Genomic DNA, 120,000 nt, shown 5'->3' with positions numbered 1-120,000 from the left:
TCTTCACGACCACTTCGTCTTCACGACCACTTCGTCTTCACGAGTACTTCGTCTTCACGAGTACTTCGTCTTCACGAGTTCTTCGTCTTCACGAGTACTTCGTCTTCACGACCACTTCGTCTTCACGACCACTTCGTCTTCACGACCACTTCGTCTTCACGACCACTTCGTCTTCACGAGTACTTCGTCTTCACGAGTACTTCGTCTTCACGACCACTTCGTCTTCACGACCACTTCGTCTTCACGACCACTTCGTCTTCACGACCACTTCGTCTTCACGAGTACTTCGTCTTCACGAGTTCTTCGTCTTCACGACCACTTCGTCTTCACGACCACTTCGTCTTCACGACCACTTCGTCTTCACGACCACTTCGTCTTCACGACCACTTCGTCTTCACGACCACTTCGTCTTCACGACCACTTCGTCTTTACGACCACTTCGTCTTCACGACCACTTCGTCTCCACGAGTACTTTGTCTTCACGAATACTTCGTCTTCACGAATACTTCGTCTTCACGACCACTTCGTCTTCACGAGTACTTCGTCTTCACGACCACTTCGTCTTCACGAGTACTTCGTCTTCACGAGTACTTCGTCTTCACGAGTACTTCGTCTTCACGAGTACTTCGTCTTCACGACCACTTCGTCTTCACGACCACTTCGTCTTCACGACCACTTCGTCTTCACGACCACTTCGTCTTCACGACCACTTCGTCTTCACGACCACTTCGTCTTCACGACCACTTCGTCTTCACGAGTACTTCGTCTTCACGAGTACTTCGTCTTCACGACCACTTCGTCTTCACGACCACTTCGTCTTCACGACCACTTCGTCTTCACGACCTCTTCGTCTTCACGACCACTTCGTCTTCACGACCACTTCGTCTTCATGACCACTTCGTCTTCACGACCACTTCGTCTTCACGAGTACTTCGTCTTCACGACCACTTCGTCTTCACGACCACTTCGTCTTCACGAGTACTTCGTCTTCACGAGTACTTCGTCTTCACGACCACTTCGTCTTCACGACCACTTCGTCTTCACGAGTACTTCGTCTTCACGACCACTTCGTCTTCACGACCACTTCGTCTTCACGACCACTTCGTCTTTACGACCACTTCGTCTTTACGACCACTTCGTCTTCACGACCACTTCGTCTCCACGAGTACTTTGTCTTCACGAATACTTCGTCTTCACAAATACTTCGTCTTCACGACCACTTCGTCTTCACGAGTACTTCGTCTTCACGACCACTTCGTCTTCACGACCACTTCTTTCATCACTTCATCTTCATCACTTCATCTTCACCACAACATGTTGGACATAAAGACAGATCACGAGACCAACAAGAGTCAAGAGGACTGACTAGCTTTGGAAGCTAAATGCTAACAAACAACAACATGATTCAATACTGACTTCAGTTTACGTGTATGTTCATGTGAATGTAGCCATTAGTTCAGTGATGGAGACAAACTCTTCTGATGCCTTTCTAAGCGTCAGTTCTAGACGTTTCCAGCTTCAGAAAAAGAAGAGAAATCAAAAGGTCTTGGAAGCTGAAGATGACGAGAGTCTGAACCCACCAGTACCAGGTCACTCTGACCCAGCAGGTCATGGGAACCAGCAGGAGGACCTGGTCTGTGTCAACAGTCAGACCTGGACCAGAAGCAAAGATAATGTTTCGTTAACAGATGTTTCTGTCGTCAGTGTTTTCAAATGATTCCTCACGAGATGATCGACTGAACCTTCATGGACTGAACCTTCATGGACTGAACCTTCATGGACTGAACCTTCATGGACTGAACCTTCATGGACTGAACCTTCATGGACTGAACCTTCATGGACTGAACCTTCATGGACTGAACCTTCATGGACTGAACCTTCATGGACTGAACCTTCATGGACTGAACCTTCATGGACTGAACCTTCATGGACTGAACCTTCATGGACTGAACCTTCATGGACTGAACCTTCATCGACTGAACCTTCATCGACTGAACCTTCATCAACGATCACGTTAAACTAACAATGTTCGTCTGTAGCCACTAACACTGTGATGCTCTCTACTGACACCTGCAGGAGGAGATAATGACTTCTTTATTTCAACCCTTTTTCTTATCTTCTTCAAAATAAAAGCACAAACTATGACGTGATTAGAAAAACAACATGAAACATGTCAATGAAAAGAAGAAAAGACACAAATCTTGCATTAAAACATGAAAAAACGTTGATTCTTCGTCTGCATCTGTGAACGATAGCGTCGGGAGAAAGAAAGAGAGAAAGACGAGCAGAGATTGTCAGTCTGACCACGTTTCATTTATTCTTCATTTCCAGGAAGTTCAAGAGACTCGTTTAATTGCCAAAAGCGTTTCATTCGAGAGAAGCTTCTGCAGAGAATCCAAGTCGTTCAGAAACATTTGCAAACGGCAGCAGTTTCTGGAGAAAAAGTCTCACTTGGTTTGAAACGTTGAACCTGATTTATGTTGAAAAACATGTAAACGTCGATAAAAGTCAACATTATCTGGAGATAATTTCACCAACGAAGACGAGAACATACGGAACATGAACGTGATGATGTCATCACTGGAGTTCACGAGGTCATCTTATTCATTCTAGTGATTCTGTGACGACCTTGAACCGAAGCTAACCACCATTTAAAGCTCCCCCTCTCATCACTGCTGAGACCACATGGAACAAACGTCGAACCAAACGATGATCAATGATCCACATCAGGACCAACACGTGTAGACAACAGGTCTTCATAGACGTGTGTGTTAGAACACGGATGATACACAATCACACACCACTGTGTATACATGTGAATACAAAAGTATTTTTCCTAGAAACATGAAGTTAAACATCAACATGAATTATATTCATGCTCTTGAAACATCAACTAGATCTGTTGATATCTAGATATGACGTCCAAACAAACACATGTTCATGAGAACATGAGTGGGAGCAGTCGGGGGAGGAGAGTGGGCAGGGGACCCCCAACACATATGACCCCCAACACATATGACCCACCAACACATATGACCCCCCCAACACATATGACACCCCCAACACATATGACCCCCAACACATAGGACCCACCAACACATATGACCCCCAACACATATGACCCCCAACACATAGGACCCACCAACACATATGACCCCCAACACATATGACCCACCAACACATATGACCCCCCCAACACATATGACCCACCAACACATATGACCCCCCCAACACATATGACACCCCCAACACATATGACCCCCAACACATAGGACCCACCAACACATATGACCCCCAACACATATGACCCCCAACACATATGACCCACCAACACATATGACCCCCCCAACACATATGACCCACCAACACATATGACCCCCAACACATATGACCCCCCCAACACATATGACCCCCCCAACACATATGACCCACCAACACATATGACCCCCACATACGTATATGACCCCCCACACACATATGACCCCCACATACGTATATGACCCCCCACACACATATGACCCCACATATATGACCCCCCACTCATATGACCACCCCACACATACGACCCCCACACATATGACCCCCCCCCCCACATATATGACCCCTACATATATGACCCCCCCACACATATGACCCCCCCCCCACATATATGACCCCCCCACACATACGACCCCCACATATATGACCCCCCCACACATATGACCCCTACATATATGACCCCCCCACACATACGACCCCCACATAAATGACCCCCCCACACATATGACCCCTAAACATACGACCCCCACACATACATAGCTGTGCAGCTGCAGATGTTTAGTGTGTAACAGCTGCTGCCTAATTCAATTGATACGTTGTCATGGTTACACATTAATATATTTCCATGTTACCATTACTACTGTTGTCATGGAGATGATTGAACCTATTTGAACTGAAGCAGAGATGGTTTATGGGCGCTCTCTCTCTCTCTCTCTCTCTCTCTCTCTCTCTCTCTCTCTCTCTCTCTCTCTCTCTCTCTCTCTCTCTCTCTCTCTCTCTCTCTCTCTCTCTCTCTCTCTCTCTCTCTCTCTCTCTCTCTCTCTCTCTCTCTCTCTCTCTCTCTCTCTCTCTCTCTCTCTCTCTCTCTCTCTCTCTCTCTCTCTCTCTCTCTCTCTCTCTCTCTCTCTCTCTCTCTCTCTCTCTCTCTCTCTCTCTCTCTCTCTCTCTCTCTCTCATGATGACATGATCATATGATGACATGATCATATGATGACATGATCATATGATGACATGATCATATGATGACATGATCATATGATGACATGATCATATGATCATATGATGACATGATCATATGATCATATGATGACATGATCATATGATGACATGACCATATGATGACATGATGACATGATCATATGATGACATGATGACATGATCATATGATGACATGATGACATGATCATATGATGACATGATCATATGATGACATGATCATATGATGACATGATGACATGATCATATGATGACATGATGACATGATCATATGATGACATGATCATATGATGACATGATCATATGATGACATGATCATATGATGACATGATGACATGATCATATGATGACATGATGACATGATCATATGATGACATGATCATATGATGACATGATGACATGATCATATGATGACATGATCATATGATGACATGATGACATGATCATATGATGACATGATCATATGATGACATGATGACATGATCATATGATGACATGATCATATGATGACATGATCATATGATGACATGATGACATGATCATATGATCATATGATGACATGTTGACATGATGACATGATGACATGATCATATGATGACATGATGACATGATCATATGATGACATGATGACATGATCATATGATGACATGATGACATGATCATATGATGACATGATGACATGATCATATGATGACATTATGGCAAGATGACATGATGACATTATGAGAATTGAAATGAAAACAAGGTTTTATTTTAAGATGTTTTTCTGAAGATCCTTCAACATCACCTTGTTATCGTGTCGTTATCTTGTTTTTATCGTGTCGTTATCGTGTCGTTATCATGTCATTATCTTGTTGTTATCGTGTCGTTCACAAGAGTTCAGTTACGTTATTAATGAACTTGGTTCGACACACACACGCTGACAGACACACACACACACTCGTACACACACAAGCTGACAGACACACAGTTGAAGGTCCAAAGAAATAGAAGCTAATGTGCGTCTATGACAACTTTCATCACATCCAACACAACGAGTGTGTCCTAGTTTTATCCTGACACACAATTACTGCTGCACACGTGCATACGTTTAGAACCACACACACACACACACACACACACACACACACACACACACACACACACACACACACACACACACACACACACACACACACACACACACACACACACACACACACACACACACACACACACACACACACACACACACACACACACTATTCCTTCACTCACTGACACTTTATTCCCAACTAGAAAAATGTCAGAAATGTTTAGTCACGGTCGAACGGACTTAATTACAGACTCACAACTACAGCCACTGATGGGCGTGAACTACACACACCATTGTGTTGACGATCTTGCAGCAGCATCTGATTTGAACAAATAAATATTTACTCTGATGTCATCAACGTCATCAACAAATCAACACCAGGAGAAAATGTTATTGTTTAGACCAGAAACTCATATTGTCCAGGATTCATGTTGATGTTGTTCACAGACACAAGATCACTGACACACAATCACAGACACAAGATCAAAGTCACACAATCACAGACAAACAATCACAGACACAAGATCAAAGTCACACAATCACAGACACACAATCACAGACACAAGATCAAAGACACACAATCACAGACACAAGATCAGAGACACACAATCACATACACACGATCACAGACACACGTTCACTGACACACAATTACAGACACAAGATAACAGACACAATATCACAGACATAAGATCGCAGGCACAATATCATAGACACATGATCCAAGACACACAGATACAAGATCACAGATACAGGATCACAGACACACAATCACAGACACATGATCACAGACACACAGACACAAGATCACAGACACACAGACACATGATCACAGACACACAGACACCGGATCACAGACACACAGACATAGGATCACAGACACACAGACACAAGATCACAGACACACAATCACAGACACACAGACACGAGATCACAGACACACAGACATAGGATCACAGACACACAGACACATGATCACAGACACACAATCGCAGACACACAGACACGAGATCACAGACACACAGACATAGGATCACAGACAATTGAGCACAGACACACAGACACAAGATCACAGACACACAGACACAAGATCACAGACACACAGACACAGACACAGGATCACAGACACACAGACACAGGATCACAGACACACAGACACATGATCACAGACACAGGATCACAGACACACAATCACAGACACATGATCACAGACACACAGACACATGATCACAGACACAGGATCACAGACACACAATCACAGACACATGATCACAGACACACAGACACAGGATCACAGACACACAATCACAGACACATGATCACAGACACAGGATCACAGACACACAGACACACAGACACAGGATCACAGACACACAGACACAAGATCACAGATTTAATGAAATATAAATGTTTTACATCAAGAATGTTGTTATTATAAATATTATTTTATCATCTGCTCACGTTTTTTCATCTGATGGAATAATGTGAGCGAACAGTGGAAAATCAATGTTACTGTCATTGAAGAGTCAGAGCTGGAGCGATACACACACACACACACACACACACTCACACACACACACACACACACACTCACACACACGTGCACACACTGTGTGTTGTGCAGGCGAACTACACTCACTTTCACCAGCAGGTCAACTGCTCTAGTCCCTAAATCCTCTGGCTTTATTGTGTGTGTGTGTAGCTATGTGTGTGTGTGTGTGTGTGTGTGTGTGTGTGTGTGTGTGTGTGTGTGTAGCTCTGTGTGTGTGTGTGTGTGTGTGTGTGTGTGTGTGTAACAGGAAGTGACTGAGACTAGTTTGTTCTTCATCTGATTCAACTCTTAATGAAATGATTCTTGAGTCACTTTAAAATGAGCTCCTTGGCAGAGGTGTGTACTCTCTCAGTGCTTTTGTTTGGTACGAGTGCTGTGTGTGCACCTGTTGTTGTGTGTATGTTGGATGTGTGTACCTGTCAGTGAAGCTGCTGTTGTTGTGTAGTTAAGGTGTGCAGAAGAACCACATCTAACACAACGACTCACAAAACACTTTCATTCAGGCTCAGGTTTGTTGACGGTTGTGCGTTCAGTGTAGTTCGACAACACAACAAGTGACATTCAACTCAGGAATGTTGTGACAAACAACACAACGGAACCTTCGGGAGAATCATGAATTCTTTTCATTCTTCAGATGAAACATCAGTCAATGTCCACCTGGAGAAAGTACACAAAACACTACACAACAAAAGATGTGTTTGAACTCTATGGGTTCAAGACCCCGGGTTTAGATTCTGAACCAGAACCAAACCAGTATCTGTGCTGAGACAAAACCAGAACCAGTGAGAAACCGTTGACCTTAAGAGACTGAGACCAGAACCAGACCAGAGGCACCAGAGTCTGGCGCTGGGTTCAGACCCGATCACCGCGACCCACGAGAGACGGACTGAAGGTCACGACCATCATCATTCCCTGTGAACATCTACGTCCAGATCGAGGCCCGTCGGACTCGTGGGTCAGGATCGGGTCCATCGACGGTGGAACCACCAGGAAGTGAACCCACGAGTCACGGACGAGTCTGAGTCGAGTCACGACTCGAGTCACAAACCGAGACGAAGGTTTTTTTTTAAAAGAAACGTTCGACGCGATCTTTCACGTCAACATTAGCATAAGCTGCGCATAATAGATTGTTGTTCCGTCGGCGCTGGATCGGCTTCAAAGTGCACGGAATTTGCATGATTGAAAGTGAGGGATTCTGGGATTAGACCCCCTTACCCCCCTCACCCCCCCGTAGAGAACGCATCACATTCCAACAGACGTTGATGAGAAAGTTCGTTGAATCTTTTGAAAACTGTCAATCAAGCTACGATGATGAACTCAAGGTCAACATGATGGATTGAGTTTGACCTGAGGATCCATTTGTGATCCGAGACCAGGAGCTTAAAGATTGAAAGAAGATAAAAGACAACGTATTCAGTGAGTTTTCAAAAGAGCAAAAAGCTGCAGTTCCTCCAGCGTCCACTAGAGCAAACTGAGCATTATAGTCACGACTGAATCTAATAAATACAAACAAAGCTGTTTCACATCTTCATGCAAGTCATGCTTGAACACAAAGGCACGAGACACACACACAACACCGTCGACAACAACACATACACATGTGAACCTCTGTTTGGATTTGCATAAAAGGGGGCGTGGTCGACGTGACTGACAAGTGGTACCGCCAGAAGACTTGATCCAAGATGGCTGACGTAGACCTCGAGGTCGTGGTTCAACAAACACGTGACACGACGGCCAATATGTGTGAGTGTGCGAGTGTGAGTGTGAGTGCGAGTGTGCGAGAGTGTGAGTGTGAGTGTGTGAGTGAGTGTGTGTGTGAGAGTGTGAGTGAGTGTGTGTGTGAGTGAGTGTGTGAGAGTGTGAGTGTGTGTGTGAGAGTGTGAGTGTGTGTGTGAGAGTGTGAGTGTGTGAGTGAGTGTGTGTGTGAGTGTGAGTGTGTGTGAGTGTGTGAGTGAGAGTGTGAGTGTGAGTGTGAGTGTGAGTGTGTGTGTGTGTAAGTGTGAGTGAGTGTGTGTGTGAGTGTGTGTGAGAGTGTGAGTGTGTGTGTGTGTGTGAGTGTGAGTGTGAGTGTGTGAGAGTGTGTGTGTGAGTGTGTGTGTGTGAGAGTGTGTGTGTGAGAGTGTGAGTGAGTATGTGTGCGAGTGTGAGTGAGTGTGTGTGTGAGTGTGAGAGTGTGTGTGTGTGTGTGAGTGTGAGTGAGTGTGTGTGTGAGTGTGTGTGAGAGTGTGAGTGTGTGTGTATGAGAGTGTGAGAGTGTGTGTATGAGAGTGTGAGTGTGTGTGTGAGAGTGTGTGTGAGAGTGTGAGTGTGTGTGTGAGTGTGTGTGAGTGTGAGAGTGTGTGTATGACAGTGTGAGTGTGTGTGTGAGAGTGTGTGTGAGAGTGTGAGTGAGTGTGTGAGTGTGAGTGTGAGTGAGTGAGTGTCATTAAAGTAAAAGCCTGATCGAATGAAGCGACTGTCAGTCAAATCTGCTGACATGTCAATCAAACGCTGCCCCCCCACGATCACGGCGTATGAATCCATCTCCACGAGATCTTCTTTCAGTCGCGACAGACGAGAAGATACTTAATCAAGTAAGTGACTCAACAAAGACCTTCTTGTGTTCGACAACATCTGCGCGATCGTGTTGATCCTGAATTATTCAACACAACTGATAACGTTTGTGATGCAAGAGCTTCGTTAACAAAGACTAAACTTTACCTTTGTTTTTAAACAACTACAACGAATCTAATGTGTTTAGTTTATAAACCTTAGAATCATTATTGAAGTGTTTGATCAACATAGTCTTGAAATGGAAATGCTAACTATGCTAACCATGCTAACCGCTAAAATAACAAGACAAATCTATCTAAACGATAATGAATGTTTCTGATAATATCATGATTATAGACGAACTGGTTTCATTAATTACGTGTATTTACTCACAATCTCAGACATTTACCCAGAATGCACCAAACTCCTGTGGTGTCTTTCTGAGCCGCACAATTTCATGGATTAACATTTTCCTTTTGTTGACACGATTACCTTGAAGCTGATTTCAACGATCATATTTAAGTTTGACAGTCTCACCAGCTGGAGGCGCCGCTGAGCCCTCGACGGTCCTGACGCGTCACGTCCAGATGAACTCAGTGACAATAATTGAGTTAAAAGGGGAAACAAATGATGTCACGATGCATGAAGTGGAAACAGTCGAGGATTTATTTTCTAAAACAATAAATGTCACAACAGATCAGTGATGAAGAGAAAGAGGAGAAGGAGTAAGAAGAGGAGTGATGAGAAAGAAGAGTGATAACACAATGTTACGATGCCATGAAGTTATGATGTCACAATGTCACAATGTCATGATGTCATGATCTAAGTAAGTCATTTGTATTTGATGTTATGATGTTTTGAATTTATGATGTTATGATGTCATGAAGTTATGATGTCATGATGTTATGATGTCACAACGTTATGATTTCATGATGTTATGATGTCATGATGTTATGATGTCATGATGTTATGATGTCATGAAGTTATGATGTCATGATGTTATGATGTCATGAAGTTATGATGTCATGATGTTATGATGTCATGATGTCATGATGTCATGATGTTATGATGTCATGAAGTTATGATGTCATGATGTTATGATGTCATGATGCCATGATGTTATGATGTCATGAAGTTATGATGTCATGATGTTATGATGTCATGATGTCATGATGTTATGATGTCATGAAGTTATGATGTCATGATGTTATGATGTTATGATGTCATGATGTTATGATGTCATGATGTTATGATGTCATGATGTTATGATGTCACAACGTTATGATGTCACAACGTTATGATGTCATGATGTTATGATGTCACAACGGTATGATGTCATGATGTTATGATGTCACAACGGTATCATGTCATGATGTTATGATGTCACAACGGTATGATGTCATGATGTTATGATGTTATGATGTCACAACGGTATGATGTCATGATGTCATGATGTTATGATGTCACAACGGTATCATGTCATGATGTTATGATGTCACAACGGTATGATGTCATGATGTTATGATGTCACAACGGTATCATGTCATGATGTCACAACGTTATGATGTCATGATGTTATGAAGTTATGATGTTATGATGTCACAACGTTATGATGTCATGATGTTATGATGTCATGATGTCATGATGTTATGAAGTTATGATGTTATGATGTCACAACGTTATGATGTCATGATGTTATGATGTCATGATGTTATGATGTCACAACGTTATGATGTCATGATGTTATGATGTCATGATGTTATGAAGTTATGATGTTATGATGTCACAACGTTATGATGTCATGATGTTATGAAGTTATGATGTTATGATGTCACAACGTTATGATGTCATGATGTTATGATGTCATGATGTCATGATGTTATGAAGTTATGATGTTATGATGTCACAACGTTATGATGTCATGATGTTATGATGTCATGATGTTATGATGTCATGAATTCATGATGTTATGATGTCATGATGTTATGATGTCATGATGTTATGATGTCACAACGTTATGATGTCATGATGTTATGATGTCATGATGTTATGATGTCGCAACGGTATGATGTCATGATGTCACAACGTTATGATGTCGTGATGTTATGATGTCACAACGTTATGATGACATGATGTTATGAAGTTATGATGTTATGATGTCACAACGGTATGATGTCATGATGTTATGATGTCATGATGTCACAACGGTATGATGTCATGATGTTATGATGTCACAACGGTATGATGTCATGATGTCATGATGTTATGATGTCATGATGTCACGATGTTATGATGTCACAACGTTTTGATGTCATGATGTTATGATGTCATGATGTTATGATGTCACAACGTTATGATGTCATGATGTTATGATGTCATGAAGTTATGATGTCATGATGTTATGATGTCATGAAGTTATGATGTCATGATGTTATGATGTCATGATGTCATGATGTCATGATGTTATGATGTCATGAAGTTATGATGTCATGATGTTATGATGTCATGATGTCATGATGTTATGATGTCATGAAGTTATGATGTCATGATGTTATGATGTCATGATGTCATGATGTTATGATGTCATGAAGTTATGATGTCATGATGTTATGATGTTATGATGTCATGATGTTATGATGTCATGATGTTATGATGTCATGATGTTATGATGTCACAACGTTATGATGTCACAACGTTATGATGTCATGATGTTATGATGTCACAACGGTATGATGTCATGATGTTATGATGTCACAACGGTATCATGTCATGATGTTATGATGTCACAACGGTATGATGTCATGATGTTATGATGTTATGATGTCACAACGGTATGATGTCATGATGTCATGATGTTATGATGTCACAACGGTATCATGTCATGATGTTATGATGTCACAACGGTATGATGTCATGATGTTATGATGTCACAACGGTATCATGTCATGATGTCATGATGTTATGATGTCACAACGGTATGATGTCATGATGTCACAACGTTATGATGTCATGATGTTATGATGTCACAACGGTATGATGTCATGATGTCACAACGTTATGAAGTTATGATGTTATGATGTCACAACGGTATGATGTCATGATGTCACAACGTTATGATGTCATGATGTTATGATGTCACAACGGTATCATGTCATGATGTCATGATGTTATGATGTCACAACGGTATGATGTCATGATGTTATGATGTTATGATGTCACAACGGTATCATGTCATGATGTCATGATGTTATGATGTCACAACGGTATGATGTCATGATGTCACAACGTTATGATGTCATGATGTCATGATGTTATGAAGTTATGATGTTATGATGTCACAACGTTATGATGTCATGATGTTATGATGTCATGATGTCATGATGTTATGAAGTTATGATGTTATGATGTCACAACGTTATGATGTCATGATGTTATGATGTCATGATGTTATGATGTCACAACGTTATGATGTCATGATGTTATGATGTCATGATGTTATGAAGTTATGATGTTATGATGTCACAACGTTATGATGTCATGATGTTATGAAGTTATGATGTTATGATGTCACAACGTTATGATGTCATGATGTTATGATGTCATGATGTCATGATGTTATGAAGTTATGATGTTATGATGTCACAACGTTATGATGTCATGATGTTATGATGTCATGATGTTATGATGTCATGAATTCATGATGTTATGATGTCATGATGTTATGATGTCATGATGTTATGATGTCATGATGTTATGATGTCACAACGTTATGATGTCATGATGTTATGATGTCATGATGTTATGATGTCGCAACGGTATGATGTCATGATGTCACAACGTTATGATGTCGTGATGTTATGATGTCACAACGTTATGATGACATGATGTTATGAAGTTATGATGTTATGATGTCACAACGGTATGATGTCATGATGTTATGATGTCATGATGTCACAACGGTATGATGTCATGATGTTATGATGTCACAACGGTATGATGTCATGATGTCATGATGTTATGATGTCATGATGTCACGATGTTATGATGTCATGATGTCACAACGTTTTGATGTCATGATGTTATGATGTCATGATGTTATGATGTCACAACGTTATGATGTCATGATGTTATGATGTCATGATGTCATGATGTTATGATGTCATGATGTTATGATGTTATGATGTCACAACGGTATGATGTCATGATGTCACAACGTTATGATGTCATGATGTTATGATGTCATGATGTCATGATGTTATGATGTCATGATGTTATGATGTCACAACGGTATCATGTCATGATGTCATGATGTTATGATGTCACAACGGTATGATGTCATGATGTCACAACGTTATGATGTCATGATGTTATGAAGTTATGATGTTATGATGTCACAACATTATGATGTCATGATGTTATGATGTCATGATGTTATGATGTCACAACGGTATGATGTCATGATGTTATGATGTCACAACGGTATGATGTCACAACGTTTTGATGTCATGATGTTATGATGTCACAACGGTATCATGTCATGATGTCATGATGTTATGATGTCACAACGTTATGATGTCATGATGTTATGATGTCACAACGTTATGATGTCATGATGTTATGATGTCACAACGGTATGATGTCATGAAGTTATGATGTCATGATGTCATGATGTTATGAAGTTATGATGTTATGATGTTATGAAGTTATGATGTTATGATGTCACAACGTTATGATGTCATGAATTTATGTTTTCATGATGTTATGATGTTATGATGTCACAACGTTATGATTTCATGATGTTATGATGTCATGATGTTATGATGTCATGATGTTATGATGTCACAACGTTATGATGTCATGATGTTATGATGTCACGATGTTATGATGTCATGATGTTATGATGTCACAACATTATGATGTCATGATGTTATGATGTCATGATGTTATGATGTCACAACGTTATGAGGTCATGATGTTATGATGTCATGATGTTATGATGTCACAACGGTATGTCATGATGTCACAACGTTATGATGTCATGATGTTATGATGTCATGATGTTATGATGTCACAACGGTATGTCATGATGTCACAACGTTATGATGTCATGAAGTTATGATGTCATGATGTCACAAGGTTATGTCATGAAGTTATGATGTCATGATGTCACAACGTTATGATGTCATGAAGTTATGATGTCATGATGTTATGATGTTATGATGTCATGATGTTATGATGTCACAACGTTATGATGTCATGATGTTATGATGTCACAACGTTATGATGTCATGATGTTATGATGTCACAACGTTATGATGTCATGATGTTATGATGTCACAACGTTATGATGTCATGATGTTATGATGTCATGATGTCATGATGTTATGATGTCATGATGTCATGATGTTATGATGTCACAACGTTAAGATGTCATGATGTTATGATGTCATGATGTTATGATGTCACGATGTTATGATGTCATGATGTTATGATGTCACAACGTTTTGATGTCATGATGTTATGATGTCATGATGTTATGATGTCACAACGGTATGTCATGATGTCACAACGTTATGATGTCATGAAGTTATGATGTCATGATGTTATGATGTCACAACGGTATGTCATGATGTCACAACGTTATGATGTCATGAAGTTATGATGTCATGATGTTATGATGTCACAACGGTATGTCATGATGTCACAACGTTATGATGTCATGAAGTTATGATGTCATGATGTTATGATGTCACAACGGTATGATGTCATGATGTTATGTCACAACGTTATGATGTCATGATGTTATGATGTCACAACGTTATGATGTCATGATGTTATGATGTCACAACGTTATGATGTCATGATGTTATGATGTCACAACGTTATGATGTCATGATGTTATGATGTCATGATGTCATGATGTCATGATGTTATGATGTCACAACGTTATGATGTCATGATGTTATGATGTCATGATGTTATGATGTTATGATGTCATGATGTGATGATGTTATGATGTCACAACGTTATGATGTCACAACGGTATGATGTCATGATGTTATGATGTCACAACGGTATCATGTCATGATGTCATGATGTTATGATGTCACAACGTTATGATGTCATGATGTTATGATGTCATGATGTTATGATGTTATGATGTCATGAATTTATGATGTCACAACGTTATGATGTCATGATGTTATGATGTTATGATGTCACAACGTTATGATGTCATGATGTTATGATGTCACAACGTTATGATGTCATGATGTTATGATGTCATGATGTCATGATGTTATGATGTCATGATGTCATGATGTTATGATGTCACAACGTTATGATGTCATGATGTTATGATGTCATGATGTCACGATGTTATGATGTCATGATGTTATGATGTCACAACGTTATGATGTCATGATGTTATGATGTCATGATGTTATGATGTCACAACGGTATGTCATGATGTCACAACGTTATGATGTCATGAAGTTATGATGTCATGATGTTATGATGTCACAACGGTATGTCATGATGTCACAACGTTATGATGTCATGAAGTTATGATGTCATGATGTTATGATGTCACAACGGTATGATGTCATGATGTTATGTCACAACGTTATGATGTCATGATGTTATGATGTCACAACGTTATGATGTCATGATGTTATGATGTCACAACGTTATGATGTCATGATGTTATGTCACAACGTTATGATGTCATGATGTTATGATGTCATGATGTCATGATGTCATGATGTTATGATGTCACAACGTTATGATGTCATGATGTTATGATGTCATGATGTTATGATGTTATGATGTCATGATGTCATGATGTTATGATGTCACAACGTTATGATGTCACAACGGTATGATGTCATGATGTTATGATGTCACAACGGTATCATGTCATGATGTCATGATGTTATGATGTCACAACGTTATGATGTCATGATGTTATGATGTCATGATGTTATGATGTTATGATGTCATGATGTCATGATGTTATGATGTCACAACGTTATGATGTCACAACGGTATGATGTCATGATGTTATGATGTCACAACGGTATCATGTCATGATGTCATGATGTTATGATGTCACAATGTTATGATGTCATGATGTTATGATGTCATGATGTTATGATGTTATGATGTCATGAATTTATGATGTCACAACGTTATGATGTCATGATGTTATGATGTTATGATGTCACAACGTTATGATGTCATGATGTTATGATGTCACAACGTTATGATGTCATGATGTTATGATGTCATGATGTTATGATGTCATGATGTTATGATGTCACAACGGTATGATGTCATGATGTCATGATGTGGTTCATCTTAATTTTGTTTTTGTTATGATGCAGTTTTGTGATAAAACAAGAGGCAGAAATACTTTTGTCAAAAAAGACTCATAAATGTGAGTCTAAGACTCGAGTCACTTTCCACTGACAGTCGTGGAGTTTTGGACGCGGATGTCGTCGACGCTGCACTTAAAGGATGTATCTTCAGGTCAGTGGCTCCATCAGAGGTAATGGCTGAGAAGTGAATTATGAATGAAGAACTACTCTGTGGATTATTCCTTCTTTCATGAAGAGAAGTTACAAGAGAACAAACACTTTCAAGAACCATATGTTGACAAAAATAGAATCATCCACGTTTCATAACAATCCTTGATAGTTCCACAGCAACATCTCATGTCAAGAATCTTCTCAAACCATGTTCCAGCCGCGGAACCAAACCTAACGTTAAATAAACGTTCAAAGATATGAAAAGATATTAAACTTTACTTTACGACTTCATTTCTCCATGAACACCTGATTGGTCGACTGGTTCTATTACTGTGCAGTCGTGACTGAATCAAGAACGCAGGTAAGTCGCACCTGGAGAACCAACCTTTAAAAATGTTTATACTCTGGCCCGGGAACATCCCACCATCCTTCACACTGATTGATCGTTTATCAATTATAAAGCTGTACTGAGCTGAGTGTGAACTACATGAAAGTTTGAAAGATAATTGTACCTGAGATCGGATCGAGGATCATTGAAATGACGGATGAGGATGATGGACAGATGAGGATGATGGACAGAGGAGGATGATGGACGGATGAGAATGATGGACGGATGAGGATGAATGGACGGATGAGGATGGATGGAAGGATGAGGTTTTTTTTTTTTTTCATCCTCTTCCTCTGCAGAGAAACACAAATATCTTTGAAACACAACATTATCGTCAACACACTCTGTTGTTCTCCTGAGCTGAGGATGAAGAGTGAAGAGGGAGAAGATGAAGGGGGGAGGGAAACAAAAGAGGAGGGTCTGACTGTGACATAAAAGTAAATTCAAATGAATTATTCATGTCTCTCTGAGTCCAAATATCATTTGTGTGTGTGTGTGTGTGTGTGTTGACTCATGGATCGTGAAGAGACGGGCAGTAAGAAGGAAGAGAGAAAGAAAGAATGAAAGGAGGAGGAAAGAAGGAGGGGAGAGAAGGAAGGAATAAATAAGAAAGATAGAATAGAATAGATAAAGAAGATAGAATAGAATAGATAAAGAAGAAAGAAAAGAGGGATAAAGAAGAAAGAAAAGATAAAGAAGAAAGAAAGGAGGGATAAAGAAGAAAGAAAGAAGAGATAAAGAAAGAAAGAAGAGATAAAGAAGAAAGAAAGAAGAGATAAAGAAGAAAGAAAGAAATGAGATAAAGAAGTAAGAAAGAAAGAAGAAAGAAAGAAGAGATAATGATGAAAGAAAGAAGAGATAAAGAAGAAAGAAAGTAGAAATAATGAAGAAAGAAAGGAGGGATAATGAAGAAAGAAAGAAGAGAGATAATGATGAAAGAAAGAAGAGATAAAGAAGAAAGAAGAGATAAAGAAGAAAGAAAGGAAAGATAATGGTGAAAGAAAGAAGAGATAAAGAAAGAGATAAAGAAGATATAATGGTGAAAGAAAGAAGAGATAAAGAAGAAAGAAAGAAGAGATAAAGAAGAAAGGAGGGATAATGATGAAAGAAAGAAGAGATAAAGAAAGAAAGAATAGATAAAGAAGATATAATGATGAAAGAAAGAAGAGATAAAGAAGAAAGAAAGAAGAGGTAAAGAAGAAAGAAAGGAGGGATAATGATGAAAGAAAGAAGAGATAAAGAAGAAAGAAGAGGTAAAGAAGAAAGAAAGGAGAGATAATGATGAAAGAAAGAAGAGGTAAAGAAGAAAGAAAAAACAGGTAAAGAAGAGAGAAAGAAGAGGTAAAGAAGAAAGGAAGGAGAGATAATGATGAAAGAAAGAAGAGGTAAAGAAGAAAGAAAGGAGATAATGATGAAAGAAAGGAAGGATAAAGAAGAAAGAAAGAAGAAAGAAAGGATAATTAAAAAGAGAGATAACAAAAAGAAAAGTTGTAATATTTTTCTTCTATTTCTTTCATGTCCACGTTGATGAAAACAAGTTCTTTCTTCTTCGTGTTTCTCTACAACCTTTACGTCACGATGATGCAGTTCAGCTACACAGCGCCCCCAGCATGTCATCTTGATAACTGCAGAAGAGTTAAACACTTTAAATAATAATAACTTCACTTTAAATTAAATGCGACAATAACATTCATATTTGGAGAGAAAAACGTTGATCATAAATATAAATATATATTTTTCATATTTTTAATTCAACATTCCCAGCTACTCGGGGCGAGAGCCAGAGGACGCAGACGATCAATGTCAACTCACTGGTTTGACTTGAATCAAGTCATTTTTATTTTATAACGCTTTTCCAGACCAGGGTCACAAAGCGCTCGTTTGTGGGAGGAAATCGGAGGAAATGTCCCAAAAAATGTGCGTGTGTTAATTTGTGTGTTCATAATTATTATGATACTAATAAACTATTAAATAATGAACATAGTTTTACCGTCAAAACATGAATACATAAATAAACATAAATGTTTTTCTTCTTCCTGGAAACACTTGAGTAACAACTTTGCATTTGTGTGGAAGTGTCTCCACCTAGCGGACGATCCTGGAGGCGCACTCGAGCCACCTTCTGACAGGAGGGACTCGAGTGAGGACCAGGACCAGGACCAGGATCTGGATCTGGTTCTCCGTGAAGAACCAGATCCACGGCTCACGGCTCACGGCTCACGGGTCACGGGTCACGGCTCACGGGTCACGACTCACGGGTCACGGGTCACGGGTCACGGGTCACGGGTCACGGGTCACGGGTCGTTTCACTCTCACGTTAAACTCGTTCAACACTTGACTTTGAAAACACTTTAATTCCAGTTCGAGCCAAAACATCAAAAACAAACTTGATTTTCCCAAAATAAATAAAACAATATGAAATATTCACATCGTTTGTTTGTCGCAGATAAATATTGTTGTCGTTTGATCAACTTCAGACAAACAAGTTTGAAACAGGTTAAGAATCATTAACTTAACTAACCCACAATTAACTTTTTCAAGGTTTCATTGAAATCAAAATTGAAAAAGTCAAAATAAATGAAAAAGTTTTTAATCAAAGATAAAGGAACTAAAGAAATAAGGAAATAAAAATAATATGTAATAATAATAACATGAAGTAATTACATGTAATAATAATAATAACATGAATTAACTACATGTTATAATAATAATAATAATAATATGAAGTAACTACATGTTATAATAATAATAATAACAACATGAAGTAACTACATGTTATAATAATAATAATAATATGAAGTAACTACATGTTATAATAATAATAATAATAACATGAAGTAACTACATGTTATAATAATAATAATAACATGAAGTAACTACATGTTATAATAATAATAATAATAACATGAAGTAACTACATGTTATAATAATAATAATAACATGAAGTAACTACATGTTATAATAATAATAATAATAATAATATGAAGTAACTACATGTTATAATAATAATAATAATATGAAGTAACTAAATGTTATAATAATAATAATAACATGAAGTAATTACATGTAATAATAATAATAACATGAATTAACTACATGTTATTATAATAATAATAATATGAAGTAACTAAATGTTATAATAATAATAATAATATGAAGTAACTACATGTTATAATAATAATAATAACATGAAGTAACTACATGTTATAATGATAATAATAATAATATGAAGTAACTACATGTTATTATAATAATAATAACATGAAGTAACTACATGTTATAATAATAATAATAGTAATATGAAGTAACTACATGTTATAATAATAATAATAACATGAAGTAACTACATGTTATAATAATAATAATAATAATAATAATAATAATAATATGAAGTAACTACATGTAATAAGCGTTTGTGGATCTACCGTAATGCTCGTAGTAAGAGAGCAGTTCAATGTGATCAGACCTTGTTCCGGTTCATCGCTGGATCATGAATTAGTTACCAAACACTCTTCATGGTCCAGAACCGTGCACGTGTGTCACATGGGTTCAGAGAACTTTCACGTGCACTCTCACAGCGGCGCCACGCCCCTCATCCTGCGGATGACGTTGGCGATCCTCTTGGCCAGACCCGGGCCCGGTTCCTCCACCGTGAAGCTGCGAGTCAGCAGGTTGTAGAGCGAGCCGTAACCCACGGCAACCACCGTGCACGTCAGGCAGATGACGTTGTAGGGCATGCTGAAGTCCGGCGTGGGCAGGTTGACCAGCAGCGGCTCCGTGTAGACGCGCACGAAGAAGCTGGACTCGTCCTGCAGCGGGAAACTGAAGCACAAGTGTTGACGACAAACCCGTGACACAAACATGTAAACAAGTAAACAAGTAAACATGTGATCGACACTCACAAGCTGCTGAAAAGTGGGCGGTCCTCAGAGTGGCTGGTATCCATGGCGACGACGCTGGGAACGAGCGCGCTGATGACGGACGACCTGCAGACACGAGGACACGTCAGATGCGTGGCGGCGGCGGCGGCGGCGGCGAGCGGGTCGTACCCCACGTAGAAGCCGTGGTTGGGGTCGGGCGTGTACTCCGTCCACTTGAGCAGCGCTCGCTCGAACTGCACCGTCACCTCCGTCACAGAGTTGGGAGGAAGCTGGACCAGCATCTCCAGCAGGTGTGGACGCACGCGGTCCTTGGACGGCTCGTAGTGGATGAAACCTGTCGTCACGGCAACGTTAACACACGTGTGAGGCACTGAACATGAAACACACAATACTGTCAACATCTAACACATGTTGTGTTGAACGTCACACATGAACATGTGATGATGTCATCGACGTCAAGTCTCTCCAAACCTTCTCAACACGTTTGACCTGCAGGTTCTGATCCGTGTTTGACTGAAGCATCAAACTATTGACCAAACTAACTACCTTTAGAGATCAATAGTTTGATTGAATCAAACTATTGATCTCTAAAGGTTTATATGAAAATAACTGTTAAAATGTTCAATTATGCAAATGTTAATGACTTATTACATTAATGAATTACTAAATATTAAAACTCTTGATGATCGTGTGATGATATTGGTGAGAGTGAAGATGATGAAGATGATGATAAAGATAAAGATGATGATGATTAAGATGAAGATAAAGATAGAGATGATGAAGATGATGAAGATAATGATGATGATGATGAAGATGATGACGATGAAGATGATGATGACGATAAAGATAAAGATGATGAAGATGATGACGATGAAGATGATGATGAAGATAAAGATGAAGATGATAAAGATAATGATGATGATGAAGATAATGAAGATGATGATAAAGATAAAGATGATGATGATGAAGCTGATGATGATGATGATGATAAAGATGATGATGATAAAGATGATGATGAAGATGATGAAGATAATGAAGATAATGAAGATGATAATGATGATGATGAAGATAATGAAGATGATGATGAAGATGATGAAGATAGTAAAGATGATGACGATGATGAAGATAATGAAGATGATGAAGATAAAGATAGAGATGATGAAGATAATGATGATGATGATGAAGATAATGATGAAGATGAAGATAATGATGAAGATAATGATGAAGATAGAGATGATGAAGATTATGATGAAGAGGATGAAGATAATGATGATGATGATGATGAAGATGAAGTTAATGATGAAGATGAAGATAGAGATGATGAAGATTATGATGATGAAGATAATGAAGATGAAGTTAATGATGAAGATGATGAAGATGATGATGAAGATGATGAAGATGATGATGAAGATGATGAAGATGATGAAGATGATGATGATGAAGATGATGAAGATGATGATGATGATGAGTCACTCACTCGGGCTGTTGTTCTTGTTCTTGCTGGTGACCGTGAGTGTGTGGATGTACAGTCGAAGGTACCAGGGCACAGACTCCAGCAGCAGTACCGAGAATGACCTGTAGGGGTGGTTGTTGTACATGAGCGTGTGGATCTCTCCGGTCTGTAGACCGTAACCAGCCACGTATCTCTCGGCGTGAAGCAGTGGACGCAGCATGTTGCCTGAGGAGCATCAAACCATCAAGTCTCTTCATCACTTCATACACGTTACTAACGACACAACCAACCTTCGGTGGATTTCCAGCGAAGCGCCAGGTTGAGGGAGCGCATGGAGCCGAAGGTGGAGTCTTGGGTCAGATCGTAGACGGAGAAGGTCCGTCGATCACCGAGCACCACGGTCTGACTCAACAGAGGGGTGGGCGGAGTCAGCTCGAACAGCTCGCCCTGCACCACGTGACAGCGTTAGAACTCATGCTGGAGACCAGACTCCATCCGCTCACCTCCGGGTTCTCCGTGACGTCCACGTAGATCTTACTGGACGAGGCCAGAGGACACGCTTCGGAGAGCGTTCGGGAGAACATCTTGAATAGAGACCACTCTGAGGAGAACATCAGGTTCAACCGTTGAGCAGAAGCTTCACGTCAACAAACAACACGTTTACTACGACAACTATTACACGGAGGAGGAGGAAGAGGAGGAGGAGGAAGAAGAAGAGGAGGAAGAAGAAGAGGACATCCTTCAAGTGGATCAAAGTTTAGAACCACATACTTCCTGTATATATATATTTATTTATTTAAGTTCTGGTATTTTTGACTACTTAAAGGGTTAGTTTAACCAAACAAACTGAGCTTCAGTTCTACATTAAAATGAACAAACATGTGTGTCTCTAACTCTAACTAAAGTAATCAACATTCATGGACATGAGTTAAGATTGATTTTATAGAATAAACAAGGTTTGACATTTTAATGTATTTATTCTCAAATGCTGGTTCAAACTGTTTATTTGAACAGATACAAATGTTTAACTCTATATGTAGATTTATTTACATCATGAGTTCACTTCTCACAGTACAACAAGAAGGTTTAACACTTTTGGTGTTTATCTATTGTTTGTTTCCTTCTTTTATTGTGTCCTGAGACACAACTTCCTTTGAACTGTTAACTCTGTGGATACAAGGTTCAGGAGCTTCTAGTCAATATGAGATGAAGTGAAACAACTGTTTGAATCTTCAGCTCAATGTTCTGTGACTAACAGTGTTAGTGTTAGCTAATGGTGCTACGTTCAGCGGCCAGCAGATGGCGCCCTCTGTCCAGTAATCTCTGAGCGGCTTTTAAGAGGTGAAGGTTCAAAGGTCGGAGGTCGTACCTCGTTTGCCCTGACCAGAGGTGTGCAGGTCGAACACCACGTTCAGAGACTGTCTGAGCTCCCAGGACCTGGTCCGACACTCGGGGTCTCCGCACACGGGCCGGACGTGGACCGACTGAGAGTGGAAGCTGCTGTGGAAGACCTTCTCGGACTTGAGCAGGACCGCGAGGCCAGCCTGGAGATGAAACATAACACAAACCTGATAAACCACGAGATCCTTCATTATTATTATTATTATACAGGACAAAACTCAAATAAAATCATATGTTTTCAAGTGTATTTATTGATAAACATGTTCTCTTTCAAATCCTGGTTCATATTAAAACACAGCCTCAGTGACCTTTGACCTCTACACCCGTCCTAACATGAAGAGACTCCTGACCTTGGACCCGCACGGCAACAGCTTCTTCCAGGGCGTCAGATTCTCCGTGCAGACGATCTCACGGGGAAGTGTAGCGTAGCGCAGGAAGCGGTGATCTGTGACTGAAACAAACCATGACATCATGAAACCATGACATCATGACATCATGAAACCATGACATCATGACATCATGAAACCATGACATCATGACATCATGAAACCATGACATCATGAAACCATGACATCATCAAACCATGACATCATGAAACCATGACATCATCAAACCATGGAACCATGACATCATCACATCATGACATCATGAAACCATGACATCATGAAACCATGACATCATGACATCATGAAACCATGACATCATGAAACCATGACATCATCAAACCATGACATCATCAAACCATGGAACCATGACATCATCACATCATGACATCATGAAACCATGACATCATGAAACCATGACATCATGACATCATGAAACCATGACATCATGAAACCATGACATCATGAAACCATGACATCATGACATCATGAAACCATGACATCATGAAACCATGACATCATGACATCATGAAACCATGACATCATGAAACCATGACATCATGAAACCATGACATCATGACATCATCAAACCATGACATCATGAAACCATGACATCATGAAACCATGACATCATGAAACCATGACATCATGAAACCATGACATCATGAAACCATGACATCATGAGACCATGACATCATGAGACCATGACATCATGAGACCATGACATCATGAGACCATGACATCATGAAACCATGAAACCATGACATCATCAAACCATGACATCATCACATCATGACATCATGAAACCATGACATCATCAAACCATGGAACCATGACATCATCACATCATGACATCATGAAACCATGACATCATGAAACCATGACATCATCAAACCCGTCTGCCGAGGCTTCAGAACACATGAAGAAACAAAGGTACCATTTCCGAGCCCGAGCGGCTTGAACGAGGCGCTGGGCTGGACTGTGTTTGTGGAGTCGATGAAGTTCAAGGAGGCGCAGAAGATCCCCGACAGGACGTTGGTCAGCTCCTTCCAGGTCCCGTCCACGCTGAAGGACGACAGTCAGTCTCCAGATGAGGAACCAACGGGATCAGAACTCACTCTGTGACAGAATCCTGGAACCAGACCCAGAGCTCGGCCCCGGGCGGGGCCGGCAGGACGGGCTGACCCCACTGCATGGTCCTCCAGTAGCCCTGCGTGAAGGAGAGGTGCAGCTCCCGGATGGAGAACTTGGAGATGACTTGACCCAGAGACTTGGGGAAGAGTCTGTAGTGAGACACTGAGGAACATGAGGGTCAGTCATGGGTCAGAGACTCGTGAGGAAGTTCATTAAACATCAAATGAAGGTCTGACCAGGCCGTGACTCACCCTTGTGTCCCGCAGAGAGCTCGGTCCTCCACAGGGTTCTGAAGTGGAAGCTGCTGTAGATGTCTCCAGACTGCAGCGGTCTGAGCACCAGCTCCTCCCGGAAGTCATCGCTCTCCTCCCGCGACCTCTCGCCCGGGACGTCGCTCCCCGCGGTCGCTTCTTCGCAACACACCGCCAGGAACACAGACAGACAACAGACGCTCAGCAGCACCGAGCCGCCGCTGCTACACAGAGCCGCCATCTTTCTTCCTGCTGCGAGGCTACACTTCCGGGTCACGTGATCTACAGTCAGCGCGCCTCTTCCACTAAATATTAATGTTTTATTTTGAATGTGTTTTTATAAACAATGCCGCGTGAGTCCGTGTGTATCTTAATATAAAAACTAAATGGTAGATATTTATTATTAAAAAAATAAATACATGAATAAATGTATAGATTCGTAGGTTGATGACGTATTTACGCGAAAGATCAACATAAACGTTTTCTTAGATGTATTTGTGCCTCAGAGACGAACATCAGCGCGAGCTCATCACCCCTCCCACACACGCGCGCGCACGCACACACGCTCACACACACACACACACACTCCGCCATGGATGCTGGATGCTGAGAGCTGTTGTCAGAGCTTCAGACTCAGACTCGCTTCTTCTTCCTCTGCTCGCTCCAGGACTCCTTGCTCATGGCCGCGTCAGACGGACTGGAAGGATGTCTGCACCGAGGCAGGTCTCAGAGTGACCCGAACATCGTCACCGAACCGGGCATCGATCTGGCTCGTGGCACAGGTAAGAACCGCGAGGAGAGGATGTGATCAGATGTGTTGCTCAAGGGCGACGAGATCGAGGCGTCTGTGGATGAAGCGTCTGTGGATGTAGCGTCTGTGGATGAAGCGTCTGTGGATGTAGCGTCTGTGGATGTAGCGTCTGTGGATGAAGCGTCTGTGGATGAAGCGTCTGTGGATGTGGCGTCTGTGGATGTAGCGTCTGTGGATGAAGCGTCTGTGGATGTAGCGTCTGTGGATGAGGCGTCTGTGGATGAAGCGTCTGTGGATGTAGCGTCTGTGGACCACAGACTCAAACAAGAATGTTTTATTATTCTGTCATCGATGACTCTGGACTGATCATGGAGGCTCCACCACGTGACCTCAGATAAAATGTCCCAGACTAGAAGAGTTCAAGCATCCTGCAGCAGGTGTGTGTGTGTGTGTGTGTGTGTGCGTGTGCGCGTGCGTCCACCTGCATGTGTCATAATGAATTGATTGTTCATTAATAAAAGAACACCAGAGAGAATCTTCTGCTCCATCACTCAAACCACTGAACGATCCTGCAAAGAATCAATAGATGCTCTTAACTTGAATCTATCCTTTAACAAACACTAAGAAGGTTTGGTTTCTCCCCTTATGCACCTCTAACACCTTCAGTTTTAGTGTTTAATATGAAGGATACGAGTGTAAAACATTCAGTTTTAGTGTTTAATATGAAGGATACGAGTGTAACACCTTCAGTTTTAGTTTTTAATATGAAGGATACAAGTGTAACACCTTCAGTTTTAGTGTTTAATATGAAGGATACGAGTGTAACACCTTCAGTTTTAGTGTTTAATATGAAGGATACGAGTGTAAAACATTCAGTTTTAGTGTTTAATATGAAGGATACAAGTGTAACACCTTCAGTTTTAGTGTTTAATATGAAGGATACGAGTGTAAAACATTCAGTTTTAGTGTTTAATATGAAGGATACAAGTGTAACACCTTCAGTTTTAGTGTTTAATATGAAGGATACGAGTGTAAAACATTCAGTTTTAGTGTTTAATATGAAGGATACGAGTGTAACACCTTCAGTTTTAGTGTTTAATATGAAGGATACGAGTGTAACACCTTCAGTTTTAGTGTTTAATATGAAGGATACGAGTGTAACATTTTCAGTTTTAGTGTTTAATATGAAGGATACGAGTGTAACACCTTCAGTTTTAGTGTTTAATATGAAGGATACGAGTGTAACACCTTCAGTTTTAGTGTTTAATATGAAGGATACGAGTGTAACACCTTCAGTTTTAGTGTTTAATATGAAGGATACGAGTGTAACACCTTCAGTTTTAGTGTTTAATATGAAGGATACGAGTGTAACATTTTCAGTTTTAGTGTTTAATATGAAGGATACGAGTGTAAAACATTCAGTTTTAGTGTTTAATATGAAGGATACGAGTGTAACATTTTCAGTTTTAGTGTTTAATATGAAGGATACGAGTGTAACATTTTCAGTTTTAGTGTTTAATATGAAGGATACAAGTGTAACACCTTCAGTTTTAGTGTTTAATATGAAGGATACGAGTGTAAAACATTTTGTTTTAGTGTTTAATATGAAGGATACGAGTGTAACACCTTCAGTTTTAGTGTTTAATATGAAGGATACGAGTGTAACACCTTCAGTTTTAGTGTTTAATATGAAGGATACGAGTGTAACACCTTCAGTTTTAGTGTTTAATATGAAGGATACGAGTGTAACACCTTCAGTTTTAGTGTTTAATATGAAGGATACGAGTGTAACACCTTCAGTTTTAGTGTTTAATATGAAGGATACGAGTGTAACACCTTCAGTTTTAGTGTTTAATATGAAGGATACGAGTGTAACACCTTCAGTTTTAGTGTTTAATATGAAGGATACGAGTGTAACACCTTCAGTTTTAGTGTTTAATATGAAGGATCAATCATACATATGCATCATCAATAGTATTTTATTCATCAGCCCAATATATTATTATTATTATATATTTTAAGCTGTTCTTTGGTCACAATCCCACTCCTAACACCAGTTGTTACACAGTGCAGTGATACCAGTCGTCCAGCAGGGTTACGGTCCAGTAACATGTTCTGCTGACCCGCACAGAAGGTTGATGCTCTGAACGCTGAATGTATCTGTTGACACACTTGTCAATCAGCAGCTATTCATGTCTTCAAAAAGTGAAGCAAAAGTGCATTGTGGGTCCACCTGAGGTCATGTTCATACCCAGGTCAAAGGGGGCGTGGTTTACTTGATTGACAGGTGTATTAGCAGTCAATCATAATTCACCTGAACTACACCACATGACTATGATTCCAAGATGGCCGCCACCACAGACACGTGGGTCAGTTACAGTTACTGCGTCCACGTCTATGATTAGTCATAAATATACATACACAATACATTATATATAAACACTAAATTGTTCAGGTGTTCTCAGTCCAGGTGTGTTGTTCAGGTGTGAAACTAGTACATTTATGGTTTACATAAGTGCGTCTATTATGGGATGTTTGGTGTGGGAGGAGAAGGAATCGTTGCCTCACACACCTATATTCATTTACTGTATATATGCACACACACACACACACGCACACACAAACACACACACACAACTTTAGAAGAAGCTACGGCGATACAAACAGATATAATTATCAATATAATGAATGAGTTTATTCATATTTCTGTTAACTTGGAATCTTTGATTTACTTTCATGACAGTTTAAGTTTCTCAAAACGACAACATGTCTTGAAAATGAGCAGAAAGACTCATTGAGTGTTTGAGGTCAAAGGTCGAATACGTACAATTTCATTAAATAAAGACGTATTTCAAACAAATGAAATGAGGATGAATTTGAAAGTGTCACTGGAAAGAGAGAAGATGTGTTTGAGCTGAGAGTCACATTCATGTGTGTCGTGAGCAGCAGATGAAAGAGCAGCAGCTTCTGATGGTCATGTTGTCAAAGTGTTGATTCAGTTGCTTCAACTGTCGTCACCTGATCATAAAGCGCTGACAGCACACACACCAGCTCACACTCACACATGGAAGTGTCTCTTGACACTCACACTGAAGGTCGCCCCACCCTGGAGGTCGAGAGGTCAGAGGGTAACTGCAAGTAGGTAACTTCTTCGGGTGAAAAGAGAGAAAAGCTCGACGTGTGAAGACGATTCAAAACTTTGATTTTCACACAATCATGATCAATAATGTGTAGTTGAGTCAAAAGATTAGCTTTAGTTAATGTCATCACGAGAACAATAAACAATTAAACACAAAAGTGATATAAAAGTTGACGAGAAGGTATAAAGAGACACGATTTAGATAAATTCTCAATATTCATCCTGCATAGAATAAAGAATCCTGCAATAAACAAGAGGCTGTGTGTGTGTAGGTGTGTGTGTGTGTATGTGTGTTACTAAGCTCTCGTCCATGTCGACGTCTGTGTTACTACACCTGTGTGTGTGTGTGTGTGTGTGTGTGTGTGTGTGTGTGTGTGTGTAGGTGTGTGTGTGTGTATGTGTGTTACTAAGCTCTCGTCCATGTCGACGTCTGTGTTACTACACCTGTGTGTGTGAGTGTGTGTGTGTGTGTGTGTGTGTCTCCATATTTTAAAGGGATGTAAGAAAATGTTGATACACTTAAATATTGTCTTACATCATATTTGCCTTCAGAATATAGTTTTATATTAAACATCACTGTTTGTTTATTTTAATGAACAATTTAATATTGACTTAATTTCTATAGAAAAATACAAGAATTTATAATAATATATATAATAATATATAAGAAGATAAAAAAATATAAATAAGAAGATATATAAGAATGTATAAAATAATATATAAGAAGATATTTAAGAAGATATAGGAAGATATATAAGAATATATAAAAGAACATATGAGAATATATATAAGAATATATAAAAGAGTATATATAAGAATATGTAAGAATGTATAAAAGAATATATAAGAATATATAGGAAGATATATAAGAAGATATAAGAAGATATATAAGAATATATATAAAAAAAATGAGATATATAAGAATGTATAAAAGAATATATATAAGAAGATATATAAGAATGTATAAAAGAATATATAAGAATATATAAGAATATATATAAGAAGATATAAGAAGATATATAAGAATATATAAAAGAATATATGAGAATATATATAAGAATATATAAAACAGTATATATAAGAATATATATAAGAATATATAAAAGAAAATAAGATATATAAGAATGTATAAAATAATATATATAAGAAGATATATAAGAATGTATAAAAGAATATAAGATATATAAGAATGTATAAATGAATATATATAAGAAGATATATAAGAATGTATAAAAGAAAATAAGATATATAAGAATGTATAAAAGAAAATAAGATATATAAGAATGTATAAAAGAATATATATAAGAAGATATATAAGAATGTATAAAAGAAAATAAGATATATAAGAATGTATAAAAGAATATATAAGAAGATATAAGAAGATATATAACAATATATAAAAGAAAATAAGATATATAAGAATGTATAAAAGAATATATATAAGAAGATATATAAGAATGTATAAAAGAAAATAAGATATATAAGAATGTATAAAAAAAATATATAAGAAGATATATAAGAATGTATAAAAGAAAATAAGATATATAAGAATGTATAAAAGAATATATACAAGAAGATATATAAGAATGTATAAAAGAAAATAAGATATATAAGAATGTATAAAAGAATATATAAGAATATATAAAAGAAAATAAGATATATAAGAATGTATAAAAGAAAATAAGATATATAAGAATGTATAAAAGAATATATAAGAAGATATATAAGAATATATAAAAGAAAATAAGATATATAAGAATGTATAAAAGAATATATATAAGAAGATATATAAGAATGTATAAAATAATATATAAGAAGATATATAAGAAGACATAAGAATATAAATACAAAGCGATTCTCTGATAAGAAGGTTTTTACAAGCGAGTGTAAAACTTCAAACGACGAGGTGACTGAGGTTTAAACTAGTTCAGGTAAAACAACAGATAACGACCTTTGACCCTTCAGGAGACTCAGGTGTTGAGGGTAAGAAACTGACTTGATGGAGCGTGATTTCAAACTCCAGGTTTCCCAGAATGCTTTGATCCTCTGATGTTCCTCTAAGTGGCTCCGGATTGTGCCGACCGGGCACATAAACCTGAGATCAGGTGATTGTCGCCTCTGAAGGTTAAATCATTCTCAGGTGATTGACGTGATTGTTGTTGACAGATGGAATACGTTTGTTTAGTCAAGGAGTTGAAAACATGATCTTCACACATGAATCCAACACGAGGCCAGCGGGAGATGTTAGATGTTCGATGGAGGATGAGAGTAGATGAGCGGATCTGACACAGATATGAGACCAATGAAGATCAGCAACAACATGAGCCCAGAAGAAGTGATGATGGAAATGAAGTTTATGTCACTGAAGTTACATTTGTTTATTCAACCCATGAACTGAACACTTTACACAAACTATGATGACTTATATTAGCTATTATATTATTGTTAACATTACTATCATTGCTATTATTATTATTATTGTTATCATCACTATCATCATTACTATTATTATTATTGTTATTATTATTATCATCACTATCATCATTACTATTATTATTACTATTACTATTATTATTGTTATCATCACTATCATCATTACTATTATTATTATTATCATCATTACTATTATTATTATTATTGTTATCATCACTATCATCATTACTATTATTATTATTGTTATTATTATTATCATCACTATCATCATTACTATTATTATTACTATTATTATTACTATTACTATTATTATTGTTATCATCACTATCATCATTACTATTATTATTATTATTGTTATCATCACTATCATCATTACTATTATTATTACTATTATTATTATTATTGTTATCATCACTATCATCATCACTATTATTATTATTATTGTTATCATCACTATCATCATTACTATTATTATTACTATTATTATTATCATCACTATCATCATCACTATTATTATTATTATCATCACTATCATCATTACCATTATTATTACTATTATTATTATTATTGTTATCATCACTATCATCATTACTATTATTATTACTATTATTATTATTATTGTTATCATCACCATCATCATTACTATTATTATTACTATTATTATTATTATTGTTATCATCACTATCATCATTACTATTATTATTACTATTATAATTGTGATCAACACTATCATCCTTTCTATTATTATTATTATTATTATTGTTATCATCACTATCATCATTATTCTTATTCTTATTATTGTTATTATCACTATCATTATTACTATCATTACTTTTACTATTATTATTGTTATCATCACTATCATCATTACTATTATTATTGTTATTATCACTATCATCATCAGTATCATAACCATTGTTAATGTTATTATTATTATCATTATTTACAGCGAGAAGATATTGTTGTCTAAACAAGTGTTTCTGCCTCAATAAATCCACGTGTGAATCCATGAAACAAGGATAAGATGATCTATTAGATGATAGAACTGAAGCTGCTTCATAGATACATTGATTTAATGACAAGATCAAACATTCAGTTGATCTTCTAATCTGTGACAAGCGTGTTCGTGGTCAGTGGACGCATCAGTGAAGCCAGTCGTGGATCTAGTTTCAGCACCATGGACAGATCCAGAGTCAGCCAGAGACGCTGTGAGTGTGTGTGTGTGTGTGTGTGTGTGTGTGTGTGTGTGTGTGTGTGTGTCTCCTCCACACTCTTCTTCACCAGGATGTCGTTTCCATCAGTAACATTATTTCTCTAACATTATAAACGGCTGCAGCGCGAGTGAAACTCTCGCTTCATTATCCTTCACGTTTGAGGCTAAAACCTCAGATCCGTTCAAGGATCCATTAGAAGAACGAGTCAGTATTGATGAGTCATTGACTCACAACTCGGATCATGTTTTTAAACATCTCTGCAGCTGCTGAGAAACATTGGTTCAGTTTCATAGTTAGTTTTCTCAACAATTGAAAGGTTAAATATTCTGATGATACAAACATACTCTGAGACCATCACTGACCAGAGGAACAACATCATGTATGACACGATATAATTACACGGTTAATAAAACACACACGTGTAACTAATGGCGTCCAGAATAACTGATGGAGTGAAAGCATCTATTTTCAGTGTCGTCTCCCGTGACGATCACTGGTTAAATCAGCCTGAACGTCCTGCAGAAGCATCTGTGAGCAGATGATCTTCGTCTCTCCTCGCTGCTGAGGTCACAAATGTTCCAGTCGTACAAACACACTCGTCATGCTCTGACCCACAACTGTGGAAACAACACACTGATGCTCGCACACCTGACCCTGCGACCCTTCGTTCACACACAGAGATCCAAGTCATGTGACGTCCGTCATGTGATTGAAGAAGCTTTTAGTTGAAATACTGTGATGTGAAGTCCAGAGTGAGACACGACCTCTGACCTCAGTGAGTCACAGGTGTCTCCAGGTGAGACAACAAACATGTTCACATGACAAACTCACTCGTCGCTTTAAAAACATCTTCATCCAACTTCATCTCAGTCTCTCGATGCCAGAAACTCTTCACACCATGAAGTTCATTTTTCCACCAATACTTCATCATCCAGTCGCCGCTGGTCACTGGTGGTACTACATGTTGAATATAAAGTATGATGTTTATCGTACGAACATCAACGTGTCAAACATGTGATTTAATACACAGAGCTTCGTTGGTCACAGTAATGTCGTCACCTTACTAATTAACACACCGAACTCCCATGATGCATTTCTACACACTGATCAATTTAGTGTCAGCTGATTGGTCGTCGCTACAACACTGTAGTTCAATTTTATGTCTTTGTTGTCGAAAGTGCCAGAGCTGTGATTGGTTGGCTGGGCGGCAAAGCGTTACTGAGAGGGTTGTTGAGAGAGATGACGCCTCATATAGATACATGTTTAAACTGAAGCGATGAATGAATGTTTGTTAACGTGATGCGAGCAACAGAGCTGATGAAAGACGAGCTACTGTCATGGAGATGTTTCTTCAACATTTGAATGTTATGTTTTCAAACAGTTTGTCTGCTGGACTGATACTGATAGATAAGGCGAAGCAGCATCAGCAGAGAAGGTCGCGACCTCAGAAGCTGGTGGTCATTGTGGGCAGACGCCAGACTCAGCTGCTGAGCCGTCACTTGGTAAAGACAAGAGTTTTGCTGCAGGAACAGGAACGACGGTGAGAAGAACCACAAAGACGTTGATGAACCAGAGGAACATTATGGTCGGAGCTTCATCAATAAATGGTCTAGTGTTCTAGTCCACATTCTGCAGACCCCGGGGCCGCACAGATGGCAGTGCCCTTGTCAAGCTCGGGGGGAGTGAGGAGGTGGGCCGGCCCGGGGCGGGGATGGAGGTGGTCCATGGAAGGACGCTTGAGTCGGGGGTCGAAGGAAGAAGAAATGAGGAGGAAATCTCCTGTGGCAGTGTTTGGATCTAAACTTCACACATTCATCAGACCTGAGCTTCAGCTGGTCTGGATCAGGTTCAGGGTCACGGAGGAGCCATCAAACCATGTTGACCTTCAGGATATTAAGAGCTACAACCTCCTGGTCCCGAGTCCTTGGTGTCGGCTACTTTACCATCTAGATGGTTTATGACCAACAACATCAAGGAGGTTCTTAAAGTGAAGGTTCACCTCAAATTCAAACTTCATTTTCTCAAGTAGATAATTTTGATTATTTTCAGAGTCATCTGTTGTTTTGACTATCACTCACTTTTCAGTTCATGGTTTGAACTCATGAGACAAGAATATATCGTCACTCAGAGCAACTTTATAAAGTAATACATTTAAAACATGGTCATGATGAGAAGTTACTGCGTCTTGAAGAACATTCACTACATGATACAGAGTTGATACTAGTTGATGTTTAATGACACCAGAGTCGATACTAGTTGATGTTTAATGACACCAGAGTTGATACTAGTTGATGTTTAATGACACCAGAGTTGATACTAGTTGATGTTTAATGACACCAGAGTTGATACTAGTTGATGTTTAATGACACCAGAGTTGATACTAGTTGATGTTTAATGACACCAGAGTTGATACTAGTTGATGTTTAATGACACCAGAGTTGATACTAGTTGATGTTTAATGACACCAGAGTTGATACTAGTTGATGTTTAATGACACCAGAGTTGATACTAGTTGATGTTTAATGACACCAGAGTTGATACTAGTTGATGTTTAATGACACCAGAGTCGATACTAGTTGATGTTTAATGACACCAGAGTTGATACTAGTTGATGTTTAATGACACCAGAGTTGATACTAGTTGATGTTTAATGACACCAGAGTTGATACTAGTTGATGTTTAATGACACCAGAGTTGATACTAGTTGATGTTTAATGACACCAGAGTTGATACTAGTTGATGTTTAATGACACCAGAGTTGATACTAGTTGATGTTTAATGACACCAGAGTTGATACTAGTTGATGTTTAATGACACCAGAGTTGATACTAGTTGATGTTTAATGACACCAGAGTTGATACTAGTTGATGTTTAAAGACACCAGAGATGATACTAGTTGATGTTTAATGACACCAGAGTTGATACTAGTTGATGTTTAATGACTCCAGAGTTGATACTAGTTGATGTTTAATGACACCAGAGTTGATACTAGTTGATGTTTAATGACACCAGAGTTGATACTAGTTGATGTTTAATGACACCAGAGTTGATACTAGTTGATGTTTAATGACACCAGAGTTGATACTAGATGATGTTTAATGACACCAGAGTTGATACTAGTTGATGTTTAATGACACCAGAGTTGATACTAGTTGATGTTTAATGACACCAGAGTTGATACTAGTTGATGTTTAATGACACCAGAGTTGATACAAGTTGATGTTTAATGACACCAGAGTTGATACTAGTTGATGTTTAATGACACCGGAGTCGATACTAGTTGATGTTTAATGACACCAGAGTTGATACTAGATGATGTTTAATGACACCAGAGTTGATACTAGTTGAAGTTTAATGACACCAGAGTTGATACTAGTTGATGTTTAATGACACCAGAGTTGATACTAGTTGATGTTTAATGACACCAGAGTTGATACTAGTTGATGTTTAATGACACCGGAGTCGATACTAGTTGATGTTTAATGACACCAGAGTTGATACTAGATGATGTTTAATGACACCAGAGTTGATACTAGTTGATGTTTAATGACACCAGAGTTGATACTAGATGATGTTTAATGACACCAGAGTTGATACTAGTTGAAGTTTAATGACACCAGAGTTGATACTAGTTGATGTTTAATGACACCAGAGTTGATACTAGTTGATGTTTAATGACACCAGAGTTGATACTAGTTGATGTTTAATGACACCAGAGTCGATACTAGTTGATGTTTAATGACACCAGAGTTGATACTAGTTGATGTTTAATGACACCAGAGTTGATACTAGTTGATGTTTAATGACACCAGAGTTGATACTAGTTGATGTTTAATGACATCAGAGTTGATACTAGTTGATGTTTAATGACACCAGAGTTGATACTAGTTGATGTTTAATGACACCAGAGTTGATACTAGTTGATGTTTAATGACACCAGAGTTGATACTAGTTGATGTTTAATGACACCAGAGTTGATACTAGTTGATGTTTAATGACACCAGAGTTGATACTAGTTGATGTTTAATGACACCAGAGTTGATACTAGTTGATGTTTAATGACACCAGAGTTCATTTGTTGATCTTTGAAATATAGACTTTAAAAAAAGATTCAAACTATTTTTCTTCATCACAGACGAGCAGTATTTGGATGTTTTTAAAAAGCTCTGCTCATGACAATCATATGAACTTTGCTGCCTATAAAAACCCAGATGACTCTGAAAATAATCAACGTCGGTCGGCATGAGAGGAGAACATGAAACTTTCACTTTAAAAGGTCAACTTTACATACGAGAGTTTCAGTAAAGTTGAAAAATAAAGACAAATCATCTTCTTAACTGAACCACTCAGAGGATAAAAATACATGATTGCATGTTACTTTTCAGTTCCCCCCACTTGTTAACTCACACACACACACGCACACACGCACACACACACGCACACACACACGCACACACACACACACACGCGCAGTGACTAACACACACACCAGTCTAACCTTGGGCTTTATTTCTGAATGTTTGCAAATGTTTTAAGGTCAGAAAAAGATAAACAGGCGTCACTGCTGACTCATGTATTTTCCTCCTGACTCAACAAACTAAAGACATTTTTGTCAGCACTTGATCAGAGTCGCACACGTGATGGAAGACCAAGTGTTGGAGGACGACAGGTTCAGTGGTCCTGCTGTCACTCACAGTCTTCTTACATATATTATAGGAACCACTTCTGCTCACGGTTCAGCTTCACAGTCCTTCAGATCCTCAACTATAGATTCTAGGGTAGAACATGGATCCACGAACATGGATCCACGAACATGGATCCAAGAACATGGATCCACGAACATGGATTTATTGATCACTGAGGGGCTAATAGAACATGTAATAAGATAATAAATAAAAACAATAAATCAAATGATCTTCTTCTTCTTTTTGATCTTAATCATATGTAGAATCAACTTGGAACCGGCGTCACTCGACCAATAGAGATGCTAACGAAGGACCCTGAAGATGATTGACGGACGCTTCAGTCCTGCAGGACGTAAACTCTTCTGCTGCACTTTCACTCTTGATAGTTTCAGTCTCTTATAATGTTGGATATTATCTTGTGTATTAATGTTTTAAACTAATGACATGTTTTCAACTCGTCGTAGTGAAGGTGGAAGATGTTTGATGTACTTTGTGAGCGCAGCAGCGGTCCTTCTCCAGGACTGTGTTTGTGAATGGAGGTTATTTTGGGATGCGTTCTCGCTGAAGCGCCGGTGAGACGCTGAGCATGAGCCGACATGTGGACGAAATAAATCCTATTTGCTGGATCATATTAATCAGAGTCACATGTGCTGCGTTCATGACACACATTCCAGGAGCTCGGCAACACAACCTGCACGAACCCAGAATCCATCATTTGTGAGAACCAACACCCTTCTTTGAGAAATAAAGAGATACTTGATATGCATTATAAATAGCTGCTCTCTGATTGGCTGAGCCCAGATTCTTCTGCGAGCTCTTCCGTATAGCAACAGTCCCTCCCATCTCTTCTGCAGGAATCCCCCGTTTCCCTCCCCCGATCTCTTCCTCTCTTCCACATGCCAACAGATTTTTCCCCACCATGTGGCGTGGTCGCCCCCCCCCCCCCCCTCTACCCACAATGCATTTGGCACGGTGATGACTTTGGGTGCGAGTAGAAAAAGGGGCTCCGGCGCTCTGATCCTCAGACTCTCCCATCCTACTGCTGCAGCAGCTGGATGTGGTTTCCATGGTAACAGCAGCAGGCCTGACCCCTCCTCCCCTTCTTTTTTCACTCTCTCTTTCCCCTCACTCACACACACACACACACACACACACACACACACACACACACACACACACACACACACACACACACACACACACACACACACACACACACACACACACACACACACACACACACACAACGCCCCTCCCCTGCTCTTAAGCTCGTTCTCTGGGTGCTTCCTTCAGCCTGACCTGATTCTTCATCAGTAGTGACGATGACGCAGGTTTACTCTGAAACTGTGCCATTGAACTTGAAAAATCCTCCGTGGATCTCGAGTGTGAATGACATTTCATCTTCTTTTTGTTGGTTTGTTGCTCTCCCGCTCTTCCCGAAGACAGGAATGAGGGCACAGAGTCGGCGGTGTCCTCCTCCTCCTCACAACCCCCATCACAAATCCTTCCTCAGCTAAATACTGAGCCAAGACCGACCTGCAGGCAGATCTTTCTCTTGTCACTGACGCATGTTTCTTTTCTTAGCTTTGCATTTATCCTACATTTCCTGCTGCTGGTGTGACATGATGTGGGAACTTAGATCTCAGAGCCATGAGTCATCAAACGGTGTCTTTTACTTTTCTATGTTAGTGTGGTTGAAATGATGAGTCTCTTCAAATAAAAGAAAAATGCTTGTGTCAAAATAACAAATGTTCTTGATTTCTTCCTCCTTCATCATGACTGTGGCGTCACTCACTTGTATGGCTCCTCACTGCTGCTGCCACCAATCAGAAACTTACCACAGAACCAATGAAACAAATCAAGCTTTAAAATACTGACGTTTCATTAGAACAAGTGGAACTTCTTGGCAGAGGTATGAGTAGATGTTGTCAATCATCAATGGTTTTAATGGCCCAGTTTGACCAGAGTGAGTTCGGCTGTTTAACTCTTGACTCTACGACGGGATCTTGACTTGATGCTGAGCTGCTGTTGAACATATAGATTGAATCTTCCTATATGTAACGCAGGTCGACTCATTCTTGCTCCTCTACTCGCACAAGCATGTGTGTCAGATATTCATAGCACCGACGTATCTCTTCATAAATGAGACTTTTGTAATGAAGAGGTTCTTCCTTCACTTGAGAATTCTATTCCCTCCAAACGCCACTCCCTCCTTCATCGCTCGTACTCACCCTCTCCTTCTTTTTGTTCTCCGGGGCTGCAGTAGACGTGTTGGAACAGCAGAGGGCGCTGAGGACGGGGTGTCTGGTGTCGGGGGTCCACACTCCTCCTATACGACGAAACAGCAAACTGGCCTCACTGGGACGAATCTTCAAGCCCTGGAAGTGGAGGAAAAAGAAAAATGAGAAGCTGAAGCAGAGCTCGACAGGTGAGAGTCCAGGAGATCCAGTTCCTCTGATGATTGAAAACAACAGTGAATATATAACTATAGATTTTATAGACTTTACTATAGATAATATAGACTTTACTATAGATAATAAAGACTTTGCTATAGATAATACAGACTTTACTATAGATAATACAGACTTTACTATAGATAATAAAGACTTTGCTATAGATAATACAGACTTTACTATAGATAATATTGACTTTACTATAGATAATAAAGACTTTGCTATAGATAATACAGACTTTACTATAGATAATACAGACTTTACTATAGATAATATTGACTTTACTATAGATAATAAAGACTTTACTATAGATAATACAGACTTTACTATAGATAATATAGACTTTGTAATATATAATATAGTCTTTACTATAGATAATAAAATGTCCATCATTGCGAGACGCGTAATAACTGCTGACACATCAAGTTGTTGGACTGCAGAACAAATGTTGAAACCTGATTTGAATCTGTTCCAGATGTAGCATTATCAAGCGCTCTTCTCTGCCACGACCCAAACTCCCCGACTCAGGGCTGTTGCTCGGATGGTAACCTATTGCTGGGGGGCTTTGGGGGTCCCTTCAACTCCAACCTGACGGTCAGCAGCGTGGAGTACCTGGGCCCGGACGAAGAGCTCCCTCCTCCAGGTGAAGAATTTAACATCACTTTCATAATGTGAGAAACAATGAAGACGATAAACACCAAGATATCATATAATAAACAAACAAACAAATTAAATATTTTCATGAAAAGAAAGAAAAACATTTTCATCAGCAAAGCTTCCTCGACTGTTTCGTTGCCAAGTTTATTCACATTATTTTAATTCATTTAAACGAATACCTGCAATAACTTCTCAGTTCAGTGTTTGCTACTTAAAACGCAACAGTTGTTCATAATGTTTCTGCTTTACAAGATGATTCTATTATATTCCAGGTTAAATACAAAATATGTAAATATTTGAAACATTCTCTCAGTCTTCTATGTCTGATGGGAACCAAAACAGATTCCAAATGTGTTGACCGTCCACTAATAATGGCACAAATAAATAATTCCGAGTCTTGCTATGATTTTATTGCCACTAGAGGGCAGTGAAGCCTTTTGATACACAACACATAAAATGTTTTTTTTTGACATTAGGTATAAAATGGCAACATATATATATATATATATATATTTTTTTTTATTGAATAAAAGATTTGTTTACAAAAAATATTCAGCAACTAAGCAAAATATAACACCATGTGTTTGTTCATTTGTATTAAAATATCTTGAATATATACACGTATTCTATTCAATGTCTGTAAAAAGTGTTTTGGTCAAACAATTATAACACTTTCAGTTGAGAGTCGGGGGTTAAAGGTCATTGTGTGTTGTGTGTGTTGCAGTAGCAGCTCCTCAGAACTGTGAGTGTGTGGAGGAGACACCGCTGACGGACGAGGAGCAGGATGAGGAGGCGCCACCTGTGGGCGACTCACCTGAGGGGCTGCAGGACGCAGGAGAGCAGGCGGAGGAGAGAAAGGAAGAGGAGGTTCCCACGGCAGCATCTCCACCACAGGTTCCTCCCAAACCTGTGTCGGCGCAGCTGAGTGCAGGAGAAGGTGAGTTTCGTTCTGTGGAGACAAACAAGAATAATATTTTAGATTATTTATCTTCAGTGTTTACTTTCTTTGCATTAAAATGAAGATTGTGTTTGTCTGTCAGATTCTGGCCCGGTGTCCCTCCCTGCTCACCTCACCAACTCCTACCTCCCTAAAGAGCCTCCCAGGTCCACAGAGAGTGTGTCTTGCATGACGCTCCCTCTTCGAGGACCCCTGGGGAACCCATCAGCCTCCCCGCATTTAGGCAATATGATCCATCCTCCAATGCCCCCTAGCTGCATCATGGAGGAACTGCAGCGGGCGTTTGCTTCCAAGAACCGACAGGAAAGGTCATTGAAGTTCCAATAATGGTTGCATCCACAAGTGTGAGTCTCACCCTGGCGTGTCTCTCCTCAGTGTGCATGAAGGCTGTGAGCAGAGCTCGCTGCCTCGTCTCTGGTGCTCGGACGGACGCCTCTCTCGCTCCTGTAGCTCCGACAACCAGCACTCGTCCACCGTGCTGGGCATCTGTGTGGGCGGAGGCTCCGACTGGCCCAGGAAGGAGGCCGAGGAGAACAAGGAGAACATGCGGCTGGACCAGTGCTTCTCCAACACCTCAGGCCTCCCCAACGACTTGGACGGCTGGAACGACTCCGTCATCTCAGGTGATGAGTTTCTTACAAACACACGAGCTTCAGAACCTCCATCATGAAACACAGTTGTTTAAGCAAATTCATCCTCTGTTACTTTTCAATGATCGGTGACCTTGAGTCTTGATCAATGTCCTCTCAATGGTCGACTCCCTGTGACTTGAGCTCAAACAGGAGGAGCTCGTCTCCACACTTGATACCCAGAGACATGGACTGTCCAACTGTCTTTATCACACACGGTTGTTAATCCAGGACGTTGTCACACAAGCAGCCACTGTCTCTAAAAACATAAAAAATAGTTTTATTTTAAATTATAATATTAAAGTCACGTCGCCAAGAGGGTCAGTAAAGTATCTGTATGAACTTAGAGCAACAGAACCAAACATTGCTGTCGATGAAAAGGCCTCGACCAGATCTTTCAAATGGAAGCAGAGACTCAGAGCTTCTGGTGGAACAAACACAGCATGGATCCAATGAGTGTCTAGTTTAGCTGCAGTGGAAACAACAACTCAGTTCTTCCTGAAGTCAACTGATGCTCTGTACAACACTGTGAACGAGAAGAAGTCGTGTCAGCTGGGATAAGTCCAGGATTGTTAACAAAACATGAACATGTTCCATATTTAGTCAATGAACTGATCCACATATTTGACATGAACCTGAGCTTCTCCTCCAACACCACTGAAGTCATTCTCTTCTACATCCTTGACAATCAGAAGAAGTTCATAACTTTTGAGAGGTACTGACCATTGCTGCCTTAAATGAGTGGAGGTTTTAAAGATCTTCCATCCATGTTTGGATGTTCGCAGGCACACTTCCTCGGAGGCTCAGGAAAGAATTACTGGCCGTGAAGCTACGAAACAGACCCAGCAAGCAGGAGCTGGAGGACCGCAATATCTTCCCAGTGCGCAGCGACCAGGAGCGCCAGGAAATCCGCCAGCAGATCGAGATGAAACTTGCCAAGTGAGTAGAAATGTTTCCATGTGCTGGTGATGATCAAGACGCTGATTCAGATGAGAAGGAGAAGCACAGAGTGACCATGAACTCATCATCACCCACACAATCATGTAGACGTCGGACCTCTCGTGAAGGTTTAGTGGACAGTAACTTGATCATGGCGAGGGAAAGAGAGCAAGAACCCTTGGAAAATTCAAATACCTCAGATTATATATATATATATATTTTTTTTGTAACAAATATTTTCATAATAATCCATGTTTAATTATTTTCTCATCCTCTCTCTCTTTTTTGTTTATCTTGTTTTACAAATACATTTCTTATATCATCTTTTAAAACTAATAATGAAGATAACGCTAGTATTTAAAGGGTGATGAGGCGACTTCCTGACTTCCGTTATACAAGGAGTTCAATTAAAAAAAGACAAGAAATTAATATTCAATAATTTATTGATTCATTTTAGATTTTAGTAATAACAGTTTATGTTTTAATATTGTATAAATAATATTTATATATATATATTGATATCATGATAAATAACTTAATAACAAACCATGAAAGTTACAATAAATACTTTGAGATATTGATAAAACTGCGAGTGAAAACAACGTTTTAATAATAAATGTTCTATGAAGAAGAATGATGGTGTAACTCACACACGGTAAAGATGGTGCATCGAAGAACACGTTCCTGTCGATGGAACACGTGGCATTTGTCCATGAAAATGAAAATGTGAGAAACACTGAGACAGAAATAGCAGCAGTGGAATGTGTCACCAGGACGAGGTTCTTTAGCACCTTCATATCAGTTACATAATCTCGCTCTCTGGTCTGAGGAGACACGAGACTGCAGCAGTATTTAAAGCCAAGTGGGAGAAACAACAACAATTGTTGATGGAAGTCAAACGTGTGAAGAGGTTCACGGAGGTGAGAATTTCTTACATAAGACCAGACATGAGAGTCTGAGGCTCGCTGGAGGAAAACATTCCTGCTCGTTACACGAAGAGCTTCATTGATTTATCAGGACTTCCATCTCCTCCAAGTACAGAATAAATTAATGATCTCAGGAGGATCAACTTTTTATTATGGTTTAAGCTGCTGACGATTCAAAAACATCTACAGCGCTGACGTTCTTCAAGAAAATGAATCAAAGTTCACCCCCCTCAGCAGTATCGGATTTTCTGGAGAAGTGGCCACCAAAACTTGAAGGAAAACGTTTAACACACAGACGCTGCACTGAGACTGAAATAAATCATCGCACAGAAGAAGTGAACGAGCTTTTTTCCTGGAGCTTTGAGAGTCAATGAAACAAGGAAAAGATCCATCACGTCTGCAGCGATTATTCCCACAGTGACGATATATGTTGCCCTGTTGTAAATATCCCTCCTTTAAATAAACCCTCAACAAGTGCTGGAGACTGTCAAATAAATAACGTTTATCATAACAGATGTTCTTCGGTTTGTTGAAACACTGAAGAATAATTAGTTCAATATTACATGACATATTTACTATATTAATGTATTATTTTAATTCTATATGAATAATACAAAAACTATAGTTTCATGTTGTAAGTTTGATTCGAATGAATACAAAAATAAATTGAAAATAAAACTAAACTTTTATTAATTTTTATTAAAATGAAAACCATTTGAAAACTATTTCAACAGATAATCAAAGTAGATCTGAATGTTTTGGTTGTTAAGATGCACAAGAAACACATTGAACCATAAAAACAATAAAACTGTTAAAATGTGTAAATATAAGCAGTTTTTTCACACACGTTAACAGTATTAGACGCTCATTAACCAGTACTACTAAATAAATAACTAGGGATTTCTTTACTCACAGTTTTCTATTTATAGTTTGTGATTCTTGTTCTCAGAATGAAATTCAGGCTAAAAATAGACGACCATTAAGAGCTAAAAATAACTGATCATTCACAGTAGACGACAAAACAATCCATCACACGCAGCGTTCTGTGGGCGACTCCCAGTATAACCCTCTGCTGCTACAAAGGTCTTCACTGATGATTTCATCAGGGTTGACGGTGGTTAATGACAACTTGTCTCTCAGTCCAGTCACTGATGAAAGACCTTTGTATCCACGGAGACTCCCCGCCGGGCTCTTGTACAGTGACTGCCCTCCTCCGTTTTCTAATCTTAGCCTCTGTTCAATAATGCATGTCTCCATGAGCATGTCGGGAGTCGTAAGAGCCAGATAGTAGAGTGAGAGTGGGTGGATTCTGGATCCAAGCACTGGAACACCGACTGTCAGGATTTGTCTTCTATTACACGATTAGTAACGAGAGACGAATTCACTCATTAGTTCCTCAAATACATCACTTTGCTTTTTGAGCCAATGTTTGGTCCTTCGTGGTGTGATTTTCTATTTTCTGCGAGTGTGTCAGTGGAACCATTAGGTGCTGGTTGTTCACACGGACACACACTGTTGGGATTGACGCCGTTCATACGCTTTGAAACGTCACACTTCATCACATTATCTGCAGTTTGACACAAATCAAGAGAGAAACTTGAACATCATGTTATTTCAGGCCAAAGAATTCAAGAGCTTGTATGTTGTCATTGAGTGACATGTTCCCTTGTGAGTCTTAATATGTGCAGCGTGTCTCACTCGTGAATCACTGTAGATTCCAGGAGACTCTTCACACTGTTGGGAAATGATGAGCGTGAGGAACGTAAGTCACAAGCTCTCGACAGAAGCTTCTCACCAGATCATCAATATTTGACTGACCAAAAAAAAATAATTTTTGATTGATTCTGGATAAATCAATAGCCAGAGACAGAAATGGAAAGTGGTGTGATTCTAAAAATAGCCTCAGATGCTGAAGTGTACACGCCTCGTCGTTGTAGTAGAATCAGTGGGTTGCTAGGGAGAAGTGAGAGAATTGTGCAGGAGAGACGACTTCAGTGGGAGCGGTTGCTAAGCAACTCTAGTCGGGTCAATAACACAGAAGATGCTCATCTTCAAGAGTGTGTTTTGAAGGGATTTTCTCTTTCAACTGTTCAGAAAACTTCGGTCAAGAAAAGATCAGGTTATTCTGGGATGTATTCTGGCAAAAAACATGTTTATATCTGATGATACAAGTTTAACGTGGTTGTTAACAACTAACAAAATAATATGACATTATGAATCAGAAACACATGTTAAACATCTTTAACAAAAAGTTGCTTTTTCCATCCCGTTTCAAAAGTTATTATTTTGTTTCCATCGTTTACAGTTTCATTTGCATTCTCTAAAATTTCCAACTAGAAGTTACGTAAAAGTTACATTTGTCGACACATTTGATGTTTACACTTCAGAACAGAGAACAAACGTTAAAGGAACAATCTGACCTGTTTTCCAACGGCTGGTAGTTGAACTGTTGAGGTTTACGTCCATGAATGCAGTTGAACCTGGAAGAGAAACACATGTATTTACCTTATAATAATTACAGAATAATGTAATGTTTGTAATGTAATGAACATCAAAGTCAAGCTTAATGATAAAGTAATAAGGTAAGGTAAGGTACAACTTTATTGATCCCCCAGGAGGTCTCCTTTGGGAAATTGTTTTTACCAATAGCCAGCAATTTTTCATAAACAATAAAAAATAATACATAAAAAAAATAAAAAAATAATAATAATAATAATGCTGTAACTATAAACAATACTATGTTGACATCAATAAATGTTTACTCTCATTCCACCTTTTAACCTATGAACAGCAAAACATCAGCAACTAGATAAAAACAATGTGAATTTTGTGACATAAATGTAAAAATAGCTTTTATGAATAAGCTAAATGAAGAACTATTAAGCAAATATCTCACTTCTTAGATGGAATATCTTAAATTATTGGTGTTGTTCTTGGATGACGCGTTAATTAACCTTGACTGACAACTCATTAAAATGTAGAAACAAAGTTCGGAGGAAAGAATAATTCTCTAGACAGATTACATATGAAAATACAAACATAAATAGTATGTGATGGTTTGTTTAGATTATGTTTCAAATACATAAGACCACGTGAGGAACTTTATCTTCAAGCACACGTGTGATCACATGAACCTGGTGTCCACACGCTTGTGACCTCACTTTGATGCTGCAAGTGGACGCTACTTGAAAAGTGTCCACAGTTGACCTGCACCACAGATAAAGAGAGTCGTGCTGAGGCTCAAGGCTTTCTCTCTGCAGGGCGTGTCACATGCTGTTGTGCAGCTCACATGTATTATTCACAGCAGCCTCAATACTTCACACACATGTGAGTCAAGAGAGCTCTGTTTAAACAGCTTTGATGAAGAGAAGTGACGTTAAATGTTTCGTGGTATAACTGGTCATTCTCCTGTCACTTCATATTTAAACTATTTCAACTGTGTATGAAACTCTCAACCAAAGTGTTTTGTCACTCTTTGTGTTGACGTGAACGTGGATCTCACTGAAAGTTAAATTCTAAACAACCTTGTGCTCTTTCATGCCGTTAATGGATAAAATACTAGTTAGTTGTTGTTAAGCTATAAGAAGGACAATAATGACACCATTAGATCAAATATGAAACATATTGTGGTGCATTGTGCTTTTATAGAAGTGACATCCGTCTGGTGGACATATTGAAATGTGACTTTACAGTAATGTTTATAAAGTCTGCTCCAGACATGGAAGATAATCCGGCAGCAGATGGATGATGTAATGAAACCAGACGTTGTGTTTAAATTCACTTGAAAAAGGGTAGAATGTTGTGTTTCTCATCTTTACTGGAAACGTACGGCGATCTAAAAATAGAGATCTTGGTGCAACAGCGTGGGGACTGTGCCAGTGGACCAGAGCATCTACTGAAGGAGGGGGAGCGGGGAGACCGTGAGTGGAAGCCTGCTAGTCCGCGCCCACTTCCTATTATGCATGCAGTAACCAGGGAGACTGTGGGAGTCGCTCCGCTCATCACGACCCACTTGAAAACCTCCTTTACTCCAGCAGATCGTAGTAGTCGAGCTGACATGCAGCAGCAGGACAACTGATCATTTGAAACTCAGACAGTTCTTGATCTAGGATTCTCACTCGAGCAGAATCGCAGCTGCCACGGTTCCAGATGTGGGGAGCTCCTCTGCCCAAGTATCACAGCCGAGGATCGGATGCGAGATGGAGACATAGGGGGTTCCTCTCCAGATCCCGCACAGTCAAAAAGCTGCAGCCGGTTTAACGAAGGAAGCGCTTCACGGGAAAATGGTTCAAAACGTGGTTCTGGTGTTTCTCCGCAGGAGGTTGAGCCAGAGACCCAACGTGGAGGAGCTGGAGAGTCGGAACATCCTGAAACGTGAGTAAACAAGCGTTTGATACAGCAATATGGGGCAAGAGGAGAATCTTTAATTATTGAAAGACGCAGCAGGCGGGATTCCCCACAACATGCTTTGCTTTTAACTCAAGTTTTAAATCACAAAACATGTTTTCTTGCAGAGAGAAACGACCAGACGGAGCAGGAGGAGAGGAGGGAGATCAAGCAGCGACTGAACAGAAAGGTACACACATGTTTTTAACTGGACAAGTATATGTTAATTGAAGATAAATGATTAATGGATAACAAAATTAAAGTGTAAGAAGGTTCTTGAGGTGCAATAATAATATCATTATAATTATACATTGTGAATTAAGTCACATTATCAAGTATCTTCTTAAATCATGCATCTGCCTTCTGAACTCTGGGAAAACCCTTAAGAATGCAATTTAAATTATAACTGTAATTCAATTGTTATTTTTTCATAATATCATTTTAATAATTAACTGTTTACACATAGTTTAAAGTAATTATTATTCTTTTGTCTGCATCTGCATCTGCAGTGACTGTAGCTGTTTTTCACAGCAAGTTAGGTCCAGTTCAGTGTCACATGATTTTCAAAGAACTGAGCCGGAAAATCTAAAGACAAGAAAAATGTTTGTCCTCTTGGTGATCAGAATCATCACCATTTGTGGTTTGTTGCAGCTCAACCAGCGACCCACGGTAGATGAACTACGAGACAGAAAGATTCTGATCCGTTTCAGCGACTACGTAGAAGTGGCCAAAGCTCAGGACTATGACAGGAGAGCAGACAAGCCGTGGACTCGTCTCTCTGCTGCAGACAAGGTGTGCAGACACTCTTTGATTTGGGTTTGAAGGGGAGAAGAAAAGAAAGATAGAGGAACATACTCACCGTTTGGTGCAAAGAAGATGAGTTTATTCTTAAGGCCTTTGTGTAAGCAAAGAAATATTACTTGTATATAAAGACACACACATGATATTACACAAAGTCTCATCAATACTTAATCGTACTTGATTGAGTCGTCAAAACACAACAACATGTTCCTCATCAGACGAAACAGCAAAGCAAGTTTCTATGTAGGATGATTTGATCATTCATTTGTGTGACCAAGAGTTTTTCACAGAGTGTACCTCATGGTCTTTCTCAAAAGAATTCAAACTCCTTATTCAAGATTGACTTCGGAGGAATAAGAAAGAAAGAGTAGTAACTGACGAGGCTGCGTTGCATGTGCCAAACTCTAAATTCAAGGTTCAACTCCAGGATGAAGAAGGTTAAAATGGCAAGTTAAAACTATGGCTGTTCTAATGTTTATTTTCTCAACAGGCGGCAATTCGAAAAGAGCTCAACGAATTCAAAAGCACTGAGATGGAAGTACATGCCTCCAGCAAACACCTAACAAGGTCAGTCAGGTGTGCGTGTGTTTGGGGGACACATTGATGCATGTGTGCTCTATTCCGGGAGCAAGGTTCTAAATTTAGCTCCTCTTGCTCATGTAAAAAGCTATTTATAGCTCCGGGAGTGGGGGCAGGGCTGGTTGTCCTCTGATGCTGTGCTTAACTACAATAATGTTACGGTGACCCACTGGGACGACAGGAAGGAAGACACCTAGGAAAGGGCTAAAAATAGACACTACACTAAAGTGATTGAAGGAGCTTCACACGCTCGCATTTGTCTTTGCAGGTTTCATCGACCGTGAAAGTGACGAGCGGTTTCTTCTGTGAAGAAAATGCTGGGCTGTGAAATGTTCCCGGGAATCCTCAGAGCTACTCAGTGGCGACGGATCAAAGAGCCTGGAGCCTTTTCGGTATTCTTCAAGCGCCCTTTTGCTTGACGGTCATGTCAGGGTGTGTGAATGTTAGCAGCAGCGTGCCCTGGTTGCTGCTGGAGTTTTGCTCACATGGATGCCGTTGTGCCATGACATTGGTGGAGACTTGGGGCGAGGACAAAAACATGTCATTAAGTCAGTGTTTTTGTTTCTTTTATACTATTTCATGAACTACTTTGACCAGATGGTTGTGAATCGGTTCAATGGGATGTAAGTTCTGCATGTGAGCAGCTTCACCTTTTCTTATCTGACGAGTTGACGTTTGACTTGGATTGTGCAGTCTGAGGAGACTGCTCTTTGATATGAACTGTACATACAGTATGTCAATCTGAATGGGACTGTCATTGTCTTCACCTTTGTAAGCACTACTCTTTAAAATACAAGGTCTTTTTTAAAAACATGCGTCTCTTGTATTTCTACCATAACAAACCACAACAGACAAAGTCAAATAAACTTTGCCTCAATCTTTACAACTGATCATGTTAACAGTAGAGTGGTAAAGAGTGGAAATAACTCTTGCTGTCCAGGAACAGATAACAGGGTTGTTGCATGTTGCTTAAAACGTCCTTGTTTTCCTGATTATACGTGTCAACATCTTGTCAAATCTGAACAAATAATAAGGGATAATACGTTTCATTAAAAAAGAGTTAAGCAGATTAACATTTTATAATTTATTTAGGGTTAAACAAACTTAAAAATGTATATAACAGCAGAAAAATTATGGTGTGTAAACAGTAGATTACATACCTTTTTTTTTTTAAAGAACATTTAAATGAATGTAGACACAGTCAAGATTCAAGTTAAGGTCAAAGCACCTAAAAACACAATTCAGGTCAGAACAAACATCTACCTTCTCTAAAAGCTTGAACAAATAACCGCCACATGAAAACACTTATGAATTAATAACTGTGGTTTGTAAAGGCGAGCGGGCTGCAGAGCACAGCACGACCTCCAAGTACCTTGTTTACAGGGCGAAAAACCTTCAACAGAACTCAGCTCCTCCTATATTCCGCCTCCGCCTGGGTAAAACAACGCATGCAGGCTGTGCTTGATATTCTGAATTTCCTTCTCTTGCTGTAGCGTGAACAGAAAAGCAGAACATGAGTCTTTATTGTCGTTACAGAAAGGCTTAAACAGTTGTCAGAGCCTCTTTTAAAAAATATGAGGTGACGAAACATTCGAGAACAAGTTATCTCTGCTCACCATGTCAGTCATAAGTCTGTCCTGAACCGACTTCATGTCTTTCCTCATCAAGGCCATCTGAAAACAGCAGGCAGAGCAGCAGGATGTTAGCAACGCTGACAAAGAATCAGACAATATTAAAATGAGGGCAATTTAACTAATGAAAGGCGTTTCAGCAGAAAATGGACGATTGGAATGAGAAGATTTTAAATCCTCTGGAACGTGTCAAGAGCTTTGATTTATAGCGGATAAAGATAATCATCGATCATCTAGTGAGATACTTGTGTCAAACCTGGGATGTGAATTTTCTCTCCTCATACTGCAAACTCTGACACATGGTGCCCTGGAGGACGGTTTTCAGGGTTTCGTTTCTACAGCAAAGAAGAAAGTGTTAAGTATGCGTTTGTTTAAAACACTTAAAGTTATTATTGACCATTTTCGCCCTTTACCTCTGATGAGTAAAAATGTTGACACACCTCGTTTCTGCCATGATTTGAATTGCTAAGCTGTGATAACTTTGCCCAACCCGAGCTTGATCAGCATTTCAAATTCTAATATTGTTGTGTCAAATATTAAGCCAAAGTAGTTTCTGAGATAATACTACATTACTGATAAACTAATTAGGGTTTGTCTTCGGTGCTTCCTTATATTACCCTCTTTCTCTATGGTAGAGGATAGTAAGGAATTCTGTAAAAAGATACATTCATAAATTGTAAAGCTCACCACAAACTTCTCAGTCTGATTATTTGAATTAGACATAAACTATTTGAGAACTACTGTACTTTGGAAACATAGTACTTTAATTGTGGCACACTTAAAAAAAGAATACAGTATAGAATGACAAAGGCTTTGCCTAAACTTTAGCATATACTAGATATAGAGACCTCCTTCATATGTTTGCACGACAGAACTGGGATTAGTCATAAGTTAAAACATCTCATCACATGCTTCTAAAAACACAACTGTAAGGACATTGTCAGAACTTAAAAATATAATTTAGACATTTTTCTTCCAGGGGTCACAGATACAAACTCATAAAATACAAGTATTTTTACCTCTTGGTTTCTTGCTCACGATAAGAGTGTAAAGACTTTGACTGTTTCTTCCAGTACAACTGTGGGAGGACAGAGCAGAAGCCGGTCACACAGATTCACTTGTGGTCAGACAGACACAGGAGTGTTTTAGTCATGAGTACAAAACCAGAAGCCAAATCATCTTGTGACTTACAATCAGGTCTTTCTCCATAGTTTTTAGGGTCAAGTCTTCCTGTTCCAGTTTCTTTATCTCCCCAAGAAGGATCTTTTCAACCTCTTCAAGCCTTTGAGTTCTTACCATCACACATAAGTAAATGTAAGTAAATATTTCTATATCGCAGATGTAACATAAAGGGTAGATAAGTATAAAATGTATGCAGCAAATAACATTACCTGTCTTTGTGAACATCTATATTGAAGGAGGACACGTGTTGTTGCACAGTCTTCAGAGACTGCTGGTTGTAGAGCTCCATCATTTTAGAACGCATCTAAATACATGATAAGGTTATGGTTCAAGAACCTCAATAAATAAATCCCATGTATATAAAAGTATCATATTATAGTAATAGAACTGCTTTTATGCAATACATTGATGTAATAAATGTATTATTTATGTTAACTTTTGTTTGAATGCACAAAAGCACACCTGGCATTTCTTCTTCAGTTCAATGTTGAGTTGTTTACAAATGTTCGGTTTAACGTTAATTTCTTCCACCTCCTCTTCACCGTCAAATTCAAAGTCTTCATCAGCACCACCTGCCGCTTTAGGGCTCACGGTGATTGACATGGCCTGGCTCATCTCAGCTGCTGCAGATAACTCAGTGACTAGACGATAACAGGAGGAATGAATCAAATAGAATAAATCAAATCAATGTGTGTACAACTACAACAAGCACAACTGCAAATGAATGATCTTACAGGACTTGAAGAGCTTTCTTGGTTTCATGCGAAGTTCGCTACGTGATTTCGACTTGTTTTTCTTTCTCTTTTCTGCTTCAGATTCACTGGAAGAAGCCGGTCCTGCACACGGTCCTGGACAAAACAATAACGATGAATTGTTTCATTTTTTCATACTGCTGCCCTGGCATCAAGTGATTTCATGTTTTATTAATATTGTTTTATCGACATTATTTATTTTAACTGAATTTGATGTATTCACACAGACCTGAAACAAAAGGTTCTGGTGTCCTGTCATCGTTGGAGCATGTTTTCTGTCAAAAAATTAAAAAATACATGAATATAATGAAAAGAAATTTATAACCACCACCACCATTTCAAGTGAACTTCACTTGCAAGAACAGCCTACCTCTTGAAGATGAGAACCAGCGTTGCCACCAGTAAAAGTCTCCATCACTCTTCTTGCCACCACGGATGACCTGCAGGACGACTGGCTCTGTGACACCACTGATGACACGCTGAAGCTACAACGACAGTCACGGTTGATGGCAGCTTCACGCAGAGGTGACAGAGGTGGTGAAGGCATGAGTGGCTTTTCTTGCTCAAGCAGTGTTGACGTCAAAGGAGGATGGGGGGTCAGCGATTTAGGGGGAGGTGGGAACTTCCGGGAACCTTTCTGGAAAAAGACGAGAAAACGTTTGACAGTTTCAAACTGCAATGGAGTAAAATAATACATTAGTAAAAGTTAAAAATTTGGCAAAAAAAATTAGCAAGGGCTTCTCGGATAAAACATCTTCCTAGAACTCTACAGTCCATGAGACTTGTAGTTTAAGATTCCCCTTAAGCTGTGACTTTCCATCCAGAATGAGGAATTGTGACCTAATTCCTACATAAAACGCAGCTGTGTTTGAAACCACCTGTTGTCGCTGAACACATCATTCAAAACAATCATTGGTGAAAAATAACTTTTCTGTAAAATATCTTGTTTGAATTTCTGCGCATTTTACAACATGATGCTGTTTTACTCCAAGACAATGTGTCCTGATGTATATAATCAAACAATTACCTTGAGGTTAACGCAGGTGAGTGATGCGGTACTGTGACAGGTAAGTGGTGATAGAGAATGAATGGAGTGGATTGATGAGGACTTTTTACGGCCGCAGGGCGACTTTACTTTCTTTCTACTGCTGACTGAAGAGTGAGGTTTAGGGACCTGCGCAGTGACTGAGAGGGAGTTATTGTATGGGTGATCCGAGTAGAGAGGAGGAGGTGATGTTGGTGATGTCGGCAGAGAGATGGACAGAGCCAAGTTCCGGGATGATCTATCAGCATCTGAGGAGAAGAATGACATACACAGATGTTCAAGCAGCAAGAGGGAGGTTAACGTTTATATGTTTAATTCACTATTTAATGAACTAGCACAATTTCCCTGGTTTAAATTCTACATTTACATTTATAGTCCACATTGAACCAACAAGCAGACCAACTTGTCTTAATACAAACTTTTTACATTCACTTTTTACATTTGTATGCAATGTGGGTTTTAAATGTAATGGACCGAAAGTCCACTTAAATAGTCAAATGACTGTTTTATCTCTTACGTAGAACCTTCTCAATTGATGATGAGGCAGAACCAGAGGCACAACGGGAAGCCTTGGGCCCCTTCAGATCGTGTGTCTGTTCCTGGAAAGAAAGAGATGTATTGTCCATTCTTTCTGTTCCATCAGGAGAATAATCGGGCCTCAGCTGAAAACAAAGCCAAGAAATAAAATAAAAAATGTATCTCTTCTTTTTTCCAAGTACACTCTATGTCCAGTCATTATCAGCATTCAATAGTGGAAGTAGTAATAGTTGGCTCTGACCACAGAAGAAAACCATTGATATCAACATACCTTGTGAATAGAAAGAATTTTAGATTCATTCTGGTTCTTTCTGTCCAGAGTCCAATCAGTGGTTTTGCTTTTCCTTCCCCCTGCATCTTCGGACCTTTTCTTCTCAGTCTTCAGCTGATTGACATTGTTTTTCGCAGTAAGAAATCCACATTAACGTTTATTTTTCAATATAATAATAAATACACCAGTATCATATGTTCAAACTGACAACCGTGATGATTTTTGCAGCATTCATCAAAAAAAAGCATTTTCATTTTTGATTTAAATTATTATTATTTTTAAATTATTTTCTACCTCTGAAAGAGGAAAGTCCATCGATGTCTTGGGTGAGCTGCTGGGAAAGTTGGGCTTTGATTTTGTTTTCTTTCTCCAGCAGGCTGATCCATCGGTTTCGTGATGCATCGAGTACTGATAGAACATAAACGATAAATATGTTATACTCAAAACGTTGAAAAGGATTATTTAAAATCCAAACAGACATGCTGTTTAACTGAAAAACTTTTTTTTTTTTAACCAGGATAGTAAGTAAATAAGAACGCTTGAAGCTAGTATTTGTTGCTAGAAGTACTTTGGTCGCTGACTGGCTGTCATCCGTGTCCAGCTCTCTGTAGCTCTTGTCATTCTTGGCTGCTGCTCTGCTGGGTCTGCGTCTGGTGACATGAGGTTGTTCCACACCTGCTGCAGACTTTGCAGGATTGTTTTGCTGCTGCCGAGGTTTCCTCTTGGAGGCTTGCGGCTTAACAATTAGTGACACACTGTGGTTAACAGGTGTAATGCATACGTTTTAGACTTAAAAACCAGGTACCAGACTTTTCCTTGGTTTTCCTCTTATCGGCATTGGGGAGGCTTGTGTAGAATCCTGGTGGTTTGCTGGCAATGAAGAAAGTACATTATTCACAGTGAACTTAAAATGGTGATTTTGTTGTATGTTCACACCAGTCTTCCTAGAAGTCAGCACAGTTTTAGTCTTGCTTGGTGCCTGCCTGCAGTATTTGGCAATTTCCGGCCTCTTAACAGACCCTTCCAACCAGCTAACATCCGTATTGATGTTTTCTGTATCTGCGTCACTAAATAAATTCCTTTTCAAGTTCTTCTGCTGCAACATAAAGTCAAACATTCATTTAAAAAGTAGAAATCTAGTCCAGTGTATCTTGGGACACAACAGATGGATGGACATTATAGCTTTTGCTCCTAACCTTTGACAAAGAGTGCGCTTCAACGTTGAAAGCAAAAGCATCGTCTCTGTAGAATAGAATTGATGAGTATAATCAATTTAAAATGAAAATTGAAGCTTTTTTGAATCATAAATCACACTGACCTTTCCTTCTGAAGATTTCCTTTAGATTTATTTATACTTAGTCCTCCAAATTGTTCAGTCTTGAAAAGATGGCATTTGTTAAAATCACAATAATAATAATAATAATAATTCTTTAAAACTTACTTTGAGATTCGATGACCAACTTGTATTAAAAACTGGTCTGTTACAGATAAACTATTTTAGTTGCGGTCAGCAGGCATACACGTAGTTTTCTTAAGAACGATAATCTTTACCTGATATTGAGAGGAGGCATTAAAAGTTGAGAGATCTTTTGTGTTTTTTCCAATCGGCCGTTGTACTCGTAATGGCTGGAGATGTTTTTCACCATGTTCCCAGCAACTTCTGCATTTCTCTGTATCCAGAAGAATGACATGGAATTGTGTTTAAAAACGTTTTTTGTTAAGTTAATGCCATATTAAGCAGTGAAAAAATGAATACAGAAAACAAAAACAGATGTGACCCTTATATTATTATGTTATAAAAACATTTGGCGATAGAAAATATAAAAATATACAATAACACATGATTGATAATGTGTATTTTATCTCTAGAAACTTTAATTGGTTTTTCTAAGTAAAATTATAAAAAGTTTTATGCAAATGTAAGAATAAAAAGTAAATAATATCCTTTTAATTGAATACAAGATGAAATTAATGGAATGATGAGATATTGTTAAAGATTGTTAGAAAATAGAACATTTTTTTATTAAAACATAAGATGTGCGCAATGATCTAAATAACAATTTATAGTGTTTAGAAAACAAAAATCAGAATAAACGTAAAGATCTGTGCAGATGGCTAATATCATTTTAGGTTTCTTTTAAAGCTTTGATTCATCATCATTATTTTTTATCTTGCTGCATGCGTGTGTGTGTCTATCCGTAACTTTCGACCTAAATATTAAGCGTACAATAGACTTTAATAATGTACCTTCTCTTTATTATTTCCTGCTGTGTCGGCCTTCTTCTGCAGACTTTTCCTGGATCTGGTCTGTTTTTTTGCCTCAAAAGGAACATTTTGTTTGACTTGTTGGCCTTTGGTTTTCGTGTAAAGTGAGTTTTTCTCCTTTTGAGGTGCCATTGATGTAAAACATTCCTCTACGTAGTTTTCTACCACATTTAAGACCATGTTCTGATGTTTCGGAGGATCCTGAGGCAAGATATTTCCGTTCCTTTCATTGAGCACATCTTGAAGTTTCTGTGTGAGTTTGCTATGAAGCATCTTCTGGTTGATGGGGCTTGAATTTGGAATTGACATCTTGACAGAATTAGGAGAGTCCGCTCTTATTTTTGCGGAGTTTTCAGAAACTGAACAAGACTCTTTAAAACAAGAATTTAACATCAATTTTCCATCAAAAATATACTTGATGATAGATGTGGAGACGCGTCTTACCCAGTGATGGCACAGAAGTCATTTTCTGTGTTGGCATCATTATCACTTCAGAGACTGACTGTTTCCTCCACCTAGTAGATCTTCAACATGATGTGGACAAAGTGAAAACATCATGTAAACAGAGTAGGATCTTATCGTCTTTTCCATAACCTCTTTTTCACTTTCACTCAGGATTAAGCTGAATACGTGGCCTGGTGTACATTAGGAAAGGTTAGCAGGACATTGTGGATCTTGTCTCGTTCAAATCACGTTAAGCACCTTATTTCTAAAATATTTGTCATTTTCATTAACAGCACAGTAACTATTTTTCAGTACAAAACTTCCAGTAGCCATCTCGAAATGACATTATCTGTTTCCGGTCCAAAGGGGAATTCAAATCGAATGTGCTTACGTGTGTTGTCCAGGCATTGGCTGTGTGTCGGGCACAACACAATCCTCTGAAGAGAAAATAAACCTGGGTTAGGTAAGTAAGACAATCGAATTAAATGTATTCTCATTATATATTAACACTTTCTACACAACTTGCTTCTCGTTTTTTTATAATGAAATACTCAATAACATACTAAACTACTGTAATTACCTTGAGAATGTTTGTTTGGCTGTTTTTCTTGAACCGTTTCTACAGCTTTTTCATCAGGTACACCCTGTTGAACAATCACACATGAACAGAAACAAAAATACACTCATTTAAAGGACAGAAGTACATTTTAAAGAATCATACATTTAAAGACAAGTTGTGCACACTAGAGCTGGGGTCAAAACACACTGTGACAGCGTGACCATTCAATAACACCTTCAATTCTGCTTTTGTGTTGCTCCAAATTTCCCGTGGGAAAATCTTTATTATTACAGGTTTAAGCCACTCTTCAAGCAGGTGAATCACATGAGACATGTCACATGATGTCATTTCTATTCAAAAGATAACAGAGATGAGAGCACATCTCAACATAGCCAAGGGCTGCCATCAGCTCAGTACACTTCTGAAATAACTTCATTTACACAATAAAGGAAGAAAAAAACAATACAGTATTCCTCTAGAAGACGCATCTCATTAATGATTCTTTATAATAACCAAAGGATCAACAAGAAAGTAAACACAAAATGAAAGATAGTAAGAAGGTTATTGTGCGTAAAAACGTCTAGACTAGTGGTTCTTAACCTGGGTTCGATTGAACCCTAGGGGTTCGGTGAGTCGGTCTCAGGGGTTCGGCAGAGCCTCCACCACGGAGGTTCGGAAACACCCGAATTATTGTGTAAATTCTTGATGACAGACCCCGCTTGGCCATCGCTGGCTACAGATGATCACGCTACACTGCTTGGCCAATCAGTGCTGAGGGGAATTTAGTGCGACTGTCGTGGTAGTACGACGTGTTATTCCTTTGTTCATATTTTAATCCATACTAACTATGTTGGGCAAAAGAAGAAAGTGGTCGGACAAATATGTACAACATGGATTCACAGGAGTGATCTGCATGATTTTCAAAGTTGAGCAACTCTAGTCTCGCACCGGCAAAACTAAAGGAACAATTTATTTTTCATTAAAGAGGGGTTCAGTGAATGCGCGTATGAAACTGGTGGGGTTCGGTACCTCCAACAAGGTTAAGAACCACTGGTCTAGACTTTGTTGCCGGGGGTTACCGTTGTGACCCCGTACTAGAGAGAAGCCTAATAAATGTTTTCTTCACCTGGCATTTGTCATTTGTTTTCTTAAAACTATACATGAATTTAAAGAACAAGATCATAAAGTGCATTTGTTTTTTTTCATACCTGAGAATCTCTTTTCTGGCCCACTTTGGAAAGAATTCTAGATTTATGACAACTTCCATCTCCAGTGCTCTTGATGAAGGTGGTTGACTTTGAATTCCTCCTCTTTGCTGTTGCCTGAGCAGATTTGTTCAATATTGATAATAAAAAACAAACATAATAAAACTGTTTAAAACATTTAAAGTTGAGTTAAATGATGGGAACACATTCATTTAGGTTAATTATTTTAAACTTTAACTTAACAGTCAACAAATGTACATCGTGGATTCATCATTTTAGTATCTGCAACGTTCACCACAAAGATTTTCTCAAATATTATCCTTGTACACTAGAAAAAACAATTGTTGTCTTGTGACATATAATTGCCATTTGCTGTTACAATTTTTTCATTGTTTATTACATGCAGCTGTATATTTAGAGTCTTTATGTGTAAGTCTGTTCACAGTATCCAAGTGAGTAGTAGAGAATATAATAAAGAATGTTACCTGTTCGCTGTCAAGGCTGGAAGGTAGACAATATGGTGCTGAATTATTCTGACTTTCCACGAGAGATGTTTGGCTCTCAGGGATAACAGCCTTTGTCAGAAAACAGGACATCATGTGTAATGTTGGTTATAAATACATCTTAACTTTTGTAAAAAGAATAGTTGACCATTTCTCAACAATTAACTCTTTGGAACAGCTATAGTCCGAGAACTCAGGAGGAATCGTGCTGCCACTTGTTCTGCTGCTTACCTGAGAGCTGTTGTCCACCATTTGAAAGTGGATTTCAGTTTTTGCTACAGATGTTCCCTTCTTTGCCATAAAACCCTGGAAAAAGGGTTCATATTTAAAATATTGCTTTCTAATGTTGAAAAAAATAAATAATTCTATCTGTTTACCTTTTGTTTATTTTTCCCAAAGATCCTACAGACCGCCTGCAGAATGTCAAGTGACCGGCTAAAGTGAATGGAAAGACTGGATCCTGCTACCGAGCCCAAATTCAAGACGTCCAATAGATGGATTTTTAGGACTTTACTTTTACCATTCTCTGAATGAAATGAACAGATGGACTCTGTAAGGTATTTACATTTTGACTAGTCATATTTCATTCATACAATACCTGTGACACTGTAGCTTTCCACTTCATTCTCAATAACGGACAGTGTTTCCCATTGTCCCCCCTGTGATAAAATATGTTTAACTTGTTAACTTCTGCTTGAGTATGACATCACGTGTCATGAGATACCTGAGCTTCATCTTCAGCCAAACAGAAGTAGAAGGAAATACTGTGGCTGCCAACGTTGAAATCGACCCAGAAATCCTCAAGTTTGTTATCCAATGGCATCAGCAGCTGCGAGGAAACCAACAAGTAAACCAACGAGTAAAGCAACGAGTAAACCAACGAGTAAACCAACGAGTAAACCAACGAGTAAAGCAACGAGTAAACCAACGAGTAAACCAACGAGTAAACCAACGAGTAAACCAACGAGTAAACCAACGAGTAAACCAACGAGTAAACCAACGAGTAAACCAACGAGTAAACCACAAAAGCAAAAATGACTGAAGCACAGATCGATAGTAGATCGAAGCTTTTACATCTTGTACAATACAACGAGTATTTTCTAGGTTTCTACTGACCTCACATTTGTCCAGAAAAGTCTCCAAACAGGGATAAGAGTAAACTCTAATTAGAAAAGAATAAAACACAATAATTTAAAATAAAGATTACACAGTTTCAATAAACAAAAATGCGTTTACCTCCTCATGTCTCCCTGCATACCATTTATCAAATTCAGAAACTTTCTGCAATCCTAAAATAACACATTGATTGGAATTAAATTGAGTTGAATTGCAAATATCCAAAGATAACATATATTGTAATGAAAACATTACTGTTTCAAAATCTGAGTCGCAGATCTTCGCAAAAGCATTGGCCACGTGACTGCTGCAGAACCACTGATCTGCCAGCTGCCTCCTCTGGTTGGAAGTCACCATCCTGCACAAGGACTCCACCAGTGCCGTCTGAAAGTCGTAATCTTATACAAAACAACTGGTCAACTTGTCATTAGTGAGCTGAGAAAAGATCAACAATAACATACCACCATTGTCCAATATCTGAGCAGCAAGTTTGATCCTATTAAAGTCGTGTAGAACAATGCAGAGAAATTAACATTGTGTTGATAAACACAATATCTCACTTTATAACAGTTTAACATACATCATGTCTGAGGTTTCCTTTGATGACAACATAGTCTTTTTAAGTGCTGCTGGTATTTTGTCCAGAAGAATATTGAACTTGCGAATTGCCTACAAGAAAGGAAAAATAGTGACTGGCATGTGATTTTAGAAAGAGAAGTTAATACTACCTCTTTTCGGATCAGGATATAAATTCTAGCATCTACCACCAAATCACCAAGCAAATACAAGAAGGACTCAGAAACGTCACATGTTCCTGTAAAACAGAGATAATGATTGTATTGACATTTGAAATTAAAAGGTTCGACAACCATTTCCCTAGACTTGGAAAAACATTAGCTTTTCTAAAAATTATACATACAAATGCAACCAAATATGGAAAAGACTATTACCTTTCCTGCATGATCCGTGGACTTCCTACAAAAAGATACATTACTTAGTTTGTTAGCAAAGACAAGTCAACAAAGACAAAAACTGGAGAATGTTAAAACCAGCCCTGATCACATGAAAGGTGTGTCTTCTGACTTCACAAGAACTTAAGTAGTAATACGAAGAGGAAAGGTTTTAGTAAGGCCACACTACTTACTATTAAGGTGTCCAAGAAATCCTCACAAAGGTTCAATAAGGTTAGATTCCAGTTTGGGCCACACTGTATCCATATGAGTCTGCATTTCCCAAACCACTGCACCATGTGCACACAAACATAAAGGATCAAATACAGTCAATGCACGGGAAACCTTTTTCAAAAGAGTTGTACTTATCTTCTCAACTAAGCCCTGGTTTATTATTCCAACCAGCCCTGGAGCAGAACCTGCGACTTGTAGATTCTTGCCGTGTTTACCAATGACATCCAGACACAGAGTGGCTGCAGTAACGGCTTGTTGGTCTAAAGTCTATAAATGCAGTTTGGATCAAGAACAAGAGAGTCGTCTCACACGCGACAGTCTTACCATGCACATTAGTTTATCCAGCTTGGACAGGAAGTGTTTGGAACATTTTAAAGTTTTCCCTTCATCCGCCATTCTGTGGAAGAGCCGTTCTTCGAGGTTCCTGCTCTTCGATAAATCTTCGATCAACTTCTCTAACTGCAGGAAAATATTGACTCAGAAAAACATTCAATCAAAACATTCTTAGAGATTCAAACCTGTATGTCTTGCCTGGCTGCCATGTTGAAATGACTTCTGTAAAATATGGATAATATTGATCACTGATTATCTCTGTTTCAAACCATAATACATTTTAAATAATCTCAATACACATTTCTTAGACGTTCGTGTTTTATGTAACATTACAACAATATCAATAAAGTTGACTTGGTTGAGGATTCAGGATAAATGGTTTGTTTATAAAAGTAACCATTTAAAAGTTGATACATGTTTATTAACTATTCTGTGTGCATTTTATTTTCTGAGATTAGCCACTTAAGCTAACAATGCAACAAATATGCATATGGCGCTAACACGTCGTAATTATGATTATCTTTTCAATAAATACACAAATAACGTAATACAATAATCAATACAGATAGTAAAAGTAGTGTACTTACCTGGAATATTACCTCGTTTCGTCTAAAACCACCAACTTTCATCAAATATTTTCATCCATTAATCCGCGCCAATTATTATTCCGCGCATGCGCACTTCATCGATGTGGTTGCTGATGTCGTCATCCGCTAAATGACGCGAGGATGTTAAAATATATACGTTTGGATATGACGTGTGTCTCTGAATAACGACGTCACGATCAGTTTTGGATATGACGTGTGTCTCTGAATGACGACGTCACGATCAGTTTTGGATATGACGTGTGTCTCTGAATAACGACGTCACGATCAGTTTTGGATATGACGTCAACAATCGAGCACCGAGTTTCCTAAACAATCACAGTGTCTGTAAAGATTGAAACAAGTTTAAAGTGAAATTATTTATTTAGTTTTAGAACGATTTACAAATCTTTTCAATAAACATGATTATTAAAATGTTAACTGTGGCGAATCACAGAAATGTATTTTTACCTCTAGAATCAAAACATTTCCATTTGGCTTTGAACAAAGTTATTTGAAATCCAAACAAGAAAAGACCAGACCTGACAATAACTCTAATGTCAACATTTCACTAGAGATCTATTATGGACACGATCACATTAATTTACAATTTGTCATAAAGTGCTGTGAGATACAAATTAAATACAAATGTGCAATTTACAGGAGAATCCTAACAAGCTTAAGATTTAAGTGCACTTAGTATTTGTATATAACCAACTTTTTGTGTCTAATTTGAGACAAACTTATTATCTTTTACAAAATAATGTAGATATTTCCTCAGAATGCAAATATAAAAGTGCTAAAGTTTTTCAGCATTCTAAACAAAGTGCACCATGCTATCTTGGCATTCTTTAGGTACCGTCAGTTTGTAGTTATGACAAACTAACTTATAATTCTGCCCAAAATTATTATCCCAGAACTCCTGTCCACTCACTCTGTACTGTATGGCAAACTCTAGCGTGGCCCCCGGCTGCAGGAAGGGGGGGACGGGGAGATGGAAGCGAAACGTATCACAGCTGAACTGTCCTCCGTCCGCCCAGGTCCTGGTGTTGGTGCTGACCCACGAGGCTCTGGTCTCAGCAAAGCTCTTCCAGTCGGTGAAAGAATAACGAACCTGAACGTCTTTCTCAAAGTCCAGATTGACCACCTGCGTGATTCCTATGACGCCGAGTTCAAAACACAACACTCTCTCTAGACACACGTTCTGACTGCGGAGACAACAGAGGAATTCAGGACGATCTCCGGGTTGCTGGTTCAATGCTGGCTTCAGGTAGGGTAAGGAGATCTCCAGGTGGCGTCCGTCAGTCATCTCCGCTGCCATCAGCAGCCTGAAGGTCACATGGTGTGGTACGAGGGGTTCATCTCCAGCCTTGAACAGTTTTATGTCCTCCAGGTCGAGCCCCAGCGAGTCGACAAATCGAACCCCGACATGTTTGCACGACTTGTTTCCTTTGGGCGGCGGAAGAGAGTAGGAACGGTGGCGGATGATGGGTTTAGGTGGAGGTTCACAGGAGAGGCTTCTACGGAACTCTGGGGCTCTTGGCGCTTTTGGACTTGGAGGACGGATTTGAACTGGTTTCTTGTCTTCTTTGGAGCTGCTGGCCCGGAGCATCTGAGTCAGGTTGACAGTGATGGAGGGTCTCGCTGCAGCACTGAAGGATCCAGGATCTGATGTGGAGATTCTCTCCTGTCCAATGAACCATCCCTTGTCCATGGTGTGAAGACGTCCAGGTGACCTGCACACACAGGGTTCGTTACACAGTGTTGACATTCTGGCTCAATGAAAGAAAGAAAGTCTTCATAATAAAACAACTCAAATCAATCTTGTTAAATTAACTTCTGTTAAACGAGCAGATAAGTGGGCGTGGCCTCTCGGTGTACGTGCAGGAACGTTCAACTAGAAAACAAACGAGTCGGTTGATCAATGACAACATTAATGTCTAATAAAACACATATTAGCGACAATCCTCGCTCATGTCAAGTGTTAGAGAAAAGACATTAAAGTGAAACACGATCCAAGAACACTTGACTCTTGTTCGTCTCTCACCACTTCATCCTAACACTCTTTATTTAAACAATCACCTGCTTCGAGGAGACTATTCACCTTCATAACTCTCCAGTCCGTGTGGAAGATTGAAGTTGACTTTATATGGCGATCATCTAGTCCAGTGTGAAGCTGCAGATGGACCAGAACGAACCTGAGGTGACCTGGACTATTGAGTTCTAGCGTAACATCAATGTCTTTAAAATGTCTTGCTTTATTCGTATTTCTTACATGCATACTTCCGCTTTTACTCTGCGGGATTATGCGATGTCTTTAACGTGCATTATAGCTGCTGGTTTGCAAAAAAAATCTTGTTTTAGTAGAACGATGGGCGGGATGGACTACAAGTCCCATGATGCAACACTCTACTACGTCAGCCCTGCGTCAAGCCAGTCAGCAGCAGGTAAACAAACCAATCTGACAGTAAAGAAGGCGTCTGTGGTTCAGCTCTCGTACATGTTTGATGATGTGACTCCAGAACCATCTCCTGGAAACACTCGACAGAAAACATCTGTAGTTCGACTCGAGCCTGAACGCGCGTGCGCTCCAGGACGTGATGGACTGTCTTCTCGCGGAAAATGGTGTTTGTCGGTTCGTTTCCAGCGGTGATCGCAGGGATGTGGGCTGGCGTCTGTAGCTGCAGGGTGGTCGTCAGAGGGGATCCTCGACCCGCATCATGGGGCCCATCATGCAGGAGCGAAGCGCGTCCACGACCATGAAGCGCGTCGAGTCCAGAGACAAGATCCGCGCGAACACGGAGAACACCTGCGCAGGAACCAGGTGAGTGTTTCTCTGCTGCTCACCTGCGAGGCTCACCTGCACGCGTGGATCTGACGTCACGTGTCTCAGTTCAAAGCAGGGCAACAGGATGAGGCGAGCAGTGGAGAACGGACTGCAGGGTCAGGATAAGGACACACTGACGCCCGCGCACAGAGTGAGTGGATCATCATCCTAATGTTCCTCATGACTTCACCCCTGAAGGACACTCAAGATCTCGCTCTCTCTGCAGGCTCACAACAAGAGGAGCAGGTTGAAGGCCGGCGCCGACGGGAACACGAGCAAACTCTCAAGGTGTGTTTTCATGACCCTCACTTCACTGAACCCTAACGGCTGTTTTCTGTCTCCCTCTCCAGCCCCGTGGACGAGGCCAATGTGAGACCTCAACTCCGGCAACACAGGAAAGAAGAGAAAAGAGAGAAGACGACGCTCTGCAGCGTGGAGCTGCTCCAGGGCCGCGGCGCCAAGAACCGTCGAGCGCTGTCTCTGCCCATCTCCCCCATCTCAGGCCTGAGACACATGCAGATCCAGCCCCTCGTGCCCTCTCAGGTCCCCCCTCCTGAAGCCTTCCGGAGGCACTACACCCAGAAGGAAGACGACACTGACAGCGCCAGCGATCTGTCCGACTCCGAGAGACTTCCTGTCCTGCCCTCGCCCTGCACGCCCTGCACCCCCCCTCACCTCAACCTCCGAGCCGAGGTCATCAACACCAATGATTTTCCTGCAGACATCCCGGGACCTCCAGGTGCCGTCGGCGAAGAAGAAGAAAGTAAGGAACCCGTCTACAGTTACCCAGACTTCCTGCCGCCTCCCTTCAACAGCTGGAGTCTTCGACAGCTGGCGGTCTTTCTTCACACGGACGGTCGCGGAGCTCCTCGGCCGAAACCCGTCGGGCCCTTGGAGAAGTATCTGGAAAGACTCCTGAAGCTGGAGTGGCTGCAGATTCAAACCATCAACGCGGAGAACAGTCGTCCACCGGGCAGCCGTCCGAGACCCCAGAGCTTCCCCTCGTCCACTCCCCCACAGAGACCCCACACAGCCCCGTCCTCCCGACTCAACTCCCCGAAAGGTTTTCGTCAGAGCCAGAGATCTTCTCCGTTCGCGCCCGTCAACAACCCTCCGTCACCTGCAGCCTCGGCAGCTCACCAGCCGCTCTCCCGCCTGCCGGCCTGCCCTCACTGCCACAACCGCTTCCCCATCTGCAACGGAAGCTGCTCCTCCTACGCCTACCAGCGCCACTCCAGACTCAGCCCTCTGCTGGAGCGCAGGGCCAGACCCGGGGGTCCGGTGAAGAGGAGCAGCAGCGAGACCAGAGAAAGTTCAAAGGAGGTGAAGAGTCCAGGAGGACGAACCCCGGTCAGCCCCTCGGCAGCCAAGAGTCACATCAGACACATGCAGGCCACCGGTAATGCTCGTAAACCGACGCCGGAACCTGCGACCAACCCCGGCGCCAGAGGTCCGGTGAGGAGAAGTCGCGTCCGAGCCAGCTCTGAGACGGACGTGAAGAAGGAAGCCGCAGGGGTCAAGGCCACGGCCGCTGCCGACAAACGTGTCTTGGTGAAGAAGGAGGCGAGCGCGTCAAAGAAGGACTGGCCGAGGACGGAGGCAGGAGGTCAGAAGTCGTGCGTGAGAAGAGTCACGAAAGAGCAGCAGCCGCTCGCGAGCAAAGCCTCTCTCAGCACTAAACTAAATGGAAAAACTAAAAACGTGCAATTTGTCGCCAAGTGACAGCGTCTGTGCTTCAAAGCCTCTGCTTGCTTGTTGTGTGATACTAACAACTGTTGTGCGTCCGTCTTACTAGAGACTGCAGCTTCTCAAAGGTGAAATATAACAGTCCAAGTTACTCTATAAGAGCATGAAACATGTACATGTTCATTCCATTCAGAAGACTGAAAAACGACAACAACTTTGAGCCCAGGATTTGAAAAGTCTGTGAATTTATACAAGTTATAATGCAGCTGAAAACTCAAGATGATGCTTTATTGTTCTTGCAAAAAACAACTTTACAGCAGCAATGTTTGAAAGTAACTTAACTCATTCATGGTTTAATATCCAGTGAACATTACAAGAACGTACAAGAGACAATAACGTATACATGGTATACAATCAGCAGACAAAAGACTTCAACATGAGGTCATAAGACATCACTTTCATTCCCTCCAACATCCTCTTTAGGAAGAAAGAAGCTTCTCTGGATAAGATCTTAAACATGAAGCTCAAATGTAAATAGAAATGATTGATATTTCTCTCAAACGTTCTTATAAGTTTGCCCCACGTAGACGAGAGGTTCCTCATAACACTTGTTAGTTTCAGAAACCATGATTGGATCATTTCAGTGCTGATCACATCCATCCTTGCACAGAACCAGGTTTAAAGAACGTCTCAATCGTGAGTTTCTCTCTGTAACAACTGCACCTTATTTGTTATTGCACAGTTTGCACATGTTGATCATGCAAACTCATCAGATGAAAGCTAAACGTTCTAAAGTCATTTCTCCCTAAAGCAACAGTCATGTCTGGATCACCTGTAACTCAACAATATACCTTAAGTCGCTGTGATGATACTTGTGAATGACTAAATCTCTATACAAGTCAAACTTTCCTGCTCCAGGTAGAATTTTAGATATTGGAATGTATTTGTTTATTTAAGAATCATTTGGTGCTTTGATGGACTTTTCAGTTCTTGGCTGCTCCTGTGATTGTCCTTCTGTTCTTTTACTTTTGCTTTCAAGGGCTTTTCATGTCTCAACAGCTGAATGATCGTCTCCAGTCGACTGTATTTCGCGGGGAGCTGAGCTCTTCCTACCATTGAGGACTGTATGATGTTTGCTACAAATGTAAATGCATATTTTTCCAGATTTTATATGCCATAGTTATATTTATGGATAAGTGTTTGTTGTTGGATTGTGTTCATCGCGTTTCGTGTTTAGAGTGTTGAATGTGATTTGTCTGCCGTGATATCCGACGCTGCTCAAAGACTAGTTGAAACTCGGGTTGGTAAATACAAATATGGGTCGTTTCAAACTTCTATATCATTTTTAAACTCCACTGCATACTTGAAAACATGGTTTACATGGTGTCTTATCGGTTTCATGTGATGGACGAGGCCACAGAGTGACGTGTGTCATGAGTCCAGCCCGTGTTACGTGTCAAAGCCATAAACAGGAAGTCAGAGGAACAGCTGTTATTATAAACGTACACTTCGACATGCACGTGAAGGCGGCGTGTACTTCTCAATGTTGAATGCAAGTATTTGTAAAGCATAAAAATAAATGTTTTGAACCAAAACAAATTGAGTTTTGTTGAAGACTAATGATGATTTGTGTGTGTTGTTCATGGTTTCGATGGACATGAGTGACAGCGAAAACACTTTTTAAATGACAGTTAAAGCTTTCTCTCCTGGTGTAAGTGTGGAAGCATAGGAACCATTACTTAACTTATATCTCTAAAGAATCATAGCACATTTCTTGTTAGAGAGAGAAGAATAGACACAATTCTTCACATATTTGTTGCAATAAAAACTGAAGCAAAGCCTTTATCATTAGAAGTTGATCAAATGAAGCATCATCTGATCATCTCCTGGAAAGTGAACTATTGTAATGGATTCACCAGTCTCATTGAAAAAAACAAATAAATTAATATTATATGATGCCAAAATGGCTACTAAAGGTTTTTAGTAGATCGTGGCAGAAAAGATAATTTAAAGAACCTCTGAAGATTCAGACTTTGCATGAACTTTCATTGACTCTCAGAGTTGTCGAGTGTGTTTGTGACGATACAACGGTGGCTGAAAGTCACATTACCGTTCATAAGGTAGGGAATCAATACTTGGAAATCAACTTGAAGAAGTCGGCTTCTGACAGGGAAACGGATTGAAGAGGCGACGAAGCTGCTTGTCTCTGTCGTTGGTGCATCCTGGTGACAGTCGACATGTTAACATTTTCATTTGATCCTCCTCACATCACATAGTTTACCCAGGTGTGTGTTGGAGGTAAGTGTGCTGCTCAAGGTTTTGTGCTGGACGTCCTCTTTGTAGACCGGACCGTCGTTCCACATCAGATCAAAACCTCCCACTCTTTTCTCTTTGCTGGTCAGTCTGAGGAAACGAAGGAAACAAAATATATGAATATTTGATCCTTGGTATTTCATTTATGATTGATTTCAAATGGATATAATCTGCAGTAAATACAAGTCTGTTACCGTCCCTCCATGTCGACAACATTCAGAGTGTCGTCCAGCAGCCTGCACTTCATCTGGTAATCCTCTCGACTGCTCGGTGTGTGTGACGGAGACGCATTGACTTCTATTAACCACCTTGAGATGAAAACCAACAGCGTGACACATTAAACACAGTAAATACTAGTATTATTTTCTAGTTCTATTAGTAGTATTCCTAATGAAACCCAACAGCATCTAGTTTTCGCGACAAACTGTATCTGCCTGGTCAGTACCTGGAGAACCATCATCCCAAGATTGTTTGTGTTTCAACAGACGCATGGATTCCTTCTTAGATCTACTATCACTCAGCGTGTTCATGGACTCACGGCTTGAGGTTCCGATCCAACAGAATGTCGTATCCGTAGAGTTCGAAACAGTGTTTGTCGTTGATGATGACCTTCTGGACGCTCAGCAGACTGCGGACGAAGATGTTGTCCATCTCTTTGAACAAGGTTTCCACGGTGGTCCGGCCGTGTTTGGCGCTCAGGTAACTCCGCAGCTGCTGCATCTGCCACTTACATCCCTGCCACACAAATAGTTTCCTCACAAAATCAAGTATTTGGCTGAAAACTTGACTCACCTTCTCAGGGTCATAGTCAGGTGCGGTTTTCTGAATAGCAACATTGGTGAGGTGCATGTCTGGCGTGGAATGAAGGGAAAGAACGATGCAAACATATTGAATTTAAACAGGAAATTAAAAACAATCCAAATAAATTGAAGATAAAACCTTAGAATTAAACTGTATAGACATAAGTTAGCATCAAGTGGATAGACTTTCTTTTTCTTCTATAAATCACAGTGAAAGTGTGATTTAAGATGAAGCAGATGATAAAGTTCATCGCTGCGACGTTTTAAATCTTAACCCTACAACAAAGCATCATGGGTAAAGAGGATACATCTGTCATCGATGCTACTGGGGGAGTAGCGGGTGTTGGAAATGCGGGCAAAGCCGTCGCGATAGAGCCAGGCCTTCAGCGGGACATACTGAGGAGCAGAGGTGGAGTCAGAAGTGGATCAAGATGAGATCATGACTCAGTGACAGACCGATGTTACCAGGACGTAAACTCTCAGATCAAACTTTCTTCCTGTGAGGACACAAGAAGAAGCTGATAAAATAATCAATACAAGTGATTCAAAGACATCAGATGTAGAGTAAACGTTCAATTGAAAACATCTACGGCTCGTAAGTTGTTCAGCTGACGTAGCTGACTCCAGTGAACTAGAAGAAGATTCATGAATGAAATAAAATCAATCATTTGATCAATACATTACCATTGATCAAGTAGGGATTCTCGATATATCGCTGAGCAACATAACTTTCCACAGGCACGACTTCTTTGTCCTCGTCTGATCGGATCCCGTTCTGTGGAAGCAAACACACGACGGGTCATCAGGCCGCGACAGTCAGGAGCAACATTACCCTTTTCCAGTCCATCACGTCCTTCAGTTTGCGGAACAGAAAGATCCCTTTTCCTTGAGACTTGGCCACCTTCATCAAACAAGACTTCCTCAATTGAAGGAGATGTTTCACGAACACGTGTGTTTCTCACCGGCTTCATGATCCAGATGTTGCCCGGCGTCCGTTTGAACTCCTCCACAAACACGTGGTACTCGTTGGGCATGGCGAAGGTGCACGGGAAGAAGTCACAGCTGCGAGCCTCCGACGCTCCGTCTTCTCGCTCCAGTTGTTTCCGGTATCGTTTGAGGTTTTTCACCATGAGGTTCTTGCGCGTCAACTGTAACAGAGCGACACTGAAGAACCTCTGAGCCTGGGTTCACGTCCACACTCACCTCGTAATGATTGCGGAAGTGGTTGATTCTCATGTGTTCCTCCAGGTACGTGTGGTCGAAGCTCTCCCTCAGCCATCCTATCTCACACCAGTAGAAGTCCCAGTCCTCGTCGCTGAAACCAGGTCCAGATATAAGTGAGCGACAAAACCAGGAGGCGCCGTCGCTCTCACTCTTTCACTTCAATCCAGCCCGGTCTCTGTCGGAGCACGTCCAGGATGGTGTTGTGAAGGCCACACTTGAAGTAGATCGTCTTCTCCTCCCTAAAGACCGACATCTTAGTGTTGATGAGCTTCAACGTTAAATAACATCGTCACGTTCAAATGTTTCTCTTCTGTTTCCAGCAACAGAACTTTGACCTTCTGCTTTTCTTGACAATGAACTCAAACTAGCTTTGAAGAAACACTTGACATGTAAAGCTCGTGACCATGTGGACAATAAGGAGAACATCATGTCTCACCCGTCGTCGTTTCTCGAAGAGTCTGAAGAACTTCTGTTTCCAGATGTCTGGAGGGAAATAAACAAACTTCATGTTAGCATGTTAGCATGTTAGCATAACAAACAGCCACGCTAAGCTAACAGACTAACATCTGGATACTAGTTTGATTAAAGTGTCAGCAGCTCGTGTTTATGTGTTTATTGAGCATCAACACCAACATGAAGCAGGAGTCTTTACCTTGGACTTGGACATGAGTGCTCACACTGAGAGATGAAGCAACAAGAAAGTGGATCAGGACGCGACAACCGTTGTCATAGTAACCGCGACAACAACATGGATCGACGAGCAGTCGATGAGTCGTTAGATCAGAAACATGTTTCTTGACAGATCCTGGCACTGAACAGTCACTTCTGTTGACAGCAGCGACACTGAAAGACCTCAATGTTGTTCCCTGTGACTGATGACGTCATAAAGAAGCTGACAGGTTTGAAACAATAGTAAAGGAACATATATTGTAGCTGATTTGAAAGACAGAATAGAACAGTGCAAATCTAAGTGAATGTGTGAGATATAAACAATGTTTAAATACATCTCTAATATTAATTTAATTTGAACAAACACACAAATATAATGACTTCCAGTCATTCAGAATCAGAAGAAATCCTTTGTTGCTAATAATGTGTTATGACACGTTATGAAATAAAACAAAATAAAACAACAGCATCTTCTCCATGAGTGATGAAGTTCAAAGGTCAGATGTGAGTCCTAGTTCTATAACACTGTCTACAGACGTCTCTCCTGGTTATTCTAGTGTCATATATTTAAACATCTCATGATTGAAGTCATGACTGAGGTCAAGAAGAGAGTGCAGCCAGGGTGGCGAAGACAGGTGTGTAAATGTGTGTGTTACAACTGTGTGTGTGTGCGTGTGCGTGTGCGTGTGCGTGTGCGTGTGCGTGTGTGTGTGTGTTAGAGGAGCAGCACAAGTGAACGAGAAGATGAAGATCCAGACCTGAAATGATTGATGATTGACAGCAGCTCTGACGAGTTAAACACATTCGTCTCTTGAGTCCAAAGATCTGCTCACCTGGTGACGTCATCACGTTGCCAATAATGACAGGTAATAACACACCGTTCAGTTCTGCCAATGAACCACTTGGTCGCAGCATTTGACCAAAATCTAAAGTTCATTTAAGAAGAAACATCAACATCAGAACCAGAACACGTTTATTTCCAGTGTTAACAATTTGAAAGATACGATAAAAATAATGAAAAAGAAATTAAAATAAATAACAATAAAATAGGAGACTTTACATCAAAGTGAATAATTCGGTCTAAAGTTCTTCAAATGTGTAGAATAAACATCAAAACATTGGAAATGATCGTCTTTCTTCAGCGGTTCTCTCCGGTCACAGTTGTGCGACTGAAGGAACCATCAGCACTTGGACACACCAGGTGTGTGTTCACCTCACATCACACAAACCTCTGTGTTTCATGTGTGATACGAGTCTGGTTCTCTCAGGGATTCTGCCTCAAGAATAATAAGAAGATCGTTTTATTTACTCTCTTGATGTTGAGGGGGGGTCACAAATATCCAGTCACTCCACGTTGACTCAACTATTTCGTTATGTGTGCAGCCTACAGCCTACTCCCATCAGTGTGTGTGAATGGCTGTCAAAGCGCTTTGTGACCCTGGTCTAGAAAGGCGCTATATAAATAGACATTATTATTATTATTATTATTATTATTATTTATACTCATTTTAACTTCCTCCTCAGCAGCCAATCAGAGAGCAGCTGCTGACACATGTGATGAGTCGCGGGTCGAGAACCTTGAGAAACTAAGGTAGTTTTGAAAGAACGCGCTCGAGCTACAATCCTGCCAAATAATGAATGATATCAAATTCGGTTTGTTTTGAAGTCAGAAGCCAGAGCGGAATTCAACTCCCGCTCCGGATGTAAAGGGATCTGACTGTTAAAGTTCACCTCTCATGAGCCTGACCTTTGACCTTCAGTGTTATCTGAGCAACAGTCGTGGACTCTTGAGTTCGTTATATTCACGAGGTCATTGCTCAGAACTTCAGTCTTTATTTCAACGAGGGTTTAAGAACCTGCTCTGAATGACGCACATTCAAACTTGATTGACAGCAGGACGAGACCAACAATTTCAACATGCGTCACATGTTCTAAGCGTGTGAACATACGAGCATCTAAAGACTTGACACTCGACTCCAATGTTGAGTGTCAAGTCATGTGACCTTTTAAACACTTGTGGTTGGCAGTGGTCAGTACCGGCTGAGGTAGAGTTGAACAGTGATGGTGGCGGAAACATGGTTGTGCACGTGAAAGACGTGGTGGTGCACGTGAAAGACGTGGTGGTGCACGTGATAAGACATGGTGGTGCACGTGAAAGACGTGGTGGTGCAAGTGATAAGACATGGTCGTGCACGTGAAAGACATGGTGGTGCACTTGAAAGACGTGATGGTGCACTTGAAAGACGTGATGGTGCACGTGAAAGACGTGGTCGTGCACGTGAAAGACGTGGTGGTGCACGTGAAAGACATAGTCGTGCACGTGAAAGAGATGGTCGTGCACGTGAAAGACATGGTGGTGCACGTGAAAGACATGGTCGTGCACGTGAAAGAAATGGTCGTGCACGTGAAAGACATGGTGGTGCACGTGAAAGACATGGTCGTGCACATGAAAGAAATGGTGGTGCACGTGAAAGAGATGGTCGTGCACGTGAAAGACATGGTGGTGCATGTGAAAGACATGGTCGTGCACGTGAAAGAGATGGTCGTGCACGTGATAAGACATGGTCGTGCACGTGAAAGACGTGGTGGTGCACGTGAAAGACATGGTCGTGCACGTGAAAGAGATGGTCGTGCACGTGAAAGACATGGTGGTGCACGTGAAAGAAGTGGTGGTGCACGTGAAAGACATGGTGGTGCACGTGAAAGATGTGGTGGTGCACGTGAAAGACATGGTCGTGCACGTGAAAGAGATGGTCGTGCACGTGAAAGACATGGTGGTGCACGTGAAAGACATGGTGGTGCACGTGAAAGACATGGTGGTGCACGTGAAAGACATGGTCGTGCACGTGAAAGACATGGTGGTGCATGTGAAAGACATGGTCGTGCACGTGAAAGAGATGGTCGTGCACGTGATAAGACATGGTCGTGCACGTGAAAGACGTGGTGGTGCACGTGAAAGACATGGTGGTGCACGTGAAAGATGTGGTGGTGCACGTGAAAGACATGGTCGTGCACGTGAAAGAGATGGTCGTGCACGTGAAAGACATGGTGGTGCACGTGAAAGACGTGGTGGTGCACGTGAAAGACATGGTGGTGCACGTGAAAGATGTGGTGGTGCACGTGAAAGACATGGTCGTGCACGTGAAAGAGATGGTCGTGCACGTGAAAGACATGGTGGTGCACGTGAAAGACATGGTGGTGCACGTGAAAGACATGGTGGTGCACGTGAAAGACATGGTCGTGCACGTGAAAGACATGGTCGTGCACGTGAAAGACATGGTGGTGCACGTGAAAGAGATGGTGGTGCACGTGAAAGACATGGTCGTGCACGTGAAAGACATGGTCGTGCACGTGAAAGACGTGGTGGTGCACGTGATAAGACATGGTCGTGCACGTGAAAGACATGGTGGTGCACGTGATAAGACATGGTGGTGCACTTGAAAGACGTGATGGTGCACGTGAAAGACGTGGTCGTGCACGTGAAAGACGTGGTGGTGCACGTGAAAGACGTGGTGGTGCACGTGAAAGACATGGTCGTGCACGTGAAAGAGATGGTGGTGCACGTGAAAGACATGGTGGTGCACGTGAAAGACATGGTGGTGCACGTGAAAGACATGGTCGTGCACGTGAAAGAGATGGTGGTGCACGTGAAAGACATGGTGGTGCACGTGAAAGACATGGTGGTGCACGTGAAAGACATGGTCGTGCACGTGAAAGAAATGGTTCTTGGGGTCAGCAGGAGGACACACCTGTCATACCTCACACACCTGGATCACCTGTCACTGATGGAGCTCCTCAGTGAGTGTGTGTTGAGAAGGTCTGAGACATTGTTCTTCATGGAGACCCGCTTGGACGGGATCCTCCCCCACAGACTCCAGGGGGCGCTCCAGGACATATCTGTCCTTATGAGTCTGTTCAATAGTTTCAGCTGCTGGTGAAGGAGATATTGTTCCAACACCTCGCTTCATCTCCTCTCTCCCTCTCAGTGAACTCATCCCCGAGGCTGTGTTGATTGTGGCAGTATAAACCGTGGTTGGATGATGATGGTTCAGGAGTTCTTGCCGCACGTGAACCTGTTCCACTGCAGGACTCGTGGAGCTTCTGTTCAAAGAGTTTTGATAGACGTTACAAACGCTGGTGAAAAACAAACATTATTATGTTCTTGGCAACGTCGCGTGTCGAAATAAAACAGGTGTGAATCGTTCTCTGTCATTACGTGTCGCTCGTGTCGTGTGTTCGTGAAGAAGTCCAGGCTGTGGACCTGGAACGTGGAGGAGCTCGTTCTCCAGCAACATTCTGAACATCCAGCGCCAGTCGTCTGAACACATCCACGCACGGAACTAAATTCTTCCTAACATTTTTACAAAGGAGGAATTTGTGCCTTTGGCATCGCTCGGAGAATGAAACCTGAGAATCAACACGACCTGGTGCTTGTTACTGACCTGCAATTCTGCTCGTCAATCAAGAGAAGGGCAAAGGTCAAGAGGGGGTCGTGTCCACAGGTGTCAGGGATTACACTTCAACTGACCCGTGAGTTGTGTTGTGAAGCTGCAGTGGTTCTGAGGTGAAGGTCCAGAGATGCTGGTGTGGACGATGATGGAAGATCCACAGGAAGAATCAGCTCCTCCCACATGCTTGGGATGTTTGATGGGACGAGGCCTGAGGCAGAAGAAACCCTGACAGAACCAGACTTTAAGTGGCTCATTTATCATCTTATTGAACAGGTTTGAAGTTGTTCAGGCAGTTAAAGCTGAAGCTGAGTCGACGATTAGTTGAAGCTCGTTAGCACGAAGTCGTTAATCTTTAAACATGTTGTATTCTCTACTTTATATATATATATACTGTATACATATATTTATATATATATAGTAAGTAAGTAAGTAAGTAAGTAATATTTATTTATATAGCGCTTTTCGAGACCAGGGTCACAAAGCGCTTAGACAATCAAAACAATACTCAAAAAAGTACATACTTCAAAGATCAAGATAATACTGAGAAAAACACAGGAGTTCGAGAAATTCAAGGAAAAGCCTGAACAAATAAAAACGTCTTAAGATGTTTCTTAAAGGAGTCAGTAGATCATCAAGAGCAAAGAGAGAGAAGATCGTTCCAAAGCTTAGGAGCAACAGCCTGAAAAGATTTCTCTCCTCTGGTCCTGAGCCGTGTGCGTGGAACCATAAGTAGATTCTGATCCACAGACCTCAGAGCCCGAGCTGGGGTGTAAGGCTGGATCAGATCAGTGATGTAAGGAGGAGCCTGACCATGAATAGATCTGAAAGTAAGAACCAGAATTTTAAAGTTGATCCTGAAAGAAACTGGAAGCCAGTGAAGAGTTTGAAGGAGAAATGTGAGTTCTTCTACTAGAGCGAGTCAGAATTCTCTCTGCAGAGTTTTGAATCAACTGCAGACGAGACACATCCTTCTTGTTAAGACATGAAAACAAACTGTTACAATAGTCCAGACGAGAAGAAACAAACACATGGATTATAAGATCCAGATCATGTTCCGACAACATTTTCCTAAGTTTAGAGATTTTTCTCAGTTGAAGGAAACAGTTTCTGGTCAGTTTTCTTCAGTGTCGAACAAGAGACATGTCTTTATCAAATACAACACCCAGGTTTCTCAGGCTCAGTTTGACAGACTGACCTAAGTCACCCAAGTACTGACTCAACCCTGGAATCTTATCATCAGGAGCAATCACCAGAGTATATGTATATATACTGTATATACAGTATATATCTATATCTACAGTATATTTGACGCACCTTCGACGCTCCTTCAACTCTCCTTCAACGCTCCTTCAACGCTCCTTCAACGCTCCTTCAACGCACCTTCAACGCTCCTTCAACTCACCTTCAACTCTCCTTCAATGCTCCTTCAACTCTACTTCAACTCTCCTTCAACGCACCTTCAACTCTACTTCAACTCTCCTTCAACGCTCCTTCAACTCACCTTCAACACACCTTCAACGCTCCTTCAACGCACCTTCAACTCTACTTCAACTCTCCTTCAACGCTCCTTCAACGCTCCTTCAACTCACCTTCAACGCACCTTCAACGCACCTTCAACTCTCCTTCAACGCACCTTCAACTCTACTTCAACTCTCCTTCAACGCTCCTTCAACGCTCCTTCAACTCACCTTCAACGCACCTTCAACGCACCTTCAACGCTCCTTCAACGCACCTTCAACGCTCCTTCAACGCACCTTCAACGCACCTTCAACGCTCCTTCAACGCACCTTCAACGCACCTTCAACGCACCTTCAACGCTCCTTCAACGCACCTTCAACGCACCTTCAACGCTCTTTCAACGCACCTTCAACACACCTTCAACGCTCCTTCAACGCACCTTCAACGCACCTTCAACGCTCCTTCAACGCTCTTTCAACGCACCTTCAACGCACCTTCAACGCACCTTCAACGCACCTTCAACGCACCTTCAACGCACCTTCAACGCTCCTTCAACGCTCTTTCAACGCACCTTCAACGCTCTTTCAACGCACCTTCAACGCACCTTCAACACACCTTCAACGCACCTTCAACGCACCTTCAACGCACCTTCAACGCACCTTCAACGCACCTTCAACACACCTTCAACGCTCTTTCAACGCACCTTCAACGCACCTTCAACACACCTTCAACGCACCTTCAACGCACCTTCAACGCACCTTCAACGCTCTTTCAACGCACCTTCAACGCACCTTCAACACACCTTCAACGCTCCTTCAACGCACCTTCAACGCACCTTCAACGCTCCTTCAATGCACCTTCAACGCTCCTTCAACGCACCTTCAACGCACCTTCAACGCTCCTTCAACGCACCTTCAACGCACCTTCAACGCACCTTCAACGCACCTTCAACGCTCTTTCAACGCACCTTCAACACACCTTCAATGCACCTTCAACGCACCTTCAACACTCTTTCAACACACCTTCAACACACCTTCAACGCACCTTCAACGCACCTTCAACGCTCTTTCAACGCACCTTCAACGCTCTTTCAACGCACCTTCAACACACCTTCAACACACCTTCAACGCACCTTCAACGCACCTTCAACGCACCTTCAACGCACCTTCAACGCTCTTTCAACGCACCTTCAACACACCTTCAACACACCTTCAACGCACCTTCAACGCACCTTCAACGCACCTTCAACACACCTTCAACACACCTTCAACGCTCCTTCAACGCACCTTCAACGCTGCTTCAACGCACCTTCAACGCTCTTTCAACGCACCCTCAACACACCTTCAACGCTCTTTCAACGCACCTTCAACGCTCTTTCAACGCACCTTCAACGCACCTTCAACGCACCTTCAACACACCTTCAACACACCTTCAACGCACCTTCAACGCACCTTCTACGCACCTTCAACGCTCTTTCAACGCTCTTTCAACGCACCTTCAACGCACCTTCAACGCTCTTTCAACGCACCTTCAACGCACCTTCAACGCTCTTTCAACACACCTTCAACACACCTTCAACGCTCTTTCAACACACCTTCAACACACCTTCAACGCTCTTTCAACGCACCTTCAACGCACCTTCAACACACCTTCAACACTCTTGAGACTCGAGACGACGAGTCTAAACAAGATCATGACGCAGTGATTAAAATGGCAGATGAGAGGCTGAGATGAAAGTGCATTGGTTTTGTGGGTCAAAAGGTCACAGAGAGGAATGTGTGAGGTCGTTGAAGAAGGTCAGCTCTCAGAGTTGGAAGCATCACTTCAGGATGCCAGACTCATTAAAAGGTGCCAAGTTGTAAAAGGAAGTTTATATTGTAAATGACACACATTTGAGTTTGTATCTTTCACTTCAACACTGTCATTACATCACCAGCTGTGACCTCCAGTTATCACCATCTCAACAAGACTCTGAACCTCTGAACCTCACTTGAATCAATGTGTCCAGTCCACCAATCAATCAAATCAATACTCAAGTATGAATGTCGAATAGAAAGTATCAACAACAAGGAAGAAATAACATTTTTTGATTATAGTTGAAAATTGTTAGATTATAGTTGAAAATTGTTAGACTATAGTTGAAAATTGTTGGATTATAGTTGAACATAGTTTGTGTATAAATCACAGAAAGACTAAATGTTCTGGACAGAGTGATTCATGTTTCGACACCTTCTGCTCTTGTCGTCTCTCAAAGACTCGTCATAAAAAGGTCTAATTGTGTTAATCGCTTTGCTCCGCCTCCCTCGCTGGCCTGAGAGTTCCGAGCGTTACAGACAATCCTCTGCAGGATCTCAGGAAAGCTCTTATACAACATTTGAAAGAAAGTTTAACAACAAATCCAAGCAACGAGAGTCTGGACTTCAGAGTAAAGCAAATCCTGTCAAGTGTTTCCTGGAATCAAAGTCTTTACAGAAGCTTCAAATCTTTCCTCAGGTGTGTTGACACGGTTTAGTTAGTGATGACAGCAAAGCTCGTGAGAGATGATAGAAGAAGATCAGGAATCGAACTAACAAACTCACTCGTGATGGACTGAGATCACACACTTGAACATTTCAGGATCTCAGTTGAAATCTTTGCTGTGATGAAAGTCTGTGGACGTCCAGAAGAAACTCCTTCATCCCAGTCTAGGTCTGAAAAGTGTTACTAAAGTTGTAGCAGGATGTTCAGTAACACAACAACACCAGTGTCAATTTAATCTTCATCTCAGCCTGAAATGTTTGATTTGATCCACTGGATGTATTTGCCGCCACTTTGAAAGGTTTTCAATATATTGTTAAATATTTTCAGGACATGACGTCCACGATGGTGTCAGTGCAAATATTCCAGAAGATCAAATCCAGGTCTGGTCAAACAAAGTCCTGATGAATGAAGTGATATCAAATAAATACTCTTGGCATTAATAGATAAGATAACACTGAGAGTGTTGACTCGTGGAGTCACACGAGGGTTCGTGTTCACCCTAAAGATCCATAAGAACATAAACCACCCAGAACCACCAAACACTGGATCCAGTTCAAATCCAGTGCTGGGCATGTGACCTAAAAAAACCCAAATATGTTCTTCATTTATGGGGAATTTTCTCTCCACTTCACAGCTGGCGCGAGGAGTCGTTCTGTAGCCACTCGCAGGAATGTTGGACAGAACCAGTCGGCGTTTATAAGTGGGCTTGATTTAGTTCTGCTGGACCCGACCAAGGGAAGAGATGTTCCATTGAATCCTGAAACAAAGTGTGTGTTTAAGACCAACCCGGTCCAAAGTGAGTCAGGACCAGGTGATGCTGAAGTGGATCAAGTTCACTTCTCGAAGGATGTTTATGGTCAGATGATGATTTTAAAATGTTACATTTGTCAAGAAATCCTCCTAAAGATCAAATATCAGCTTTGAATCGTCAAAGATGGTTTTAATATTCGATCAACAACTTGAATCTCCGTCACACTCGTGATCACCTGAGAGCATCAGTGTCATCACACCTGCGTCACCTGCTCCCAGCATGCACTCTGCTATTAACCAATTAAGCCTGGACACGTTCTCAAGGCGTTAAATCCAAAGACAAACTCGTGGGAGGAGGAAATAAATCATAAAAAAAAAAGATTTAAAACCAATGAGATGGAAAACTGATGAAATATTGATCTTCAAGATGATCAAATACTATGAAAAACATTCTTTCACTTCATAGATCATCTCTTTCTTCAGTGTGATCTCAGCTCCTCAAGGAGACACGTTCCTCACAGTTGCTGCTCCTCAAGGAGACACGTTCCTCACAGTTGCTGCTCCTCAAGGAGAAACGTTCATCACAGTTGCTGCTCCTCAAGGAGACACGTTCCTCACAGTTGCTGCTCCTCAAATGTTGCTCGTCGCACAAAAGTCGTGCAAATTTGAACTGAACCATGAACTTCTGCCTTTGTTCTTGTTCAAGTGTTTCTTTCTGCTCGGAGTCGACTTCTGAAGCTTCATCAACATCCCACGACCATCTTGAACGTCAGGATCCAACACACTGGTCTGTACTTGCTCAGTACTTGCTCAGTACTTGCTCAGTTCTTGCTCAGTACTTGCTCAGTACTTGCTCAGTACTTGCTCAGTACTTGCTCAGTTCTTGCTCAGTACTTGCTCAGTTCTTGCTCAGTACTTGCTCAGTACTTGCTCAGTACTTGCTCAGTACTTGCTCAGTTTCTGGACAGAACATGGATTTGACTTCACGCGTCGTCACTAAAGTTCATGAAGAATTTGTCTTTTTCTTCCATCTGTGGATTTCGATGGATTCACGATAATGACTTGGACCTAAAACTTTGTACAAACCTGCGTGGAAACGATTCTTACTCGGCCTGAGGCGTTAAACATTGATTTGTCGTTCCTTCCATCATTCATGATAGTTTTAAGTGCACAGAACTACCACAGACTTCATCAACGACTACAGAGAGAAACGAACACATGCTGCAGTTCATACATGTAACTGGTGAAGACATGTTCATATTCAAGCATCATGTGATTGAATCATCATGTGTTTGTCATCATCGCGGATCATTGTTTGTCATCACCGTTTGTTCAAAGACTCAAGAGGAAACGTTCGGATCATCCTCTCGGGTCTGAAGACGTCTCACTCCCACATAACAGCAGAAAGAGAGGATGAAGAAGACGATGATGAAATATGTCGGAGAGACTCAGGTGAACATCAAGCAAACACCAGGTGATAATAAACGAGTGGGAAGAGAGGATGTGAGTAAATAGATGCAACTGAAGATATAAAGATGTCACATCTGATGCCACAGAGACTGAGCAGATGTTCTTCTTCAAATGTTATATTTTTAAGATTCAACATATAATGTCGGTTCAACATGGCTATCGTTTGAATAAACAACTGAACAAAAGGTTTTTATATCGACCCGCGTGTGTCGGTGTTTAAACTTCAAGGTTTCCGTTTTTTTGTTGAGCTGCCGACACAGCAGTCGAGCTTCACCTTCACTTCACTGATCTCTCCATCATGAAGAACAGATTCTAGACGTCCAGGCTGTATTTGAAGTCAAGCTTTCATCCGTCATCACTATTGGCACAGACGGCTTCACGCACCGATCCCGGTCCAAAACCTCCTCAACCCGCGAGTCCAAGTCTAGAAGAACTCAGAGGCCAGAGAAGCTACAGATCCACAGATCGACTATGACGTTTAGACATCATTCTTCATCATAAATTCTTCTCAATTCAATGTTATTTTAAGTCAAGTCACTTTACAGTTGAAGTAAGACTAAAGTGGGGAAATAAAACGAAGTCTTTCTGGCGCTTGTTGCTGAGGATGAGGTGGCTGTAACAGGCCTCCGTTTCCTCCCTGTTGCCCGGTGAGAGCAGCAGCTCTGACAAAGGGATCCCAGGATTCTTTGAGGATCATCTCAAGCCTTGTTTAAGAACATTTGTACTCGTCCACGAGCCTTGAAATTGGCAGCGAGATGGTTCCATTACAGTCCTACGGTGCTGAGGCATCTGGGTAGTCCCAGCCATTTGCTCACTTGCGCGTTCACCAATGGTTCCCACTGAGTAACATGAGAAAGAGTGACACGTACATGGATGTGGAACACATGAGACGAGGCAGCAGCACCAACTGCTCGCCTGGTAGAGAATTGTTGTTGATTTGATTGAGGCCACAGACGTTGTCCTGCTTGAGTTGCTCCACTTGGTAGCTTTGAGATTTCAATGTACCAGCGTCCAAGACTTCTCTTGTATCGTTGGTATCGGCTCATCGTTGATGTGGAACCTCTCGTTGGACGGTTGGCCTTTGATCAAGGAGATACTGCAGGACTTTAATCTTCATTCGTGCTCATCTGATGTTTGTCTGGAGTTGGTCCAGTAAGTAAGTAAGTAAGTAAGTAATATTTATTTATATAGCGCTTTTCGAGACCAGGGTCACAAAGCGCTTAAACAATCAAAACAATACTCAAAAAAGTACATACTTTAAAGATCAAGATAATACTGAGAACAACACAGGAGTTCGAGAAATTCAAGGAAAAGCCTGAACAAATAGAAACGTCTTAAGGTGTTTCTTAAAGGAGTCAGTAGACTCCATCAAGCGCAAAGAGAGAGAAGATCGTTCCAAAGCTTAGGAGCAACAGCCTGAAAAGATTTCTCTCCTCTGGTCCTGAGCCGTGTGCGTGGAACCATAAGTAGATTCTGATCCACAGACCTCAGAGCCCGAGCTGGGGTGTAAGGATCAGATCAGTGATGTAAGGAGGAGCCTGACCATGAATAGCTCTGAAAGTAAGAACCAGAATTTTAAAGTTGATCCTGAAAGAAACTGGAAGCCAGTGAAGAGTTTTAAGGACCGGAGAAATGTGAGTTCTTCTACTTGAGCGGGTCAGAATTCTGGCTGCAGAGTTCTGAATCAACTGCAGACGAGACAGTTCCTTCTTGTTAAGACATGAACACAAACTGTTACAATAGTTCAGATGAGAAGAAACAAACGCATGGATTACAAGCTCCAGATCATGTTCCGACAACATTTTCCTAAGTTTAGAGATTTTTCTCAGTTGAAGGAAACAGTTTCTGGTCAGTTTTCTACAGTGTTGAACAAGAGACATGTCTTTATCAAATACAACACCCAGGTTTCTCAGGCTCAGTTTGACAGACTGACCTAAGTCACCCAAGTACTGACTCAACCCTGGAATCTTACCATCAGGAGCAATCACCAGAGTTTCAGTTTTGTCCACATTTAGCTGTAAAGTGTTTTCACTCATTGTTTGATTTCTAGCAAACAATTGACTAAGTTCAGCCTCTGGGGCTCAGTTGGATCAAAAGAGCAGTAGAGCTGGATGTCATCAGCAAAAATGTGATAAGAAACATCTGGAAATCTCTGAATGATTTTATCGAGGGGAATCAAGTACAGCAAAAACAATAAAGGACCCAGAACAGAACCTTGAGGGACTCCACACAACAGATCTGCCGATTCAGACCTCATTTGATTGGCAGATACACTAAAACTGCGCCCAGAAAGGTAAGATGAGAACCATTCTAACACAGACCCAGACAGTCCCACTTCATCCCTCAGTCTTCTCAGCAGGATCTGGTGATCAGCTGTGTCAAAGGCTGAGGACAGATCCAAGAGAACCAGAACAGTGAATTTACCAGAGTCAGCCGACATCATGATGTCACTGGACACTTTCAATAAAGCTGTCTCCGTAGAGTGGGAAGCCAGACTGAAACTTCTCATGGATGTCGCTCTGATCCAGGAACAAAGACAGCTGCTCAGACACCACCTTCTCCAAGATCTTGGACAAGAAAGGGAGCTTAGAAATAGGCCTGAAATTACTGAGGTCAGGTGGGTCTAAGCCTGGTTTTTTGAGCAGAGGCTCCACAATGGCATGTTTAAATGCATTGGGAAAAACCCCTGTGGAAAGGGAGAGGTTCACCATATTGGTAACCCAGGGGCCAATTACATCAAATACTTTGATAAAAAGCCTACAAGGAAGGACGTCATCTGAGCAAGAGGAGGGTTTCATCTTGTTCACTAGTGCTGAAATATCACCCAAAGATACAGCAGTGAAGGAGGACCAAGAGGAGGAGATGGGCTCAGAGACAGTAGGGGTTCCAAACAAAGGGGGAGAGATTTTCTCTTTGATCAATTTAATTTTGTCAATGACAAATCTCAACAATGCATTGCTGTCAGCTTCACAGAAGACAGGCGTGATTTGAGGAGCAGGAGACACGAGAGAATTAATCATGTCAAACAAAACTTTGGGGTTTTTCCTATTTGCTGCTACCAGTTTTCTGATGTAATCAGATCTAGCAGTTTCTACCATCTCATTGTAAGAAGTCAACAGATCCCTGAGGTGAAGTCTGTGCACCTCAAGTTTATTAGACTTCCAGAGACGCTCAGTCTTTCGACAAAGTCTCTTCAGACTCAGGAGATCTTCATTTGTCCAAGGGCACCGTTTTTTCTGAATTTTCAAGTTCAATTTAACAGGTGCCACTTGATCCAGTATTTCAACACAATGACCAGTGAAGCAGTGAATCAAACTGTCCACATCTGGGCAGTCATCAAAGGACAGAGCGTCAAACATAGCAGAAAAACTGTCTGCAGTATCGGCTGAGATGACACGCCTCTGAGACCTAACTTTCAAAGGCTTAGGTTCAGGGATGAAGTCCAGGTTAAACAAGACAACAGAATGATCACTCAGATGGACATCATGTACAGATACATTAGAAATGTCCAGGCCAAGAGTAAAAACTAAGTCTAAAATGTGGCCTTTTTGATGAGTGGGTTCAGAAACATGTTACTCAAAATTAAAGGCTTCCGTTAAAGTTAAAAGTTATTTGCAGAACAAAATGTGACATCATCAACATGAAGATTAAAGTCTCCAAGAATAAGAACAGATTCCATTTGAATAATGGAAGATAAGAAGTCACTAAAGTCTTTCAAGAAAATCGCCGCAGGACCAGGCGGACGGTAGATTGACACACAATAGAAAGGTCTTGTAGAACCAACCAAGATCATCTGAGACTCAAAAGAAGTGAATTCCTGTGTCTGAATCACTTTGCAAGAACAACTCTCCCTAAAAACAGTAGCAAGACCTCCTCCACGACCAGAGAGGCGAGGCACGTGGGTACCAGCTGTCACTGAAGTTCAACTCCGTTGTAAAAGCCGAATTAAAGAGAGGAAATGAAAAAATCGTACCACCTTTCGTTGAGGTCTGGACAGACGGCAGCGCTGACGTGTCGTCACACACTTCAGCGAGAGGAATGTCGATCAAACATCGATGACGTTCGATGACGTCAGAGTTGTTCCGAGCGATCGCGACTGTGCGTCTCATCCTGACCTGAACTCCAGACCGACTCGATCGCTTGTGGAAATCGCCCGGTACTCGAGAGATCAAACGATATTCCACAGAGTCCGAGTCGATGAGAAGCGGAGCTGGAAACACGTTCACCGGACGTTGGTAACTGTCGCGGTTATAATCCTCCATCGACTCTCTGATGTTGAAAAGAGCATCACGATCATAGATCCGAGATGCTTGAGACATATCTTTAGTGATATGAGCATAATATCCGGACAAGTAGTCGTTAAAACGACTGTTTTTGGCAATTATTGCAGGAGCTTACGTTCAAGCAGGCGCCTGCTGCACGCCTGTTGTCGCTACTGTCGTCATGTCATCCATATACGGCCCGTACTTTTCAGACGTTCTCCTCCGACCACACATCGAGATGCTTGAACAATGAGTTCCATGGCCATGATGAAAGCCAGTGGAGAAAGTGTGCCATTATCCTTCTCCCAGGTGCTGCCAGGTCGTTGTAGCAGCCTGTGTTGAAACACAGAACTTAAGATCCTGGAAATAGGTTCTGATCAGCCTTGGGATGTCTTCTGTTCTTCTGGAAGAAGTCAAAAGCTGCCCACAACACTTCGTGCGGCACTGACCCTATGGTTTTCAAGGTTAAGGAGACCACATGTAGATCTCCTTCTTGGCTGTTTGTACCTGGAGCCAGATTCTGTTGCTCCAGACATCCTGAGAAGCCACCTATGCCTGCCTTCTGCACTGAGGTGTCAACAAAGCTCTTAGATTGCAGGAATACTGAAAGTCTTTTTGCCACAAAAGAAGATCTTTCCCTCCACATTGAGAAGATTTATCTAATGCTGAGGAGTTAGTGTCCCTCCTGCCCTTCGCCAAGCCTTGGGTATGATACCATTTTCCCATGTCACTTTCATTAGCCTCCAGAGGTACGTCCTGACGCCCGGCGTGTTCTTATAAAGTCTATATGTGACGGCGTTAGACCCGATGATGTCCACGCTTCATTGCAATGAGGTGGTTAAAACGCTGGTGGCTGAAGAGGCGCAGAAACAGGCGCAGCAACAGGCGCAGCAACAGGCGCAGTGGTCCAGGACAAACTCAGGAAAAACAAAGTGTGAAAAACATTATCGTGTTCTCTAAATCTCCTCATTTATGTTTTGAATAATAATAATATAATATAAAGTTATTTATAAAGATAGAAACCAACATCCTTTAAAAATGGCAGAGTACATTAAAAAAAAGATATATTCAATTTACATAATAAAATATTGTTTTAAAGAGATTTGAAAGAAGCACCAATGCTCCTTCCATGATGCAACACTGTCATCAGTGAACACATGGAGCACCAATGCTCCTCCCATGATGCAACACTGTCATCAGTGAACACATGCAGCACCAACGCTCCTCCCATGATGCAACACTGTCATCAGTGAACACATGGAGCACCAACGCTCCTCCCATGATGCAACACTGTCATCAGTGAACACATGGAGCACCAATGCTCCTCCCATGATGCAACACTAATAGACTCAGGGACTCATTCATTCATCTTGTTATTAGTGTAGTGTTTACTTGAAAAGATGATTCTTGTAAATCTTTGTTATTTTCTTTATACTTTTGTTCTTTTGTTGGCACTTTGTTCTTGTTCTTGTTTCTGGAAATTTGGTTTCAAGTTCACTATTGATCTACTGAGGAAAAGACTCGGTCTTGATGGAGAAACTATGAATGGTCGGTGAAGAGCATTAGATCTTCAGAGTCAAACCATTTGAAACAGGAGCAGATGATGATCGTGAGCTTCAGGATGAACTGAACAGAAGCTCAGGTCACAGAGCTGTTGAAAGGAGGAGGAGAGGGAGGAGGAAGAGGAGGAGGAGGAAGAGGAGGAGGAGGGAACTGAACACCTTCCTCGCTCCTCACAACACTTGGCCCTGGAGAGTCACAGCAACCTCGCGCTCATGAAGTCATGTCCAGAAGAGAATCACTAACTTCTCCTCAACCTTTTCTTTGGGATCATTTGAGATGAGCTTCGTCTGGACTCACCACTTCACTGATGGATTTTCTCTCCGTGTTTCTGGATTAATATTCTCTCCTGGGTCTCGGCTTCATTGTGGGAATATATGACATGGCCAGGATTTTAACCCTCCACGTGAGAATCATGCTTCTTCTCATCCTGGCTCTGGTCCTACTGCAAGGTGAGCATCAGGTCCCTGATCTTCTGCTCGTGTTTCTAACCCGGTTCTTGTGCGACTCAAGGCGTCCTGACGCGCGACGCGTCGGTCACACCGAAGGTCACACCAAAGGTCAGCCCGGGATGTGTCACCGAGGGCTGCAGTTCTGGTTCTGACCCGCCCAAGACCAGGTCCAAGCGCTGCACCTGCTACTCCTACACGGACAAAGAGTGCGTGTATTACTGCCACCTGGACATCATCTGGATCAACACCCCCGAGTGAGACTCTTTCAAGTGTTCTGTCTGTCCATGTGCAGCTGCTGTGTGTTGTGCCCTCGAGCTGCGATTACATGCAAGTCAGTGCAGGAGCAGAAGTTCTCGAGAGCAGAGGTTCTCGTCTGCTGTGCTGCCCCGTGGCACTTCCACACATGATCTATACCTGACAAGTATTTACGTTGACGCGACACATTCTTCATTCATCTCCACTTGTGACGAAACTAATCATTTCAAAGACATCATGAAGAAGAAGTTCAACAATAACGTCAAATAACTTTCATTTAAAATACAGCAAAGAATATTTGATATTGCATATTTGTAATTTATCTTCAGGACTCTAAGGCCACAAAATACAGTCTTAGTTGAATGTCTATTAATGAACGTGACGAAGGCGCAAATAACATTTATTTAATCACTTCTAACCTTCTAAGGTTGCAAAAGTTAGTAGGTAATGAGTATTTATTGTGCTCAACAACAAGAATGAAAAGGTTGCAGACGCGTGAGGTCTTCATTCAACAACCGTCTCTTCATTCAACATCAACTCGTGCTCCAGGAAAAACCGCAGAAACATAATTAAGTCATTTTCATTTTTCGTCTTCATCCGTTGAAGTGGATTGTGAAGAGTTATTTATTAAAGTGATGAAACACATCAATTATATTCCATCTCAATTAAACTTGAATAATAATGACTTCATCTGTTCATCATGTAGAAAGCAAGAGTCGCACAGAAAGATTGAAAGAGAAGCGACTGATACAACATTGTAAACAGTTAAATCTGTGACGTGAGTCGAGAAGATGAGCATGATAGACGTGTCTATAGATGGAGATGTGAATCCAACACATTTATCCTCTCAACTATCTCGCGCTCACCACACGCTCCTCGCTCTGGCAGCGGCGCTGGAAAGCATTCTTTCACACTCTGTCTTCTCGTGCCAACACCTGCCGGCTGTTTCAGGTAAACAGCACACCTTGTTATTGCCCAGCAAGTCGGGACAAACTGACATATTTTGAAGGCTGACAGCTCAGATGCTCACACTCACAAATATATATTTAAGCCGGATTGAGATGTTAACTCGGGTATAATCATCTGCTGCCAGGAAAGACTTGATTCACCTGAAGGAACATTTAAGATACAGTCGCTTCAACTTCATTCTGATAATATCTGTGACTCTTGAAGTGTTTGAATGACATCTTTGATCCGTTGAGCCAACATTAGAGGAAGACTCAACTCTAGGTGTGCCCCATGGACTCCCCCTGCTGTTCTCCAATCATAAGATTTTCTTTGGCATCAAGAGAATGTTTAACTGGATACACAGGTTTGTGTATGACTTGTAATTCATCAGTCCTACAACTAATATTAATAATCATAACATTTATATAGTGGTCCCATAATGCACTGCAACAGTCGAAGCGCTTATACGAGTCACGACATTGACAAAGAATGTTGGTTTGTTCGTGAACAATTGGATGGATTTACGTGATTTATATTCAGGAAGACGCCTTTTCACTCGTACGGCTTCTCAGCGCCGCTGCTCACTGACAGAGAAGTTTAAAAGCAGAGAAGGTTGACTTCGTAAAACACCTCTAAATTATAATCACTCAAAGAAATCAACTGTTATTGTTCCGTGGACATAAACATGATCCTTGGATTCAGAAGCGTCAACGAAGTGAGAGAAAAGGTAGAATCTCAGAAGTCAATCCTGTGGTTCCCTGAAGGCGAGTGTGTCGCAGCTGTGGAAACACCTGGACACCAGCAACGATGACCTGCAGCTACAGACTGTGTTGAAGAGTCTTCACTTAACTACCCAGGAAAATAAAAACCCTTAAAAAGGTGAAAAGGTCGCCGCGACTATAAACCTGTTTTATGACTTCTTAAAGAAGTTCTCACTGATGACTGAACTCCACAGCTTCTGTACTCGACACGTGTTTAACATGTTATTGATCATCTGATCACGGGTCAATAGATTCTCTGATGATGTCACAGTGACTTCTGTCCTTCGAGAGGATTTGATGCTGATTCATCCTCAGTTGGATGTTTTCATCTCACATACTAAGACCTTCGCACCACCTCGTCTGGGTTTCCTGGATTCCAGGGTCTCATGAAGACGTTTAAGCTCTTCGTCTGATCCTGGATCCAGGTCCGGAATATTCTCACGCTACCTCAGAGCGAGACTTATGATGATGTGTCTCCACACCAGAGCGTCATCTTCTAGACAAGATGGTCCTGAAGTCCATGTTGTGTTTCCATCAATACTTTCACAAAGAAGTTCTACACAAGTATTGTTGGAAATACTTTCTGGACAGAAAATTTAAACCAAAGTTTTCTCAGCAGCAAAACTGAGTAAAATTAATTTGATCGTAAACAAAAAGGTTTTGAGTTTGAATCTCGTCGCAGGATAAACGTTACAAGCTTTTGTCATTTTGTCGTTCACACGTAAAAATCTTCAACAAAAACCAGTGAAAACCTCCTTCAAAGAAACTCTCGAGTCAAAGAAGCAAAGACACATTTGAACAGGATGAGCACATTGAACGCACATACCACTGCCAAGGAGCTCATGTTCACAAGTTTCCTACGTGGAATTCAACTCTGGCAACGTGTGTGGAAGCGACACATGCAGGTTGAGAATCTAGAAATGTTGTGTGATTTACAAACAAACTAAAGCCGGTCATAATTAAACCTTCGTGAAGGTCATCACTTCAAAACACATATTTCCTCTCATTGGACATAGAAACACATATTTCCTCTCATTGGACATAGAAACACATATTTCCTCTCATTGGACATAGAAACACATATTTCCTCTCATTGGACATAGAAACACATATTTCCTCTCATTGGACATAGAAACACATATTTCCACTCATTCAACATAGAAACACATATTTCCTCTCATTCAACATAGAAACACATATTTCCTCTCATTCAACATAGAAACACATATTTCCTCTCATTGGACATAGAAACACATATTTCCTCTCATTCAACATAGAAACACATATTTCCTCTCATTGGACATAGAAACACATATTTCCTCTCATTCAACATAGAAACACATATTTCCTCTCATTCAACATAGAAACACATATTTCCTCTCATTGGACATATAAACACATATTTCCTCTCATTGGACATAGAAACACATATTTCCTCTCATTGGACATAGAAACACATATTTCCTCTCATTGGACATAGAAACACATATTTCCTCTCATTCAACATAGAAACACATATTTCCTCTCATTGGACATAGAAACACATATTTCCTCTCATTCAACATAGAAACACATATTTCCTCTCATTCAACATAGAAACACATATTTCCTCTCATTGGACATAGAAACACATATTTCCTCTCATTGGACATAGAAACACATATTTCCTCTCATTGGACATAGAAACACATATTTCCTCTCATTGGACATAGAAACACATATTTCCTCTCATTCAACATAGAAACACATATTTCCTCTCATTGGACATAGAAACACATATTTCCTCTCATTGGACATAGAAACACATATTTCCTCTCATTGGACATAGAAACACATATTTCCTCTCATTGGACATAGAAACACATATTTCCTCTCATTGGACATATAAACACATATTTCCTCTCATTGGACATAGAAACACATATTTCCTCTCATTCAACATAGAAACACATATTTCCTCTCATTGGACATAGAAACACATATTTCCTCTCATTCAACATAGAAACACATATTTCCTCTCATTCAACATAGAAACACATATTTCCTCTCATTGGACATAGAAACACATATTTCCTCTCATTGGACATAGAAACACATATTTCCTCTCATTGGACATAGAAACACATATTTCCTCTCATTGGACATAGAAACACATATTTCCTCTCATTCAACATAGAAACACATATTTCCTCTCATTGGACATAGAAACACATATTTCCTCTCATTGGACATAGAAACACATATTTCCTCTCATTGGACATAGAAACACATATTTCCTCTCATTGGACATATAAACACATATTTCCTCTCATTGGACATAGAAACACATATTTCCTCTCATTGGACATAGAAACACATATTTCCTCTCATTGGACATATAAACACATATTTCCTCTCATTGGACATAGAAACACATATTTCCTCTCATTCAACATAGAAACACATATTTCCTCTCATTGGACATAGAAACACATATTTCCTCTCATTCAACATAGAAACACATATTTCCTCTCATTGGACATAGAAACACATATTTCCTCTCATTGGACATAGAAACACATATTTCCTCTCATTGGACATAGAAACACATATTTCCTCTCATTGGACATAGAAACACATATTTCCTCTCATTCGACATAGAAACACATATTTCCTCTCATTCGACATAGAAACACATATTTCCTCTCATTGGACATAGAAACACATATTTCCTCTCATTGGACATAGAAACACATATTTCCTCTCATTGGACATAGAAACACATATTTCCTCTCATTGGACATAGAAACACATATTTCCTCTCATTCAACATAGAAACACATATTTCCTCTCATTGGACATAGAAACACATATTTCCTCTCATTGGACATAGAAACACATATTTCCTCTCATTGGACATAGAAACACATATTTCCTCTCATTGGACATAGAAACACATATTTCCTCTCATTGGACATAGAAACACATATTTCCTCTCATTGGACATAGAAACACATATTTCCTCTCATTGGACATAGAAACACATATTTCCTCTCATTGGACATAGAAACACATATTTCCTCTCATTGGACATAGAAACACATATTTCCTCTCATTGGACATAGAAACACGCTTTGATGTGAGGACCAGCAGATCAGGGATGACGACGGTTGAACCACAAAGATCTGGATCGTTTTCCAAGAAAAGAAGCTTCATCGAAACCAAATGTCGCGTCAACATGAGAAACAAATGCTTCAAATTTATGTTTCAACAGCGGAGATTTACGACGTTCGGTTTTTTAACGTCGGCGCGCTGGTGAGCGGAGAGAAAAATAAACATGATGGAATGAGTGTGTAAAAGCTTCCAGAGTCCATCAGAAATGCGACGCGTCTGCACTTCTGTGTTTGTTGACTCGCCGCCTCTGTTTGTTTGGACGCAGGCGCACCGTGCCCTACGGAATGTCCAGCTACCAGGGAGCTCAGCGGGTCCGACGAGCCGTCCACGTGAGGACAGCGAAGAAGAGACGCCAGCGCTGCGTCTGCACCGAGCGCGGCCGCGACGCCGCCTGCGACGACTTCTGTCTGTCGAGGTACGAGTCACAACAACTCTTGTTTCACAGGAGGAAAGGTTTTCTTCACTGGATGTAACCGTGTTAAAACATACAAGAAGAACCTTCCTTTAGAAGCAGAGACAGCATCAGATCATCCATAGTTTCATAAAACGTCTCGATGTCTGGTCCTGGACGCAAACACATCAGTTCTCTGAGGAACAACATTCATAAGTTGCTGCTCGAACACACCATCAGTTCCACGAGACCCTCAATCGCTGGAACCACCGGGTCGTTGACATTTTAGACTCGAGATCCACTGACAGCAGAGACTGATGGCTTCAAATATTTGACTAGTGTCTGACAATATTGGAGGTTCTAGGAGGAAACATGAAAGGAGTCGCAGACAGGTTTAGTCACGGTCTGTGATCATCTTTGAAAAGCATGAAGGTATGAATTTAGATTGTTTGTTCTAACAACAGGGTGCTCTAATAGCATCCTAACCGAGGAATGATGAACACAGTTGCAGTTCTGCTGCGACACGTTAATCACACGACAGCTTTGCTTTGATTCCACCAGTGATTTACGGCGTCTCTGACATTGTTTTCTTTCTGGAACGATGACTCTCCACAGCCCACAGCGAGTCCTTCCTGTCCAGAGTCTCCACAGAGTCCCTGGTCCCGGATGAAAGTCTGGCTCTCCCCAGTCATCTGCTCTCCTTCTGCTGGGATCTGGATCTTTCCATCACCTCCCGTCTCTTCTGGCACCCTTGCTTTCACAGGTTCTCATGCTCAAGGAAAGAACACATTCCTAGCACCGTGACTCTCGGAGCAGGATTCCTGAAGACTCTTCATCTCACATCCCGGGAAGTTACTCTTTCTTCTCCCGCGCCAGAGAGCAGGACCGTCATATCCCAGGTCTTTGTTCTGATGATCGTTGATGCGAACGACCTTCAAGATGTTCACGGGAACTCTTCCATATACACTTGTGAGGCGGGAACAGGCATGTTATTCTCATGTAATATATTCTACTGTGGACCACGACAAACTAGATCTAGAACCGTCAGGAGCAGCGACAGTCGACTGAGAATCACCTGCAGACTCTCCAGCAAATGAATCAGAATCACTTCATGACGAGAACATCAGTGTGCGCAGTGGTCAGTGGTTGTTTTGCACCTTATGTACGTGACTACTTCCTGGTTTGAGCATCAACACACATATACAAGATTTGTCATCAACAATAAACCAAGCACTTTTGTTTCACTGAGAGTTTTACCGGCAACTCAACCAAATCGTTTATAACTATGAAACAAATCAGACGTAAAGAGACGTGTTTGCTTTTCCATGTTGACTTAATTGTTGTTGAGATGGTCCTTGAAGAAAGTTTGGACGTTATTTACTGTCATATCAAGAAGAGTCTTTCATAACCAACTGGATGAGCCGACTAGGAACGGCGGATTTAAGGTGGAGACGGTGGTTGCATTCATTTTCTAAATCGTCAAGAAAGAGAAAACTTTCCTGACAAAAGCTTTTCTTGAAAGTGAACCAATGCAGACTGTGACTGACGCTTCGTAAAACATGTTTATCTTTCGTAGTCGTGTGTTCAGTATCTTTGTGACGGAAATATTCTCAATTTAAAAACAAACCATCGGCTGTTTTTGGTTCTTTTTCGCTGAAGCTGACGTGTGTTTTTTGTTAAGTTCTTCGACCACATGTTTGTTTCCTAAAGACCCTGAAAAGGAGATTTAAGCAGGAAAGACCAAACTCTTCCTCTAGAACTAACATTTCACATTTTCCTATCAAAGAATTTTTTGGGGAAAAAAAAGTCCTTGGTTTGAACTTTTTCATGGCGTCAGGATCTGAATCCGTTGTTCACTGAAGTAACACAACAACTAACACTACGTCGTGAAACACAACACGTGAACGAGGAAGTTCTTACGAGGAGAGAGTTGTGGCTTCATTTGCAGTGTTTTATTTAAAACATGACTTTAATCATCAATATTTATTTGTCATTCATATGTTAAATGTTTTTATTCTCAAATTATTATTTGTGTCAAGAAGATTCCACTGTAGCAACAGTAGTTCTTGTGCTTCCATGTTGACCTACAGGATTTGAACTGATATATCTACATATATCCATATATATCTATGTATATCTAGTTCTTCACAGTGAAATCCTGGCTGCACAGAGCGACACTAGAGAGAAGCTTTTTGAACGGCTTCGTCAAGACATTGAAATCATGGCTACGTTGTTATCGTTTCAGCTGAAACACACAACTGTGGTGATGAGCAACACAAATCAAATAACTGAACAATACAACAACGTTTAATACGTCGGATTACGTTTGCATAACAAACTTGGAATGAGTTACGATCAAACGCCCAGAAAAAGCCTAGAAAAGACCCTGAAGATTCATAGATTCATTCAAGAGTTCTAGAGTCGTGATGGTTGATGAAGATACGCTGGTTAAACTGAGAAGCTCCTTCGCCCTCACCTGTCAGTCAAGTCCCCTTATTTGCAAATTCATGTTCATGAACCCCGAACAGTGAGTTTGACTGTTAATATCTTTTCAATGCTGTAAAAGTCGGTTTTCATGCGTATGTAGGTTTTTTCCGCAGTCAGCCTCTAGTGGACACTGAATGAACTGCGACTTTTTGCATTTTTGCATCGACTTCATCTTTAAAAATGGGATGTTGCTTTGAATAGATCGCATCCCTTTATAACTTCTGACTATTGAATAATCCACGATCATTGCCGTTGACAAAGAATATAAATGAACTAAAAGAAAGATGAACTAAGACCCACGTGTTGTTTCATCAAATATGTTTTAAAATCCAGACAAGAATTAAAAACGTCTTCATGTCGATCCCTCGAGTCTTTAAAACATTTCTCTCAAGAGTGTTTCTTTGTTCAGAACCAGCCAACAATGATGCAAAACCATCAAAACACAGAGAGCAACAGAACAGTCGTGTCCTTAAGGGTCTTAGAAACACAAGCTTGATGAGAAAATGAACTTCAGTGTAAATCACTTCCTCAGTGGATCAGACTGAGGTGGACGAGAAGGTGGAACCATCGCTCCAGGCCTGAAACATTGAGTCTCTTCACATGTAGAAAGTCTTAGTGATCCTGCAACACATGTGCACCTGGACCCAGGAGCAGTGTTTGTCCTCGAACAGATTGATGGACTCGAGAGACTCGAGTCGTTCCAGAGCGAGTGTGAGGTTAGGAAGCGATTCAAGACAACACGCCCTGAACGTGTCGAGCTCCAACCTCTTCCTCTGGCCCTGCAGCTCTGTGTGGAATCACAGATTCTGCATTTATCCACTTGCCAAGAATGCATCATTGCTTGATTAAAAACATTCACAGTCGCTTAAAGGGTTCAATAAAAGAACGTCGAGATGTTATTGACGCATTTTTCTTCTTGCCGCGGCTTGAACGCTGATCCACCGCGTTGACCTGTTGCATCTCATTCTGTTACCGTCTCGCTCAACCTCAGAGCGACTTCTGTCCTGGACACGCCATTATATAACATGGAATAAATACTGATGTAAGCATCTCTGTGTCTTGGTCGTGTGTTTGAAGGTCACAAGGTCGACTCAAGGCCACACAAAAATACTGTCTCTGGATCGAGAGCGAAGTTTAACAAACAAACATGTTCAAACAAGTTAACACGTACACTTTTAGTGAAGTCTATCAAATAAAAGTTAAAAATGTTAACTAAAGATGCACAGAAGTGTTTCCTCCTCGTCTGTGTCTTCGTTCTTCACGTGTTTGTGCGTTTTCTTCCTCCATTAATCAATTAATGAATTGAATTCATTAAAAACTAAATCAATTACATCTGCCTGAAAAGATTAAAGTTAATTCAATACTTTCAAACTCTTCAAATGTTTATTTTGTTCAAACATTATATAACATTAAGTGATGTGATGTATTTGAGTCGTTGAGAAGACGTTGGATTGTGAAGATGTTTGTGAAGACGAGTCACATTAATGACCTGAACCTCAACACGTCGTGGACACGCGTCCGTAGATCGCCGACACAAACAGAGCCAGACATCAAAACAACCAGAGGATTAGACAGAATTTGGGGAACATTCCTGCCAAACTACTGCTGGAGTGTTGGGAAGAGAGTGAGACGGAGTGAGTGTCGTGGACAGAGTGAGACGAACATCAGGAATCAAAGTGTCACAACAACACAAACAGAGCAGGAAACGACTCAAACAAAGTTTTCTGATCCACTGGATGAACAAAGGTCGAGGACTCACTCGACCTCCGTCTGACACGGTACCACCCGATCGGGTCTTACACTGAAGCCGCTGCCCTCGGGTTCCTCTGCCAGACTAAAGACTGGATTCAAACTCTCAGGATTAGAATTGTTTGATGGCAGCTTCTCCAGAGGAGTCTTGACTGAATGATCTGATGTTCTCTCAGGTCTGAACGGTTGAACAACAATCATTCCTCAAATAAAAACAACAGCAAACCATAAAAACCAAAACAACATGAACTAAACAAAGAAATACGAAATTGTTTTATTAATTTAAATATAATAGTTGAAATTAAGTCAATAAATATTGAATCAAAGTCTTTTATATTGAGAAGTTCGACTTTATGTCTTTGAACATTTTGATTAAATGTTGTTTCTGACATGTGTCTTAAGATGTTAGAAACGACACAAGCGGGTTTTTTGATACGAAGCAAATATGGAGAAGGTTCTGGTGCAAGATCTGCAGCACGTTTGCTCTCCTGAGACGAGAACGTGAGAGCGAACAGACTCTTAAAGCCATAATTCCACGTCTCATCCTGGAATGTCGTGCTAAGTCCACCTTAAACAAGCCTGCAGCGCTGCAGCAGGACCACCAATAATATTGTTCATTCCCACCGTGAACCCTGGGAAACATCCCGGCCCAGACAGACCATCGGGTTTGTTGACGTGGTTCCTGAGCTCAGGTGCCTCGCGACTAATTGATGATCGACCATCGAGAGAAGGTTTATTGTTTTCTTTGAATATTTGGATGAAAAACACACCAGAGCTTCTTATGGTGCAAGATTTGATGTCACAACTTCGAGCAAACATTCAAGGAGCTCGAACTCATTACCTTCACTCAGGCATGACTATGTCTGTGGAAATACGTCTGTGGACATACGTCTGTAGACATCTGTCTCTGGACATCTGTCTCTGGACATCTGTCTCTGGACATCTGTCTCTGGACATCTGTCTCTGGACATCTGTCTCTGGACATCTGTCTGTGGACATACGTCTGTGGACATCTGTCTCTGGACATCTTTCTGTGGATATATGTCTCTGGACATACGTCTGTGGACATCTGTCTGTGGACATACGTCTGTGGACATCTGTCTCTGGACATCTTTCTGTGGATATATGTCTCTGGACATGCGTCTCTGGACATGCGTCTCTGGAAATACATCTCTGGACATCCATGGTCATCACAAAGCTCAAGCAACAGAACATCACTGATTATTGATAATTGCTTCCAGAAATGTTGTCACTACTTCAGATAAAAGTGCAACATTGACTTTTCATGATGCAGTTCATCCGTGAAATGACATCTGAGAAGGAAACACTGGCTCCCACTGGACTGGAATGTGTGCGTCAACACTGAGATTCCATTTTCCTGCTGAGTCTGAGTGAACATGTGATATAACAGTTGCAGTGTGACCAACCAATGAGAAGGTCAGGGGTTCAAAACTCTGGGAGTTCCTCAAATGTTGAGTAAGAGATATATCGTTGAATGAATAATATTGTTCATTTCAGGCATGTCAGTTTAAATCTTCAACATCACACGTCATTGTACTTCACATGTTACATGCATGACCGGAAAGGGAAAAGCGGGAGAAGCAGAAGCTTTTACTTTGACACTTTTCAGGTTCAACGTATGGTTTTAGTGACAGGATGTTATTTTATTTTGTAAACATGTGATGTTGAGGAAATGAGACTCGAGCACATTTGAGAAGGTTAACATTCACATGTGAGGTCGGGTCAAGAAAGAGACAACATGTCTCACATGACAACACAAGACTGAGTCAAGACTGAGTCAAGACTGAGACCAGAGAGGGTCAAGACTGAGACCAGAAAGAGTCAAGACTGAGTCAAGACTGAGACCAGAGAGGGTCAAGACTGAGTCAAGACTGAGACCAGAGAGGGTCAAGACTGAGACCAGAAAGAGTCAAGACTGAGACCATAGAGAGTCAAGACTGAGACCAGAGAGGGTCAAGACTGAGACCGGAGAGAGTCAAGACTGAGACCAGAGAGAGTCAAGACTGAGACCAGAAAGAGTCAAGACTGAGACCATAGAGAGTCAAGACTGAGACCAGAGAGGGTCAAGACTGAGACCAGAGAGAGTCAAGACTGAGACCAGAAAGAGTCAAGACTGAGACCAGAGAGAGTCAAGACTGAGACCAGAGAGGGTCAAGACTGAGACCAGAGAGAGTCAAGACTGAGACCAGAGAGAGTCAAGACTGAGACCAGAGAGGGTCAAGACTGAGACCAGAGAAAGTCAAGACTGAGACCAGAGAGAGTCAAGACTGAGACCAGAGAGAGTCAAGACTGAGTCAAGACTGAGACCAGAGAGGGTCAAGACTCAGACCAGAGAGAGTCAAGACTGAGTCAAGACTGAGACCACAGAGGGTCAAGACTGAGACCAGAAAGAGTCAAGACTGAGTCAAGACTGAGACCAGAAAGAGTCAAGACTGAGTCAAGACTGAGACCAGAGAGAGTCAAGACTGAGACCAGAAAGAGTCAAGACTGAGTCAAGACTGAGACCAGAAAGAGTCAAGACTGAGTCAAGACTGAGACCAGAGAGGGTCAAGACTGAGACCAGAAAGAGTCAAGACTGAGTCAAGACTGAGACCAGACTGAGTCAAGACTGAGACCAGAGAGAGTCAAGACTGAGACCAGAAAGAGTCAAGACTGAGACCAGAAAGAGTCAAGACTGAGTCAAGACTGAGACCAGAGAGAGTCAGGACTGAGTCAAGACTGAGACCAGAAAGAGTCAAGACTGAGTCAAGACTGAGACCAGACTGAGTCAAGACTGAGACCAAAGAGGGTCAAGACTGAGACCAGAGAGAGTCAAGACCGAGACCAGAAAGAGTCAAGACTGAGTCAAGACTGAGACCAGAGAGAGTCAAGACTGAGACCAGAGAGGGTCAAGACTGAGACCAGAGAGAGTCAAGACTGAAAACAATCCTCGTCCCAGATCAAACTTAGTTCCTCCTTATCTTCGCCTCATAAAACCTCAAGTGTCCTGGAACTTGTCATTATTGTCTCTCGAGGGCAGAGGAAGCTCAACTCAAGCTCGCAACCACAGACGGAACCTTCCATCTCCTGCTTGGTACCTAAAGTTCTAGTGAAGAACATGTTACGGTGAAACACAAGCCTGGACAAGAAGCGTCTGTAGATACATTTATAATTATTCAACCATTGCTTCTTGTCAATGATCTAAACGTGTTTCTTCTCTTCAGCGCCACCTTCAGCAGATCCTCGTCACAGTCTGAGGTCCTCGATGACAGCCGTCATTTTAAAACCAAGATCTCTCACGACGACGAGAAGGTGTTACACGGATGAATGCGAACGTCCACATCTGTGTTTCACCTTCAGGTCATGAGGTTTGTTTTGAGTTCAATTCATTCATTCCAACTAATCCTGAAGACGTTTCAAGAGAGATGTCCACGTCAGGCAAGCATGTGACCAGACGCTGCACTTTCATCAAACCTATTCTTCCACTGAGGAGCAAACGAGTGGAGGATGAAAAAGTCTGAAAGGAATGTTGAGACCTGAGGAGCTTCTGTGGCCACCTTGACTATAGTCTCCTCAGAGTCTTCAAGCGTCGTGGACGGACTTTCTTCGCTCTAGTAGAAGTTAAGTGTTTGTACTTGTATAAACGGCGCTGATTACATTCTGGTATCTGTGAATAGACTCGTCTGTCAAAGTTTCATTAGATGCCCTCGGCGGCGAGTGAGCGTGTCGTGGCATCACAGCTATGAACGCTGAGCACGCGGAGAAGAATTCACTTTGTTTCTCCTGAGGCTCGTCGGGTCAGTGGCAGCAACATGACACTTCACACTGTTCACCTCACACCTGCTAACCTCGGACAGGAAGTTCATGTTGAAGAAGTGACATCATGACAGTCCATGAGCTTCAGGTTCAACTTCTTCATGATGCTTTGCTCAAGAGCATCCCACACTCCACCTCACCATGAATGTGCCTCATGTCCTTCCTTCCATCAGTGTGAGCTGATCATCTGACGTCTCTGAGGAGGTCAAGTGATCAAATGACCCTCAACCCTCAACCTGTGGGCCGGTCTCTTCAACAAGTGACCTCCAGTGAACCTCCATCTTCTCTCAGAACCAGGCGAGTGAGACAGAAATGTATTTGATACGTTCATCGTTCACACCTGAGGCTCAAACATCTTCACGACAGGAAGTGGACGTCGATGACACGTGTCCACAGAACACCTCTTTCCAAACACGTTTCTTCTCCGTCCATCCATCGCTCTTCTGTCTCATCCACGCCTCCATGGACCTGCAGAGGAATGTCTCCGTGATTTGTCTGTCAGTGACGCGTGTGATTGATTGACGAGTCTATCGATCACTAAATCAAACGCACCTGTTGACACCTTGTGACCCAAGTGTTCTTCGAGAAGGAAGAAAAAGTCATAAATCTCTCAGAATGAAACACTTTCACTGCGGTGCAGGTGGAGGCAGGTCGCGCGAGGGAAACCAGCAAAACAAACAAATAAACAGATTAAAACTTAAGACGCTGGTTTGACGTGTCGATGGTTGTGGAACACAACAGACTCTTATTCTATCCTGACGTTAGTAGAGAAAACATTTGATTCTGTTGATTCTTTGACATCTCACTGAGCTTGTTGTTGTTGTCGATCATTTTTAAACTTTCTTCTGATATGGAGACGAAACCGTCAGAGAAGAACCGACTCCGTCGACCTCGTGAAAACAAGTTTTCTACAACCTTGTGTTTGATTCGACTCATGTGGTCGTATTTGAAGAATCAAACACGTGTTTTACACGAATCATCCATAATAATAATAATGACATCAAGTCATGACACACGTGTAACAAACTGAAGATCACATGAAGAATCACTGCAGCAGAAACTGAAGCAACAGTTCAAGATAATCAGGCTTTCTTTCCTGTTCACTAACATTTGCTGCAGACTGGCTTGTAAATCAATCCTTGTAGGATGAAGATACTCTTTTCAACACTGAAGGAGTGATACTGTTGTGAAGAGCGAGAATCCAGCCCGAGGGGAGATGACGGAGCAAGTCGTCCATCAAAGTTAGGCCACGCCCCTTTAGATATCACACATCTGTGTTTGACTCTATTAGACTGTTGACGACAGAAACATCTTTATCTGCGACGAGAAGTCGTCTGGATTACAAACCTTTGCTATATAAAACCACACACACACACACACACACACTCGCGCACACACACACACACACACACACACACACTCACACACACACACACACACACACACTAAAATCATCCTCACGGTGTCGTCAGATCCTGTCGAGCTCCCGTCAGTACAAACTGCCGCCGGCGCCAGATTCTGTCACGAAGGAAACGAAGGCGATCGGCTGATTGATTGACACGTGTGACACTAACACAGCAGACAAAGACAACAGTTTCACATCAAGAGACTCAGGTGAGTCAGGACGTGTCAAATGTGTGTAACGTGTGAACGCTAACTTGAGTTAGTTATAAAGGATTTCAAGTGTTTTAGTTTCATAAGAGTTGATAACAATAACGTGGATGTTCAGTCCAGACACTCCTGCTGTCATTGAAATCCTTTATAACTAACTTGAGTTCACCGTCAGACGTGTCAATCTTCACTGACGAGTCACGACGCGCTCTCGAAGTAACCATTTGTCTCCGAGGAGACGAGTCACATGATCACAGAGAAACAAGTGACGCGATGACATCACGACACCGAGAAGAAACTGATCCCAGCACAGTTTCATACTCCAGGCCTGTGGGTGGCGCTGTGACTCTTCATGGACACTAAAGAAACCACAGAAAATAGATGGTTTCGTTCATGCGACTAAACATCAGAGGGTTAAGAATAAAAATCAAATGTTTTCTTGTGCTGCTCTCAAGACCACCGTGAACTTTGACCTCTTCTGTCACAACAACATGCTACACACTTCCTCGACATGAGCTTCAGATGTGGTCAGTCATGACCCAAGACCCCAACCAGAGACCCTGCTCACGATAAAGCTTGCTCATCGTTGGGTTCGATGGCGACGCTCAGTTATTTATTGATGTCTTTTCATATGATTTGTATGTATTTATTGTGTTGATGTATTTATGGATGTTTGTGTTGCTGCTGCTGGACAACATTATTTCTCCTCCGGGGATCAATCTGTCCGTCCGTCCGTCATGGGTTCATGGTCGAGTCACGAATGATGTCTCACGGCGAGGGATGCTGGAGGTGTCAAGACTCGCCTGCACAACACGTGTTTGTGTTTAGAACGTTGGGCAGCGAGGGTTTGGCGGAGCTCAGGTCCTGCTGAGGGGCTTCTTGTGACGTGAGCTCAACCCATGACTCAGGAGGAAAGTATGTCTGGACTGGTCCACTCTCTGTTCCTGAAGAACCATCAACCAGACGAGCTGCCATCGTGTCCAGAGGTTCTCAGGGGAGCTTCTGAGGGACCAGAGACTCACAGGAGGGATCCACGATCGATTCTGTGATTCTATCAACATGACTTTGAAGAAGATCTCAGTCAGAATCCTGAGTAGATCACGTCCAGCCGTCATCATGAGCACGAGAACATTCCTGTGGAGCCACAACTCTGTCGTTGATGCTTTAGATGAAGGAACACACCAGTATCACTAGTATACCCTGACCATGACCCTGACCATGACCCTGACCTTCTCGCTTCAACAAGTGAACATTCTTCTGTGAGAACTCAACTCTTACGTTTGAACACGTCTTTGAACATGTTTCACAGAAGATCTGGATCCTTCACTGCAGGATGGACAAAGATTGAGACAAAACAACCTCAACAAAGTCAGAAGAACCAGCAAGGAGTGAAGAGATCCAGATGGTAGTTCCCACATAAATGTAACTCTTTATAAACATCAGTGAAATCTCATCTCGTGTTTCTGCCAACATCACGATCAAACGATCTTGGCAGAGGTCATTCATGGAAACTATGGGGAACCTCAGGGCACCATCTTAGCTACCTTCACTTTCAACATCTTCTGATGATCCAAGTTGGTGAAACCTTCAGAACATTCCAGTGATGAAACAAGATCTTGTGGAGAAACTTCTCACGTTGACATGAGCTGAGAACATGTGAGCGTCCGTGACTCTTGCGACCTTGAGAGGATCACAAACACGTTTGTCTAGAAATGAGAAAATAAGTTAAAACAATGTAACTTTGCTGTGATGGGACAACCTTCACTGGGGAATGTGAAAAACCTGTTTAAACTTCAAGGTCAAGTTTGTTTGTCCCAAAATAAATGTTGCTGCTGGAGTTGAACGGAAGGCTCGGAGAGATTTCAACTTAAAGAATCCAGAATCTAACATTGATTCAGAGCCAGATGTTTTCTCTAATCAGTGGTCATCCTTCGTCTCTTCTCCAGACCCTTCTTCCTCAGTCTCTGTCCAGCTGGACCTGACGTGGATTCCCTGCTTGTCATGTTGAAGATCAAGAGTCTTCACGTGTCAATAACTTCCTCTTCCTCTGACGCCACATGAGCATCAGGTTCAGTGAACGAAGAAGAAGAATCACTTCCACAAGTCATGGATCCAGACTCAGGTGTGACTGAACAGAGGACGGCCCGCGGGTCTGGTCCTCTCGGGGTCTGGACCACCCACCGGGAACTAGTTCCAGATCATACAGGTGAAGACTCAGAAGAACATTTTTACAGGTGACAAATGGGTGCTTCCTACTGCAGGAGCCAGTAACACCTGTAATAACCAATAATAACACACCTGTGAGCGCTCAGGTGAGAAGAAGAATCAGAGGAAGGAAAACTGAACGTGTCAGGAAAAGCTTCAATAAACCAACATTTGATTTGACTTTAAATCCTGCTGAACATATGAAAAGCTGTGTTTAAAATAAACACATTAATACAACAGTATGTGTGAGAAGAAGCCAGAGGTCACTGAAGAAGATAAGAACAGCAGTAGCGCCACCGTGCGGGAAGACTTGGACTTAACATCGCTTCAAATGAGCAGAAAAACTTGATTCATTTAAAAACTTCAGCTTCAATCTCACACCGACATCAGATCAACACACGAGTCAACAATAAACACCAACAAGACATGCAGAATAAAACAATCCATATTTAATTAAACATCAAATGTTTCCTCCTCGAAGAGTAAACATTTCACTGAACATTAAGATGAACTAGAAAAGCACTCAGAGAGAGTAAACTTCTGCCAGCAGCACAATTTACACTAATACTGTTTTTAATGAACAGATTTTGCATTAAAACGATCCTCGTCACTTTAAATGACAGCAGAGTGTCTGGACTCAACATCCACATTATTGTTAACTTCTTATGAAACGAAAACACTTGAAATTTGTATATTTTTAAGATCGTTTTATTTTATTTTATTATCTCTTTTATTATTATTTTTTTTCCTTGCACTTTATTTTCAATTGTGCTGCTGTTGTAAAAGTGTGTTTCCCCTCTGGGGATGAATAAACATTTTCTATTCTATTCCATTCGAAATCATTTATAACAAACATTGTTTTTATAAAAAAAAAAAAAGAAATAATCACTCATTTAAAACGTGAAACGAAAGGAAATCATTTTGATGAGATTATTACATTAAAGACGTGAATATTTAACTGTCTTTAAAGTCATCTTCTCATGGAACTCTGACCTGAAGGAGGTGAAGATGCTCAGACCCACCTACGTCTCCTCCGGCGTGACGTCACCGCCGCTCCACGCCGGCGCGCCTCTCTCTCTGCCCGCCTGCAGGGCCACATCTCCGGCTGCACAGGCACGGAGCACCGGGGCGGCGGTGGAGGGACGCGGAGGATCGGAACCTGACGCTCGACACCCGGTTCTGCAGGTACTGACGCCGGCGCGGATGGTGCGTTCAGGGACCTGTCATTGTCTGTCGGTGTGTTTGAGGCTCGAACATGGTGGAAGCTTTTGTCAGGTTCTGGGCCTGAAGGTCCAGAAGATCCGGATCAGTTTCATGGCTCGTGTGTCGCAGAGAAGCGTGTGATCGAAGACAAACATCAAGCTTTCAAAGATGGTTCCTCAGCTGCTCGTCAGGAGGCTCGTGGGTGTGGCACGAGGAGCATCTTCTGGGTTGAGAAGGTTCGGGTTCTGAGGATGACGAGCAGGTCCAGGAGATCCTGTCAGTCCAGGTCGAGCAGCTTTCATTGTTGCTGGGAATGAACACACGCGTTAAAATACCTTTTAAATGAAACATGGTTCTTGTTTAATGAATGTGTTGGTTTAGGATTTTTTTAATGTTTCAATTAATTTTTGTTGAAAAAATCTTTGTTTCTATAAATAAATGTCTCGTAAATAACAGTTTTTAACAAATTAAAGGCTCAAAACGTGGACGAAGGATTCACACCAACGTCTTTATGTCTGAATATGCTTGAATTTGGACTGTTTTAGTAAAAATGTCCAATGACAAGAATCGTATTTTAATAAGGTTTTAAAACAGAGACACTGAGGCTTGAAACATACATTTAATGAAGAAAACACTGAAGAATATGACGTCACGTGAAGAAGAAACAAACACAATCAAACACATTTAAAGAACGAACGCGAAGATAAATCAAAATCACGTCAAAAACACACCTGAAGGAAGAATCTAGAGAACAACATGGAGAACGATCTGACACAGCGGACTGGAACCAGGACTCTTAAAGACTGTTGATTGGTTGCAGGCGTGTGTCGTTACCTGTGATCATGTGACGAGTCAAAGCGAACACGGATCATGAAGATGTCTTTGCTTCTGAAACGTTTGTGTTGTTGTTGAGTTTCATCAACACAAAGAATGTTTAATAATAATGAACACACGAGTATATCTTTTATATTGATCATAACTTCATGATCTTCTTCTTTTGTAAATCTTTGATCCTGGAGATAAACTGAGTCGACCATGAAACAAACACAATGTGATGAACCTGGTTGTGTGTTTGTGTTTCACAGTGTGTTGTTGTGAAGTGTGAGCTCAGGTCACCGTTCATAACCTCGAGTCTGGTCAGTTGTGATGAAGGTGAACCACCTGATGATGGTCGAGCAGCTGTGACGTCCAGATGTTGTGGAGCTTCATGATGTCGTGGAGCTTCATGATGTTGTGGAGCTTCATGATGTTGTGGAGCTTCATGACGTTGTGGAGCTTCATGATGTTGTGGAGCTTCATGACGTTGTGGAGCTTCATGACGTTTTGGAGCTTCATGACGTTGTGGAGCTTCATGATGTTGTGGAGCTTCATGATGTTGTGGAGCTTCATGATGTTGTGGAGCTTCATGACTTTGTGGAGCTTCATGACGTTGAGGAGCTTCATGATGTTGTGGAGCTTCATGACGTCGTGGAGCTTCATGACGTTGAGGAGCTTCATGATGTCTGGAGCTTCATGACGTCGTGGAGCTTCATGACGTCGTGGAGCTTCATGACGTCGTGGAGCTTCATGACGTCGAGGAGCTTCATGACGTCGTGGAGCTTCATGACGTCGTGGAGCTTCATGACGTTGAGGAGCTTCATGATGTTGAGGAGCTTCATGACGTTGTGGAGCTTTATGACGTTGAGGAGCTTCATGATGTTGTGGAGCTTCATGACGTTGAGGAGCTTCATGATGTTGAGGAGCTTCATGACGTTGAGGAGCTTCATGACGTTGAGGAGCTTCATGACGTTGTGGAGCTTCATGACGTTGAGGAGCTTCATGATGTTGAGGAGCTTCATGACGTTGAGGAGCTTCATGACGTCGTGGAGCTTCATGACGTCGTGGAGCTTCATGACGTCGTGGAGCTTCATGACGTCGTGGTGCTTCATGACGTCGTGGTGCTTCATGACGTTGTGGAGCTTCATGACGTTGTGGAGCTTCATGACGTGACGCAACAACGACTGAAGTTCCAGTGGTTAGAGTTTCTTGGTCACGTCGACTCCAAGATCATCTCACACTCGTTTAGAAGAAACACTCAGACGACCTGTGACCACGTGGTCACATGACCACATGACCATGTGACGTGTGAAAGGCAGTGAACACGTCGCTAAACTCACTAAGACAGTTTGAACGTCTGAACAGTCGAGTAAGTCGTGGACAAGTTTGTTGGTCGACTTCCAAGTCTTCTCTGAGCTTCACTCGTTTATTCATTCATTCATTTAGATCTTTATCGACTGTCGACTCCCCAGACGTCAATAAGAGAAGCAAACAATGACCACTTTGAAGCAACAGTCGTTCTCCTGGTGAAGCTGCCACTGACTCGTCAGAGTCTGCTTCTGCTTCTTCTCTTTCTTCTTCTGCTTGTTCTTGTTCTTCTTGTTCTTCTTGTTCTTCTTCACGTGTGACATGGTTTGCAGCTCCACCCCCACTGGTGCTGCTCGGGTCAGGATTGATGTTCTGATCCATTAGAGCTGATGGTAAACGTGAGGAAGGTCCATTTGTTAATAAGCGTGAAGGACACTTTGACCTTCATGTCTGAGAAGGTGTTGAATAACTACATAGATGTACAGACGTGTACATATGAACAGATTCTTGTTCTGTTTCCAACATGTTTCAAATACAACAATCATCTTCTTCCAGTGAATGAAGACAAACATGTGGACAAATATAAACGATAAATATAAGAAAAACATCACGCGACTGAACACGAGTCTTTAGTGAAGATAAAAACATTTTCAGAAGTCGTCAGTAAAAAATGAAAAAGAGTTTTTTTCTCTCTGTGCGACTCAAAGGAGGATCAATAGCGAGACCCAGTGGGTCGGAACCAACACTTTACAGCACGCCAGCAAAACAAATGCATCGAGGAAAGGATTTCAACAATCAACATCTTAATAACTGTTATTGTTGTGTTTAATTATTGTTGTCACTGAAATTAAAACTAGTTTATTTTCTGAGTATTTAGACAAATAATCACGTTCGGTTCAACATCACTGGTTCATATCACGACCACTTTGATACCAACACGATCAGAACTGATGGTTCCGTTGGTACCGGTGTCTCCGATCGTCAGAGAATAGATCAATAAATACATATTATAGTGTTTTTAAACATAAACACCGGTGCCAACAGAACCATCTGAATGTTTGCAGTGACTCTTCCTGCAGCCTCTAGTGGACACTTGATGAACTGCAACTGTTTGCACCACATGACTTCTGTCTTTCAAAACAAACGTCGATCTAATGGTGAAGATTAGCTTCGAGCGACCATTTGTCACAAACAACATCTCAAATCCTCCTCCGTCAATCTGTCCCAGCCACTCGGGTGCAGACGCAGTGTTTTGAGTCACCAGGCTGTCAATCAACGTTCGACTTCTTTTGTCTGCAGACGAGTTTCCACTCGAGCGTTTGAAGCCTGTGACGCTCGCAGACGACGAGATGTTTCTCCCGAGACTCGTCGTCCTGAAGCTTCTGTGAGCGACGACCACGGCGGTCATGTGACCACGGCGGTCATGTGACCACGACGCTCAGGATCTGAGCTGAAACACCTGAAACTGTTCATAAGTTCTTCAGTTCTTCGATCCGTCAAGTGACACCTTTTCCCACGACTCGCTCAGACTCTCTGACAGCAGTTTTGAAGAGACGACGACGAGTCATGAAAAATATCAAATGTTTCACATTATTATCGTAAATAAGTTGATCTCATGACGACTGGTGTCAAGTGTTGAACTCTGACCCTGACCCTGACCCTGATGGAAGGAGAGTTCGTGACGACTGTGACAATCTCTTCACCTTCGTCACGAGTCGACACAACAAACTTATGAAAGAACCAACAGTTGTTTTTGTAAACAATACTTTGTGTGTCGATGAGGTTGTAGTTTTGTGTTGATGAGCTGCAGGAACTGTTGTGTGTCGACTTCTTGATGTGTGTCTCTGAGAAACAACACAAAGATGCAACAAAATGTCATGTTTAAAACTTGAATGGTTTCCTTTTTTCAACTCACAATGAATGATGTTCACATGTTTACCGAGTTAACAAGTTAACTGTGATGATCCTGGACCATCTGTGGTGATCCTGGACCATCTGTGGTGATCCTGGACCATCTGTGGTGATCCTGGATCATCTGTGGTGATCCTGGATCATCTGTGGTGATCCTGGACCATCTGTTGTGATCCTGGACCATCTGTGGAGGATCCTGGACCATCTGTGGAGGATCCTGGACCATCTGTGGAGGATCCTGGACCATCTGTGGTGATCCTGGACCATCTGTGGTGATCCTGGACCATCTGTGGAGGATACTGGACCATCTGTGGTGATCCTGGACCATCTGTGGTGATCCTGGACCATCTGTGGAGGATCCTGGACCATCTGTGGAGGATCATGGACCATCTGTGGAGGATCATGGACCATCTGTGGAGGATCCTGGATCATCTGTGGTGATCCTGGATCATCTGTGGTGATCCTTGACCATCTGTGGTGATCCTGGTCCATCTGTGGTGATCCTGGACCATCTGTGGTGATCCTGGACCATCTGTGGTGATCCTGGATCATCTGTGGTGATCCTGGATCATCTGTGGTGATCCTGGACCATCTGTGGAGGATCATGGACCATCTGTGGAGGATCCTGGATCATCTGTGGTGATCCTGGATCATCTGTGGTGATCCTTGACCATCTGTGGTGATCCTGGTCCATCTGTGGTGATCCTGGACCATCTGTGGTGATCCTGGACCATCTGTGGTGATCCTGGTCCATCTGTGGTGATCCTGGTCCATCTGTGGTGATCCTGGACCATCTGTGGTGATCCTGGTCCATCTGTGGTGATCCTGGACCATCTTTGGTGATCCTGGACCATCTGTGGTGATCCTGGACCATCTGTGGTGATCCTGGTCCATCTGTGGTGATCCTGGACCATCTGTGGTGATCCTGGACCATCTGTGGTGATCCTGGACCATCTGTGGTGATCCTGGTCCCTGCGTGACCCTGAGAGAGTCTGTGGAAAATAATGTTGATGAACGTAAGAAGCAGGAGCTTCAGTGCTGGAAACCATAGACGCACAATAATCAGATTTACTATGTGTGTCCGTGGACTCACACGAGTGTATCCGTGGACTCACACGAGTGTATCCGTGGACTCACACGAGTGTATCCGTGGACTCACACGAGTGTATCCGTGGACTCACACGAGTGTGTCCGTGGACTCACACGAGTGTGTCCGTGGACTCACACCAGTGTGTCCGTGGACTCACACCAGTGTATCCGTGGACTCACACGAGTGTATCCGTGGACTCACACCAGTGTATCCGTGGACTCACACGAGTGTATCCGTGGACTCACACCAGTGTGTCCGTGGACTCACACGAGTGTGTCCGTGGACTCACACCAGTGTGTCCGTGGACTCACACCAGTGTATCCGTGGACTCACACCAGTGTATCCGTGGACTCACACCAGTGTATCCGTGGACTCACACGAGTGTGTCCGTGGACTCACACGAGTGTATACGTGGACTCACACCAGTGTATCCGTGGACTCACACCAGTGTGTCCGTGGACTCACACGAGTGTGTCCGTGGACTCACACCAGTGTATCCGTGGACTCACACCAGTGTGTCCGTGGACTCACACGAGTGTGTCCGTGGACTCACACCAGTGTATCCGTGGACTCACACGAGTGTGTCCGTGGACTCACACGAGTGTATCCGTGGACTCACACCAGTGTATCCGTGGACTCACACGAGTGTGTCCGTGGACTCACACGAGTGTGTCCGTGGACTCACACCAGTGTATCCGTGGACTCACACCAGTGTATCCGTGGACTCACACCAGTGTATCCGTGGACTCACACCAGTGTATCCGTGGACTCACACCAGTGTATCCATGGACTCACACCAGTGTATCCGTGGACTCACACCAGTGTATCCGTGGACTCACACCAGTGTATCCGTGGACTCACACCAGTGTATCCGTGGACTCACACCAGTGTATCCGTGGACTCACACCAGTGTATCCGTGGACTCACACCAGTCTCTCTCTTTGTCCTTCCTTCTCGCTCGACCGTCTCTGCTGCATCTGATCTCATTTGTTCTTCTGTGGAGCAGAAGCTCTTCTCTGCAGATCATCGACTCCATCCTGCTGACACTCAATGACCAGCAGCAACACACACGTTAACAACACACACGTTAACACACGTTAACAACACACACGTTAACACACGTTAACAACACACACGTTAACACACGTTAACAACACACACGTTAACAACACACAGGTTAACAACACACACGTTAACAACACACACGTTAACAACACACACGTTAACAACACACACGTTAACACACTCGTTAACAACACACACGTTAACACACTCTTTAACAACACACACGTTAACAACACACACGTTAACACACTCGTTAACAACACACACGTTAACACACTCTTTAACAACACACACGTTAACAACACACACGTTAACAACACACACGTTAACACACTCGTTAACACACTCCTTAACAACACACACGTTAACACACTTGTTAACAACACACACGTTAACAACACACACGTTAACACACTCTTTAACAACACACACGTTAACACACTCGTTAACAACACACACGTTAACAACACACTCGTTAACAACACACACGTTAACAACACACACGTTAACAACACACACGTTAACAACACACTCGTTAACAACACACACGTTAACAACACACACTACAACACACTCGTTAACAACACACACTACAACACACACATCACTACAACGATACGATGACGAGTGTGAGGTCTATCTTCACACAGGAAGTTCTTCTGACTCGTCTGACGGATCAGAACATCTGACGTGGATGTGATTCCAGGACAACATCCTCATGAGTGCAGACAAAGCTCTGGAGATGAAGAGCAGCATGGAGGGCGACAGCAGGAGGAGCAACCAGGTGACGTGGTCTTGTTCCTCAGTGGAGAACATGTGAAGACCTTCTTCCATGGTTTGTAACGGGTATGTTCCTCAGCAGGACGACCAGGACATGGACGACAGCTCCGACCAGACGCCGAGCAAGGCCTCCAAGTCTCCGCAGAAGAACAGCAAGAGGCCTAAGACGGTGCCGGTCAAGGTCACGCTGCTGGACGGCTCCGAGTACGACACTGGAGTCGAGGTAAACACGAGTCGTTGGAGCTGGTTTAGATAAGACTTGATGGTGTTGAGAAGATGTTCATCAGAGATGACTTTGAAGAGATGTTTTTAATGTAAACGTTATTTACTCACTAGTTTCTCCTGATTCGTTCGCTTCTTCATCGTCCAACGTCTACTAGAAGCTTCTTTGTTGCAACTAATGAAGTGATGGATGAAGTTAGTTTGAAGGTTGATCTGATGGAACCTTCATTTACTAGACTTCAGTCTTTACATTTCCTCACTGGAGATACAAACATCGTCTTAGCTCCGCCTTCATTTATTTTCACTTCCTGGTCACTTCCTGGTCACTTCCTGGTCACTTCCTGGACACTTCCTGGTCACTTCCTGGTCACTTCCTGGTCACTTCCTCGTCACTTCCTGGTCACTTCCTGCAGCTGCAGCTCACACGTCGTCTCTGCCTCGAAGAACATCTCACGTAGAAAAGAAAGAAACATTAGGAAATAAAATTAAAACAAATGTAAAAATGAGAAACAAGGTCACACTAAAAATGTTCAATATTGAAAACATGACAATAGAGATAAAACGTTCCTCTGCTCTGATTGGTCGGTTCACTTACAGTTTATTGGTGGAAACGTGAGCGTCGTCTCCAATATTTGCAAAGGATTGTGGGAACATCAGACGTCTTTCTGACTCGAGCGACTTCGTTGTAAAACTGACAAAGAAGATGTTTTCTGCCCGTGAGCGAAACGATGGTGAAAGTTCTCAGCACCTGCTGGACCTGCTGCTCCTCACAACAGTGGAGCTGCTGTTCCTGCTGAGGAGGAGCTGCTGAGGAGGAGCTTCTGAGGAGGAGCTGCTGAGGAGGAGCTTCTGAGGAGGAGCTTCTGAGGAGAGCAGCTGCTGAGGACGAGCTGCTGAGGAGGAGCTTCTGAGGAGGAGCTTCTGAGGAGGAGCTGCTGAGGAGGAGCTTCTGAGGAGGAGCTGCTGAGGAGGAGCTGCTGAGGAGGAGCTTCTGAGGAGGAGCTGCTGAGGAGGAGCTGCTGAGGAGGAGCTTCTGAGGAGGAGCTGCTGAGGAGGAGCTTCTGAGGAGGAGCTTCTGAGGAGGAGCTGCTGAGGAGGAGCTGCTGAGGAGGAGCTGCTGAGGAGGAGCTTCTGAGGAGGAGCTGCTGAGGAGGAGCTGCTGAGGAGGAGCTTCTGAGGAGGAGCTGCTGAGGAGGAGCTGCTGAGGAGGAGCTTCTGAGGAGGAGCTGCTGAACATTGTGAAAATCTTCCTGACTCCAAGAGTGAAACGACCCAGAATGCATTGTTTCACGCAGTCACTCCTGAAAGTGAACGTGAAGAAAAATGTGTGAGAAACACTCTCTGACACAAGGAGCTGGAACCATCAGCACCACTGGTACCAGAAGCAGAACTTCTACGACCAGAGAGTGAAGACACCAGACCCTCAACACTAGAAACAAATCACTGTTAAACACACTGAGATCCTCCTGAAGTCGTTCTGTGGACACGACGTCCTGGAGATGAACGAGGAGGTCGTGACGAGTGGTCATCGCCATGACGACGGTCCCACCCTTCCATCTTGTTGGTGACCGGACTCGCGTCGGCCATTTTGTTTATGACTGGCCTGCACGTGACCTCACACATGGTGGAGCACACGACTGGAAATCTATAGTTGACGGACGACGCTCTGTTGAGACGAGGAACGTGGGGGAGGAAATCAGAGTCAAGACCTGATGAACACACTTGTTTGTGTGGCGTTTGTGTGGCGTTTGTGTGACGTTTGTGTGACGTTTGTGTGGAGTTTGTGTGGCGTTTGTGTGGCGTTTGTGTGACGTTTGTGTGGCGTTTGTGTGGAGTTTGTGTGGCGTTTGTGTGGCGTTTGTGTGGCGTTTGTGTGGCGTTTGTGTGGCGTTTGTTTGGCGTTTGTGTGGAGTTTGTGTGGCGTTTGTGTGACGTTTGTGTGGCGTTTGTGTGACGTTTGTGTGGCGTTTGTGTGGCGTTTGTGTGACGTGTGTGTGGCGTTTGTGTGGCGTTGGTGTGGCGTTGGTGTGACGTGTGTGTGGCGTTTGTGTGCCGTTGGTGTGACGTTTGTGTGGAGTTTGTGAGACATTTGTGTGACGTTTGTGTGGCGTTTGTGTGACGTGTGTGTGGCGTTTGTGTGGCGTTGGTGTGGCGTTGGTGTGACGTGTGTGTGGCGTTTGTGTGGCGTTGGTGTGACGTTTGTGTGGAGTTTGTGAGACATTTGTGTGGCGTTTGTGTGGCGTTTGTGTGGCGTTTGTGTGAGGTTTGTGTGGCATTTGTGTGGCGTTTTTGTGGCGTTTGTGTGACGTTTGTGTGGCGTTTGTGTGACGTTTGTGTGGCGTTGGTGTGGCGTTGGTGTGACGTGTGTGTGGCGTTTGTGTGGCGTTGGTGTGACGTTTGTGTGGAGTTTGTGTGGCGTTTGTGTGGCGTTTGTGTGGCGTTTGTGTGACGTTTGTGTGGCGTTTCTTTGGCGTTGGTGTGGCGTTGGTGTGACGTGTGTGTGGCGTTTGTGTGGCGTTGGTGTGACGTTTGTGTGGAGTTTGTGTGGCGTTTGTGTGGCGTTTGTGTGACGTTTGTGTGGCGTTTGGTTGGCGTTTGTGTGGCGTTTGTGTGACATTTGTGTGGCATTTGTGTGGCGTTGGTGTGACGTTTGTGTGGAGTTTGTGTGGCGTTTGTGTGGCGTTTGTGTGGCGTTTGTGTGACGTTTGTGTGGCGTTTGTGTGGAGTTTGTGTGGCGTTTGTGTGACATTTGTGTGGTGTTTGTGTGCCGTTGGTGTGACGTTTGTGTGGAGTTTGTGTGGCGTTTGTGTGCCGTTTGTGTGGCGTTTGTTTGGCGTTTGTGTGGCGTTTGTGTGGCGTTTGTGTGACGTTTGTGTGGCGTTTGTGTGGCGTTTGTGTGACATTTGTGTGGCGTTTGTGTGGCGTTGGTGTGACGTTTGTGTGGAGTTTGTGTGGCGTTTGTGTGGCGTTTGTGTGGCGTTTGTGTGACGTTTGTGTGGCGTTTCTTTGGCGTTGGTGTGGCGTTGGTGTGACGTGTGTGTGGCGTTTGTGTGGCGTTGGTGTGATGTTTGTGTGGAGTTTGTGTGGCGTTTGTGTGGCGTTTGTGTGGCGTTTGTGTGACGTTTGTGTGGCGTTTGTTTGGCGTTTGTGTGGCGTTTGTGTGACATTTGTGTGGCATCTGTGTGGCGTTGGTGTGACGTTTGTGTGGAGTTTGTGTGGCGTTTGTGTGGCGTTTGTGTGGCGTTTGTGTGACGTTTGTGCGGCGTTTGTTTGGCGTTTATGTGGAGTTTGTGTGGCGTTCGTGTGACATTTGTGTGGTGTTTGTGTGGCGTTGGTGTGACGTTTGTGTGGAGTTTGTGTGGCGTTTGTGTGGCGTTTGTGTGCCGTTTGTGTGGCGTTTGTGTGACGTTTGTGTGGCGTTTGTTTGGCGTTTGTGTGGAGTTTGTGTGGCGTTTGTGTGATGTTTGTGTGGCGTTTGTGTGACGTTTGTGTGGCGTTTGTTTGGCATTTGTGTGGAGTTTGTGTGGCGTTTGTGTGGCGTTTGTTTGGCGTTTGTGTGGCGTTTGTGTGACGTTTGTGTGGCGTTTGTGTGGAATTTGTGTGGCGTTTGTGTGACGTTTGTGTGGCGTTTGTGTGACGTTTGTGTGACGTTTGTGTGACGTTTGTGTGGCGTTTGTGTGACGATTGTGTGGCGTTTGTGTGACGTTTGTGTGACGTTTGTGTGACGTTTGTGTGGCGTTTGTGTGACGATTGTGTGACGTTTGTGTGGCGTTAAAGGATCTTAAGGTCGCAT

The 120,000-nt window shown here is 41.6% G+C and overlaps 8 protein-coding genes across 22 annotated transcripts in view; 4 read left to right on the top strand and 4 right to left on the bottom strand.

Annotated features, from left to right (window-relative positions):
- Positions 1–20,723: 20,723 nt before the first annotated feature.
- On the bottom strand, positions 20,724–26,093 carry pigt (phosphatidylinositol glycan anchor biosynthesis, class T). Its single transcript, XM_087781314.1, has 11 exons — positions 25,834–26,093; positions 25,567–25,744; positions 25,386–25,513; positions 24,416–24,516; positions 24,034–24,208; positions 23,168–23,265; positions 22,955–23,111; positions 22,689–22,889; positions 21,380–21,545; positions 21,233–21,316; positions 20,724–21,152 (listed from the first exon to the last, which is right to left on the bottom strand). The coding sequence occupies exons 1-11, from the start codon at positions 26,072–26,074 to the stop codon at positions 20,903–20,905; spliced, it is 1,779 nt and encodes a 592-aa protein (XP_087637440.1). The 5' UTR covers positions 26,075–26,093; the 3' UTR covers positions 20,724–20,902.
- Positions 26,094–26,453: 360 nt separating this feature from the next.
- On the top strand, positions 26,454–51,194 carry phactr3a (phosphatase and actin regulator 3a). 5 transcript variants are annotated; one of them, XM_087781313.1, is made up of 12 exons: positions 26,454–26,615; positions 40,322–40,483; positions 40,984–41,151; positions 41,890–42,102; positions 42,206–42,431; positions 42,499–42,746; positions 43,538–43,691; positions 48,936–48,991; positions 49,132–49,193; positions 49,655–49,795; positions 50,295–50,371; positions 50,652–51,194. In XM_087781313.1, exons 1-12 carry the CDS (start codon positions 26,513–26,515, stop codon positions 50,665–50,667), a joined length of 1,626 nt encoding a protein of 541 aa, XP_087637439.1. In that variant the 5' UTR covers positions 26,454–26,512; the 3' UTR covers positions 50,668–51,194. The 5 variants fall into 5 exon arrangements, with proteins under 5 accessions (XP_087637439.1, XP_087637437.1, XP_087637436.1 ...); XM_087781311.1 differs by having other exon boundaries at positions 42,188–42,431; XM_087781310.1 differs by having other exon boundaries at positions 40,319–40,483; positions 41,893–42,102; positions 42,188–42,431.
- Positions 51,195–51,531: 337 nt separating this feature from the next.
- Positions 51,532–64,161, bottom strand: sycp2 (synaptonemal complex protein 2). Of its 4 annotated transcripts, none has more exons than XM_087781084.1 (43): positions 63,998–64,161; positions 63,596–63,632; positions 63,402–63,536; positions 63,213–63,344; positions 63,038–63,142; positions 62,844–62,868; positions 62,622–62,707; positions 62,474–62,562; positions 62,355–62,389; positions 62,149–62,291; positions 62,014–62,066; positions 61,894–61,939; positions 61,502–61,606; positions 61,376–61,436; positions 61,155–61,303; positions 61,009–61,083; positions 60,760–60,849; positions 60,278–60,391; positions 59,091–59,154; positions 58,902–58,947; positions 58,511–58,590; positions 58,049–58,437; positions 57,353–57,471; positions 57,243–57,279; positions 57,120–57,178; positions 56,998–57,043; positions 56,738–56,897; positions 56,607–56,671; positions 56,370–56,537; positions 56,096–56,209; positions 55,802–55,915; positions 55,511–55,655; positions 54,976–55,241; positions 54,319–54,585; positions 54,178–54,223; positions 53,931–54,044; positions 53,659–53,837; positions 53,406–53,500; positions 53,206–53,305; positions 53,034–53,092; positions 52,271–52,349; positions 52,000–52,056; positions 51,532–51,870 (listed from the first exon to the last, which is right to left on the bottom strand). In XM_087781084.1, the coding sequence occupies exons 2-43, from the start codon at positions 63,617–63,619 to the stop codon at positions 51,799–51,801; spliced, it is 4,407 nt and encodes a 1,468-aa protein (XP_087637210.1). In that variant the 5' UTR covers positions 63,620–63,632; positions 63,998–64,161; the 3' UTR covers positions 51,532–51,798. The 4 variants fall into 4 exon arrangements, with proteins under 4 accessions (XP_087637210.1, XP_087637213.1, XP_087637212.1 ...); XM_087781087.1 differs by having other exon boundaries at positions 55,511–55,592; XM_087781086.1 differs by having other exon boundaries at positions 56,738–56,894.
- A 198-nt stretch (positions 64,162–64,359) lies between these two features.
- ppp1r3da (protein phosphatase 1, regulatory subunit 3Da) lies at positions 64,360–66,228 on the bottom strand. Of its 2 annotated transcripts, none has more exons than XM_087781403.1 (2): positions 66,077–66,228; positions 64,360–65,730 (listed from the first exon to the last, which is right to left on the bottom strand). In XM_087781403.1, exon 2 carries the CDS (start codon positions 65,706–65,708, stop codon positions 64,812–64,814), a length of 897 nt encoding a protein of 298 aa, XP_087637529.1. In that variant the 5' UTR covers positions 65,709–65,730; positions 66,077–66,228; the 3' UTR covers positions 64,360–64,811. The 2 variants fall into 2 exon arrangements, with proteins under 2 accessions (XP_087637529.1, XP_087637530.1); XM_087781404.1 differs by having other exon boundaries at positions 66,099–66,228.
- Positions 66,229–66,475: 247 nt separating this feature from the next.
- fam217ba (family with sequence similarity 217 member Ba) lies at positions 66,476–70,599 on the top strand. Its single transcript, XM_087781401.1, has 4 exons — positions 66,476–66,818; positions 66,888–66,972; positions 67,048–67,109; positions 67,172–70,599. Exons 1-4 carry the CDS (start codon positions 66,715–66,717, stop codon positions 68,541–68,543), a joined length of 1,623 nt encoding a protein of 540 aa, XP_087637527.1. The 5' UTR covers positions 66,476–66,714; the 3' UTR covers positions 68,544–70,599.
- Positions 70,600–70,641: 42 nt separating this feature from the next.
- ttll9 (tubulin tyrosine ligase-like family, member 9) lies at positions 70,642–73,680 on the bottom strand. The gene is made up of 14 exons (XM_087781402.1): positions 73,497–73,680; positions 73,281–73,327; positions 72,994–73,083; positions 72,824–72,935; positions 72,583–72,768; positions 72,453–72,521; positions 72,305–72,395; positions 72,077–72,117; positions 71,929–72,016; positions 71,613–71,671; positions 71,359–71,555; positions 71,015–71,128; positions 70,789–70,910; positions 70,642–70,729 (listed from the first exon to the last, which is right to left on the bottom strand). Exons 1-14 carry the CDS (start codon positions 73,509–73,511, stop codon positions 70,650–70,652), a joined length of 1,311 nt encoding a protein of 436 aa, XP_087637528.1. The 5' UTR covers positions 73,512–73,680; the 3' UTR covers positions 70,642–70,649.
- Positions 73,681–90,155: 16,475 nt separating this feature from the next.
- edn3b (endothelin 3b) lies at positions 90,156–97,506 on the top strand. Its single transcript, XM_087781768.1, has 4 exons — positions 90,156–90,436; positions 90,498–90,690; positions 95,819–95,968; positions 96,560–97,506. Exons 1-4 carry the CDS (start codon positions 90,367–90,369, stop codon positions 96,612–96,614), a joined length of 468 nt encoding a protein of 155 aa, XP_087637894.1. The 5' UTR covers positions 90,156–90,366; the 3' UTR covers positions 96,615–97,506.
- An 11,376-nt stretch (positions 97,507–108,882) lies between these two features.
- LOC148058897 (band 4.1-like protein 1) overlaps positions 108,883–120,000 on the top strand; it is a 29,523-nt gene continuing 18,405 nt past the window's right edge. For all 7 annotated transcript variants that reach the window (XM_087781395.1, XM_087781394.1, XM_087781393.1 and 4 more), the window contains exons 1-3: positions 108,883–108,997; positions 115,856–115,989; positions 116,068–116,208. In XM_087781395.1, the coding sequence (XP_087637521.1) occupies positions 115,924–115,989; positions 116,068–116,208 (207 nt within the window). In that variant the 5' untranslated portion in view covers positions 108,883–108,997; positions 115,856–115,923. The remainder of the gene's footprint in view (positions 108,998–115,855; positions 115,990–116,067; positions 116,209–120,000) is intronic.

Source organism: Callionymus lyra, chromosome 19 (assembly GCF_982586985.1).
Source record: "Callionymus lyra chromosome 19, fCalLyr1.hap1.1, whole genome shotgun sequence".
In the NCBI taxonomy this organism is placed as follows: domain Eukaryota; kingdom Metazoa; phylum Chordata; class Actinopteri; order Syngnathiformes; family Callionymidae; genus Callionymus; species Callionymus lyra.
Note: the sequence above shows the minus strand (reverse complement) of the source record. Positions and strands in the feature narration are given on the sequence as shown.

Excerpts from the sequence above, each read along its gene's own strand:
- phactr3a (XM_087781309.1), top strand. The coding sequence starts at position 26,513 with ATGGCCGCGTCAGACGGACTGGAAGGATGTCTGCACCGAGGCAGGTCT. Across the intron at positions 40,484-40,983 it reads GCTGAAGCAGAGCTCGACAG|ATGTAGCATTATCAAGCGCT; the intron begins GTGAGAGTCCAG and ends AATCTGTTCCAG. Across the intron at positions 43,692-48,935 it reads ATCGAGATGAAACTTGCCAA|GAGGTTGAGCCAGAGACCCA; the intron begins GTGAGTAGAAAT and ends GTTTCTCCGCAG.
- ttll9 (XM_087781402.1), bottom strand. Across the intron at positions 72,522-72,582 it reads ACATCTGGATCATGAAGCCG|GTGGCCAAGTCTCAAGGAAA; the intron begins GTGAGAAACACA and ends TGTTTGATGAAG. Across the intron at positions 72,396-72,452 it reads ACGTGATGGACTGGAAAAGG|AACGGGATCCGATCAGACGA; the intron begins GTAATGTTGCTC and ends TTGCTTCCACAG.
- sycp2 (XM_087781084.1), bottom strand. The coding sequence starts at position 63,619 with ATGGCAGCCAGGCAAGACATACAG. Across the intron at positions 63,537-63,595 it reads CAGCCAGGCAAGACATACAG|TTAGAGAAGTTGATCGAAGA; the intron begins GTTTGAATCTCT and ends ATTTTCCTGCAG. Across the intron at positions 54,586-54,975 it reads TCACCTGCGTTAACCTCAAG|AAAGGTTCCCGGAAGTTCCC; the intron begins GTAATTGTTTGA and ends GTCTTTTTCCAG.
- edn3b (XM_087781768.1), top strand. The coding sequence starts at position 90,367 with ATGGCCAGGATTTTAACCCTCCACGTGAGAATCATGCTTCTTCTCATC. Across the intron at positions 90,437-90,497 it reads GGCTCTGGTCCTACTGCAAG|GCGTCCTGACGCGCGACGCG; the intron begins GTGAGCATCAGG and ends GTGCGACTCAAG. Across the intron at positions 90,691-95,818 it reads ATCTGGATCAACACCCCCGA|GCGCACCGTGCCCTACGGAA; the intron begins GTGAGACTCTTT and ends GTTTGGACGCAG.
- fam217ba (XM_087781401.1), top strand. The coding sequence starts at position 66,715 with ATGGGGCCCATCATGCAGGAGCGAAGCGCGTCCACGACCATGAAGCGC. Across the intron at positions 66,819-66,887 it reads AACACCTGCGCAGGAACCAG|TTCAAAGCAGGGCAACAGGA; the intron begins GTGAGTGTTTCT and ends CACGTGTCTCAG. Across the intron at positions 66,973-67,047 it reads CACTGACGCCCGCGCACAGA|GCTCACAACAAGAGGAGCAG; the intron begins GTGAGTGGATCA and ends CTCTCTCTGCAG.
- pigt (XM_087781314.1), bottom strand. The coding sequence starts at position 26,074 with ATGGCGGCTCTGTGTAGCAGCGGCGGCTCGGTGCTGCTGAGCGTCTGT. Across the intron at positions 25,745-25,833 it reads GCTCTCTGCGGGACACAAGG|TGTCTCACTACAGACTCTTC; the intron begins GTGAGTCACGGC and ends CATGTTCCTCAG. Across the intron at positions 22,890-22,954 it reads TCGCTGGAAATCCACCGAAG|GCAACATGCTGCGTCCACTG; the intron begins GTTGGTTGTGTC and ends GATGCTCCTCAG.
- ppp1r3da (XM_087781403.1), bottom strand. The coding sequence starts at position 65,708 with ATGGACAAGGGATGGTTCATTGGACAGGAGAGAATCTCCACATCAGAT.